Source organism: Tachysurus vachellii, chromosome 11, assembly GCF_030014155.1.
Source record: "Tachysurus vachellii isolate PV-2020 chromosome 11, HZAU_Pvac_v1, whole genome shotgun sequence".
Taxonomy (NCBI): Eukaryota; Metazoa; Chordata; class Actinopteri; order Siluriformes; family Bagridae; genus Tachysurus; species Tachysurus vachellii.
In genome coordinates this window covers 4,058,196-4,202,374 of record NC_083470.1, presented here as the reverse complement: position 1 = coordinate 4,202,374, position 144,179 = coordinate 4,058,196, and the positions used below count along the sequence as shown (strand labels likewise).

Genomic DNA, 144,179 nt, shown 5'->3' with positions numbered 1-144,179 from the left:
GGTAGGTTGATTGGCATCTCTGGAAAATTGTCCGTAGTGTGTGATTGCGTGAGTGAATGAGAGTGTGTTTGTGTGCCCTGTGATGGGTTGGCACTCCGTCCAGGGTGTATCCTGCCTTGATGCCCGATGACGCCTGAGATAGGCACAGGCTCCCCGTGACCCGAGGTAGTTCGGATAAGCGGTAGAAAATGAATGAATGAATAAATAAACATTTAATTATTTTTTTTATATTTTTTCCATGATAAAATTAAATAACCAATAAATAAAAATAATGCCTAGGTCTGATCTTGCAGTGGATTTTGTGATAAAGCTGGGGTTCTTGTTAGACTCCTAGCAGGAGAAGCAAGTCGAGTGTCTGAGAGCCGACGGCGTGCGTCATGAAGCCGATAAGAGCGTTTTTTGAGGCTGCGAATTAACCTTATTTCCATTCATCCTTCTCTCCGTCTAATTACGCAAGTGGTACTGAACACCTTAGAAACCATCGCCATGGTAAAAGCTTTTTCAGCAGCAGTAACTATGGAATAAAGAGTGTGTGTAAAATCTCCTGAGCTCCTCACATCAGCGGCGGCTGAAATGACTGCAAACACAATCACGGCGACTTCTGCAGCACTGAGGAAGACTAATTTAACACTCGTTACTATTAATCCTACAGGCTGTTAGGACCCTACAGCAAAGAGCGGAGACGCTGCACCGCTGCTTTTAACAGTTTTATTTCAGTCTTCCTTTAGCTGATATTCTCTGGATAACTGAGAATGACAGATAGTGTTTTTTTTTTGTTCTAGTATTATTGTTCTTAGATATTTTCCCATAAACTAACAGAAAATAACATCAAATAAATTTGACTTCAAAATAAAGTCAGGGTTCTTTCATTTGTGAAGTGATTTTATCTTTCTCTGTTTTATGATGTTCAGTTGTTTGCTTTCCTTCTTGAAACCAAAGCAAGAAGAAACATCACCAATCAGAGTGAAGCCTTCAAGATCCTGAAGCTTTTTGGCAGAAAAGTGTGACAGAAATACTGGTGGACATTACTGTCCTTACTCTCCCCCCCCCCCCTCCAACCCCCCTCTCCCTCCCTAACCCCCCGCCCCCCATTTCTCCATCCCTAACCCCTTCCCCGCCTCCCCCACCTCCCCCTTCTCTAACCCCTTCCCCGCCCCTTCCACGCCTTCCCCTCCCTAACCCTTTCCCTGCCTCCCCACGTCCCCACTCCCCCTCCCTAACCCCTTCCCCGTCTCCCCCTCCCTAACCCCTTCCCCGTCTCCCCCTCCTCTAACCCCTTCCCCATCTCCCCTTCTCTAACCCCTTCCCCGCCCCTTCCCCACCCCCTTCCCCATCTCCCCCTCCCTAACCCGTTTCCCCCTCCCTAACCCGTTTCCCCCTCCCTAACCCGTTTCCCCCTCCCTAACCCTTCCCCCTGCCTCCCCCTCTCCCCCTCCCTAACCCTTCCCCCTGCCTCCCCCTCTCCCCCTCCCTAACCCCTTCCCCACCTCCCTCACCCCTTCCCCGCCTCCCGCTCTCTCCCTCCCTCACCCCTTCCCCGCTTCCCTAACCCCTTCCCTGCCTCCCGCTCTCTCCCTCACCCCTTCCCTAACCCATTCCTCGCCTCCCCCTCTCTAACCCCTTCCCTGCCTCCCCCTCTCTCCCTCCCTACCCTTTCATCGTCCCCAACCCCTTCCCTCCTTCTCCCTAACCCCTTCCCTATACCCCCTCTCTTCCTCCACCCCCTCTCTACCTCTAATAAGACACTTTACTATTGAACATGAACACATGACAGTCTGACTCTGATCACTGAATGAAAACAAGCAGGTCATGTTCAGGACACTGCACTACTTTTACCCCGAATCTTCCAAAGTAAACTAAAGACGCTGAGGGTTTATTGCAGAATTAAAATATTTCTGTGGCTTGTAAAAGACACTGGATGACAGCCAGTTTGGCATAGTGGAAGTTCAAACGTTATACCTGTTCAATGCAAACTGCCAGTTCACTGACTTCATGACGTTAGTGGTTACACCATCGGGTCTACCTGGACTGGTTGAGGCTGGCCTGCTGAGGTCGAGAGTCATATACGCTTATGCCTCGTCTCAACCCGAGTCATTTCTATAAAGACGTGTAAATCAACGAACAGTTCGCAGTGAATTTAGGGCAACTTCAAGAAATGCCTGAAAAGATATGATATAAAACAGACCTGAGCTGCCCTTAGGACAAAATGTCACACAATTACAGAAACTAGACATTTGCTAAGGGAGAAATTTCCCATGTCTACGTCTGTCGCTTTGAATGGAAGACACACATCAGACTGTGACCTTCAGGGTCAGAAAAGTCTACAAAACCTTACAGATTGTCTCAAACCATCTCCACATGACAAAAACTTTAGCAGCTTTTGGACCTCATGAGATGATTGTTGAGCGTTTGGAAGTAAAAGACACAAACACTGGCTTCCTGATAAACACATTGCAGATTCTTCACTGCAATATTACGTTTTCAAGATAAGTAAATACACTTAATTGCTTATTTGGTTTGTGCAATATTGCAATTTCAGCTTCACTACAATATATATATATATATATATATATATATATATATATATATATATATATATATATATATATATATATATATATATATATAAATAAAAAAAACACTGCCATGACATCCGATAATGTTTACTCTATTACACTACAGGACCTGAGTGTGTGTGTGAGTGTGGGCACGAGGGAGTGAGTGTGCAAGTGAGTGACTTGAGGAGTGACAGAGTGACCATACGTGTGTGAGTGAGTGAGTGAGTGAGTGAGTGAGTGATTGTGCAAGCGAGTGAGCAAGTGAGCGAGCGAGTGAGTGGCTGAGTGTGTGACCGAGTGTTAGTGACCGAGTAAGTGTGTGACCGAGTGTTAATAACAGTGAATGAGAGTGCAAGTAAGTGAGTGAGTGAGTGACAGAATGACCCTGCGATTGTGAGTGAGTGTGTTAGTGAGAACACTACTGACAAGGGATGTAAGAAGATAGTGTTAGTGATCAAGTGTTAGTGACTGGCGTGTGAGTGTGTGTGAGTAAGTAAAAGTTATGAAGCAAAGAAAAAGAAAGCTTTATTTTTGTAAGGATAAATGAATGTTATGATCATTATCACAAGGCTATTACAGTCTAATAAATACAAGCATGCATGCACACACACACACACACACACACACACCTGTTAGTGCAGAAGGGAAGAGGGATGAATAAAAGAGCAGATAGAGAGAGGGGCGGTGGAGGAAGGCCGGTATAAATCTGTTTTCACTTGTCAGGCATGATGGCCTCAGGAGGATGGAGAGAGGCCTTTTCTTTTCTGATCTTTAATAGCCAATTATCTTCAGTTCTCCAGCGGCGAGGCCTGGCACGATTTATAACACCTGAGAGCGAGCAAGCTGAGCGGCCAGACGCATGCAGAATTAACGTTAGCATAAAATCAGGGCCTGCCAAATAAAAAAAAAAAAAAAGAAAAGAAAGCCCAACCCTAAAAGCCAGCATCAGACCGAGCTCACGGCTTACTGACAAAGAGAACGCCAACATGTTTATTCTCTACGCTGTAACAGCACCAGATGTGTAGGATTGAAAGCTTTGGGGTAATAAAACGGAGCTCACCAGTTGCAGCATCGAGCCGCATAAGAGTCGACTCTGGGATGTAAGAAGATAGATAAATAAAAGACACTTAAAAAATGAACAAGTGCAAGAATGTCATTTTATAACGGATAAGTTTAGATCATCATCATTTGAGAATACTATTAAAAAAGAAAAAGAACACAACACTGAGATTTCCAAGACTTTCGACACGAGACTGAAGTGGCTCAAGTAGTTAAGGCTCTGGGTTGTTGAGCGCCAAGCTGCCACTGCTGGGCCCTCGAGCAAGGCCCTTATCCCTCACATGCCATCTTGAGTTATTCCTTCTACTCCCTTAGCATGAAGACACGAGCGTGCTCTTACTCTATGCAGCTTCATCACCTTTAAGTTCTCCTTACTCCAATGTACACAAATGTACGCAAGAGGAAGTTCTTCATCAAGAGCAAGTTCTTGATGTTGATGTCTTGAGAGCAAGAATAATGGGCAAGCGTCAGGATCTGAGCGACTACGAAGAGGGACAGACGGTGATTTCAGTACAACTGGGAAGAAGCTGTTCCTAAACAGACAACAGGTCTTGGGAGGTGTTCCAAATACTGTATATAGGGGTTAATACCTAATAAAAGTGATTGGAGGAAGGACACCCTGTGATGCACTATGGGAAAAAGGCGAGCTGGCAAAGGCAGTGTGATGTTCTGGGCGAGGAATGACATAGAAATGATGTACTGAAATGATCACTATAAGAGAAGGAAAACGATAGAAAGAGCAGCTCCAGATTCTGTGGTTCGACCCCTGAGCTCGAGCTACTGACTTGCTTGGTCTCTCTGGGACGTTCCAGGTTCGTACGAATTCCTCCCTGCTCACGGTAACAAGAAGTGAAACCATGCTGAACCGTGGAGTTGTGGCTGATGCGGTAAGGCTCTGGGTTGTTGATTAGAGGATCAGGGTTTGAGCCCAAGCACTGCCACGGTTGGGTTATGAGCAAGGCTCTTAACCCTCACTGCTCCAGGGTGCTGTATCATGGGACACCAACCTCCAAAGTATGTGAAGAAAAAAATTTCACTGTCCTGTAATGTATATGTGACAAAATAAAAGCTTCTATTCTGTTCTATCTAAGAGTAAGCAAATGAAGTGACAGGCGAGCGAACTGACGTTCCCTGTTTGTATTCCCTGCTTATGGTATTCCCATGATAGACCCCGGATCTACCGTAACCCTCACCAGGATAAAACGCTAATCCATCTCATTGACCGCTGCATCCGATCTGAATAGCAGTAAAGCGGTAGACGTCATGAGCCTACAGACAGAGCCTCTCTATCAGAAGTGCTCTCCCTCGCATTCCCGTCCTGTCTGATCTTGCTTAACTAAGCAGACTGTCTTTGTAAACACATCCAGCACTTAAATCCCTGCAGCGCTGCTGTGTTTTTCAATAGTAATTTCATATGATTTGGGGAAGACTATCAGTCTGTCGAAGTGGAGAGACCTGATGTTCCGGTTTGCAGAAAGACGTGAGGTAGTGAACACGCTGAAGCATGTTACACAACAGAGAACACAACACTAACTACATTAAACCGTGTCCAATTCGCAAAATATCCCTGCTAGAAAAACTCAACTGCTATGGATTCGTTATTAGCTACATCGCACTCGGGTGTGAAGAGAGAGAAAAAAAAAAAAGCAAGGTGGTCCCGCTTTAGTCTCGCTCTGGTCTCAGAGGAACTCCAGTCTGAATCCACACGACTGCAGGAAGCCAAGTGAACACCATGTGTTTCGAGAATGAAACGATCTGGAAATTGAACCAGACTAACAAAAAAAAAAAAGAGTGAATAAGTGACAATTTGCATAATAAAGATGATCAATGACCAACAAATTCTGTTTTTACCTTCTGGATCATTTAGAAAACAACCAACAAACCAAATGATTCTGACCTTTAGCATACTTAAGCAGTGTCCACTCTATTATTCCTCACTTTTTTTTTTTAATGTTCCTTAAATCTGGGCTCCTTAGTGCACGTATTTTTATTGAAACTGTGAGCTGAAGCCCATTAGTCCGTGACGTCCGTGACGCTTACAACTCTGACTTACAGAACAGATATTATCATTTAAAAAAATGTAAAAACCTTTTTACACGATAGACTCATTTCCCTCTCAACTACATTTGTTCCCAGCAAGAATGCAGGAGGTTCATGGATACTTGTTTAACATGAAAGTGTTTCAAGATTGTGGCCCAACTAACCGCCAAAAACGAGAGCACAAAAAAAAAGATAAGAGTCTGGTTTGACAGCAGACATGCGTTCTTCAAATACAGCCTTTTTTTTTGCAGATGAAATCTTTTTCCGGCTGAAAAAAAATCCAGCTAGTAAATACCGGCGTATGGAATGCAATTAATGAAGTTGTTTCTCAATGAACCTGTGTGGGTTTCCTCCGAGTTCTCCGGTTTCCTTTGTCATGCTGGAATACAAACCAGCGACTCTAAAGTGTGTGTGTGTGTGTTAGTGAGTGAGTGAGTGAGTGAGTGTGTGTGTGTGTGTGTGTGTGTGTGTGTGTGTGTGTGTGTGTGTGTGTGAGTGAGTGAGTGAGTGAGTGAGTGTGAGAGAGAGTGAGTGAGTGTGTATGTGTGTGAGTGAGTGAGTGAGTGAGTGAGTGAGTGAGTGAGTGTGTGTGTGTGAGAGAGAGAGTGAGTGAGTGTGTATGTATGTGACTGAGTGAGTGAGAGTGTGTGTGTGTGTGAGTGAGTGAGTGAGTGTGAGAGAGTGTGTGCGTGTGTCTGAGTGAGTGAGTGAGTGAGTGTGTGTGAGAGTGAGTGAGTGAGAGTGTGTGTGTGTGAGTGTGTGAGTGAGTGGGTGAGTGAGTGAGAGAGTGTGTGTGTGTGTGTGTGTGTGAGTGAGAGTGTGTGTGTGTGAGTGAGTGAGGGAGTGAGAGTGTGTGTGTGAGTGAGAGTGTTTGTGTGTGTTGCTCTGAGAAGATAAGGTGTCCCATCCTATGGAATTGTGGTAGCCTAGTGGTTAAGCTGTTGGGCTACCAATCAGAAGCTTGTGAGTTCGAATCCCACGTCTGCGAAGCTGCCGCATGGTCTCATGACTTTGACTGCATGTCCAACAGGTAGCTAACGGGGCTTTTTGTCCGAAAAGCAACCAGTGTGTGTATGCAAACGAATCAGGAAGCTTTTCCAACAAAACCCCTCAAACCACTAATGCGCAAAACGCACATCAAACACGACCCAGACACCAAGGTGTGAACTTGGGCGCTTGTTTTCTGTGTCAGCTCAAAATCTCAGCCCTCCCTCATGACACAAGTCCGCGTGTATTCATCATCGTAGTCATCTATTAAAGTCGACTTGACTACAGGACGCACAAAAAAAAAACCCCACATCCGATTAAACACATAACGAGCAGGAAAGCGGAATTAACTCACCACTTATGAGAGGGTTGGAATCCATGTTCGCGTTGATCCTGTTTGATTTCAGCACACAAACTCACATATCTGCGTCTAAACCGAGCCGAAAGTCGCTTTCCTGGACGAAAGCGAGCGCGATTTGGTTGTAGGATTATATAAGAGTGCTGCCATGATGCTAACACATACATGCACCTCTTCGTCCATGTTAGCCGCCGCAATGTTGTTAGCTACAAGCTAGCTGCTTATCAACACTATCTATCCACCGCTAAGGCACTCGGAGGCTGGTTTAATGTCCCCCTGCTGTTTGAATCCGCTGTAGGGGGGGAAACGAGGAGGGTTTTAATATCTATATTAAAACACCTGGATTAGAAATACGACAAGTGAAGAAGCGAATAAATGTATTAGTTTAAGCTAAACTGATTAGCTTAACGGTTAGCAACCGTCTTCTTCTTCTTCTGCTACTAAACCGTTGGTGCTGAAATAATGTTTACTTTCATCCCGAGTACAACAAACATCTCTCGTTTCCCACCATGACTAAAAGCAGTAATAACATAAAACCTCACCACTAAAGAGACCTAAAGTTTAACCCCGACGTCCCTGATCTTTATTAGGAAAACATGTATGAATAGAAATATATATATATATTTATTATCTTTTTCTTTCCTTTGCTTCCTGTTCTGTATTAAAACGCGCTCAACTTTTTTTTCTCTCTCTCTCTCTCTTTCTCTCTGTTCATTGGAGTCCCTACGGGGCGCCTGCGTCACGTGACGTCAGTGAAAGAAGAAGGGTAAAAAAAAAAAACAGTGAAGAGATGAAAAGCAGAAGGATGACAATAATGTATTATGCATGTGTCAATCGTGAGAGGACGACAACAAAAAAAGCAAACCTTGCAAGGACAGGACTGGATTCCTGTTTCCCACACTGTACCTGTGCCCAGGTAGCAACAGCAGGGGTGTCAGTACTTTTGCACTCTTGATAAATTAATTGTTTGTAGCTCATATTTACTCCCGACTATTTACCAGCCAGCATGATTAGATTCACTATATGGCTAAAAGTTTGTGGACACCTGATTATCAGCCCTTAATAATAAGTGGACACCTTATTATCATCCCTTAATAGTAAGTCAACAGGACTTTGTCTAATGAGAGGCTTCTGTCCATCAACAGGACTTTGTCCAATGAGAAGACTCTGTCCACCAACAGGACTTTGTCCAATGAAAGGCTTCTGTCCATCAACAGGACTTTGTCCAATGAGAGGCTTCTGTCCATTAACAGGACTTTGTCCAATGAGAGGCTTCTCTCCATCAACAGGAATTTTTCTAATGACAGGCTTCTGTCCATCAACAGGACTTTGTCCAATGAGAGGCTTCTGTCCATCAACAGGACTTTGTCCAGTGAGAGGCTTCTATCCACCAACAGGACTTTGTCCAATGAGAGGCTTCTGTCCATCAACAGGACTTTGTCCAATGAGAGGCTTCTGTCCATCAACAGGACTTTGTCTAATGAGAGGCTTCTGTCCATCAACAGGACTTTGTCCAATGAGAGGCTTTTGTCCATCATGGGGTTTTGCCCAAATAGGGTCTTTTAGCAACATAATCAATGGCAAGTTACATTAGTTACACTAACCAATTGCAATTTAAATGTATTAACAAATGACACATTAAACTTTCTCCATTTAAAGTTCTATTTAAAGTCTGCTCTTCAGAAAGCACTAAGTAGAAACCACGAGTAGTGGATCTGGATTCTGTCTTGAGGACACTGTGTACACATTTGGCAGTCTTAAGTCTGTCACACTGCATTTATGAAAAGTTGAAATTCTTGACTAACATTTTCACTAAGGTGTAAATCCAGCTTATCAGTCTGCATGTGCATGCTCGGTGCATGCATGTTATACACTCAGATGGTCATACTAAACGTGCAATGCACGCTTGTTGTGCAACGAGACCATTTGGACCAGTGCGTCTCTTGTAAGAAAGAAATATTAATCTATTTCAGGAAGCAGGACTTACACTGCTGCCACTATTCAACATCTAGTTTCCATAGCAACCGGATACTAGTGTGACAGCGTATCCGTCACAGTGATGCTGAAGGAGTCGAGCTAAAGCGCGTCGTTCTCTTCCTCATGGCGCAGAAGCAAAAGTTCAGCAAAGGATCGTTTATAAAGATGATACAGTTAATCAGCAACAAGTTATCAACAGCAAGAAATGACCTGATCGGTTTATGATCAAAGGAATTTTCACATTTTCAAGGACGATGAAGATTGGAAGAACGTCTTCAGATTACAAGGGTCCCACTGAAGGAACTGTAATGTCTCCTCTAACATGTAGCGGCACATCTCTCTGTTATACTGTACATAACAAGCTGAATTTTTGCAAGAAAGTTCTATAGGTGTGTCTGTAGTATTTTCTGGTATAGTATAGTATAGTAGAGTACAGTATAGTATAGAGCAGTATAGTATAGTATAGTATAGAGCAGTACAGTATAGTATAGAGCAGTATAGTATAGTATAGAGCAGTATAGTATAGAGTAGTATAGTATAGAGTAGTATAGTATAGAGCAGTATAGTATAGTATAGAGTAGTACAGTATAGTATAGAGCAGTATAGTATAGAGCAGTATAGTATAGTATAGAGCAGTATAGTAATAGTATAGAGCAGTATAGTATAGTATAGAGTAGAGTAGTACAGTATAGTATAGAGCAGTATAGTATAGTATAGAGCAGTATAGTATAGAGCAGTATAGTATAGTGTAGTATAGTATAGAGTAGTATAGTATAGAGCAGTACAGTATAGTATAGAGCAGTATAGTATAGAGTAGTATAGTATAGAGTAGTATAGTATAGAGCAGTATAGTATAGAGCAGTATAGTATAGTATAGAGCAGTACAGTATAGTATAGAGTAGTATAATATAGAGCAGTATAGTATAGAGCAGTATAGTATTAGTATAGAGCAGTATAGTATAGTATAGTATAGAGCAGTACAGTATAATATTGTATAGAATACAGTAAATGTGAAACGTTTAAATTCAAATATATTAACAGTATAAATGACTTAAAAATAATAATAAAAAAAATCATAAAAATAAACTTTTTTTATTTTTTTTTTGGAAAAAGAACATAAATAAAAACAATTTATTTCTATAATATTTTGTAATATATATACATTTTTTAATACCGGGGTGATTCGAAACAAAATTTGCTTGAGGTTTCACACTGCTCATGTACGAGGTGTACAGTAATCGCGGCTCTTCATAATCTGACGTTTCTCTCTGTACATTTCTAAACCCTGTGTTCAGATTAATACAATGCTCGCACAAAGCCTCCTGAAACACAAAGGCAAAAAACCAAGTCAAAGAGAAACAAGAGCAACTTATATGAATATTTTATGGATTTCTCACTGATGGAGAGATGTGTGTTTACTTGCTCCATAGCGTTATTGATTACTGCTCCTATTTTTAATTGTTTCCTTAAACACTACAACTGTTGTTTACACAACACACAGGGTTTCTGTGACTGTACAATACAAAGCATGTGACATGAAGCACGTGCGGTTCAGTTTCTGATTGGGTTTCTGTTGCTAAGCATCTAGTCCTTGGGTGCCACAATGTAAATGCTGTGCTGACTCTGCTTCAGAGCAGGGTTTCTAAACCCTGTACTTCATAACCACACGTCTAAAGTACGAGTGTGAAACAAACCCCAGGCTGCCACTGTTGGGCCCTTGAGCAAGGCCCTTAACCGTCTCTGCTCAAGTCGTGCTGTATCATGGCTGACCCTTCACTCTGACCCCAACCTCCAAAATTGGCATATGCAAAGAAAGCATTTCTCTGTGCTGTTATGTAGATGTGACAAAATAAAATCTTCTTCTTCTACTATCCAGAATTAAATCCAGGGATTTTGAATGATGTCCCAGGGTTATGTCACAGTGAGAAAAGCCCTATTATGTGTGTAAATTTGTATAACAGAAAGTCTTTTTTAATAGACAGTGAGGCAAAGAGGTTCTATATTTTTAATATACAAATTCAGGATATAAATCACAAAATGCTATTTTTGTGAGAATCTGGGTGACACCGCAGAGTGCGATTATAAATCATTTCCTTTTGATTACTGTGTACTGTATGCTCAAGTCTAAATGTGTAGTGGATGTACACGCTGGAAGGATATTAAACAAAAAGTCTGAACGCTTAATTTCAGATCACAGTAAACCTATTCATTGGACTGACACTTTTATTCAAGGTGACTCATGATACAAGCAGAAAACACTCCATGCTTGATATTGTGCTGGGGTTTAAATGAAAAGTAAGAAGGTGTCCAATACTATGCATGGGCGAAATACACAGCACTTAATAATCTGGTGACTAAACCAAGACTCCACATCACCACCAAAGAATATGAGTCATCTATTTTTTTTTTTCTTTCTCATACATCAATTAGTCACCATCTCAGGCAGGGACCTTCACAGTCGCTAAAAGATCACTGCTGTAGTCAAGGGTTTTCAAATTACTTTATTCACACACTGTATTCAATCCTTTGTGTAATGTAACAGTAAAACCTGTTAAGGGAAAAAAGGTGCCGCTGACATACGTATCGCTTTACAGTACAAGCGCCGTGTGTCATGTCTTAAAAAGACCATCACATTGCTGCTAGGGATTTAAAACACCTCTCGTCTCGGCGTCTCGTCAACATCTTTCAGACCCTGTAGTTCCCTTAAACCCTGAGGGAAGAAAAAGATGCCGCACTCATCGTTACAGGTTCATCAGACATAACAAAACAAGCTTCATGCAAACCCAGGTGAAAAGCTCTACCTCCAAAACCAGGCGAATGTGTGCTTTGATCTTCGCTGCATCTTTGGTAAGAATCTCGCTGTATCTGTGGTGAAGAGATAAAAAACAAACAGATGAGTCAGGTGCATGAGAATAAATGTCAGTGATGAAGAACAGAAGAGGATCTCACTCTGTAAGATGTCTGTTTTTTTTCTCTATGAAGGCCAGTGCTTCCGAAAGAGTCAACTCCAGGAAAAACCCGTAGCCAACAGCAACAAGGATTTTGGAGGTATCGGGCCTGAAATTGAGACATTATTAATACAATATTTAGTACTGCAAAAAAACAAAAAATATTATATATATGACATATGAATACAAAGGTGCAGGGGAACATTCTGTCCTTTCCTAAGACATGACAATATAATATAGTTGTGATAAAGTACTGCTATGAGATATGATGAGTATTGTGATGACTTTTTATCACGTTGTTTTATTTATTTATTTATTTATTTTACATTTTATAACAATAAAGCAGTACATTTTCTAACAATTCTATAGAGTTTAAAAGGTAATAAAATGCAGATGATGTTTTAAAGGAATTCAAATAACTTTTTAGTCCTTGCTTTGTGTTTATAGTCCACCTGAAACCTTTGAATGAATTACTTTTACTCATTTGCACTAAAGATATGAGGTTTTATTATTTTTTTTCCTCGATAAGAAGACGCGGGCTCTTGGAGACCTGATCCAACACCACAAACCCGATTCCATCCTAATTATATTGCAGATGTGGACGAATATAAATAGCACTTACACGTGAGCTTGGACGTAGAAATTACACCCGAGATCAACATCAGTCTTCAGCTCTTTGCTTCCAGTTTCCTAAGAGAGGAAAAGAAACCTCTTAGTGACTTGTAAACAGTCTGAAGAGAAAGTCCTAAGAGTAAACGTGTCAGCACTAAAAATGTACCTGTATGCTTTTAATTGTGTTCTTCAGTTGAAGGTACTGTGCTATTTTCTCATACACGCCATCCCTTTGCTCTAAAACCTTTCTAAAAGAAAAAAAATAATAATGATAGAAGGAAGAAAACTCACATACACATTCAAGGAAGCAGTAAAAGTCCATGTTCCTGTAAACTTACTGCAGATCTTGCTTCAAAACATCATTGATAAAAGATTCATACTGCAGCACTTTTTCATTAATGTTAGGATTTCCGGAAGTCATCGTTTGAAGGAAATAATAGCAGAGCAGAGAAGAAGATGAGGATGATGAAGATGAGCTTCGTTATAACAACAGTAGACGTATGTACTAATGTGAAACTGCCATTAATGATGATTATTAGCAAACTTGCAACGGACCATTGAATTTAGAGGAACGTTTAGCATTGATATTGTGACGTTTTTCCCCTTTTTAACCCAAACGCGACATAAATATTGATGCAGTAAATAAAGCGCGTGCCCTATATAGGAATTCAGGTTTGTTGACAAGACACAGGAAATACCCTGACAATCACCCGGAAGTACATACCACCATATAATAAAATTCACAAATAAATGTAAATATATTAATAATACACTCCGTCTTGTGTTTTCTTTTTTCTTCTTCTTCTTCTTTTTCCTTTAAAAGCAAACGAAGAAATACGGCTATTAAGGTGTTTAAATGTGCGTTGCATTAAAAATATAGTCAAGTTACCGACAGCTCTCTGGCAGGATTCGTTTAGCGGAGAGAGTCGACTCCACAAAGGCGATTCCTCGATTCCAAGCATTGAAAATCGAATTGGAGTTGACAATAAACATATTGGCTAATTTAAAGGCTGTTAAAACGACCAACCACATAGTATTATCTAACGGTAGCTTTGTGAATTATAGTGCTAAGTTGGAAGTCCTCATAATTTTAAATGATTCATAATGCTTTATGAAGTTACCTAATTATCACACTGTTTACGTCCTATCCTATTAACTTATCTTTTTGAACGTTTTGGAATTACTCATCTTCTGTAAGCTTTGTGTCTTAACTTTTTTTTTTGTTAATTTTTATTTATTTATTTATTTATTTTGAAGTTCTGGATTTATTTATTTTTTGTAAACGACAAAGAACCGAATCAGAGTCGATTCCAAACTTTTTTTGGAATCGGCGAACACTTTGTTTTGACGCATGCGCATAGCGCTCACGGTACAGCGCAGCACGTGCGACGGCCAAGTCACAAATGGACTCCTGCTGTAAACATTGGCGCGCTACATAGGGGACAACATAAGGGTGTTCAACCGCCTGTCTAGTGCTCTAGGTTTGCATAAAGAACCCATTTGGGATGCAGCCATACAAAAAAAAAAAGTTACAGAAGTTAGCAGTGGTTAAATGGCAAGTTCTTTTAAAAGGCCAATGAGTTTATTGGTTTTTATTTAACTAGTTACCGCAGTCCCACAGGGTTTATTCTTTATCCTAGATAGTTAAACTACGACAGGAAAAAAGTGTTAAACTGCCTCAGCGTAACATGGCAGGACCTGAGCTGCTGTTGGACTCCAGTATCCGTGTGTGGGTCGTGTTGCCGATTGTCTTTATCACGTTTTTAGTTGGAGTTTTGCGGCATTATGTCACCAAACTCCTCCAGAGTGACAAGAAAGTGGAGCTGGAACAGGTGTCTGACAGGTGAGACTCCTGAGTCCTGACTCCTGACTCCTGAGTCATGACTCCTGACTCAACACTGCTAACTCTCTTCAGTAGCTAATGCACGTGCAAAAGAAGCAGTCAATAACTGTACTTGTTTCTTACAGAAGAAGCTCTCTCTCTTCAGTCATAAACATATTTACACGTATTTAAACCAAGAGCGCAGACAAAATGAAGCAGGTTATTGAGTAGGTGGGACACACGCGTGTAAGAGACACGTGTGGATGAAATGACACGTTTATTAACTGTAAAGTTCACCAAGTGTAAAAGGAGGAAGAAAGAATTACGATGGTGGGACAGTGATTGGTTGTTCAGAAGAGTGGTGTTCAGTGATTGGATTTTGGGAACAATGTGGATCAGTGATTGGATGTTGGGATTATTGGGGATCAGTGATTTGGATGTTGGGAACAACAATCGGGATCAGTGATTGGATGTTGGGAACAACAATCGGGATCAGTGATTGGATGTTGGGAACAACAATCGGGATCAATGATTATTTGTTGATAACAACAAATGGGATAGGGGGCACAGTGGCTTAGTGGTTATCACGTTCGCCTCACACCTCCAGGGTTGGGGGTTCGATTCCCACCTCCGCCTTGTGTGTGTGGAGTTTGCATGTTCTCCCCATGCCTCGGGGGTTTCCTCCGGGTACTCCGGTTTCCTCCCCCGGTCCAAAAACATGCATGGTAGGTTGATTGGCATCTCTGGAAAATTGTCCGTAGTGTGTGATTGTGTGAGTGAATGAGAGTGTGTGTGTGTGTGTGCCCTGTGATGGGTTGGCACTCCGTCCAGGGTGTATCCTGCCTTGATGCCCGATGACGCCTGAGATAGGCACAGGCTCCCCGTGACCCGAGGTAGTTCGGATAAGCGGTAGAAGATGAATGAATGAATGAATGAATGAATGAATGAATGAACAAATGGGATCAGTGATTAGTTCTTGGGAACAATGGGGATTAGTGGTTGGTTCTTTTGAACAATGGGGATCAGTGATTGAATGTTGGGAACAACAATCGGGATCAATGATTATTTGTTGCTAACAACAAATGGGATCAGTGATTAGTTCTTGGGAACAATGGGAATTAGTGATTGGATGTTGGGAACAATGGGGATCAGTGATTGGATGTTGGGAACAATGGGATCAGTGATGGGGTTCCTGGAAACAGTACAACTCATACGTGATCATGGATTCCTCAGTTGATCTTCACAATAACAGTCCTGTATTAGCGTTACGTTTTTACGTTGAATCCCTTGTTTCTTTGTTTGCAGCCAAGTATTAATGCGTAGCCGCATACTGAGAGAGAACGGCAAGTACCTTCCCAAACAGGTATCAATCTTCAGATTTCTGTTTAAAACTGAATAAATTGTCAGCAGCTGAATTTTATAGTAGAACGTTTAAGTGCATGATCATTCACAGTGCACAGTTGCAAGTTATTTAGCATTTCTACCACAGTTGGAAATAGCGGATAGGTTTGAATTTTGGTGTCGATTTCTGTCTCCTTACAGTCCTTTGCCATGCGTAAGCACTATTTCAACAATGCAGAAACAGGATTCTTCAAGAAGGTCAAGAGAAAAGTGGTTCCTAAAAATCCCATGACTGGTACTGAACATCTGATGAACCAGAAAGTAGCTTTGCATTAAAATCAGCTCAAAACTATTAATAATGTAAATTACTATCATTATTTATATATAGTACGTGATTGATTTTTCCTTTTAGATACCAGCATGATGACTGACATGATGAAAGGAAATCTCACCAACGTCTTGCCGATGATTTTAATTGGTGGCTGGATCAACTGGGCTTTCTCAGGATTTGTCATTAGTGAGTACTAGAACAGACCTCATGATTCTGTTTTATATTTATTTTCGAAAAAGTGTTTAAAATTTCTGCAGTGTAGCTTTCTCCTCAACGCTCCAACCTAGGCTTGAATTTATCCACTGGTGCATTTCAGCCTGAGAAACGCCCCCTGGTGGGCTCTAGTGCTACTACAGCCAATATTATAAACTGCAGAATAATTACTAAAATGTTCTTACACTACTGTGATTGATGAGAAAACGGGGAAAAAACTCGTTTTCATAAGCAATAATTGGTGATTATATTTCCATAGACATCGTCATGTTGTGTTTTATTACGTACTTAACAAGAATTACATATGAGTTTGTAAATTTCCACTATGCACTTTTGAGTGTCTAAACTGTACGTATTTTTTGAGTGATGTTCACATGAAACATTCTGAAAAAGAAAAAAAAAAATCAGATTTTCAATTGACTGCGGAATAAGATTCAACGTATTATTATTATTATTTTTTTTGGTCTACAGCTAAGGTTCCCTTTCCACTGACTCTAAGGTTTAAGCCCATGCTGCAGAGGGGGATTGAACTGGTGTCACTGGATGCATCATGGTATGTTTTTCAAACTCATTCGATTTGGTTTAATTTCTTCACCTTCTTCAATTGACTGAGGAATAGTAAAGGAAATTGATATTCCATCATGGGGGGAGTCGTGTCCTAATGGTTACAGAGTTTGACTCCTAACCCTAAGGTTGTGGGTTCGAGTCTCGGGCCGGCCACGACTGAGGTGCCCTTGAGCAAGGCACCGAACCCCCCCAACTGCTCCCCGGGCTCCGCAGCATAAACGGCTACCCACTGCTCTGGGTGTGTGTTCACGGTGTGTGTGTGTGTTCACTGCTGTGTGTGTGTACTTTGGATGGGTTAAATGCATAGAACGAATTCTGAGTATGGGTCACCGCACTTAGCCGTATGTCACGTCACTTTTCACTTTCATAACGATGTTAAAGTGAAGCTGACATTATTATTAGCTTTACACATAGTCTGAATCTGTATGTGACTGTCTTGCAGGGTCAGTTCAGCCTCGTGGTACTTCCTCAATGTGTTTGGCCTACGGAGCATGTACTCCCTCATACTCGGACAGGACAACGGTGAGCTCAATCAAGTCCTAACGATCATCATACATCTAAAATAACAGTCACAACAATGTTTGGAAGAGAATCAGAGCTTGTCAGTGTGTATAACAGCTCAACTCAGAAAGCAGTATGACAGGGATGTTCATAAAGCATGCTTGCGAGGGCTGTTGGCATTGCCACAGCTCCTGCATGCACACACACAGAGTTATGTGTCAGGTATAACCCCATCATTCAGGTATTCATCATCAGTCATGCGTGATGGTTATTATAGTCTGAGCAGCTGCCATCGAACTAAATCACTCTTTGTATGCAGCTGCTGATCAGTCGAGAATTATGCAGGAACAGATGACTGGAGCAGCCATGGCCATGCCACCGGACCCCAACAAGGCCTTCAAGGTAACACGTGAATCATATGTGTACCAGCTTGGGAACACCTGTCTGTTGATGCTCACTGTGGACGGATTTCCACCGACACTCAAGACAGATGATAAATCTTCAGGAGTCGGTTTAATAAACAAAAGCGTTGAATTGTTATGACTCGACAACTACAGAAAGGAGTTTGTGCTTCATGGTTTCTTTGTAAGGTGACAAACTGTGTTTTGGTTAAAGGTAACAGAATCTTGCTTTATAGACATTCCGCATCGTTAAAGTTTACTGAAGCAGGTTATTGAGTAGGTGGGACACAGATATGAAAGAGACACTTCTGGATGAAATGTAGTATAAAAAGTATAAAAGGAGGAAGAAAGAATTACGATGATGGGACAAAATGGTTTAGTGATTGGTTGTTCAGAAGAGTGGCGTTCAGTGATTGGGTGTTGGGATTAATGGGGATCAGTGAATGGTTCTAGGGAACAATGGGGATCAGTGATCAGTTATTGGGAACGATGGGGATCAGTGATTGGTTCTTGGGAATGATGGGGATCAGTGATTGGTTCTTGGGAACGATAGGGATCAGTGATTGGTTCTTGGGAACGACAGAGATCAGTGATTGGTTCTTCGGAACGGTAGGGATCAGTGATTGGTTCTTGGGAACGATAGGGATCAGTGATTGGTTCTTGGGAACGATGGGGATCAGTGATTGGTTCTTGGGAACGATGGGGATCAGTGATTGGTTCTTGGGAACGATGGGGATCAGTGATTGGTTCTTGGGAACGATGGGGATCAGTGATTGGTTATTGGGAATGATAGGGATCAGTGATTGGTTCTTGGGAACGATAGGGATCAGTGATTGGTTCTTCGGAACGGTAGGGATCAGTGATTGGTTCTTGGGAACGATGGGGATCAGTGATTGGTTCTTGGGAACGATAGGGATCAGTGATTGGTTCTTGGGAACGATGGGGATCAGTGATTGGTTCTTGGGAACGATGGGGATCAGTGATTGGTTCTTGGGAACGATGGGGACCAGACGTGTTGCTGACAAATCGCTGAGACGTAAAACACCACTGGATGTGCTGTAACTGGAAAATAAGCAACTAATGGGTGTTAATAGTAATTCCGCTTTGTTTAATTCGCGATGCAGCACACCACCTAGTCACTGATTTAGTTTCCTACAACAACACACCCTCAAGGGTTTTGTTTCTTACATTACATTTGGTGAAAGATACAATTAGGATATGGTTATGTTCCTATTTGCACGTTTATAGGCCCATTCATAATGTGAAGGTAAAAGTGCGAAAATATTTCTGGGTTATGATCCTGTTAAATGATTTAACATTTAAAATGACACGTTAAGCTGTGATGATTATAATTAATGTGATGAGATGATTGATATTTAACAATCTCTTGCTTTTTGCTGAAATTCATATTTTCCCTGTTAACTTTACATTTTCCCCTCGTTATGTACTGAGCCCTTCGCTTTAATTGTTGTGTTTCAGAGCGAATGGGAGGCTCTGGAGATCGTGGAACACAAGTGGGCTCTGGAGAACGTCGAAGAGGAACTCATGTCTCGAGATTTGAATTTTCGAGGCTTTTTCAACAAGAATCAAGAAGGAAAAATCTTCTGATTGGAGTTTCAGCACTGAGTTATAAATGCCCACTGATTGATGGTAGTTAATGCACTGTCATGAACACAAACCTCACTAGATTTAGTATCTTAACCACGTTACTAATTATTCTTTCTATGCTGGATAATAATTTTGGTTGATTTGACTCCTTCTGATAAATCTTTAAACGTCAAAACTGGAAGAAAAGTGGAAGAAAACTGGCTCATACTTCAAAGGAGACTTTTTTTTATTGTCTGCCTTTAAATCCGAAGCCAAAAATGAAGTAAATATGAGATCTTTAGTGTAATCTCATGTATGTTTGTTTAAAATCAGTGCGTCTTAATTATTTTTTTGTGTACCGGTGGTGTATTAAACCTCAGCTTCTACGTCGCCTTAATTCATTTCAACGTTATAGCGTTATATTTGAGGTGTTTTTTTCTTTATTTCAGTTACTATTTTTGTTTCATTCTTTCCTCAGAAAAAATATATATAGATATAGAGATTGTTCTCTAATGAGAAATTGAACGTAGCAGATAGGCAGAGTGTCACGTAAAATAAACTTAATAAACACTGCACAGCACTCTTCGGTGATCTGGAAATGAATTTGTGTGTATTTGTGTTTGATGAGTAAGTGAGGAGACACAGCAGGCGCATGCGGACCACAGCAGGCGCATGCGGACCGCTGCATGCATATTTCCTGTGCTGATGAAAATGATTGTGAATCACAGCTTTGTCACAGAGGAAAAAACATTAATGTCTCACAGGTTTATGAATCGACATCCATACAAGCAACGTTTAAACAGTATTTTTGAAGTTTCAATATAGAAACGTTTCTGATAGCGAAACATGTTTTACAGATGAATATTTGCAGGTGATAAAACGTGAGCCGAGTGAATGTGAAACTCCACAGCATGAAGTTTACAAACCCAGTGCATCAGCCTGAGGTTTGAGAGATTTAAAGAACAGCAGCAGGGTTTCAGGATTCTGCATTTTCCCTTTAAGTAGCAAAAATGTTCAAGTTTTTCCTATAATCCAAAAAGTACTCTAGATGAAATAGGTTTCTAAGCCAAATGTAAATTGAGTTTGGAATCAAAATGGAAACGAAGAGCTTCCAATAAATAAATGTTGAGAAGATGCCAAGAAAATGTGTAAAGCTTCATCAGAAACAGGTTTTAAAATTTAAAACCTAATATAATTTGAAAATAAAAGTGGCTTAACTGGCAAGTTCTTTTAAAAGGCCATGAGTTTATTGGTTGTTAACTAGTTACTACAGTCCCACAGGGGGTTATTTTTTGATTAAACTGCCCCAGAGTAACATGGCAGGACCCGGAGTGGATTTACTTGGTTATTACATAATTCCATGCGTTATTTCCTATTATTGCACAATGCTAATGAATAAAAGTTATTAAATTCTATTCATTTTAATGTATATATATATATATATATATATTTTTTTTTTTTCCAAAGTAACAGTTCAATCCAATAGTCACCCAAGTAGGAAAATGTGCTATTCTATTTAGCAAATAAAAATGTTTAATTGACAAGAAGTTTTCACTTAGGAGACATTTGCTTGGAAGGAGTCTCCAGTCCCGGCGCTTTGTAACACTGATGTAAAGCTGTAACTTTGTAATGCTGCATTTTTTTAGTTTTTCTGAAATGAGCTTTTAATTTTTTATCCTTTTTGTTCTCTTAATGTGAAACTAGATTCATAGACGATCCTTAACGTTAAAGGTAACTATAAACAGATAAAACCATTCAATATCCAGGACCACTTTATTTATTTATAAATTGATAAAAGGTAAAAATATCTCCAACATCTAAAGAGATTTAATTTATGATTTTATTAAACTGATGTATAAATATTATATAGATATATAGATATATATTTAGAATTGAATAAAAAATAAACGCAAGCCGTTGAGAAATCCTAACATTACGGTGTATATCTCTAATATTCTGAAGATTTTGCTGTTAATGCTTTAATGTAAGCTGCTTTATTAAAAAAAACTTGTCACGTGAGGTGATGAAGTCAAGTTCATAGAGTGTAAAAATAAAAAAATCTCATTAATATACAGAACTCATTTATTCATATCAAAATTTCAGTATACAATTAGATATTTCAACTTTCAAAGTAAAATATATCCCGAATTCTACCCGTGCATTCAATCAGTATATTCAAAGATATTTATTACAATACAAAAATACTGTACAGATCCATGTTTAAAAATCATTTTTACCTTTTTACCAAATTGCACACAAACGACAAATATTTATAATCCTGCTTTGCTGTTAAACGTTTGTGCTAAAAATAGAAATTCTTCTGAAAAATAGCCCTCTTCTCTGTGCGCGTTCTCCAAAAGAGCGTTATGGAAGATCTCGAAGTTTCGACGGCGTCAGTCAGTTTCTTGGCAATAAAGAAAAATAAATAAGGCGCCTAAAAAAAAAAATAAAAAAAATACACTCGACTTTTAATTTTCACAGAAATTATATTGCATCAGTTTGAGACATATCCCTGATATCGGCGAGAGAAAAAAAAAAGGAAATAAAGGCTAACGGTGAATAAAACGAGAGCATACAGTCAAGGATGTCACGTGCGCAACACTTAGCTGTGCTATACGTTTTATTTGTTATTAGCAAAGTTAGCCATTTTGGTTAAGGGGGGAAAAGCATTTAAAGCAAATTTCCCAGAAAAAAAAAACTGACCCAAGAACAGCAGTCCTAATCGTTTACGTCTCTCTGGTCTTTATTTTTAATCTCTAACGGCGCTCTATTTAAATTCTAATGCATACCAAACGCTGCGTTAATATTTCGTATACCCTGTGTAGTGCACATACGCAAAGACAAAGAAGGATCCTTATTTAAAAACACACTGAACCGTGAATTACAACCCTATAAATCAGGGAAGGGAAGATTTAAAAGAAAACCGAGTTAACAGCAGTTGAACTTCAGCAGCGAATAACATGCTACGCAGTTCAGCAGAACATCACTGCCATGTTTGTGTGAATGTAGCGAGGGCACATTTGTTCACCTGTATTTGCAAAAGCAAGCCATTGGGAATGAAGGGGGGAAAAAAAAAAAAAAAAAAAAAAGAACAGAGGATACACAGAAAAGAATGTGAAGCTAAAATCTTTTTAAACTGTCTCCAAGTTGAGAACAAAGTCATTTTATGTGTAATTATATATATATATATATATATATATAATTATATATATATATATATATATATATATTTAGCATGGACAGAGTTCTGGCTTTTTCCCCCCACAGACACACATCAAGCATTTGGTGCTTTCTAATGAGTTTTAACCTCAGCTACAGCTTATAAATATAAATAAATATGACTGTTATCAGCTGTATTTGTGTGACTTGTGTACTTCATCTCCATCTACGAAAAGAAAACCATACCAAAGAGAAAACTCTGGGGCTTCACAGATACAGTGTGAACTGGATAACGCTTTTAGAAAGATGCCTCGGGGTCGTTTTGTACAGCATTTAAATAAAGTCATGACATAAAAACACCATTTTACATGTTGGAATTGCTTGATGTGTGTGTGTGTGTGTGTGTGAGAAGCCGTTAGAAAAACCCTTAAGTCCTTAGATGTGTTTAGATGAATGATTCGTAAAAAAGTATACAACTGGAAAGACTATTGTATTCTGTGTGTGAAGCAAAGGTTAGAAGAATCCAAAGTGATGCTGGTTTCTTTAAAAACATTAAACGTTTCTCTGTAAACCCGCTAAATGCTGAATCCTAAGATCAAAAGAGATACTCCAGAGTAATATGTACTAATATAAAAAGCTTCATTTGTACTCACTGCATCTATAACACATGTGATTGCACCATGCGCACTCAATCTCGCTGATCAGTAAAGTCTAAGGGCATTTTGTGATCCATCATAAACGTATTAAACGTTTATGGGGGAAAAAAAAAACCCCATCTGTTTATAAATTTGTGTATCATTCGTATGAATTTGTATGTAGCTCAAAGTAAAAAGGTTGGAGCGTCTCGGTGTACGGCGTAATAAATCCGAGCTCCTTTTATACGTCGAGCCGGTTTTTACTGCATTGCTTCACTGTTTTAAAGGTGGATAAATAACCATACAAACAGCATCAATAAAACTTGTCAGTCGTGTGTTATTCTTCGAGTCTGAGAGCTTCTAAGTCTTTTATAAAGCGATTATAAAGCAACAACTGCCCTTAGACTTTCAAACAAATTCAGGCTGAGAAATACAGGTTTGCAGTGAGTACAGTGAGGCTGTAAATGTTTATACGATTCAAATGTCTTTAGTTTGAAAAGTCTGGAGTCATTCTTTAATTTAATGTAAAAAAAATTGAAGTTTTAGTACAATCAGATAAAAAAGAGGAAGTTTGTGTGTCTAAATATTGCTTGCTAAAAGGTAATAAAGTGAGAGGTGCAGCTTTCATACCAGTGACAGGCGTTGAAGTAACTCTACATATTTATGAACAAAAGATTTTGGTCATGCAAGAAGAAGAAAAACAGCTTATTGTGCTATTTAACTCAGAAGAAGCAGCAAGTGGCGGAAAGTTCGTAAACTCGCGTGTGCATACGAAAGCGACGCACTTGTTCCCGCAGCTGCTCCTGAAGGGATAAATACAGCCTTTACAGTCTCCTACTCATGATGCCTTTGCATCAGCCTGAGAGAGTAGCCCCTGCCTCTCACATCCTGCTTTGGGCAATGAAAAGGCAGAAGGTTCAAGTTTTGTTTTCTTTGTGCAAAAAAAAAAAAAAAAAAAAAAAGAATTAAAATCATTCCCTCAATTAACCTGAGAGCAGAAGAGAACAGAAATATAGAGGGAGATGGATGGAAGGATGGAATGCAAGAAAGAAAAAAAAAAAAAAAAAAAAGGGAAGAAAACATACAAACAGAGTAGTTTCAGTCTATACTCATTGCCCCACCCAGGCTATCGTGATCATCAGGAGGTGTGAGAGTTGGGTGCCGGATCTTGTCTTGGCGCTGGTAGAACAGAATGTAGGCAGCGTTGGTCTGAAAGCAGAAACATGGACAGATTGATTAGGTGGTTATTATTATTATTATTATTACTTTTTCCTTATGTTTTCCTTAATGAATGTTACAAAGCACTGACTGACACTGGAGACTCCTTTAAAAAAAAATTCGATATAAACGATTTGTCCCAGAAAACCATCTCAATGATTACAACCATTTTTGTTCATTTATTAGGAGCATCTACCTCCCTGGTCCCTGTGTAAGCTACGACAACAAAAGTATTAACTTAGAATTAGGATGAGAAAGGGAACATTCGATCAAGCAGGATTTGTCTTGCAGGTAATCAAAATCAAGAATTCAAAAACATTGCATCTCTTGCATTATGCACGTAAAATTGAACGGGAATTCAGATATTAACAAAAAGATAAATAGAGACGCAAACAGGACCGACAGGAAGTCATTCTTACCACTATTTGTTCTTCTGTTGCGGAGGTCACAGTATGGTCGTCAAAATAATACCACTGGCCGTTGTCCTTGTTCCGGGCGTAGCTGGTATCTGCGTGGAAGGAGTGAATGATCAGTCATCGGCGCATCGGTAAAGAACTCAGTAAAGATTTTCCATTAAGCACCAGTTCAATAAAATATTCGTGTATAAGTAATGTATGGGTAATGTATGGGTTGGGGAGGATGGGGGGGGGGGGGGGGGGGATGGAGCGAGATTGAGAGAGAGGGGGAGAGAGAGAGCAAGAGGGGCAGAGGGAGAGAGAGAGAGAGAGAGAGAGAGGGGAAGAGAGAGAGAGGGGGAGAGAGAGAGAGCGAGATTGAGAGAGAGACAGAGAGAGAGGGGAAAGAGAGAGACGGGGAGAGAGAGCGAGAGAGAAAGGGGGAAAGAGAGAGGGGAAAGAGAGAGAGAGAGCAAGATTGAGAGAGAGGGGGAGAGAGAGAGAGACAGCAAGATTGAGAGAGAGGGGGAGAGAGAGGGAGCGAATGAGAGAGGGGGGGAGAGAGACAGCAAGATTGAGAGTTGGGAGAGAGAGAGAGCGAGATTAAGAGAGAGGGAGAGAGAGAGAGAGATTGAGAGAAAGTGACACATACAGTGTCCGTCTCTGAGCCCGCCAAAGTGGTTAGACACAGCGATGAGGTCGTATATGCTGTGAGGCTCCGAATCGCTCCCCGTCTCCCTCAAGAGGCAGTCAGAGAAGTCCAGGCTTCTGAAAAAAATAACCAGATCCGAGGCAAAGGCGGATTTAATTTTCAATAATTCAACGCACGTGTCATTTTCATGCTTGGGGGATACCCCTGACTAAAGCTAGTCAGCTTTGCATGTCGTAATTTGACTAGCAAATGTGTAAACATAGGAAATGTCCGGAACTGAGTTTATGTTTATTAGAGAAGAGTCAGGAACATAACACATTTAATTGAATTGTGAACTAAAAGCACACATTCAGAACCGACCGGAGAGGGAAGTCCACGATGGTGTCCAGCTTCTCACGGGAGTACTTTGTGTAAGAGAAGCGTTTCAGGTGGATGATGAGGACCTCAGGAAGAGACCACAGATCCAGCTTCTTGGTGGCGGGCTGTTGCTTCTTACAAGTCAGGCAGTACCTAAAGAGCGACGGCGCACCAAGACGACACTTATCACTCTGACAACATCGGCGCACCAGTTTCAGTACATATAATAATATTTATTTAAATTTTGCTAAACCTTTTAGTGACAGTCTGTGGTTCGGCTACGCGGTCAACAAACGAGCTGCTCTATTCAGCCAACTTATAGAAGAAATACAGCCAGCTACGGCTACTTCTCAACCAAACAGCTCACCACAGGCATCTGAAGCCATTCCTCGAGGCTTAATCACACAAATGATGAGTAATGCGGACAGTGTGCAAAAACTACAGCAGGCGATCAGCCAGAGATGTTTATCGGTAACAGACAGGCAACAAACAGCGGTGTCAGATCCTACGATACCTTCCTAGTATGTAATTAACATAGTTGGTGTGCTTCACCTTCTTTGGCAGGTCAGTGTGTAACTATATACCATAATGCACCTGAAATAGTTAGACAGTAAAAGTTACGCTACACGGGCACACAGAACATGATCTAAAAGCAAAAAAGACCTTCAGATGGATGGAGTCCCTTGAAATATGATACAAGACGTTTAAAACGGCTTCTTATATATAAGGTGCTTTCCAGCATTTCCAATGTTTCTTTATTGTTGCAGTCAAAATTTACGATTGAAGCCTAATAATAAAAGAATAACAACAACAACAACAAAAAACCAACAAACGTTTAAATCACTGATGAGAGTTTTCTATCATGTTATGTAACGTGTATGAAAGAGTCCGTAGGAATGTTGAACCTTGGTAACATTCTTCAAGATTTTCCCAAGTCGGAAAACCGAGTTTGGACTTTCCGGTTTTTGTGTAACATGACAAATCTCAAAGGTGAAGAGAAAAAAAAAACAAGAGAGAATTGGCAGAGAGAAATGTCCATTTCTATAAAGGATAACAGCTTTATATTTCTCATAATCTTAAAACTACAGTTCCAACAGCTCATAATTGTAATCTCTGCCTGTGGTGTAAGTGGGAATAAAAACAGGATGTTGAGGCATCCTGAGCCAGGATGTTGTAAGAAATTACTCCACTTCTCATCGCAAAATAACCTGCCGTGGATTACTTTCCTATAACAGTTCATCTCATCGTGTCTGCTCAGGCACTGAAGTAGTATAAAAACCTATGAGCTTGAGTTTAGTGACATTTCTCTTGCTTATATTTTAAGTGTTAAGTTTGTTACCAGGGATTTTCCTCCTCGAGTTTCTCCACATTGGTGAAGAGTTCGATACATGACCGCAGATGCACTGTGGTCTGCTGCTGTGGGACAGCCATGCTATTGTCCTTTACATATTTCTGCACAGAAACAAACAGAAACAGCAGTAGAAACAGTTCTCCTGAAAACGGCTGCACAGGCAGACAGAGTCAAAGTACCCAGCATTCATACTAACAACCCAAAGCAAAAGACAGAGCGACTGGAGCCAAAATTTGGTGAGATGTGATGCATTATCACACCAAAAAACCCCAGATTTGTTCATGCCACCTGGATCACAGCTCTGTTTCAGTGACAGGATTTCACTCTGACCTTTAAGTGATGAAGGTTTGGTACTGGAATGTTGTAAAGTTATTGTACTGGACACAAAGTTACCTCGGCTTCTAAGTCGTCGTAATATTTCTTTTTCATGTCAGGGTCCCAGTCAATGGCCACATACAGCTGATCTGTGAAGTGATGAAGAATGAAAGATTATAACAGTACAGTCTTAAAATATTGAGACTCGATCTCTCTCTCTCTCTCTCTCTCTCTCGTTCTAGTGAAATTGATTACTAACGTTTCTTAATGAGCAAAAAATACAAATAGCTCCCTCAAGGTGAAAAATCCTGACTCACTGCTGCAGGAAAGTGCGCTGTTTCCGTCCGTGACGCTTCGATCTGTGCCGTTGGAGTTCACAGCCTGTATGGTGAAGAGTGGCTTCTTTCTGTTCTCAGCATAACGTCGGCTACCCGTCACCCTCTTTTTCGCCTGAGTAACCGTTTGACTACACTCTTCGTCATTTTCTTCTTCATCCTCATCATTCACAGACGTATCTGCTGCAGTCGCCTGCTCCCCGTCTCTGGGGTCTTGGAAGTTGTTGTCCGTGCTGCCGGATGCTGACTGGACCTCCTCTGTGCTGCTGCCCCGGTCAACTTCGCTGCTCATCTCCTCCTCCTCCTCCTCCTCCTCCACTTTCTCCTCCCCTTCGCTGCTGGGACTCGCTTCTGATTGGGCGCTGCTCTGCTGGGAAGGCTCCTCTGTCTTCGATCTGTCTTGCCCTGCCTCCTCAGACTCTTCCTCAGCCTCATCTGTGTGGAAATGAAGAAAAAATGTAAAATGTAAATAAGGATTATTAACACCAGTAGTGCCATTACTCTCCAAATCTCTAGAAAATATAAAAACATTTCATTTACCGCCGCTCAATCCATTGGTCTGATTTTTGTATCTCTCATCTTCTTCGTCATTCTCTTCGCTACTGTTTTCTTCTTCCTCTTCCTCCTCCACTTCCTCTGTCGGGTCTGGCTGATACACATATCGCCTAAAGGGACATCAGACTATTTTAGCGTTTGAGAGCTTTACAACTGTACTGTCAGCATTATTAAGAAGTTGCTTAACAGGAAGGAGCGATACACTAAAATGGGTTGTTTTTACGACGGTCGTGTTGCTGTTTTTGCTGTGGCTTTATCTGAAGAAACATTAAGCTGAAAGCAAGACATGTACTTCAGTGTAATATGAGGTTCTTGGAAAAAGAAAAAGATTCAGGTTCTATGGTTTCTCATGTCATCTGAGAGAGTTTCTCCTCCTCACCTCTGGCTTCTTTATCAGAAATCCAGCTTCTATAATGTCATTATTATTATTATTATTATTATTATTATTATTATTATTATTATTAATAATGCTCTTGTACTGATGGCTGAACATAGACAGTGAGGCGATGTAGCGATCATCTCTGCTAGGGAGCTGGATTTAAAGTAGCCGAAGGAAATGCAAATAGATAAACGATCGCTACTTTACATTCCAAAGCTGTCTGTCAAAAAGAAATTTCAGAGTAAATTCTACATTAATTGGATGCATCTGGTTAATGTACATATGATAAGTCTGATATCTAAAGTAAAATAACCACAGAACTGGACTCTCAGATCATGCTGGAGCAGAGATACTCACTGTAGGCGCTGGAGAAACAGGTGGTAAAGGGTGTCTCTGGTGCACTGTGCACGAGGCAGAGCCATCATCAGCGGGTGGCCGAACAGTGATGTGCTGTAGCTGTTTCCCCCTGAGCCGTAGTCTCTGTAGTTGGAGCGTTCGCGCATGTACACGGCCAGCAGCACCTCCTCCTCATCCGGATCAACAGTGCTGCTGCTGTCTAGCTCGTACCTACAAGAACACGCCGCACACAGCAGATCGAATACACGTACACTGGGAACTTACTGAAACAACCACACAGAATTTCTGCCTGACTTTTAGTCCTTAACAAATCTACTCAATAAATTCATCACTGCCATACACACAGTCATTACTAGGTTTACCCACAATCCAAACTTATGTAGAATTTATCGAGGCGTACGTATATAACGTTGTGCCACTTGGACGCTCTCTCTCCTGTTCTGTCTGCGCTGTCTCGTCTGTGCTGTCTATGCTGCAGAGATTTGGTTATTTTATAATATAAGAATGTGATGGCTGAAGAGGAAAAAGGGATATTCTCAAACGAGCTCAAATAAGCAATTGACATGGAGCCCTGACAGAGCTCAAACTTGATCTGACTAGTTATAAATTGTGCAGATTTTAAGTGTTAGTGCAAAACAGCTAAAACCCATGCTTACAAAAAGATGTCATCTCTTTCCTGTATAAGGCTGAGAGACTCGTTGGTTTGATAGATCCTGTAGAAGCGATGGTTAAATACATCTGCCACAACCATCTGGTAAAGTAGTGAGGAAAAAAATGGCATTGACATATGAACACACAAAAAACGTATCTTCTGAGTGAAAATAGGTTTCAGAAGAACAACGCTGAACAAGAAAGGCTGAAGCTCAGCCTCTTCTGAGGGAACGTGGGACACAAACGCATTGACATGCAGTGACATTTACGATGTTAGAATCCTTTATGTTCTGGACGGCCCTGTGATTTCATTCCTTGTTATTGCTTATATACCGAAAACATGATTCTAAGATGTTACAAGAAAACAGTTGTACTCCTATCTAGAGCCTCAGTCCCTCACCTTCTCCGCTGGGACATCGGTGGCTTCAGACAGAGCAACACATAAATCCATTACTCGGCCAGTTTTGGGAACGACCACTCTGTACTGCAAACAGACAGACAGATAGATAGAGAGAGAAACAGACAGACAGACAGATAGATAGATATAGAGAGAGAAACAGACAGACAGAAAATGGGGGGAGAGAGTAAGAGAGAGATAGCAGGAGAAGAGAGACAGAAAGAGAAATAGAAAGATGGAGAAGAGAAGGAGGGTAGACAGTAAACGAGAGATAGAGGAATAGAGAAGAAATAGATGCAGATAGTGGAACAGAATACAGCAGATAGTGAGATAGTAAGACAGAGATTAAGAGACAGGGGTGTGTGTGTGTGTGAGAGAGAGAGAGAGTGCGAAAGAGTGTGAATGAATGGGTGGGTGAATGAATGAGTGAGTGAGTGAGTGAGTGAGTGTGAGAGAGAGTGTGAATGAATGGGTGAATGAAAGAGAGAGAGAGAGAGAGAATGAATGGGTGAATGAAAGAGAGAGAGAATGAATGGGTGAATGAATGAATGAGAGAGAGAGAGAGAGAGAGAGAATGAATGAAAGAGAGAGAGAGAGAAAGACAGACACTTTGATTGTGATTATAATTTTATAAAAACAAGAGTCTTTGGCCAGGACTAAAGTAGCAAATGCAGCCTATAAATGCACTCTACACTGCCCTCTGGTGGACTACAACTTTTATTTGTAATTTTCACAACACTTCATGCAACTAGTATATCCATCGATGCTAATTTTTGATGACCTAACTCAGCTTACTAATAACATAAAACTGCTTGAAATATGAACATAAAATAGCTAAGAACATTCACCACAGGGTGTTTACCTGCACAGGTTTGGCCAGAGGGTCGAGGGAAACAAAGAACACCTCCATGACCCTCTCCTTGCTGACGGGCAGGGGAACAGTCAAGTAACAGAAAGGGTCAAAGGTCTCAGACACCTTTCCACACTCAGGGCAGACCAGTGTGGATTTTAAGAGCCCGTGAAACGTGTCCACGATCACGGAGTCATTCCGTCGCTTGTGGACACACCACGCCCTGTCTGCCATTTCCTGTACAGAAGAGAGAGAGACAAATGCACTGAGGTTGATCAGCTTTACAAATGACAAATGACACCTTAATCAGCAACACAGGTACTGTATGTGGGGTGTGTGTGTTTGTGTAAAACTTCATGTGAACTGTTGTATGTGTGTATGTGCATGTGTTAAGTCAGGACCTGGTCTGATCTGCCGTCTGCGTCCTTGACCTCAACATACTCTTTTTTCTTGATGCGGTTCAGATCCTCGTGCAGACCATCCAGCAGGAAGGACAGAAGCTCATGGGCATCATGCTGCTGGTAACCCAGGAACTGGGGTGCAAAATGGCCCAACTTAGCCTCCACACACGCATACGCACACACACACACGCACAGACACACACACACGCACAGACACACACACACACGCACAGACACACACACACACGCACAGACACACACACACACACACGCACAGACACACACACACGCACAGACACACACACACGCACAGACACACACACACACGCACAGACACACACACACACGCACAGACACACACACACACGCACAGACACACACACACACGCACAGACACACACACACACGCACAGACACACACACACACGCACAGACACACACACGCACAGACACACACACACACACAGACACACACACACAGAGCGGTGTTATGTTAGGGCCATATATACCGATAAACTCCTATGGAAAATATTTTCTATTGTTACAGGTTACTGTAATAAAGTCAATCTCATAAAGTCATCGTATTCCAAGCATATCGCGTTCTTAGAATCTTTTAACTGTACGCCTATAAAGTTGCCAGTTTACTAGGTATAGCTAAAAAATAAATATACACACACTGCTTTCATCGATGCATTTGCTCTCATAGACTCGGAAACAAAGTTTAAAAAACATTTCTAGTCGGATATGTTTGTTTATGTATGATCTTTCCTTACTTTAAAACCACGTGGCATAATAAAGGAGTGCTTCCCCGACCAAATCTGCTTGAGGACGTCGACGTAGGCCTCCGCGATCTCTCCCTTCATGCCCAGAGGGTTAGTGAAGTTCAGCTCCTCCAGGTACAGATTCCTCAGGAAGTACTCGGTCAGCGGAGGTGTGTTGCTCAAACACTGACATCATGGAACAAAACAGCAGAAAAACATGTTGTTATTATGTGTGACAACAGAACCAATCAAAATTGTTGTGCGGGTCCATTAATTGTATAAATCACAGTTCATTCCTATGCTTAGTATAAGATTCAACACAAACATTCAAAAATACAGTGATTACTGTGAAAAGGAACTGAGAAGACATTATGAATCAAAATCTGTTCATATGTACTGTATATATATCTCAATAATAACTCTGTTTATCAAACAAGACTGTGATGTAGAAGACGATCACAAACCTGCAGAGCAGAGTTCATGAAGCAGGTGTTGCCCAGATTACTGAGACCGCACATTCCAGGTTGCCCTTGAAACGTGTCCTGCTCATCCTTGGATTTCCTCCTTAAATCACACCAACAAATATTAAAGGAATAGTTTACAGAGAATAACAGGAAGTGAGAATAATATCACAAATGACCTTTTTTTTAATAATACAGATTGGAAGAAGCTACAGAACTAACTGAAGGATTTCATCTGACTCTATCGGTGTCACAGGTAACTAAGGATACAGTGCATGAGGTATTGAGAACCGACTATTGGTGGTGATGTTTTTATGGAAGGTAGCATAGTGAAAATAATTTGCAGTCTGATTTCACACTTGCAAATGAAGCGTATTCCACGGTTTGGGGCTGAGTGCTGGTTAACTCACGTGGTCTTTGGGCTAGAGCTGGGCCATGTGCCGTCTGCATACCTCAGCTCCATGATCACTGTCTGCAGAATGAGCAGAGCATGTTATAACACAGACACACTCACACACACACACACACACACATCTGCGTTTCCTAGATGTCCACATCGCTAGATGGACAAAACCCACACCATTCATTTTATATTTTATTTGAAAAGACTACTTATTTCTTCAGGTAAGGTAAAGGTTTGACATCTCCAGCCTTTCTACACATTATATTATATAGTGCACTGTATGGCCAATTAAAAAAAAAAACATCCATCAGTTGCTGTTGAGTTTCTAGATTCTTCTAGCTGAAGCTAAGGAGATATTACCATGCCCGTGCACAGACAGGCATCCAGCACAGTCATGTGAAGGTTTCGAAGCCTCTCACAGTTATCAGAGCTTTTCATCCACAGCCGTGGTTCAGCATCCTCCGCTACAGCAAACTCCTTCTGTATCACCTTCTGAATGCTGACTGTCCACACACACACACACACACACACACACACACACGCACACGAATCACCCTTAATTGTTCCCAGAAGATAACAAACATACATTATATACCTACATACTTCTGAAAGATTCTTCTAGCTGTTCATCCACATGCTGCTCTGACTCCATTGAATTAAAACACTAATACAACAATAATTTTTAACTGATTAACCTGATGACCGTGTCCGAGATCTAAGTGGCTGCAATCGGACCCAACTCGGTACCTCCTTTGTATAAAAACCCATTACTCACGTATGGTGTCTGCTCGGCTGAATCGGGCTGATACCAGGTTGTCCCTGTCGCTGTGCAGACACAGGAAGATTTCCACAGGATAGATCTCAACTTTCAGCACACTGGGAAGATCGATGACCTGTGTAGAAAAACAAAATGAGGTTCAGCGTTCAAAAATTAACCCGATGAAAGAAATCAGGATAAAAAAAATGTGGGAAGATTGGAAACTGGGAGCAGTTAGGCATCAAGAGCAAAAATCAATGCGGCTTTTAATAATATTCCACTTCTCGTGGTAGTAATGTGTGACTGGATTAATGTAGTCAGTGAGGAATAAAACAGTTGTGCATGTTCTGTATGAAGAGCTTATTTTCCGATATCCGCATGCCCCCCAAGTGTTTAATTGCTTCCACGGGAAGTTACGTTTAACGCTATCAGCAAAATAGAAGAAGAAGACGTCACTTTGCATTACGATATATTCAAAGCAAACTACCAGCACTGTAAACAAATTTTTGTTTCATTTTTACTTTGCATCTTACCTTCCTTTCAAGAGCAGGCTGGTCATCCACCATACCGTACCAGGACAGCAGCTTACGCCAGGCTTCGGCAGGCACCAGGATGAAGTCCTCACTCTCTACCAGCCCCAATTTCAGCCGGTACGAATCCAAATCTGCACAACACACACACGGAACATAAAAAAATAAGAGGTCAGGTCTAAAAATATAAACGCTCTTTGTTTTCAAAGCTCCAAAAGCCGCAAAAAGGTTCGTAATTGCTCGTGAATATATTGACATGAGTCCTGAGTTATGTATTTAACAGTATCCTGAAAACTTTATGGCTGTTTGAGAGAGAGAGAGAGAGAGAGAGAGAGAGAAGACAGAAGAGATCAGTGTGGCAAACAAGCTGCGGTACAAACTTCAACATTTCGACTTTCATCCAGTGTTTGCAGAACAATGTAATTCTTTATATAAGTATAACTGGAAAGTTAAGGTGGAAATGTTCGCACTACACTGCATGTACTCGTTCACATGTATGTACTGTAGATGTGCTGAAATACATCTGTCTCAGGTCAGTATTAAGTATTAAGTACGTGTGTCGGCACTCCTGATTAAACAGCCTTTTGTCAGTCCCTCACACCCCCTGATTTAAGACTTACCATCAAACAGCTCTGTGTTATCGATCTTCCCGGGAAACAACAGGGAGTTCTGATCGCCACTCTTCACGTACTCGCTCCACAACCCGAACCATCTTCTGCTCACCAGATACCTGCACAACAGAGTGACGGTCACAAGAATACTCGACGGGATTCACGTCCAGGACAAAATACACAAAGGTTACAAGTCAATCCTGTCAGTGTAATGGATTTGTTTTGAAAATACTTTAATTTTACTCCAAACGGATTCATCACGGAATTCCTGATTCTTCCTGATTTTAAGACTTTTGTTATACATCGATCATGTTTTATACTATTCGATTTTTTTCCCCTTGTTTGTTGTTTATCTTTTGTACCGTCGACCAATAAATCTTCGGTGAACAAAGGAAAGATTTTAGAAATTAAGCTGTGAACTGGTTTAAATCAACCTTAAGGAATGGGTGGTTAATAATTTAATAAAGTACCAAGTTTCCACCTGATAGGAAAAGAAAAGCCTCGGTAACTTGAACTGCTTTTGGATGATGAAACAACTTAAACCGCGGTGCTGCTGAACTCTCGAATCTGATTGGTTAGAAGATATTAAATCGTTTTCTATAACAGCAGCCGTGTCATGCGACAGCAGTTTAAATGTCTGGTGTATAATAATAACACAACATTCTAAAACTAAATAATATTATTGTTAATAATAATGATAATATCTATATAAAAAAAGGTCCAGCAATAAATGAATAAAACAAGCAGTGATCATGTGTTAAACACTTTGAGGAATGATTTTCCTGTTCTTTGAAAAGTCTTATACTTTCTGTTTTGGTAACACGATGAGCTACATTTTTATCTTATTAACTTCACAAAGAAAAGGAGAGGCTTGAGAGGAAACCATACAAGTTTACCGTCACTAGAATGGAACTGATAACTGAAAGGAACTTCAGCCGTTCCACAGCAATTTTATGTAACTATAAACTTTATTAATGTTAATCCACTTAACTAACACCTTCGTTTAGTGAGTTGTGAAAAAAAAAAGGAGGTTCCTGGTTCTGGAAAATTGTAGTGAAAATAAATACACACAAGCTACTGAGATGCAAGAAAGAAATTACTGGGTTGAAAAATCTGTGCAACATTCTTCCAAAAAAAAAAACAAAAACCTAAACATAAAACAGTTCTTATTGCACAGCTTGGCTCTGGGGTTGCCAGATTGAGTATCCACAAATATCTTTACTGTCATTCCATCTGGAAGAAAATGTCTTTAAATGGATGTACTGAATACAGTTCAGGATTTGGGTGTTTTTAGAGGTGCATTTTAGAGGTAGATTCGTTTCACCGTGAAACTACAAAAGATCTTCACTCCCACACGATTAATCGGTCAATCAATGCTGACAACGTGTTTCTTCCTGTAGTGCTGTAGAAACGGGTGTTTCTTTCTAGGGGATGACTAATTTTGTTCTTATTGAAACTTTTAAATCAATCTGGCAACAATCTTGGTGCTTGGGACGGACGGAAAAATGAAACTAATACGAGAACCACGTCAGACAGACGGCACACCTTAGTCTGAAACTCAAAAGTGAAACTTTGTGGGAAAACCTGTTAGCAGTCTTGAGAAGTCCATTACAACCTGGTCAGCTGTAGTGCAATTCTCCTTCCACACTTGACGACACCAAGTGAGAACTTAATCTAAAAAAGCTCGTTTAAAACCATTCACTGCTGAGAAAACCCATACATCAGGACGTTTACTACAGAAGGTATTAAGGATAATAGAAGGTCTAGCAGAATGCATTTGAGCTTGGGAATGAATATATATATATATATCAACCTTAGATGGACCTCCTCAGTATGAATTTACGTCATGAACAAGTTTTAATTCATATTTTGTTTGGAGCAATAACCTACCACAGGCATTACACATAAGGTCAGAAGTGACTTTGGTGCTTGGACAACTAAATATAAGAAGTTTGGAAATGTAGGATTCAGAACTGTAACGAAAATTAAACGTATTAATAAGTAAGTAAATAAAGCACGGTTACTATGAGGGTCCATGAAGCCCACTTTGGTCTACTAAAGCACTCTGAAGTGCACTTCTATAGGGATTAGCAAAACATTTGGGACTAAACCCAAGACAGGAAAAAAATTCAAACAGAAATTTAAAAAAAAAAAAAAACGTTAAACGGCAGGAAATTTAAACCTAAATACGTTACAGATTTAAAATCATAACTGAATTAACGTCGTGTTCATTCAAAACTTAGGCGTTTTTGACCACTTTATTTATTTATTTATTTATTTATTTTCACGAAAATGACACTGACGTGAATATTAAAGCTTTCTCAAGCGAGCAGGAAGTTCGGTTTATATCGTTACTAAAAACCTCTGACAGAACCAAAGCACGGTTGTTGTTAGCATGCAAGCTAACCTAACCTACTCGTCGGTAACATTCGCGCTTATTTTTAAACAGTATACTTCACAGGAAAATAAAACTTCTATATTAAAATCAATAAAACAATGGATAGGTGTTAAGCTGCGAGCATGTTAGGTCTATTAAAGCGTACTAAAGTACCGTACTATAAGTATATCGAACTACACACACACACAGTACTCCTGAGACGATAAGTGTTAGCCTTACCAACAGTCCCCCAGCCGGAGCTCCTGGTTCTGAACTAAACTCTCAATCTCTCGCTGTTGTGTTTCTAACCCAGGAGGCTCTGCGACCACCAGGGTGCTACTGGCAGCCATAACCATAAGTCATAAATATCTGAACAAGAGATAACTGAATAGAGCCAACAGCCGCATAGACACAGCAGAGTAGTATATGCCGGAAGTAGGAAGTGCATTTGAATGACGACTTCCTCATTGTTGGAGCGGGGGGGGGTGTCAAAGTGGGCGTGTGGTCAAAGTGGGCGTGTCTATCGTTGTATTGTTTGTTAGGGGATCAAGCTTAATGCTGTTTCTTATAATAATAATAATAATAATAATAATAATAACAACAACAATAATAATAATAAAAATGGTAAAAATAGTTTAAAAATTTTGAACTGATACGTAAGATTCTGTATTTATATTACAGAATGTCAAGTCAAGTCAAGTCAAGAAGCTTTTATTGTCATTTCAACCATATATAGCTGTTGCAGTACATAGTGAAATGAGACAACGTTTCTCCAGGATCAAGGTGCTACATAGAAACAAAGACAGGGCTAAAGACTTGTAAGTAGTCTTAGCCACATAAAGTGCAACTGTGCAACCTGGTGCAAACAGTGCAGGACAAGACAAACAAGACAGACAAGACAGTGCAGGACAAAAGACAGTGCAGGACTAAAGACAGTGCAGGACCAGACAGTGCAGGACAAGACAGTGCAGGACAATGACAGTGCAGACACAAGTTACAAGACAATACAAAAAGTACAAAAAATGCAGTACACAAAAGACAATAAATAGTAAACAGTCACAGAAACAGCGCCGACCGACCAGTGTTAATACTGTATGTGTTAATATAGTATGTGCGAAATGGCTGAGATATTGTACAGTATGTGCAAAAACGGCTGAAATGTTGGGACAGTTTGTGCAAAAAACAGCAGACAAGGTGTGCAAAACAGCATGTAAACAGTTTGCTGGATTGTAAGCAGCATGTAAACAGTATGTTGTGTCAGTGTGTGTGTTTTGTGAGGGTCTATGCAGTCCATACAGATGATGTGTGTGTATGTTGTGCTCAGTACAGTACATTTCAGTTGTTGAGAAGTCTGATGGCTTGTGGGAAGAAACTGTTACACAGTCTGGTCGTGAGGGCCCGAATGCTTCGGTACCTTTTTCCAGATGGCAGGAGGGTGAAGAGTGTGTGTGAGGGGTGTGTGGGGTCATCCACAATGCTGTTGGCTTTGCGGATGCAGCGTGTGGTGTAAGTGTCTGTGATAGAGGGAAGAGAGACCCCAATGATCTTCTCCGCTGTCCTCACAATCCGCTGCAGGGTCTTGCGTTCTGAGATGGTGCAGTTCCCGAACCAGACAGTGATGCAGCTGCTCAGGATGCTCTCAATGGTCCCTCTGTAGAACATGGTCAGGATGGGGGGAGGGAGATGTGCCTTCCTCAGCCTTCGTAGGAAGTAGAGACGCTGCTGGGCTTTCCTGGTGATGGCGCTGGTGTGGAGTGACCAGGTGAGGTTCTCCGCTAGATGAACACCAAGAAATTTGGTGCTCTTGACGATCTCCACAGATGATCACTACCATGATGTACAATGTACAATCTCATATGTAAAAAAATATCATTATCATCAGACTTTCATATCATTATCATCATATCATCAGATGTTTACAATCTGAATGTAAAAAAATATCATTTTTAAATTTTTGTAGAAATTGATTTGTTGGATAAATTAGGTCTATCATTTAAAAATATACTTTACTAATTTATCCAAAAAAACAATTTCTACAAAAATTTTAAAATGATATGTCAGATTCTGTATTTATATTACAGAATATGTAAAAAAAAAAAAATATCATTATCATCAGACTTTCATAAACATGACCGTTTACATTTTGTAATATAAATACAGAATCTGCTGTGCACCTTTTTTTTTATTGTATGTACAGTAGGTTTTTTGGATTCATGTCCAATGTGTTTTTTGAATCATTATGTGGGACAAAAATTAATATACAGAAAAAAGATGTTATTTTTTTTTATGAGGAAAGTAAAATGGCAAAATGTCATATCTTTATTTTAAATCTTTTTATTTTATTTGGAAAGTTTTATATCCATAAATGTAAGTGGTCTGCAAAGAAACCGAACATTTTCCATTTTAAGCTGGAAATGAAAACCTATTTTAAAACTTTAAAAGGACAAGCCGAAAAGCTGTCAAAACTATGGACGTTTACAAGGCTGTTAATTCCTCTTTTCTAAATTAATTGTATTGCTCGAAACCCCTTATTTGTATTTTTTCTTTCCTTTATGTTGTTACTATTTTAAGATTTGAATATTAGGGCATTGCATTTTGTTATCTGTTATCATTTGTTATTGAAACAAAAAAAAAACCCCAACATACAAAAAAAAAAAACTTAATGCTGTTTCTTCTTCTTCTTCCTCTTCTTCTTGGCTAAAACATCAATCATCAGAAAAAAATCAATAAATCAATAATACATGCATCATCAGAAGTGACTGAGAAGCTTCATGTAAAATCCTTCATGTTACAGACAGAGGCAGCTATCAGTGACAGTCATCTCAGGAGATCTCACAGTGAATGAAGCCCTGATTTTTATGTGCACTGGAGCTGATAATATCATCAGCAGGTGTGTTTCCAGCTCAGATGTAATGAACATGAACAATGTGAATTATTTACAGTATCTAAACCACTTTTATTTACTATTTCCCCCCCACCATACATTTCGATGTACTAGTCAAAGTTGACATACTTAAGTAAACATTGTACAAAGTACAAACGACACAAAAGGGCAAATGGCAAAACTGTAAGTTTAGTATTTTGGGGGTTTAAAGCAAAGGGTTACAGCTTTTCTGTTTGCAGTCAGGGGACACATGGAAAAGACTAAACATGGACTTACACATGCAAAAACACTACCTAGGTCATTAGGTAGTGTTTTTGCATGTAGTCCATGTCTTTTCCATGTGTCCCCTGATTGTTTGCACCTTGTGCAGTGGACCAAACCACTGTGAGGCACAAGGGGAGAATTCATCCCACAAAATATTACAAGTCAAACATTAAACGTGAATGTTACATATAAACGGTAAAACTACAAGTAATTGTTAAACGTAAAAATGTGGCACGTAAATTTACATCTTTAAATGAAAACCTAAAGGGAGAAATTAAATGTTGTATTCCAATTGGCTCCGCCCTCTCTGAATGTGCGTCATAGGGAAAACAGAGCGTCAGTGGGGTTGCCAGATTCACGCCAAACACACAAACACACACAGACACAAACACACACACACACAGAGACACAAACATACAAACTCACACACACACACTCTCACACACACACTCACAGACACAAACACACACACACACAGACACACAAACATACAAACTCACACACACACACAGACACACTCACGCACACACACAGACACACTCACACACACACACACTCTCACACACACACACAGACACACAAACATACAAACTCACACACACACACACACGCGCGCGCGCGCAGAGCAGGAAAAACAAAAGGTGACTAGTATTACTACTATTTCACTATCTACTATTTATTTATTTATTTATTCATTTATTGTATCAGACAGCAGGTGGCGCAGTTGTAAAACTTTATAGACTTCTCATTCGTTTTTAAGCGTTAGATCCTAACATCTTTTCCAGGTATTTTTGGATTTACAGTCAAATCCACAGCCACGGACACAGGAGCTGAAAAGTCCATTAATAATAAGATAAAATAGTCACATTAGCTCTCCAGAGGCAACTATTCCCCCTATTTACCCACACTGCCTAGTAAACTCCGTTGTGTATTGTGTGTCTGAAATATACAGGCCTCATGCAGAACAGCACTGTGTGTGTGTGTGTGTGTGTGTGTGTGTGTGTGTGTGTGTGTGTGTGTATTCTGATTGGCCAGAAGGTGTTTAATTTTTTTTAACAGCAACACTGACAATAATTCTGAATGCAAGGCAAATTCACATCAAAGCACTTGTTGTAATACATTAGTGTTTTTGTGATAATCTACGCAGGGAATTGTAGTGTAGATTCTCCACAGTAACAAAAATCTAACAAAAAGCCAAAAGGTATTTAAATGGTGAGATGTTTATTACATTTATTATTGAGTCTCCAGTATCACTGATTTGTCACAGTAATATTTCAAACATGAAGTGTAGGACGGGGCGACCTCCAACACTCAAGGGCACCCTACAGAGACAGACGGGGCAAACCTCATTCCAGGCTCCATTCCAAGCCCTGTAACATGCTCCGGTTGACGAAGTGGCCTCCCAAGCCAGGTTCCAAGTGCTGTTCCCTGCCAAGGCTGTCATGGTGACCTCATAAGCCAGATTCCAAACCTAAATCCAGGCTCCGTTTCACATCGAGCCAGATGTGACAACCTCCCAAGCCAGCTTACAAGCTGTGTTTTAGGCCCTGTTCCGGGCCAAGCTCTCTGCTGAGGCTGAAGTGGTGGCTTCCCAGAGCCGGTTGTAAGCCATACTTCCTGCAGAGGCTGAAGTGGTGACCCTGTCTTAAGCCAAGCAGCACATTGAGGTCCAAATGGCAGCCTCCCAGATCCTTTTGCAAGCCATGTCCATTTCACATGCTCATGTTCCAAACCCTGATCCAGTCCCAGGCCATTCCCAGCCTCAACCTGCAATGTAAATCCATGCCAGTTCTCTGTTTATTGCCACGTAGTGTTTTGATCACTGTCTTGTTTTTGGTTGTTGTGCGCAACCGACTGTGTTGCGATTATTCTCAAATGATTAATTATGGTATTCAAATACTCATGTATCATGTTTTCTATGCAAAGTCTCAGCGTCGTTTAGCCATCGCCTTAGCTAAAGACATAGCCTTCAATTTGTTTTATGCCTTGGACTGCTTGCGTTGTATTTAATGGCATCTGATTCTCCTGCGCTTCCACCTGCCTCTGTGCCAGATCCCTGCCTCGTGACAATTACAGATTTTAATATAAAACCTTAGGTATTTTAAAGATTACCTTTTACTCTCAGTGCAAATTAACCTTTAGTTTTATGCATACAAAAACATAAAAATATTCAAAAGTCTATTTTCCAATCATACAATTTTTTTTCCTGGAGGTTTGATAGGACACCTGTACATCTTATTATGTGTTGCTTGTTGTATAAATCTTTTGCAATATCCTGATATTGTTTTGACATTTCACCCACCTTTAATGCTACATGTAGGTATAAAATAATAAAAAAATATGCTGTTATTTTAGTAATTTTATTAAGAAGTACTGGTGCTGCCAAATTACTAGTATAAGAGGAACAAATGCCTTGGATCAAGATGCCTGTGATCAAGAAACGTCTGTGGTTGTTTAGTAGATATTCACACGTCTGTGGTTGTTCAGTAGATATTCACACGTCTGTGGTTGTTCAGTAGATATTCTCATGTCTGTGGTTGTTCAGTAGATATTAACACGTCTATGGTTGTTCAGCAGATATTAACACGTCTGTGGTTGTTCAGTAGATATTAACACGTCTGTGGTTGTTCAGTAGATATTAAAACGTCTGTGGTTGTTCAGTAGATATTCACACGTCTGTGGTTGTTCAGTAGATATTAACACGTCTGTGGTTGTTTAGTAGATATTCAAATGTTTGTGGTTGTTCAGTAGATATTCACATGTTTGTGGTTGTTTAGTAAATATTCACATGTCTGTGGTTGTTCAGTAGATATTAAAACGTCTGTGTTTGTTCAGTAGATATTAACACGTCTGTGGTTGTTCAGTAGATATTAACACATCTGTGGTGGTTCAGTAGACATTAAAACATTTGTGGTTGTTCAGTAGATATTAAAACATCTGTGGTTGTTTAGGAGATATTAACACGTCTGTGGTTGTTCAGTAGATATTAACACGTCTGTGGTTGCTCCTTGACTTAACAAAACCTCATCATACACTCCAGTAATCTCTATAAATCTAGCGAGTGGAACTCAGAAATTTGATCATAACACTGTAAAATAAAATATATTTCAGATATTTAGATGTACAGTGGAAATACATAGAAGCTTTTTAAAGCTTTTACTATTCAAGAGATCCAACACTTTTTCAAGGTCTCTATTTAAATGTAAGAAAATATTTTAAACATATTATAATGTAGGCAACAGCAAAGGTGATACTGATCTGCTTTCTTCATGTCTAATCTTTTCTACTGAAGCAGGCGTTCAGATGACGCGCTGATGGATTTGTTTGGACTTCATGCCAGTTGAAGTGCTTTACAGTGTCATTAAAGCAAAAAGGAGATAAACCAAATACTAAGTTATGAAATTCATGCCAAATTGTCCATAGTGTGTGAGTGCGTGAGTGAATGAGAGTGTGTGTGTGTGCCCTGCGATGGGTTGGCACTCCGTCCAGGGTGTATCCTGCCTTGATGCCCGATGACGCCTGAGATAGGCACAGGCTCCCCGTGACCCGAGGTAGTTCGGATAAGCGGTAGAAAATGAATGAATGAATGAAATTCATGTCATTATTCCAGAGATTTTACTTTTCACTGAAGATGTTGTGAATAATAGAACTGACAATTGAAAATGAAATTTAAATAAAAATGTAATTAAATGGGGGGGCACGGTGGCTTAGTGGTTAGCACGTTCGCCTCACACCTCCAGGGTCGGGGTTCGATTCCCGCCTCCACCTTGTGTGTGTGGAGTTTGCATGTTCTCCCCGTGCCTCGGGGGTTTCCTCCGGGTACTCCGGTTTCCTCCCTCAGTCCAAAGACATGCATGGTAGGTTGATTGGCATCTCTGGAAAATTGTCCTTAGTGTGTGATTGCGTGTGCAAATGAGTGTGTGTGTGTGCCCTGCGATGGGTTGGCACTCCGTCCAGGGTGTATCCTGCCTTGATGCCCGATGACGCCTGAGATAGGCACAGGCTCCCCGTGACCCGAGGTAGTTCGGATAAGCGGTAGAAGATGAATGAATGAATGTAATTAAATGAGAAAATAGACATTTTCCCTAGCGCTCTCAGATTTGTGTAAAATTCTATAAAAATTCTGATGAAGAGAAAAAACATCTAAAAACTCATGTGAGTAAATATAAAAAGATAAGTGTGTGTGCCTCTTCTGAATAAGCTGTTCTTATTCACCCTGTTAGTGATCCATCAGATGACAATATTTCTCTCCTCCTTCTCATCATCTGTCATGTATGTTTAATGTGCTCTATAAGTGGAGCTGCTTTGATTTGGGTCTGGTGTGAGGATGAAACAGCGTGACAGCAGTAGGTCACACACTTTCGATACACACACACACACACACACACAGAGAGAGGGGGGGCATGAGGAGAATGTGGACTCATTTGTAGAAGTCGTTCATGATGTTCCTACCTCTTCAAAATTTAAGTGAGAAATGAATCACACGGGAACATGCTGTTATAGGAAAATGATCCAAAACAGCATGTGACGTGGCACGATGGGAAGTTATTACCACCCAAAAGTTGATTAATTTCAAATAACAGGGCATCCTGAAGCATTGTATCTTGTATCACATCAGTTTGCAAATTTTACTTTGAATTTTACATTTTTTTTTTAAATCAATTTAGAGTTGGATTAAATGTTGAGGAATGTCTTAAACAAGTCACCTTTTGCTATTGTTTATTATAGCAGCTATGAACAGTCACTTGTCCCTCACTAGTTGGACAAACAAATGTAACTCGTCATGCTATAGGCAGGATCTAGAATGCACAAAGTTTTCATTCCTGAGGATTTTCCTTGGTTCACGAAACAAAAAGTTTGCAGCCAGACATCTGTTGGCTCCACTGACCTGCTGACAGTGGAGACTCCTTCCAAAATTGGTAAACACAGGGCATAATTTTTTGTCTTTTCGAAATATTTTGCCTTATTTTTACACAGGTAGTTGTTATAGCATGTTTTTAAAAACGTACCTTAGATTTGCCTTTGTTATATAAGGGCAGCACATTCTGATCTTTGATGATATGATTACAAAAAGTTAAAAATATTAATATATATATAAATATAAAATAGAAATAATATAAAATATAAATATAAAATAAATTAGTTAATCAAAAAAAATTTTTTTTTGATTAACTAATTTATTTTTTAATATTTATTATTATTATTTTATTGTTTTTTAGATTAACTAATTTTTAGTATTTATTGTTATTATTATTATTATTATTTATTGTTTTTTTTTTTTTACATTCCTGTGAGGTCCACATTGTCCATAAAAGTGTAGTACTTTATTATTTCGATATTTCTGCTGGAATATTGTTGCTGCGGAACAGCAGGTTTTCTAACACAAGAAACGGATTGAAAAGCACTGAAACTGGAGGCTCCTTCCAAAATTTATGAAAAGAACGTTTTACCCCCATCCGTGATTGCAGGTTTTTCCTCTTTTAATAAATGATGATGATGTTGAGCATCTGCGAGTCCCTGTATAAATTGTTACTGGAGAAACATATTAAAATGCACATTTATTATAAACGCGCGTGTTGCCCTGCAGCCAGCATTAACGTCCGAGGTGCCGATATAGCAAATTAGTAAACACCTTCTGACCAATCAGATGCGAGAATGCGACACGGCACCGTGGTGTAATTTCCATTAATATTTATGTCGAAACGATTATAGTGAGTACGTCCTTGCGTGCGGCGTTAGGACGTAATGCTGCATTCAAAATGCATGATCTTTTCACACGCTAAGCGTTTTAGGCTTAGCAAGTTGTGACAGGTCAGTTTTTCACGTGATCTGATGTGGCAGAGAGGTTGCATGAAATCTGCGGCTTTGCGCTTACCCTCAGGTTGACTATTAAGTCAGAATAAATTGAAATGAGAAAACAGTCTTTATATTATTAAAGTGATTTCCTGGTGTGCAGGAAATCAGGCTGTTCCCGGCGATGCTGTACAGCTTGTCAGCATCCTGTGATCCTTTAGGGTTTTAGATTTCAAAAGAACATAAACTGAGACAAACACAAAGCTGTCACGATCAAATATCGTCACTGTAGTAACAAGTCTGATCAAATATCATCCTTAAAATCAATGTACGTATAGTGTTTGATTCACTCTAGTAGGGTACGCCAGATGATCAAATAATCTCTCATTCAGCATCGTTTACATTTATTCATTTATCAGATGTTTTTTTTTTGGTGTGTGGAAAAAATATTGGCACCCCAAGGATGATTTATGGAATAAAGAATAAATCGGAAGGAGTACTGTACATGCTAAGGATCATCCCAAACAAACAAACAAACAAACAAATATTTAAAGCAACTAGGTAGTGAGGTTGAGACAAACATAACTTGTCATGATACCGTCGTAAAAAATCCATCTACCAAAGAAGCTCTTGCAGTGTCAGGGTTTTGATGCCAAAAGGAAACTTTACTAAGAACCAACAAAGCCGAGCTTCTCCATGAGGCACCTCTTGTACTCGGTCTTAACAGACAATGGTTTTTATACAGTTTCAAGCCATTTATCTTCCTTTTTTTTTTTTTTTTTACAAAACATCAACTCCAATATTTCTTGCTTTCTTTAGTTTTTCTTCTGATTCCGTGCTCTGCAAAAAAAACAACCAAAAAACAAAAAAAAACTTTTTACACGTACATTTTTGACACTCTTAACCTAAGCACATAGACAACAGCGAAGTAACTAAAACATATAATTCACTGCAATTTTTTTGATAATTATGATGAACATACACCTTTTTTTCTCAAATAGATTGTTCTATCTATATATATATATATATATATATATATATATATATATATATATATATATATATATATATATATGTATACAAATCTGTCCTGAAGATCTTACTTTGTTTTTGTAAAAAATCTAAAAAAAAAAAAAGTGTTGATGTTGGAGACCATTTCTAAAAACGCCATTGGTTATCTGCGTATAACTCTCATATCTTTGAATTATTTTGCTTTATTTCTATAAAGCTCATTTGTCTTTTACAATTTTTACTTTTACATTTTAAGCACTTGAAGACTTGCCTTAATTTTTCTAATATTTCTCCTCAGAAAAAAGTTCATTGTGTCAATGATTTTTTTTTTTATGTTAACTAACAGCACATTCAGATCCCTATTTCTTTATCTTTCATTATGTGAAATGGTATCATGAGCTCGTGATGTTGCCCTGTTTGACATGTAACGTTACTGAAAAGCACTGAAATTGTGTTAAAATTCATAAAGCATCAGCACAAACAAATGTTTGTAGGATTTGAATTTCATTTACCAGATTGATTCAGAACTGATTTGATTTTACTATTGATCTAAACAGGCCCAAGGTTACAGCAAGGTCAAATGTCTCTGTGTGTCAAGTTCTATTCATTTTAAAATATATCTCTCTAGAAATACTTTCATTCATTCATTCATTCATTCATTCATTCATTTTCTACAGCTTATCCGAACTACCTCGGGTCACGGGGAGCCTGTGCCTATCTCAGGCGTCATCGGGCATCAAGGCAGGATACACCCTGGACGGAGTGCCAACCCATCGCAGGGCACACACACACTCTCATTCACTCACGCAGTCACACACTACGGGCAATTTTCCAGAGATGCCAATCAACCTACCATGCATGTCTTTGGACAGGTCTTTGGACCGGGGGAGGAAACCGGAGTACCCGGAGGAAACCCCCGAGGCACAGGGAGAACATGCAAACTCCACACACACAAGGCGGAGGTGGGAATCGAACCCCGACCCTGGAGGTGTGAGGCGAACGTTCTAACCACTAAGCCACCGTGCCCCCCTCCAGAAATACTTACTTTACATTATTACTTTGTCACATTCTATAGGATGTAAATACAGCATGACGTTGATGCATGTACAGAATCTCTGGACTCAGAGACTCGGAGAAACTCTGTGACGATAAAATCTTAGCTTTCTATTTGACACGTAAACATTGTAAAAATATATCATCATTATTGTAATAAGACTTTATTGCGTTATTGTTTTGATACAGTCGAATTCATTTGCCAGACAAATGAACAAACTACTTTTGCATTTCCTCTAACTAAAAAAAAAATCCTAAAAACTAGGAGTTGGTGTGCACCAATATTAAAGAAATACAGCCCTAAGGAATATTTCTAATAAATGCACTATAATACGTTTTGTTCTCGGCCTCCAGCGTCGTGCTTCGATAATGTCTTCATCTCTATTAGAAAGGAAGAAAAATGCAATGCGTTACATTCCGACTTAAAGGTCAAGAGGTGCCAATAGTTTTACAAGCGGTACATATTAACACAAGGACAGTTAAGGCATAACCTATAACGTTAGATTTGCATTGTGCTCCATTTTAAATCTAGAAGTATTTCAATTCGGATTTATTTTTAATTTGGATTTTTTTGTTGTAAAAATGAAAATGTGCAGTCGCACCACAACACAAAGAAACAAAGCAGATTTTTTTTCTATTTATATATTCTGTTCTATATAGAACTTTTTTCTTTCTTTATTTATTGGTATGTTTTGTGACCCGAATGTAGTAATTACGTATTTGCCTAATATCTCTGGGATTGTGTGTTTGATTCCTGCTTTACCCCTGTGTTTGTGTGTAGTTTGTGTGTAGTTTGTGTATACAGTAGTTTGTGTGTCCTTCATAGTTTGTGTGTCCTCTGGGTACTCCGGATGCGTTGTAGATTGATCGGCATCTTTGATTTGTCAGTAGTGTGTTTGTGCGTGATTACTCCCTGTGATGGGTTGGAGTCTCTCACCTTTTGCCCCAAGTCTCTTGGGAAAGACTCCAGGCTCCATGTTTCCCTGTACAGGATAAGCGCTACAGAAAATGGATGGATGGATATATATTCAGAATTTCTGTCCATCCATCATGTTAGGAACTAAGAAATACAAATATTTTTATTTAGAAACCTCCTTTGCTCCTTTTTTTTAGTGGGGTATGGGTGGGGGTGGGGTGGATGAGGTTGGTGAGGGTGTTGTGGGGGGATCTGAGCATTAAAGGGTAAATTAAACAATATCAATTAATTGGCACAATATCGATTCAATAGCCGATTCTGTTTGCTCAAAAACGAGGGAACAACGAGATTTTTCTTCTTCACCGGATCTTTTATGCTGTTTATTCATTCAGCTAACAAAGTACAAATGTATTTCATGACAGCTAATGAGGTACAAAGTGTAGATGTTGAATCGTCATTTTTTAATTTTAATCCGGGTTAAAAAAGAACCACAGCTCGGGCTGCTTTTTCCAGACAAAATGAGTTCCGATTGGAGCAGAAGAATGCAATTCAGCGACCGGGGTACAATGAAACGATACGTCAGTGTGGAATATTACTGCTGCTTTTGCGAGTCGGCTGAACAGAGCTGTCACGTTACTGAGTAATGCTCGAGCTGAGTCAAAGTCTGGAACAGTGCAATCAGATTTATAGTCGCTATCTTGAGCTTTTCTCAGTGTAGAAAAGTGGTCGCACGGATCCCGGACATATAATTCAGCATTCTCTTACAACCCCCATGCAAACACTTTGTCAATTAAGACATCATTACTTCTTTTTTTTTTTTTTGTTGTTTTGTTTTAGTTTGTTTCATTCTCTACATTTCCTGTATTTACAGAGCAAAAACATGGCAGCTGTACAGTACACACTTATCTTTCATAGATTTTTGATGAATAATAATAATACTGTTGAAATAAAATATGAAAAATAATAATAGGAAAAAGACAAATTCATCGTGTAACTCTATAAACCAATATCTGGGTTTTCTTCACGTTTTCAGTTTCACACAGTTCCAAACAAAACCAGACATTAAACACTATATAACGGTGCAAGTATTAAAAGTTTTTGGTTAGCGGGAAACGTCTTAGAACATATTAGTGTAAAATGCTCTTGTTTTTAGTGTATTATTCATTTGGTTTGTATTTGTTAGACTGTATATTTATAAATCACACCCTCCAGTGTCACCCATATGATGATACGTTCCCCTTTGAGTCTGGTTCCTCTCAAGGTTCTTTCCTTTACCATCTAATATGGGAGTTTTTCCTCCCTACAGTCACCTGAGTCACCTCAGACTTGCTCATAGGGGATAAATACATACACATTGTGAACTAAATATATCTAATATTAATCCTGGATTTTGTATTCTATTAATCTTTATATTATTCTTTATAATAACCTTTTGTTCTATGTTTATGTTCTGTAAAGCTGCTTTGAGACAATGTCAATTGTAAAAAGCGCTATAGAAATAGACTTGAATTGAATTGAATCGCTCTTAGCTGGTTGAATAAAACGATGTCAGAATGCAATGTTGAGATTTTTTTTTCTTTACCTCCGCGTGTTCTTTTTTTCTTTAAAAAAGTGCATCTGTTTTGAAAGATCTCGTAGCATTTTTTTTGTTGATTTTTTTTTCATTTGGTGACATCATGATCGAGAGCATAGCCTTACGTTAGACGTTTATACAGTAGCGTAACATGAACGACACCGTATACCATCACGCCTCTATATCAAACAAATCGAAAGAAAAATAAATACAATAACGGATTTAGTATTAACACCATAATAAATGTTGACTTTCAGATAAAAAAGCTGCCTTCTGGGGGGTATTACATGACAATGCAGGTGCATCAAACACACAAACACACAAACGCACTTCAGTCACTTCAGTACACACACACGTCCCACATGCTGCTACACTGCTACAGCGACCGTATCGCCTTCTTTACAGACGTTTTCCTCATCAGTTAGTAAACACCAAGACATCCGATAGATCGTCAGCGGATGGATAAAGCTTCGGGTTGAAAATGTGCGTTTTTTGATCCGTGTTTGCATCGTTTTGACGTTCATGCCCCCGAGTCCTCCTTATAGCCGTCCTCCAATGGAAATCAACTAAACAGAGTCCTGATTTTTTTTCTTTCTTTCTTTCTTCCCGAGTGTGTCGCTCCAGGCCACCTGCCAGTACACACACAAAAAAAAAGCATAGGATGCGTCAGTGTAACTTATTCAGCGGTGCATAAAACACGGTGAATAGTAAGGCTATTGTAATTGGTCAGTGTGTGGGAAAGTTCTAGCATCACTTTAACTCTAATGCAATGATTGCATTCTGTCCTACTTTGATTGTATGACTGTAACAAAAAGGTCTAAAACGTTATATAACGTGTCGACAGTGCAAACAAAAAATAAATCAAAAAATAAATCATAGCATGAAAAAAAAAGAACTTTTTTACTGTTAAAATACTAGGAAAGGACATCAGTGGACAAGACAAGATGAATAATAAGCAGCGCATTCTTCTTCAAGGTTATACCATGTTTTCTGTTGGTTCAGTGGAAAGGTAAATGCTACTGAAACAAAAGGATCTTTCACATCCTGTGTCCTTTCCCCTTCAGTCAACTGGCTGTTCAGTCAGCTGGATGAATTTTAATTGTGTTTACTTGGCACTTTAAATGTCCGAAAAATGTAATAAATAAATAATAAAGCATGGTTTTTTTAATTAAATTGTATTTAATTTCATTCATTATTCTTTACTTGTTTCTTGTAAGGGGGGCACGGTGGCTTAGTGATTAGCACGTTCGCCTCACACCTCCAGGGTTGGGGGTTCGATTCCCACCTCCGCCTTGTGTGTGGAGTTTGCATGTTCTCCCCGTGCCTCGGGGGTTTCCTCCGGGTACTCTGGTTTCCTCCCCCGGTCCAAAGACATGCATGGTAGGTTGATTGGCATCTCTGGAAAAATTGTCCGTAGTGTGTGATTGCGTGAGTGAATGAGGGTGTGTGTGTGTGTGCCCTGCGATGGGTTGGCACTCCGTCCAGGGTGTATCCTGCCTTGATGCCCGATGACGCCTGAGATAGGCACAGGCTCCCCGTGACCCGAGGTAGTTCAGATAAGCGGTAGAAAATGAATGAATGAATGAATGAATGAATGTTTCTTGTAGCTGGTCAAAATTGTAAATGCTACAGTAAAACCATAAGTGTCGGCACCTTCATGGTTGTCGAAAACGCTGTTTCAATTCACAATAAAAAAAAATATATATATTTTTTTTAATAATTGTTTTTAGCAACGACAAGCATGTGGCAATAACCAAAGATGTGTAAAATATGTATATGTAAAATTTTGGGAAAATCAATAAGAAAAAAAAAAGAACTACCCAATAGAATTTAAATTCATTAGATTTATTAATTATTAAAGATTTATTCTTGAAAATAGTGTTATGTAATTAGTTGCCATAATGTAAAGGTTAAAAAACAAAACAAAATAGCTACGAATAATTTAACTTTTCCAGAATTAATAAACTGTTTGGAAGCGTAAGGAAAGTTAAGAGTAAGTAATGCTTTTGGAAAAAAAAATGCAAAAATGGCAATGCCTGAGCTTCATGCCTCACTGGAACTACAAGTGGAAATGTGTACTGGTCATGAGATTTAAAAGCTTCTCAGCCCTGAGTGCCATTGGCATGTTTGGAGAAAATCTGGGCCACTGCATACAAACCCACTGGGTACGTTTGCTTAGGTTTTGGGGTTGTTTTGTGAGAGCTCTTTGCTAAATTCATGATACCAGCAATCTTAAAATGCACCAGAAAATTTCAGCACAACCTCTGGCTGAATGTTTGGGTAAAGATACAAGGTTTAATTTGGTATTGGCCACAAATATAGCAACAAATCATCACCAAAGATCAAAAACCTCTGCCAGGAGATTACAATTTGCTGTAAATAAAGATTATAATGTGATAACGGCCATTCATTCATTTTCTACCGCTTATCCGAACTACCTCGGGTCACGGGGAGCCTGTGCCTATCTCAGGCGTCATCGGGCATCAAGGCAGGATACACCCTGGACGGAGTGCCAACCCATCGCAGGGCACACACACACACTCTCATTCACTCACGCAATCACACACTACGGACAATTTTCCAGAGATGCCAATCAACCTATCATGCATGTCTTTGGACCGGGGGAGGAAAGCGGAGTACCCAGAGGAAACCCCCGAGGCACGGGGAGAACATGCAAACTCCACACACACAAGGCGGAGGCGGGAATCGAACCCCCAACCCTGGAGGTGTGAGGCAAACGTGCTAACCACTAAGCCACCGTGCCCCCATATTTATTTATTTATTTATTTATTTATTTATTTATTTATATCAAACATCAAATTAATCAGATTATTCTTAAAGAAAGATCTACACTATCAGCAACCATCAGTCTTCTGTTTCACTCTCATGTTTTATAAGGCTAACTGATTATTAAAAACCCCTTTTGCAATCATGCTAGCATGGCTAAAAACTGTTGTATTGATTAAGGGAGCAATGAAAAAGTGACCTTCTTTAGGTTAGTTTAGTATCTGGAGCATGAGCAGTTGTGGATTTTTAGTTGTGGTGCAATATTACCTATGTGCAATATGTTTTCAGTGTAACCACTACTCTTTTATACATTGTTGTTTTTTTTGTATATTATGTATATTATTATGTCTTTATTCTTTATTATTTTTATATATATTTTTTGCTGCTGTAACAGAGAAATTTCCCCATTGTGGGACGAATAAAGATATATATGATCTTATTTTATCTTATTTGTTTACAGGCTTAAAATGGCAAGAAAGAAAGAACTTTTTGTCTTTTCATGGTAAGAACTTAGCAAACTTTTGAAATATAGAAATATAGAAAGAGTAATAAAACCTCTGCCAGGAGGTTAAAAATTGAAGACGGTGGATAAGGATCCTTGAGACTACGTTTAATAAATTACGAGGATCTTAATATAAGTTAGTAGAGAAGCAAGTGTCCTGCACATCAAGGCAAACTAGATAAAAGGAAAGATATTCAGCAAGAGATCACAGCGTTTGCTCTAAGAGATTCAGCAACACATCACAGTGACTAAACCTCCATGAACTGCTTTTATAGCAATGAACCTGGAAGCTTTCTTTTTCATAGGCTAGAGATCTGCCTTGATGTTTCACTCTCACTGAAACGCCAGTTTAGCCACAACGCCTACTTTTCCATCTCTACATTCGGAACAAAAGAGTTGAGTCACAGTCTCTGTAAGATAAAAGGAAAAAAAAATGAAATGACGAAACATACAGAGGAAATGGGCAAAGAAATAGGGAAGAAATGATAGAAAGAAAGAAAGAAAGAAAGAAAGAAAGATGACATAAAATAAAAATTCATGAGTAAAATGAAAATTAGACAGGGGGCACGGTGGCTTAGTGGTTAGCACGTTTGCCTCACACCTCCAAGGTCGGGGTTCGATTCCCGCCTCCACCTTGTGTGTGTGGAGTTTGCATGTTCTCCCCGTGCCTCGGGGGTTTCCTCCGGGTACTCTGGTTTCCTCCCCCGGTACAAAGACATGCATGGTAGGTTGATTGGCATCTCTGGAAAATTGTCCGTCGTGTGTGATTGCGTGAGTGAATGAGAGTGTGTGTGTGCCCTGCGATGGGTTGGCACTCCGTCCAGGGTGTATCCTGCCTTGATGCCCGATGACGCCTGAGATAGGCACAGGCTCCCCGTGACCCGAGGTAGTTCAGATAAGCGGTAGAAGATGAGTGAGAGACAGAGTGAGAAAATTAGACAGAGATAAAAAAAAAAAACATGACTAAATATGAAGCAAGAAAGAAAGAAAGATAGATTACACAAAATAAAAATTTAATTGAGTAAAATGAAAATTAGAAAGTAAGGGAGAAAAATTAAATGACAAAATAAATTAATTGTAAAATGAAAATTAGACAGAGATAAAAAAATAATGACTTAAATATGAAGAAAGAAAGAAAGAGAGAAAGAAAGAAAGAAAGAAAGATAGATTACACAAAATAAAAATTTAATTGAGTTAAATGAAAATTAGAAAGTAAAAGTCACAGTCTCTGTAAGAGAAAAGGGAGAAAAATTAAATGACGAGGGAAATTAAGGGTAAAATGAAAATTAGACAGAGATAAAAAACTCGATGACTTAAATATTAAGAAAGAAAGAAAGAAAGAAAGAAAGAAAGAAAGAAAAAAGAAAGAAAGATAAAAAGAAAGAAAAAAAGGGAAATTGATTGAAGAGAAAATTTAAATGAAACAAGAAATTAGCATCATGAAGAGGAAACGACAGAAATGGAAGCAAAACCCAGAAAAAAAAGATAAACATTGTATAGATTTTATTCCTTTTTTTTATTCTTTTTATTCTTCTTTCAGAACAGGAGAGTTGAGTCACAGTCTCTGTAAGAGCTGCAGAGTTTCACGGCATGGGACTGTGGGACTGTGAAACTGTGACTCAGCTCAGGAGAGCAAAACAAAACCCTGTCCTTGAACCCGTCATGGTGGTGGGAGATATTCCTCAAAGCAATAGGAAAGTCATCCGCTCTTATATATAAAGCTCCAGCTTCATGCTGTTCGTCCGTTTGGCTTTTTTATTATTATTATTTTTTATTACTAGATTTCTTTACTTGACTCGTCAATAAATAAAAGCAACGTTGTGTAAGGGATGAATCACTGTGAATAAATATGACAGAAATCAAAGTTGAGGGAAAAATAAGCGGAAAAAAAAGCTGGTGATCAACTAGCTGCCGAAATTCTGAAATGATAAATCGAGCCTTTTACATTCCATCAGTCAGATGCGATGGAATTATCAAAACAGATAAATAAAATTCCCCGGTGTGTGTGTGTGTGTGTGTGTGTGTGTGTGTGTGAGAGAGAGAGAGAGAAAACACCCATTTATTTAGAGCTGTCCCAGCAGGCAGCTCTTTCTTCACTGTTCTCACTTAGCTCTAAGCTTTTTTTCTTTTCTTTTCTTTACTTTTCCATTTTTTTCTTTACTTTCTTTTTTTTTAAACAAAAGAAAGATATTTGCTGTTATTAAGAACTCAGTAGTGACTTATACGTCTCTCGAGGCCATGTGTGGGTCACATTATTGCACAGTGTATTTATTCTTGATGTCTTGACTCTTCGTGATGTCTCGAGTTTTAGTCAGATTTGTGTTTTAATCTCACATCATGATCTTATACCATTTGTTTCTGATGTTTTGTTCGAAGATGTCTTCGTCTCTTCAGCCCAGGTTTGTACGTGTGTTTGTCTTCTGTGTTAAGGACATCATCTTATTGAGGATGTTATCGGAGCTTTGAGAGTGAAACATAGTTTTTGTTCCATTTCTGTCGTTTTCTTTTCAGTCGGTTTCCCTGTGTTGTGTTTTCTCTGTAATTTCTGTCTAATTGATTTCTTTCTTCATTTCTTTTTTCTTCAATCAATTTCTTTCTTTCTTTCTTTCTTTCTTTCTTTCTTTCTTTCTTTCTTTCTTTCTTTCTTTCATTTGTTCTTTCTTGTTTGTTCTTCTTTCTTTCTTCCTTCCTTTCTTTCTTTCTTTCTTTCTTTCTTTCTTTCTTTCTTTCTTTCTTTCTTTCTTTCATTTGTTCTTTCTTTCTTTCTTTCTTTCTTTCTTTCTTTCTTTCTTTCTTTCTTTCTTTCTTTCTTTCTTTCTTGATTCCTTTCTCATTCCTTTTCTTTCTTTCTTTCTTTCTTTCTTTCTTTCTTTCTTTCTTTCTTTCTTTCTTTCTTTCTTTCTTTCTCTCCGTCTGTCTTACATCCTTTCTTCTTTCACCCTTAATTCACATGCTCACTACAAAATCTTAAGACCAGGGAAAAGTATTCACACTTTGCACTGATGGATCGCAACCAGGTTGTAAGTACAAAATTTTAAGACCATAGCCTTTGAAAGTTAAAATCTGTGCAAAAATATGGCTTTAATGTCGTTGTCCTTCAGACAGTCACACTGTCATGATCTTCTGATTGGAAAAGCAAAAAGGTTTCTGTTTTTGATCATGGCATGTGGTAGACCCAAAAAACTTTTACCTGAGCCAGAGGATCCGACGGGTTGTCCCTGAAGACACAGGCCCAATTAATTAGGGTCCCTCGACCCAAATTAAGGCCCTTACTGATGCTGACTGCAGCCCAATAACCATAATATGCCATCTGTGAGAGAAGGGCATCCCTCTTGACTGAGGCCCCTCGTCTGTGTTTTAATGACTGGGTCTTTCAACAGGACGACGCTGCAGTTCACAACGCCGGCCTGACAAAAGACTTCTTCCAGGACAATAAGGTTGCACTTCTGGACCATCCTGGGCTTTGGACATAAACATTTAAGAAACTGATGAACAGCCTGGGGGGCACGGTGGCTTAGTGGTTAGCACGTTCGCCTCACACCTCCAGGGTCGAGGTTCGATTCCCGTCTCCGCCTTGTGTGTGTGGAGTTTGCATGTTCTCCCCGTGCCTCGGGGGTTTCCTCCGGGTACTCCGGTTTCCTCCCCCGGTCCAAAGACATGCATGGTAGGTTGATTGGCATCTCTGGAAAATTGTCCATAGTGTGTGATTGTGTGAGTGAATGAGAGTGTGTGTGTGTGTGCCCTGCGATGGGTTGGCACTCCGTCCAGGGTGTATCCTGCCTTGATAAGCGGTAGAAAATGAATGAATGAATGAATGAATGAATGAATGAACAGCCTGTTTCAGTTTAAATGCCGTTTTTAATAAATTACCAATCCCTGTTTTTTGTCTCTTGCTCCTTTTTCTTCTTTTGACATTTTGAAGCATTTCTTACAGCCTGGTTATGATCCACCAGCACGAAATGCAAATACTTTGAAGTCTTAAGATTTTGTTCATATTTATATGTATATTTTCACCCAGACGTCCTCACACTCAGCAGGAATATCCGTGTCAGTTATCACTATTTCAAATAATTTTTATGCATTCTGACGGTTGTTTTTTTTCCATCTGTGGACGTCAGTAGTAAGCTGCCGCTAACGCATCCCGAAGAGAGCGCGAGTGTGTGCTGGAGAGATAGAGAGCAAGTGGAAAATTACTCAAAAGGGTTATTTTTTTTTTTTAGAAGAAGAGAAACCTGAGAAAAATTGTGAGAGGGAAGACGGCGAGTCACGAACCCGCAGCCTGGGGGAGTTTACCTGACAGAGCAGATATGAACTTAGAGCAAATTCTGATTCACAAATTAAAACTACACATAAATGTAGTGAATAAAGGGAAATCGTTGACACTGACAAACACTAATGTGTGTTAAAAGCACAATATAAAACATGTCAGTTCCATGTAAATGAAAATTAATAAGAAATGGGCTTTCTTTTGGGAAATCGTGCTTTTTTTTTGGCTGTAAATGCCTTTTCACATCCTGTTCCTTTAATTCAGGACCTCTGCATGGCACTAATTGAGAGGGCTGACACAGAACAGCCACCTTTAAACCTCCACTAATTAGCCCTAAAGATAGAGCGACTAAATGTGTGGAGAAATCATAGTGATGTGTGTGTGTGCGCGCGTGTGTGTGTCTCAGGAGCCGACGATGACCGCTGTTGCGATTTTGCTTTGACTGAAACTCTTTATATAACACATAAGTGCAGAATCTTTTCACTGTCTGTTTATCTTCAGTTAAACCCAGAAACATCACGTCAGAGTGAACCTCAGGTTCTGGGGTCATTGGCAGAAATGAACATTTATAAAAACATTTTTTCTTTCAAAAGAAGCTCAGATTATCAAAATCATTCACTGGAGCAATTTAGACAAATCTGGAAAATCCAATTAGTTCGAAAAAACCTTCTTCAGAGAGTTTTTCTTTATGTACAGTATAAGGAGATATGCGCATAGCCGGTGATGAGTCACTGAACTGAATTTAATGAACAAAAGAAACGAAGGAAAGCAGACAAAAAGAAGTTCATGACTTTAGACGAATAAATCTAGGGCAAAAAGTAATGGCACTCTACTGTATAAAAGGAGAACAAGTTTGTGTGTGTGTGTGTGTGTGTGTGTGTGCCTGTGTGTGTGTGTGTGTGTTTAGCTGAGCATATGTAGTTACTGGGATTTATTTTTCTTCTATTTCTTCCACAACTTGTTCTTGGCCAATTCCCACCCTGTCTCTTTTGATAGCAAAATCTACCTGGCAGAGCGAGAGTCAAGGCTAACATGTCAGTTCTCCCAGACACATTTACGGCATTTGGTGGACACCCTTTTCTAGAAGGACTTACATTTTATCTCACTTTTATACAAGTGTGCAATTGTGAGTTAAGAACCTTAGTCGGGGGTCCAGCATTAGCAGCTTGGTGGACCCGGGATTCGAACTCACAACCTTCCGATTGGTAGTCCAGCACCTTAACCACTAGGCTAATACATCTCCAAATGAGGCACATGAAGCCAAACCCGGGCTCTATGTACATTAGCCAGTGTCGCTGTGATTAACAGGGCGAGAGAGAACAGTCTTCACCCATTCAGAAGGCGAGCGCTTTTCTGTTGAGTCAGATACCGAAGATTCATTAAGGTGCTGCTTCCCTGTTTAGTCTCAGTCCTGTAATGTTTTGCTCTCTTTGATCTTTACCTTTTTATGAAGTATTGTTGGCATCACTACATTTCCATTCCAACTTTTTTTTTGGCCTAGAAAGCTATTCACACACAATATTAGTGTAGGATTAATAACCGCTGGAGCAATACATGTCTACAATAAAACTTCTAACACACAGGAATATTAGGATCTCTCTCTCTCTCTCTCTCTCTCTCTCGCTTTCTCTCTCCCTCTCTCTCTAGTCACTACATTCTAGACATAATAAATAAACTAGACAAAATACAAGACAACGTGAAACATAATAAAATAAATATAATAAAACATCTCGAAGCAAGTGCACTTTGATCTGTGTGGGCGTGGCCAAGCTGAGACAAGACAACATGAATCTTTCAGGACATTTCAAACAGTTTATTGACTTGGACCTGCGTTTTGCTTTACCTGCTACTGCGTCCTATCAGGCTCCATCTTAGACTCGCCGTTGTGCTTTTCGCTGTTGGTGTGTGACAGACGAGTGGACATGGTGGCCGCCTGAACCACCGCCTTGAAGCTGCGCTTGCGTTTCTGCACGTTCTGCTCTGGGTGAAAGATGATGATGTAGACTTTGGGGATGTAGAGCATTCCCAGGGACACGGAGGCACTCAGGCTCATGGAGACGGTCAGCGTGGTCGTCTGGATGTACATCTGTATAAGACACAATCACAATCCACAGGTGAACACTGAACACCAGGAGCCTGCAGAAGGGTTCATGGGAAAGGTAATCATTCCCATTGGCTACAGAATGGGGAACGTACCAAATATTTCATTCTGAATAAACAACTTGTTAGAAACAGATACAAATACAGAAATGAATAAGAAGATGTGTACTATTAGATATTTTTTTACAGATTTTTTTTTTTAGAAAGCACTATGTCAGGAGTGGGATCTCACAGGACAAGGGGAGAAGTCACACTAGTAGGAGGTTTTTATTTTTATCCGGTAAAGTAAGAACAGATATGGAAATTGCTGAGACCACAAAAAAAAAAGACCACATTCAACAAAATGAACATGCAGTATTAATTTGTTTGTTCATTCATTCTTTTGTCCATTCATTCATTCATTCATTCATTCATTCATTCATTCATTGTCGTATTTTAATTTCAGTCATTAATTTCTATTTTGTGTCATTGTCTTTCTTTCTTTCTTTCTTTCTTTGTTTCTTTCTTTCTTTCTAAAAATTCTGATTATATAAATTTTTAGCTTCATTTTCTTTATTTGTTTGTTCGTTTCCTCGTTATTTTTTTTTTCAGTTTGCCCTACCTTCACTTTCTTTCTTTCTTTCTTTCTTTCTTTCTTTCTTTCTAAAAATTCTGATTATATAAATTTTTAGCTTCATTTTCTTTATTTGTTTTCCTCGTTATTTATTTTTTCAATTTGCCCCACCTTCACTTTCTTTCTTTCTTTCTTTCTTTCTTTCTTTCTTTCTTTCTTTCTTTCTTTCTTTCTAAAAATTCTGATTATATAAATTTTTAGCTTCATTTTCTTTATTTGTTTGTTCGTTTCCTCGTTATTTATTTTTTCAATTTGCCCCACCTTCACTTTCTTTCCTTCTTTCTTTATTCGATTGTTGGAAACAACACATTCAACTAAATGAACATTCATTCATTCATTCATTCATTCATTCATTCATTCGTCCTTAGCATCTTCCTGGTCATGTTACGGTACAAGTTTGTTCATTTTGGGGGAAATAGAGCAAAAAACGATTTAAAACAAGGTGAAGAATTTTTGTCTTTTAGTTTTCAAAACATTGCAGTAATGTTGTAACCGTTCCATCAAACCCTAGCAGCTTCCACATGCAGAAGAGACTCTCATGTTCTCTGCTAGACACTAGATGCATTTTAAATGTCTTTTCCTTCCTTCCCTGCATGTATTTTTAAAACATACTGCTTTCAATTATTGAAATCATATTGTTTTAAAACAGTGATGCTACAGGAAAGACCATAAGTAACATCTTTAATGAATAAATAAAAGGAGAGGAGGAGCAATCATGGGTATTTCATTGTGATGTACAGTAAAGATGAGCAGGCCTCAGCGGTGGCTCACATGCCGGAGAGGACATGGTGCGAACAAAAGTCATTAGGATGGGCGAAGGCATTGTCTCTTGGGCCCCCCCACGCTCGTCTTATCTGCCTCCCACCACAATTAAACCCCTGGCTGCTATGAAGCAGGGCCTTTTGTCTCCGTGTCATGGTGTGTCTTCAGGAGATAAAGACAGGAGGGGGTGGTGGGGGGTGAGGGGGAGAAGACGTCTTCTTTTCCGCACGTCTCATCTCTTCCTGTGTTTGCACGATGCCATATGAAAGCTCGCTTCAAAAGAGAAAGTGCTCGAGACGCAACTTCGGCGTGTTATCACAGGCCAGGCAGGTTGCTGGCACATTCTTACTGAAAGAACTTCATCCTGCATAATTTTACTACATAAGGACTTAACTAGGCGCTAAACTGGTGGCCCTTTTTGTCGCCGAACCGGGGAAAGATAGCGCCGTGGTAAATCTGTGGCTGTTCCTCGGAACTAATAATTTCCTGCTGTGTGGTTAAATGCACTGTACAGTTCCTCGTGGTTTGAACACATGCAGGATGACAGAATGAAACAGAGGAAGAAGAATAAATAAGGGTTTATAGGAGCATAGTGTTTATAGTACTAATCACAGAGGAGATGAAGTGTGTAATGAGTGTAATGAGATTTCTCTCTGCACACACTCTCACAATGAACCTGAGCTCATGACCAATTTGTGAAAATTTGGGTAAACGAGGGGCTGAATTTATAATATAAATGTGGCTGAATTTCCTCTGAAGGAAGCTGTAAGGAAAGATCTATCTGTTCTCTCTCTCTCTCTCTCTCTCTCTCTCTCTCTCTCTCTATCTATCTATCTATAGGGTAATTAACAGAATAGGACTAGGCTCTTTATTTATTTATCATTAATTCATTCAATCAAAAATTTTTACTTTCTTTTTTTGCATACTGCCGATTTGATTTGATCGTGTATTATTTAGCTATAAATTATTTACAAAAAACATATCCTAATATAATTAATTATTTATTGGTTAATGTCCTCCTAAAAGTTTATAAACATCAAACCCGCTGGATCTCACCTTCTCTGTGGACTGCGCCGTGCCAAAGAAGATGGGCACGAAGGCCAGCCACACGATGCAGGTGGTGTACATGGTAAAGCCAATGGGCTTGGCTTCGTTAAAGGTCTCGGGAACGCCTCGGCTTTTGACGGCGTAAACGGTGCACGTCACCATGAGCAAGATGCTGTAGCTTAGGCAGCAGATCAGCGACAGGTCCGACATGTCACACTTCAGGATACCACGTGCCAACTCGGGATTGGGCGGGCGCAGCTCTTCGTAGTCCACAATGGTGTGGGGCGGCATCACGCCTAACCAGATGAATACTCCGATTACCTGCACAGGAGGGAGAAAGGTCATCTATTGAGGAGAGTCAGCTAACTGGGGAGGAGTTACCTATTGGGGGAAAGTACCTAATTGGGGAGAGTCACCTATTCCGAGAGATTCATCTAATTGTTGGAAAGTCACCTAATTGGAGGAGCGTCACCTAATTGGTGGAGAGTCATCTAATTGGTGGAAAGTCAAATATTGGGAGAGAGTCACCTATTGGGGAGAGTCACCTAATTAGAGGAGAGTCATCTAAATGGTGGAGAGTCAACTATTAGGGAGAGTCACGTAATTGGTATAGAGTCACTTAATTGTGGGAGATTCACCAATTGGGAGAGAATCACCTATTGGGGAGAGCCACATAATTGAGTGAGAGTTACATTTGACTTAATCCAAATACACACTGCTAATTTACACAGCCTTAACGTTTGCCTGGTAGATACCTCGGCTACAATGTCGTATTCTGAACGATTGTCTGACTGAATAACAAGATGTCCACAGGGAAGAGGAGCACAACAAGGGGGGCAGGGCTTATGATTAAAGATAATAAGCAGGATATTTTTGCTTCAGCTAATAACATTCACTAAAAAGAAAACACTATTACTATTTTACTATTACTATTTAAAAGCGCACATTTCTCAGTGCTCAGTGCTCGCACAACTGTAGTGCTCTCACATGTACTCATTTGAATGCTCACTTCACTGCGTACATTTCTCTCATGTGTGCATACATCACACACCCCTTGTGCTTGTTTTAATGACCCTGTTCATTCCTTTGGTTTCTTTTCAAAACACTGTTTAAACCCCATCGCTTTAAAAAAAAAAAAAGGCACTGTAGCTCCGAATCTTTATATTTTCCCAGAGCACAGTTGGCAGTCTGCCTCACTTTGATTGCTGTCATTAATCATGAAAACCATCCAGATCTCTGTCATTTTGAATCTATGCTGCATTAGTGTACTTGGCTTACGTCCGATAAGATCCGACGTTGATATCGGAACGTTTTTCCGACTAGACGTTAAAGTACACGAGCAGGTTATCAGAGGGAGACACAGTGCCACTGATATTGTTGCATAGAAGGAAGAAGAGCTTGTAGCAGATAACACACATTATGTACTTGGCAAACTCAAATCATGTCTCAAATCTGTATCTGTAGCTGTGGATTAAAAGCTATGGATGTTAGATAGACTGATGAATTGGTAATGTGATCCAGGAAGGCAAATTACTTACGATAAAAGTGTCACATAAGTGAATGTAAATGTAAAGCGAGTCTCAAGAGGGAACGGAGATGAAGATGGGTGCCAATACATACAGTTAGGCTGAATTAAAATGTATTTAAACACACACAGAACTGTGATAACTTTAAGATCCTTGGAATTGGACTGAAACAGATCATGATCTTTTTTCTCTATATAGATTTGTGTGTCCTTGTGTTCTTTTGTGGAATGGAAAACGCCGGAAAGCATCCTGTTAAATAAACGTACAAGATAATTGTCGTAAGTAGCCCCAATCACGATTAATAAGACTTAATTTGTGGTTCTAAAATGACCCTCGTACCAAAAAGTAGACGGAACAAACTGCACACGAAACGGTACTCTGGTGTATTTATCCTGAAGTGTATTCATTTGAATACAGCAGCTGGACCGGTGGAAGAACACTGAGCTGAGCCCGTCCTCCCCACCTGTTCATCGCAGGAACTCGCTGGAGCTTAATCTCGTCTGCTAATGCAAAAAAAAAACTTCCAGAAGTAAGTTTCAGGTCATGGAAGTTGAATGCAGACGCAGACATGAAGACAGATGCTGCTGTCATGAAGCTCAGCAGAATGGCAGCACAATCATTTAGACTCGGTGACACCTCCGCCATCATGAGGCAGGGAGGCAGGGCTAAAAAATATCGCGCTGTCAATCAATCCAGCACCAGGAGGACGGATAAGCTCCTCTCCCCCGCATCTCTCTTCCACTGAGTCATGCACATCCCGTTCACACTAAGCTCACAGCCACAATAGCTTTATTCATATTTCTAGCTGCAAACATGTGCATCAGCACCCTGTAACTTTTTGAGGTGGCACAGAAAGAAGGAAGACGCGTGGGTTTGTCCTCTGTCTCAGCGTATTAGTCACAAGCCAGCAGCTTGAACTGAATAGGAATTTGCTGTGGATGCGTATCAGTGAGCTGGTCTGTGTAAGATTGAGCACTCAAACTGATGAGATGGGCAGACAGGAGCATGCCAGCATGCCAGTCTGTGTCTCTCAGAATCCTATTCAGAAATAATGCAGCGTCTATGAAGACGATGAAGATCTGCGTCAGGTGATTTTAGTTTTCTACAGAGCCTCAGATTACTGTTTTTAACTGTATGAAGCGAATTTACTCACGACTACTTATTCATTTTTTCCCTTAGAGCGCTGTACTGAGGAAAAAATCAAGGGCTTGGATACTAATGCAGGTTTTAATCATAGAAATAATCGCAAAATTTGGGATAGGTAAATGTATCAGGACAGTCAGAAAATTAGGAGGAGCAAAAGTATTGGGACAAGTATTGAAACAGGTGCGAAACACGTTCACATCAAGTCCGGTGACTGAGAACAAGGGATTGCTGGTGGTTGCTGGTAGATGGTGTCTGTGCCGGCCAGGTTTGTCATTCGCGGTGAAACGGAGCCCGTGACGATACTTGACAAAAACGATATCTTGTAGGTAGCAATATCTTAAAAAATAAGACGTGCTAAACAGACCAGAGAGAGCAAATAAAAATGAGAAATCTATGACAAATTTCTGTGAAAATGAAAACTCTCCCTTTAACTATTCTCTGGACAGATGAGCTGCCTTGAGCTAAATTTTTTTTACCCGCATCCTAGGATCTGCCGTAGATCCTTCTGAGCTCGGTCAGATTTAGAAAGCTAAAAGGATGAAACTACGGTTGTTCTCAGGTCGGTCCTCTGAAATATTTTCGTCGGCTCCGCATCTGGATCGTGGTGTGCTAGGTGATGACCCTTGCCCTTGTTATACAGAACCTACAGTCAAGCCAGTATCAATCCCGTGTGGTTACATGGACATGAGGAATGAAGATCTCCTACAGAAAGTAGGTCTGGACTCATTGGCACAGCCTGGTTTAAGGAGGACATGTTTAAGCCAGCATATATCTTAATAATATCATTAAAATTTGATGGTGATGGTCTTGATCTACTGTAATGTTTTCTCTGTGAAGTCACTGGCGCTTGATCATTTATCATCAGTCGCACAAAATCTTTTAGCCGCCAGATCTGTTTGTATGCATCACATCAGCTGTGTCTGTTACCCAGAATCCTACTGCCAAATAACACATTTTTATCACAGAACACACCTGAGCTGTTATTTTGCTGCCACTACTGAGCCCTTTCATCACACATACCTTGATTCTGTTCCCAGTTACAGTTTCACTACAAACACACACAGTCCTTAGTTGTTTGTAAAGTATTGCTCCTCGTTGATCACTGTAACTACTCTGAGTTTGACCGTTGCCTATTCGAGCCCATTTCCTGGTCATCTGACCTATCATCTGACAACTATCTGTCTATCTGTCTGTCTATCTATCTATCTATCTATCTATCTATCTATCTATCTATCTATCTATCTGTCTGTCTGTCTGTCTGTCTGTCTGTCTGTCTCTCCCTTTCCCCATTTATCTATCTACTGTATCTATCTATCTATCTATCTATCTATCTATCTATCTATCTATCTATCTATCTATCTATCTATCTATATGTCTGTCTGTCTCTGTCTGTCTGTCTGTCTGTCTGTCTACCTTGTCTCTCCCTTTCCCCATTTCTCTATCTATCTATCTATCTATCTATCTATCTATCTATCTATCTATCTATCTATCTATCTATCTATCTGTCTGTCTGTCTGTCTGTCTGTCTGTCTATCTATCTACCCTGTCTCTCTGTCCCCATTTGTCTGTCTGTCTGTCTGTCTGTCTGTCTGTTTTTCTGTCTGTCTATTTACCCTGTCTCTCCCTTTCCCCATTTCTCTCTGTCTGTCTGTCTGTCTGTCTGTCTGTCTGTCTGTCTGTCTGTCTATCTATCTACCCTGTCTCTCTTTCCCCATTTGTCTGTCTGTCTGTCTGTCTGTTTGTCTGTCTGTCTGTCTATTTACCCTGTCTCTCCCTTTCCCCATTTCTCTCTGTCTGTCTGTCTGTCTGTCTGTCTGTCTGTCTATCTATCTACCCTGTCTCTCTTTCCCCATTTGTCTGTCTGTCTGTCTGTCTGTCTGTTTGTCTGTCTGTCTATCTACCCTGTCTCTCCCTTTCCCCATTTGTCTGTCTGTCTGTCTGTCTGTCTGTCTGTCTGTCTGTCTGTCTGTCTCTCTGTCTATCTACCCTGTCTTTCCCTTTCCCCATTTGTCTCTCTGTCTGTCTGTCTGTCTATTCACTTGATTCCATTGGCCCTCTGTGCATTTGTGTTCATCTTATATCCTCACAAGCGCTCCTGGAGAAGAGAGCATATGGAGACTCACCATATGTTTTATTATTTTTACGGAGCTTTTACCGAGTACACAGTAAGGCGTCTCACTCCTCCTGTGTCCCACAGCGTTCCCCTGACACTCATGTTACACGTGTGGTGTGGAAACTAACGATGCCGTCAGCAGTTAAAACACACAAAGGTTACTTTACTTCCTGAATAAGTGCGGGGTCTCAGGGTTCAGTACCGCACTGCACTTCCTGGTTTGCATGACAGCTTTCACATTACCAATTTATCATGAAGCCCATGCTCTGGTTCTGACTAAACTTAGTGTACAGCATTCATACATGATCATGTTCTAGGTTTCTGTCTCACATCCATTTCAAGAAACAGATACACTTCCATTTCAGTCCACGAGTCAATCTGAATAACGTAAACGAATGATGGACTTTTAACAGCGGTGATGATGCGGATCGCGTCGCTTCAATTAGAGCACATTAAAAAAAACACATGTAATCCAAAGAACGCAATCTCTCTGCCTGATTAAATAGCCTATTATCATGAAAGCCTCGATTTATGTTCTATGTCACAATGTCATAATTCATTGCATCATCTCCAGTGAAGCTATTTTACTGTGCAGTCTTCAGTCCCAGGAGCTCAGGATCGAAACAAAGACCCTGGAGCTGTAAAGTGCAACCGCTGTGCCACACCATTCATTAGTGTGCTGTTAAATAAATTTACGATGCAGGGATTTGGTCACAGCCACAAATGACACACATGACACAAATATCAGCATTGTGTTTTATTCACTGTTAACTGAACACCAGGGTTTTATTACACCTGGTAGGACTGGAGTGAGATTTACTGTATGTCATACACTCACTCACTCATTTTCTACCACTTATCCGAACTACCTCGGGTCACGGGGCGTCATCGGGCATGAAGGCAGGATACACCCTGGACGGAGTACCAACCCATCGCAGGGCACACACACACTCATTCACTCACGCAATCACACACTACGGACAATTTTCCAGAGATGCCAATCAACCTACCATGCATGTCTTTGGACCGGGGGAGGAAACCGGAGTATCCGGAGGAAACCCCCGAGACACGGGGAGAACATGCAAACACACACAAGACGGAGGCGGGAATCGAACCCCCAACCCTGGAGGTGTGAGGTGAACGTGCTAACCACTAAGCCACCGTGCCCCCCTGATATCAACATTCCCTGAGAAAAATTTGTGTGGAAAATAAAGATTTTTTAAAAATTTTCTTTGACTATATCGTACTAGTAGGTAGGTAAAAATGGAAACCCTACAAATTCTTAAAGTCCTGAGTGTTTACTTTCGTACAAGCTTCATATTAACCACCACAGAGAAGTGAGACATAACAAAGACATCAAATACTGAACAGAGACACAACAAATGATGTGTAATATGATTTGCAATAAAAACCAGATGCCAAACATAAGCATTTTCACTGATATCTGATTAATGATCAGATTTGTCTCATCATTAATCATGAAATTAAAGCTTTACGTCTGATATATGTGGCAAATAAACTTCTGAGAAGAAATCAACGTGTTTAAAACTCTCCTCTGTAGGACAGGAGACCTGAAAAGCACTTCTGGAAGTACCAACTATAAGATGCCAACCCTACACCTTCAGGATTTATTCTTGGTGTTTTCTTTCCTGAGATCAGCGGTCGGATTTGTCTCACCTGGAATGAGACGAGGATGAAGGTAATGACAAGCTGCGATGTCGGGCTGATGAACTTCGGCGGCGTCACTGACTTCTTGCCCTGTTCAAAGATGCGGTAGATGCGATTGGTTTTGGTCAGCATGGCCGAGTAGGTGATGCACATCCCAAGGCCGAGCAGGAGCCTACGTAAAGCGCACACCGCTGTGTTCGGCTCGGCGATCATCAGAAAGGTGATGAGGTAGATCAGGAAAATGCCTGTGAGCAGCACGTAGCTCAGCTCGCGTCCTGAAGCCCGCACGATGGGTGTGTCATTAAAGCGAACGAAGATGATCACAACGGACAGAGTGGCAGCGATGCCCAGGATGGCCAGGAACATGGGTACGACCGCCCAGGGCGAGTGCCAGTCCAGCTTAATGATGGGTGTGGGTACGCAGAAGGTGTGGTTCACCGTGGGCCTCATATCGAACGGACACATTTCGCACGCTAACTCGCCCACCTGGTACTGGTAGCCGTCGCAGAGCTCACAGTGCCAGCAGCATGGTACACCTTTCACCATCTTCTTCCTCTCGCCTGGCTGACACGGAAAGCTGCACACGGACGGAGGGATATAATGCTCTCCTCCCGACCACTGCATCTCCTCCACCTGAGAATTAACATATAATCATTTTTAATTAATATTTAATTCAAATTCAAATTCACTCACTCACTCATTCACTCATTTTGTACCGCTTATCTGAACTACCTCGGGTCACGGGGAGCCTGTGCCTATCTCAGGCGTCATCGGGCATCAAGGCAGGATACACCCTGGACGGAGTGCCAACCCATCGCGGGGCACACACACACTCTCATTCAGTCACACACTCACACACTACGGACAATTTTCCAGAGATGCCAATCAACCTACCATGCATGTCTTTGGACCGGGGGAGGAAACCGGAGTACCCGGAGGAAACCCCCGAGGCACGGGGAGAACATGCAAACTCCACACACACAAGGCGGAGGCGGGAATCAAACCCCCAACCCTGGAGGTGTGAGGCGAACGTGCTAACCACTAAGCCACCGTGCCCCCTGTTGTAAATATTAGTCATTCTAAATTGTTAAATCTCTCCTTTTCAAGGACAGGGCAACTCCACCGAGCTCCGTTTACCAAAACACAAACATGTGGACTACAAACATGGCTGCCCTGGACTTCACTTCCCATAACACAAGAACTCAAGGACTAAAACATTACATAGCTGAGCCCAGCAGTGGCAGCTGGATAGTCCTGGGATTTAAACTCACAACCTTCTAATCAGAATTTTAGCCAGAGAGCTGCCACTTGCCCCGGTCAATGAATTTTATTTTGTTTGGTGGTATTTATCACATCCTTCCTTTTTCTGACTATCATGTTTAATCTTGCGCTCGCATCAATCTCAGTCGTGTAATCCTGTACCAACATGATTAACACTCTGTTTGCCTTTTCTGATTTGAATACTGTTAACTTAATGAATTATAGCATGATTCGAACGGTCTTAATGTCATAAATTATCACACACACTACGTATGAATTATAAAGTATAATTCTAGACTCCTCTCAACATTTCCCCTTGTCACGACTGCCTGTGGCTCATTAATTATAGGTCTGGCTGTGGATTTATTTCTTTTTTTCATGCTGCGGTACCTCATACAGTGTGTATGTGTGATGCATTGTAATGCTCTGACCTCCTGATCAGACCCGCATACATAAAGACACAGAAATAGGATGCGTAAGATGATCCTTTCTAGATAATTCAGGATAGATAGGGTTATGTTTTTGGAGTTGAAGGTGGAGCAGAGTCATTTCAAAACTATTATTGTTATTACTATAAAACAGGAAGTTGACCCACGTTAATTCGGAGGTGGTTCGTCCACTGGCCGATGACTTTGTATCCTGGGCTGCTTGTGTTGCTGAACTGATACTGAAAGATGTCGTAGCGGCCCGGAGCGTCGCCGTTCTCGTTGAAAAGGACGCTGGTCCCGGCGCTGCCTGCAACACAACAGCAAAAGAAAAAAAAAAACAATTCAAAAGATCATTCATATTTCATGTCCTTTCTACAGATAAACTGCTAAGTGTCATATCCTCAGAAACAAGAGTCCCTGAGAAAAACATGTTGCAGCGACATCTGCGACAAAAGCAATTTTAGATAAAAACAAAGAATACGAAATAGAAAAAACATCCATCTCAGCGTTATCTAATAAAGCGCGTGTTTTATACTTTATAGTTTGACATTTCAAAACAGTGAGCTTGTGCTTATGAAGTCCTGTTATTTTCACTCTGTTGTCTGACATTTCGTAATAAACAATCAACAAATAACTCGTGTTTATCAAGTCAACATTTTCATTAAAAAGGAAGCAAGATAATAATTTAGGAAAGCAAAACAGATGAATCTAATAGATTTGCAAGCGGACATCCCCCCTCCCACTCCCCCCTTAATAAAGCCTCGGCCGCCTGAGCTCCGTCTGAATACATTGGATTATGTAAGGAATAAAATGCATTTGACTTCTCCTGCGTTTGCTAAACATCACGCTGAACAACAACGTTCTGGCTCAAGCACGTGGTCCAAATGTTGCATCGTATCAAACTTCCACTCGACTGCTCTGTACGAGATATGTTCCACCAATGTTTTTTAACCATGCTAACTTAAAGCGATATGCTATTTAAACAAGATTGATGGCACCTCTCTCAGGCTCTATCCTACACTGTGTCACGGTCTATCTCAGTCTATGCCGATCAGTCTATCACACAAGGCTTGGAGGAGGAAACCAGAGTAACCAAAGCACAGGGATAACAAGCAAACCTGCAGCCTCAGAGGTGTGAGGCAAACATGCTAACCACTACTCCAACCACCTCGTCTGAACCGCTGTAAGAAAATAATCCGCAAGACGATGTGATGTGATGTGGTGCTGTTATCAGAATGAAGATTCTAATCACACCGGGTTTGATGTGTTCTAGACTTTTTATGCTTTTACATTCTACAAATGATTCAAATTTGTATTCATTAACCCAAAACGTGTCAGAAATAAATCAACACTTTCTGCCCAATCAGATTCGAGAGTTTGATATAATTAGGTTTTAACTCTCTGAGTTCTCCATTTATTCCAAACAACGCTTCAAACTTTTATAGCTAGGTTTAACGTTCTTCGTTCTCTCACTGTTCTGAATTTAAAATGTCCAAAACAATGTCAAAATCCTAGCTTGTCCTGTTACCAGGGAAACAGCAAACCTCTCCATCTTGAGTCAGAAATGAATCAACAGCTTCTGACCAATCGGATTGAGTCTTTTGAGTCTCTGTCTGGATGCAGAGATTTGTATGAATCATTATTTTTTCATATGTATGAATTTTTATGAATAAATATTTTATTTCATCCTTTTACTGTTACATTTAATGTACTAAAGAAGTAAAGAAGATAGAAGTAAAGAAGATGCTATAGTAGCTAGAAAAATTCGTCTGCAAACCTCTCTTTTATTTCTGTCAAAATTGAATCATCACCTTCTAACCAATCGGATTGGAGAGTTTGATATAATTCAGGTTTTAGTCCCGCCTCAGTTCAGGTGCTGCACTTTCTATAACAACACAAACACAATTTTTTATTCTCCAGTACTTGACCTTTAAAATAGACCTCCAGAACCACACAATTAACTGCCTCCTCTGCAAACACGATTCCCCACAAATCCACAAGTTCACACTCCTCCATCGCAGTCGCATTAAGACGCGTTAAATGTGAGGGAGTCCCTTCTATTTCCTTTCTCTCCAACTCCACTGAGCTTTCCGTCTTCTCTCACTTCTTTCTCGCACACCAGCTGCTTTATGTGGAGGATCCATTCATGCATACTTTAACCTGATAAATGTTGCATACACAGTACACAGTCTATTCTGGGCTGACTACATGTAAAAATAAATAAATAAATAAATAAATAAATAAATAAACAGGGGGGCACAGTGGCTTAGTGGTTAGCACGTTCGCCTCACACCTCCAGGGTCGGGATTCGATTCCCGCCTCCACCTTGTGTGTGTGGAGTTTGCATGTTCTCCCCGTGCCTCGGGGGTTTCCTCCGGGTACTCCGGTTTCCTCCCCCGGTCCAAAGACATGCATGGTAGGTTGATTGGCATCTCTGGGAAATTGTCCGTAGTGTGTGATTGTGTGAGTGAATGAGTGTGTGTGTGTGTGCCCTGTGATGGGTTGGCACTCCGTCCAGGGTGTATCCTGCCTTGATGCCCGATGACGTCTGAGATAGGCACAGGCTCCCCGTGACCCGAGGTAGTTCGGATAAGCGGTAGAAGATGAATGAATGAATAAACAAACAAACAAATAAATAAATAAATAAAAAACACAACTTTGCAGGAAAGCAGGATTAGCATGAAGATTTTTGCTTTTTTCACTATGTTGATTGACCCGAACTGACGATCGACTCATTCACATCAGTCATTCTGTGATAATTTGACAGGGAAGATTTGTCGTGCCCGATCGTCTTGCTAAGCAGCTTCAGTCACCGCTGAAAGAACAGCAGTTTCCTTTAAGCCTCATTTGAAGTCTTAGGATAAAAATAGGGACTCCTTATGGGGTTTTTTCCCTTCTTCTGAAATAATGCATGCTGCTCGTTTGGATGCTCAAGGCTTTCAGTCGCAAGAGATCGAGGAGAGCGAGTTTCCTTTTTCCTACGGTCAAAAAACCTTAATGGACAATTCCTTTAGAAATCCAGGGCCGAGTGTGGCTGGAGAAATAACATTTTATAAATGCTAGGGGGGTCTGAGACGAGTCTGACAAAATTAGGGAGGGAAAAAGAAGAAGAAAAGAAAAGAGAGAAAGAAAGAAAAAGATGCTGTGGTAATGGAGTGCAGAGCTTCAACAGCCGAAATAAGCAGTGTAAGTCACTCAGGTAAAACTGTACTGCAGGGCAGAGCAGCGCTTATGAAAGTCTACACTATACACAACACAACACAGCACAACACAACCCGGTTGACCTACAGCCGAGCCAACACTGTGATCTTCTGAGAAATAGTGTTAATTTCGTCAGACGAGACGAGACGAAATATGTTCGTCAACAACCTTTTTTTTTCATGACTAAGACGAGACGATGACGAGACTGCACCGCTGTCCAAAAACGCTGACTAAGACTAAATTAACATGCATTATTGTTGACGAAAAAAGACGAGACGAAAATGTTTTGTATAAAATAAAAACTAAGATAAAATCTCTCTTCATTTTCGTCTACAATTGTCTCTGCTTTTTTATCAGCTGTTACGCCTTTAAAATATTCAGAACGAGTTCGCGGCTTCGCGCTGTTTAGTGTGTGCGTAGAAAGAATTCGTCCACACACCGCTGGTCTAGGCGGCTTTTTGTGTTAAATTATATTTCCTGTCGCTGCACAGGCTCTTTTATTGTACATGACAGCTTATGTCCCGATGACCGGTCTTTGCATTGCGATTAAAAGCAGCATCAATAAAGTAAAAAATGTGATGTGCGGTCAAGTTCGAGTGAAACATATGTGAAACACTTTTTTTACTGAAATGTTTATCAGTAATAATCTCAGTAATAATGTGTTATTTTAAAAAAAGACTAAAATTTTTGACTAAAACTAGACTAAAATTAAAAGACTTTTAGTCGACTAAAACTTGACTAAGATACCTTGAGTTTTCTTTTGACTAAAACTAGACTGAAATGACGAGACGTTTAGTCGACTAAAACTAAGACTAACAAGAAAATATATGTGAATGACTAAATATGACTAAAACTAACAAGGACATTTGGCACAAGACTAAGACTATGACTAAATTAATACTACTGAGAAGGTAGTGCTGCTGTCTACAGACACGAGATTTAATAAGAGACCATTTTTACCAGTACGCCGGCGTTCCTTTCTGCCGACAGAATGGAAATTGAATTATCAAACATTTTTGATAAGTATAAACAAATGAGTGATTTTCTAGCTGTAAGTCTGATCTAAAACGATCCAGGACTCTGGTGGCTTTCAGTGTGAGACGTGTGTTTTTCCCTCTGTTGATAACCTTACACTGAATTTTAGTAGTTGAAGATAAACACTTGGGCAACTCAGAGAGCAGAAATGGGTTTGATCACTATCTTTACTTTGAAGATAGAAACATTTGTGTGAGAAAAAAAGATTCTTTGGAAGGTTTCTTTGAATATATTTTGTCCTAGTAGGTAGGTAAAAACAGTTTCTACAACTTCTTATAGTCCTGAGCTTCATATTAACCACCACTGTTGGGTTAGGCATGACAAAGACGTTCAATACTGAACACAACACAAACAGGAGGAATTTCCATTTTTTTGGCAAAGAAAACTGAATTTTAGTGGTTGAAGATACATCTTTGTATCTTCGTTGCTTTTTAGACAAATAAGCACTTGGAGCATCTCCAGAAAGAAGAAAAGGGTTCGATATCAACATTTACTTTGAAGATAGAAACATTTGTCCGTTTTTGGCTTATTTGGAACTTTTTTTATGATTTATTGCAACAAGCAGTCTACGAAAAGACAGAAACACTAAAAAAACACTAAAAAATTTTAGAGTGTCTACTTTCATATGAGCTTCTTATTAACGATCACTGTGGACTGAGACATGACAAAGACGTTCGATACCGAACATGGACACGACAAAAACAGGAGGAAACTTCATTTTTGGCTTCTGGTATAACAGTTTGTGGTTAGTGAGATTGAGCAGATAATCTCTGCACAATTTAAACACCATTCGTTCATTTCTCCTCAGTATCCTGGTCAGGGTTACTGTGGATTTTCTTCCAGGAAAACCGGGACTCACAGACGCGTAGACAGTAACCCGAGCTCGTGATCGAACCAGGAAGCTGCTCATTGCACCACAGTGCCACTTTCCATATAGACCAGGGCGTCTCAAACACACTTACAAACTTTATAACCACTTTCTTCAACTAAGGACGTATCTATATGTGAAAATGATACATTAAAGTCTATTAAAATGAACTGTTCATGGACTTGTTTATAACTGAAACACATTAGGACCAAGATTTTCCACATTATTTATAGTTCTGCTTGATTACAGTCCATTCTATTTTCCTGTTCAGTCAAATCAGCAGATGAGGACTAAATAATAAATATAATAACTTTAAAAAATAGATAAATCACAGGCGCCCTGGTTATGCTTCTGACAATCTTTGATATACAACAAAAACATATCAATTTTTTTCTTCTGCTTTATTTAGTTTCTAGCTCATGATGTCTAGCAGATCATCAGTAGACTCATCTCCGGTTCGATAACAATTTTTGACACATTTATTTTTGACTATTTCTGACACATTCGGTGACACGATGTTACAAGAAGTTCGGCTCGTCGATGGTTTGTAGTGCGTTCGAAGTGTGGAAGAAATTCACTGTTTATGGATGAAACTTCATTTTCAAATCTGTCTTGCCTTGCTGATTTGATCTCTCTTTTTCTTTTGTTTGTTTGGCTCAAGAAACACACCGTTGTGCTGATTTTCTGAGCTTGAGCGCAAAAGAGTGCAGGGATTTTTAAGAAAACTGTTTTCAGTGAGTGCATTTTGTGTCATAACATTTAAAAATAATGACAGGTTGTGCAGTTTCACAGTTCATTATCCTTACTAACTGTGTGAAGAGCTTTTGAAAGTAAAAACTAAAAAAAAAAGATGATCAGGGAAAAGAAAAAATAACCGTAAATGCTAGAATGAGTTATTTCTTTAAAAAAATCTATTACTCAAAAAAAATAAAAAATACAGGTTCTTTTATCTCAAATGTGATTCTGCCTCATTAGCATTTCAATAATGTAAGTGAAGCTGTGTGTGCGTGTAATTGTGTGCGTGTGTGCTTGTGCATGTAGGTATGCTTGTGGGTATGAATAAATGTGTGTGTATATGTGCATGTGCATGTAAGTGTGCTTGGGTGTGTGTGTGCGCATGCGTGGGGATGCAATTATTTCCATGGATTTCAGAACAGCGTAACAGATATTGTGTCATTGGGTAGGCGTGGCCTATTTGATAATCTAACCCTAACCCTAACCTTAACCCTAAACGTAGTTTTTGGTTGTTTATTTAAAATAAATCTACCTGTATGACTGTTTTGTCCTTCGTAGTATGCTCTTTTTTTTGAAAGAGGGCGTTTTTCCAAGACCTCCGGAAACACGCCCACTTTAGGTGGTGATAACGAAACCCCTGGAATTTAGTGAATGCCTGCATTGTGTGTGTGTGTGTGTGTTGGCCTGAAATCCTGAGCTGGACTCACCATTAAAGTTGACAGAGCGGATGTAACTGAGCAGTAAACGTCCCTCTACAGGGTCCATCTTAGCACAGAGTCCAGTTGCCCCCGGACACAGGTCCTGGTGCATGTTGTGTAAAGCGTGTGCCATGGCGTAAACAGCATCGATCACAAACTGCACCTTCCCCTCCTGCTCGTACAGCGAGTCGCGACTGATCCGTTCCTTACCTGAGGGAAGCAGAGAGAGCCAAAAACGGGATGGAGGTATAAATTAAGAGCGACAATCAAAAAGGTGAGACGCAAACGAATAATCATCCGAGAGAATTACAGGCCGTCGAAGTCACTGTCACGCTGTCACAGTCTACACTCGGAGACAAAACTATTCCTTCCATCCTGTCTCATGCTCTGAACCATCACAGAGGCTCAGCAATGAAGCTGTTTTATGTAAGGATTTGTTTTGGATAATTAAAAATAAATCAGCCCCAATATGCCAAAAAAATGTCACATTTATTCGTGGAAAGTTGACAGAACAAACAAAAGTTTGAAAAAAAAAAAAAGAAAGAAAAAATCCAAAGTAAGTCTTTTGTTGTCTGTGGATTCTCTATCTTTTAGCAACTCATAAATGAGACAACTGCAGGAAGGAAAATGACTGTGAGAGACAGTAAAGCAGTACCTCCAGGATTTTACTGAGTTTTGTGTGATTTTGACTTTGAGTTCATTTCTGTGATCACGAAAACATGAAATCCTTCTCGGCTGCTGAGGTTTGATAAGCTTTCTTCCGATGGTTGATAGCTCTAGCGCTTTAATGAGTTTATACTTACAGTAGTACTAAAATGTAAAAGCTTATTAGAGATCGATTTAAATTTGATACAACAATTTCCCCCGAACCAACAGGATTTTAATGAACACCACATTTCTTGTGTAAATGCACCAGAGTATGATTTTATGAATAAATCTGTTCATTTGGTTTAATAAACAAGCCTCAGCCTCTAGAATAGGAGCACCTCTAAAGACATCACATTCTGACATGAAAATTGAGATAAATACAACACAGCCACCTGGAGTCCAATCTCCAGTCTAATCCACAAAATGTGACAGGAGATAAACACGATACTGTACAACACATCAGTCATCAGAGGAGCGACCCCAGCTGATTAAACAGGTGGTGTCAGGTAGAGGTTTATTTTCCTCTCTGCTGGATTACAGTCCCGCAGCCACAGAGGTGCTTTATGATCAAGACTATAAAATCTTCAGCGGATTCAATGCAACTGAACAGAAACATTTCCTAAAGTTATTTAGTTATTTAGGACCAAATCGGCCGTATTGATGATGCTCCTGGGGTAATTATTTCCACTGATGCACTATATACAGTATAAGACCGTGCTCTAGGGTGAGACCCATAAAAAGAGATGATGATGTTTCATGCATAAATGGCATGCAAGGTGTTTGGTAAACTTGGAGCCAAGTATACTATATCTGCAAATGACTCAGCAAAAGATCCTGATAACTATACACTATATCTGCAAATGACTCAGCAAACGATCCTGATAACTATACACTATACATGTATCTGCACGTGACTCAGCAAAAGATCCTGATAACTATACACTATATCTGTAAATGACTCAGCAAAAGATCCTGATAACTATACACTATATCTGCACATTGCTAAGCAAAATATCCTGACAACTATACACTATATCTGCAAATGATTAAGCAAAAGATCCTGATAACAATACACTATACATGTATTTGCACATGACTCAGCAAAAGATCCTGATAACTATACACTATATCTGCACATGACTCAGCAAAAGATCCTGATAACTATACACTATATCTGCACATGACTCAGCAAAAGATCCTGATAACTATACACTATATCTGCACATGACTAAGCAAAATATCCTGATAACTATACACTATATCTGCAAATGACACAGCAAAAGATCCTGATAACTATACACTACAGTATATCTGCACATGACTCAGCAAAAGATCCTGATAACTATACACTACAGTATATCTGCACATGACTAAGCAAAAGATCCTGATAACTATACACTATATCTGCACATGACTCAGCAAAATATCCTGATAAGTCAGTGTTTTTCTGGAGAAAGTCTGAACCGACGAAGCGGGACATGCGTAATTCAGGCTTTTGTGATTCAGGAAAGGAGTTTATGTGATTTAAACATAAGACATTACAAAACTCATGGGAGGGTCTTACGTAATTTGGGGGAGGGGCTACCATAATTCTGGTTGGGATTTATGTGATTTAGGGGTGGGGCCTGTGTCATTTGGGGAGGGACTTATGTAATTCAGGGGTGTGCTTAAAGAATTAAGGGGCAGAACTTGACTAATTCAGGGGCTGATCTTATGTTACTCAGAGGAGGGCATTATGTAATTCAGGGCAGGGCTTACATAATTCAGGGGAGGGGCTTACATAATTTAGGGCGGGTCTTCGGACATTATTTTGAGTCCTATTTTCATATTTCCAGCAGCAGTAGCTGTATTTGTCTACTCAAATATATGAAATCACATCACGTATCAAAGTATTGTGAACTGTTTCACTTTCACAATTTACATACATTTCACAATTTACATACACTTTCACAACATTTACATTGTTTTTGAAGGATCTTTACGTAATACACAGTTTCACACCTGTAGCGTTCTCTTAGCCTCCACAAAATAAAGATTTAATTAAAATGCTTTAAACAAAGAAAGAAACAGTTGGTTTTACCTGTGCATTTCTTCTTCCCTGGGTCGAGCTTGATGCCCGGCCGTGTGAGCTTGCACTTGAAGTCATCCTCCCAGAACTCAGCAAACCAGATATTTCTGCGATTGTTCTCCAGAGAGCGGGACATGAAGTACTGATCGAACCCTGACAATAAAACATACCCAGAGAAACAGCGCTGCCTGAAACCGAGGCTGAAACTGAGCGGTTTAACAGGTTAGCAAACAAGATCCAGAAGGCAGAAATGGCTCGGATTAGACATGATACTCATCCTCATTTTATCGTGAGTTTTCTTTATGATTTATGTGCAGTTCAGCATGATGCTGTAGTTAGGCTAGTTAGCATGTTTTATGACATGTTTTCTGCTAGATGTTAACACATCTTTAATGAGAATATTTACTCTATCTGAATGGTAAGAATTGTTGTTGTTTACTTTTCTCCAACTATGACTGTGCTAGTATTGTTTCTATGGAAACACCATCTATGTGGAGCCATAGTGGAACATCTATGTCTTTACCTTCCACAGAGGCTCTTTTGGGCAGGATGGTGACGGCTCCCTCGGCCACGTCCTCGTTGTCCAGGATGGGTGCGCTCTTTGCTCCCCAGCTGTCTGAGCCCACAAACTTAAAGTGGCCTGTCAGGTTTGCCCGTTTAGCTGCTTCTAGTATCTGCCTACACCAAAGAGAGCAAGAAATCAATAAACAGAACTAGAGGATAAAGGCATTTATCAGCATCTTCATTATAAAGTTGAATTTTTGAACGGTCTCTTGCTTTTAATTTCCATTGCATTAAAGGCAAAAAAAAATAGAGAAACAACGTTGCATTAACTGCAAATGAATTTATTGTTGTTGTTGCTAATTTATGCATATTTTTTAGTCAGGTTTGAAAAATCAGTTGAGGCAGATAGAATTCATTTAAACAAACGATAACTAAACGTATACATTTACTTTAATGGTGAAGTTCATGGTGTGTTAATTTCTATCATTGCAGTAAAGGATGCAGTGAATAAACAGTGTTTTACCTTCACTCAATATGAAGAAACCTAGTAAAGGTTTGGTCTTCTTTGATATAAATATCTGGGTAAATTATATGAATTTCTTATAATTCATTCATTCATTCATTCATTCATTCATTCAATTTAGCACATCCTGCACACTTAATGCTGGGTTTTTAATAGGTAGGAGAAAACCAGAGAAATGGAAATTATTTAATCCCAAAATGGATTATTTACAGAATTTACAGGATTGAACTTGAAGCCATGAAGTTTTTATATTAAAAATACAGAAAAATCCATACCCCTTAGAAACTGATACAAGGACAGCCATTACAGAGCCAGTCCAGTGGGCCACATCACTAGGTCCTGCCTCATTAATGAGTGCCATATCGACTCCAGCAGAACAACTAGCTGAACTGTGATGCAGCCACAAGCGCTTGTTAACAAATCAGCTACTGGCCTTCTGACTCCCTCTGAATCGGCCGCTAATTATATCTGATTTGAATTCTGTTCCAGTAGCAGAGTGAGTGCCGGTTCTCACCATGTCAACACGCAGCGCTTGTTTAGTGGTGCAAGCTTTAATGAGTGTGAGACTTCAGCACACACGTCTGTCCATGCCGACGTCGTGGAAAGGCTGTCAGCAGCATGTCACACTGGCTAAAGTCTTCATCAGCAAACACTGGCATGCACAGGGCTGCATATGAAGAGCTTTCACTGATTCAAATTAATGCACCTTGCTCAATATTTACAACAAAGTGACACTGATTCAATACATTACAGTGGAATGTGCTCCCTGTTTATTTATATTATTTTTTATTTCAAAAATGATTTCAAACTGTTTCTGTCAGTCTTAGTAAAGAAGGAGGTGTGGCCTCGGTTTCTATCTGTGCCCATAAAGAAGGAGGTGTGGCCTCTGTTTCTATCTGTGCCCATAAAGAAGGAAGTGTGGCCTCTGTTTTTGATAATGCCCATAAAAAAGAAAGCACTGCCTCTGTTTTTATCAGTGCCTGTAATGAAGGAGGCGTGGTCTCTGTTTTTGTCAGTGCTTATAAAGAAGGAGGCGTGGTCTCTGTTTTTGTCAGTGCTTATAAAGAAGGAGGCGTGGTCTCAGTTTTTGTCAGTGCTTATAAAGAAGGAGGCGTGGTCTCTGTTTTTGTCAGTGCTTATAAAGAAGGAGGCGTGGTCTCTGTTTTTGTCAGTGCTAGTAAAGAAGGGGGTGTGGCCTCTATTACTGCCTGTAAAGAAGGAGGTGTGGCCTCTGTTTTTGTCAGTGCTTATAAAGAAGGAGGCGTGGTCTCTGTTTTTGTCAGTGCTAGTAAAGAAGGGGGTGTGGCCTCTATTACTGCCTGTAAAGAAGGAGGTGTGGCCTCTGTTTTTGTCAGTGCTTATAAAGAAGGAGGCGTGGTCTCTGTTTTTGTCAGTGCTTATAAAGAAGGAGGCGTGGTCTCTGTTTTTGTCAGTGCTTATAAAGAAGGAGGTGTGGCCTCTATTACTGCCTGTAAAGAAGGAGGTGTGGCCTCTGTTTTTGTCAGCGCTTATAAAGAAGGAGGCGTGGTCTCTGTTTTTGTCAGTGCTTATAAAGAAGGAGGCATGGCGTCTGTTTCTGTCAGTCCTAGTAAAGAAGGAGGTGTGGCCTCTGTCAGTGTCCGTAAAAAGGAGGCGTGGCCTCTATTTCTATCAGTAAGAGTAAAGAAGGGACGTGGGTTATGTTTCCGTCAGTCCTTCTTAAAACTAACATTTTGTAACATATGATGATATGATTGTGCATAGAAGCATCTTTATATCTTATAATATTGACTTTCATCCCATCTCATCTCAGAAGGTGAAATATGTACCCTCCAGACACTTTCAAAGACGGCAGCAGTTAAATCTTAAACTTTTTTCCCTTGAACTAGACTTTACATTCAGATAACGTTCTTACACTCTGCTCACTGGCTCAGCTGGGCAGCATGAAGTGATGACCTTCTTCAATTCAAGACTAAAGCTCTGAATCCATTGACAGACAGACTGGCAATCTGTCACTTCTCAACACTATGGCTGAAGGTAAATGTTTTACTCCGTATCTCCACTTACGGCTTTTCATCCTTTGCTACTTTGGCAGTTGAGTTGTCAAGGTTTCAACGAAGCGCGGTCGAGACGACGGCGTCTCAGTACCTGCGTTCAATGTAAAAAGTCACTGAATGGCAGAGATAACATCAGAAAGGCTTTAATCTCTGACAGCTTTTCTACCTCTGGCCTCTTAAAGTGACATTTTAAAAGCAGATACAGCACAGGCCGTAGGCTGGGTCAAGCTATTGTGTTACGGCATTACACAAGTCAAGCTTGCAAAATCTGAAATATCTATTCTAATATCTAATAAATAGGTTTTATTTTGTTTTTTTTGTTTTGTGTATCATATCTACTGTTTTATTACCAATGTAATACGTATCGATATTTATCAACCCAAATCTACACGGACCCATCTGTTTCTCTGTTTAACGCATGGTCTGGAGATTTTACCCATCATGCTCTTCACACTGCTTCACAGTTCAATGGCTAATTTAATTTTCCTGCCCCCTTTATTAGCCTATCAATGCATCAAAGAGACTCCATTCTAATTACGCTTGTAATGATTTCAAACCGAATCTTCCGTCTTTTGTCTATGTTTACACACCCACAATACACCCAGCTATAACTGGTGCAAAAACAAGCCAAGTAATGCACTTCGTCTTATAACTACCTCACCATTAGCGTTATATAAATAGTAATGTACAGTATGTACAAGAGAAACACTTCCATGATGATAGGGATGTTAAGGATCCTAAGGAAAGGAGATCACAGGCTTATGAAAATTTGTCATGTACAGTAGGTTTAGATTACTGTGCAATGGATCCCGGTTTACAGAATAGAAGCCTATATTTTGTCACATATACATTAAAGCACAGTGAAATGAATTCTTTGCATATTCCAATTTTGAAGGTTGGAGTCAGTGCACAAGTGAGGGTTGCTCAAGGGCCCAACAAAGGCATGGGCTGGTGCTCGAACCCCAATCTTCCAATCAACAGAGCCTTAACCACTTGAGCTACCACTGCCCCATCATCATCATCATCATCACCATCATCCATTTATTCATTTATTCATTTATCTGCTTCAAAGTTTGAGACGTGTTTCTGCTAACCACAGTTGTAAAGAATGGTTATTTGAGTGTCTGTGGACTTCCTGTCAGCTCAACTTCCTTTTTCCAAAAGCGCAATTATTTTTAAAAATTAGCCTGTCTGGTACAAGCAACCATGATCACGGAAAGTTATAGAAATGGTATTTTTCCCCATTCTGATAATTGATGTAAATAATGGTTTGTAGTATGCACTGAGCTGCTGCCACATGATTGGTTGATGGGGTTGGTAGAGATTGGATTGGATGTTTTCTGTATACATGGTTATAAGGTCATGGGTCATGAGACGTGCACATGGACGGTAGAATGATATGAAAATATAAGAAGGGTGAAAAACGTATTCGTTTTCAGTTATACAGATGTTTAGTGTAAGTATTCCCAATAATCCATAAAATACAGTTGGAAAAATTCACTCTTTCACAGTTCAAATAGCAGTGCTGACAGTACATGAGCACTGATGGACTTACTTGATGTCGTCTTCATTGGCGAAGATGATGATCCCTCGAGCGTTCGGGGTCTCCATTAATCTCTTAATGATCTTGTCAAACTCTCCGGGTTTGGGGTCTCGGGGGATCTTTATAGACTGAGCAATGCACAAGCCTCCTGTCTCACAAGAAGATAGACACTCATATTGAAATTTGTCTCATTGAATGTTGACTAGCTCTAATCTATATTAATGACCACAGAGATGTTACCAAGAAGACGGGTATAAATGCATACTGACGTCACGGCCATGTTTTTCAGACTCTTTGGGACGTACAGTGCTGGGTGTGATATTAATAGCCTGACTAATTTGGTTCAGTTCAGATGGAAAAAGAAGACACTGAAGGTTAAGGAGGGTCAAATCTGATTTGGACAGCAGCGTCAATCCACTGACATATAATTAGCTGATGAGTGTTCGAGATAAAATAAGGTAAAGGTGATATGTGATAAGAAAAAAAAGCAATACAGTGGCCTTACATTACAAGTTGCTTTAAATATAGTGCATCGTGTTCTAAAATCTGATTTGCTTAGTTTTAAAATTAAAATCCTAATTTTTTAAAATCCTACACATAAGACGTTGTTCTCTTTATATAATGTCCTAGTCTTTGTCTATTATGCTGGCAATTTTTTGTTTTTTTTGCTGTTATGTTGTTCACCGGGGACACTGTGGCTTAGTGGTTAGCACGTTCGCCTCACACCTCCAGGGTCGGGGTTCGATTCCCGCCTCCACCTTGTGTGTGTGGAGTTTGCATGTTCTCCCCGTGCCTCGGGGGTTTCCTCCGGGTACTCCGGTTTCCTCCCCCGGTCCAAAGACACGCATGGTAGGTTGATTGGCATCTCTGGAAAATTGTCCGTAGTGTGTGATTGCGTGAGTGAATGAGAGTGTGTGTGTGTGCCCTGCGATGGGTTGGCACGCCGTCCAGGGTGTATCCTGCCTTGATGCCCGATGACGCCTGAGATAGGCACAGGCTCCCCGTGACCCGAGAGTAGTCTGGATAAGCGGTAGAAGATGAATGAATGAATGTTGTTCACCACTTCTGGTTATAGTGACAATGTTTTATTTCTTTTACCCAGTCCTTTTTGTCATACTTTTGTCTCTCTCAGTTTACTTTTTTGTTCTTTTTGTGTACTTTTTTTTTCATAAAAGTCCTGTGAGGCAGAAAAAAGATATAAAATTTATATTGTATATAATTATATTATTATATTATATTATATATAAAAAAGATATATAATTTATATATGCCTGAAGCACTCAAAATAAGAATTTTTGTGTAGATAGATTATCTATCTATCTATCTATCTATCTATCTATCTATCTATCTATCTATCTATCTATCTATCTATATATCTATCTGTCTGTCTGTCTGTCTGTCTGTCTGCCTGTCTGTCTGTCTGTCTATCTATCTATCTATCTATCTTATACATATACAATTTCTGACATTGATATCAAACCTATCTTTTTTCCACAATCCATTTCCCATTACTTTACTTTCCCATTACATTAAGTCACATCTGACTCTGTAGACAATGTCCAGCAAGACAGTGAAGCATAAATACAGAATGAGGTTATAAATATTACATATAGCACTTATATAGTAGTAAATATGACTTATTTACAACATTAATTCCCAAGGAAAGTAAAACCACTAGAGTTGAAAAGCCAATAATGGAGTGAAATGAAGACGAGTCAAAGCAGCACTCAGCTGCATTCTGTGAGATAAGAGCAGGATGGGAATCTATCTAGTTTATTTCTCTAGTCCAAAATGCCTCCAGACAAATAATCCATTCAGAGATCTGATTGAATTTTAGAGCAATTGATGTTGAATAAGTGGCTCTCAGTTCCTCTTCTAGATAGATAGATAGATAGATAGATAGATAGATAGATATACGTGTGTTTGCTTTTTCCTACTTTAAAGTACTTTAAATTAGCAAAAGCGCTCGTGTCTTTCTACACTGCCAAAATGCTATCAGTGCTAAGCTAACAGCTTTACCATGAGATCTGTTAGCACCTCCACCCTAAGATCTAAAAAAAAAAACTAATATCCTTCTGCCTTTCCAATGTTAATCGAGTAAACTGCTGGCAGCTTTACCTTAGGGTCTATATTGATATTTGGAAAAAGCCCTTATGTCTTTGTGCACTACCAATGCTAAACTAGTAAACTGCACACACTTTTAAGCCAGTATCTCTTGCCTTCCTGCTTTCCTAAATAGTTACCTGGCTAGTTAACTGCTAGCACATGTACCTTTATCTCTATCTGTACAGTTGGATTTCAGGAAAAGCCCTCATGCCTTCATGTATTCTAAAAATAGCTACCTATCTAGTTCACTGCTAGAAACTCAGACTTCTCAAGAGCCCATGTGTCAAACTCAAGCCCTCGGGTCAAACCCGGCTTCGTCTCATTAGGTGCGCCTGAGCTTGCAAAATTATTGGAACAACCCCTAGTAAATACTACTCAAAAACAACCTAGAATTCACAGCAACCTACCTGCTTCGTGCACATACTATTGCACATTATGTTAAATTCAGTATCTATCTGTTATGTATGAGGTTTTGGAATCAAAGACGAAGAACATAAGAATAATCTTAGCACTGTGAGCTCTTCTTAATCTTTTCCAATTTCAAGCCAAACAGATATAAGATCTATATTGTCTACTTAAGGAATCAGATGATTGTTTATTTCTATTTGTTAAACCAGTAACTAATCTTTTCCATACATTATAGTTCCGGCAAAAAAAAAACAAAAAACAAAAAAAAAACAGTTTAGTGCACTTCTCTTCATACAGTGTTAACATTTCATTTACAGCATTTGGCAGACACCATTATCCAGTGCGACTTCCATTATCTCTTTTTTAATACAGCTGAGGAACTGAGGGCCTTGCTCAGGGGCCCAACAGTAGCAGCTTGGTGGACCTGGGATCAAACTCACAACCTTCCGACAGCTTAACCACTAGGCTACCACATGCCCTAGTTTCATGCCCATTCAGTTTTACTGAAGATTTTTTGCCTAACAGAGACTTACACAATGTGGAGTTGACTGAAAAATTTGTTTAATCCCGTCTGAATATTACAGTTAGACGACGTTTCTTTTTTTTTACAATCTGCCTGCATTTTTTTTTTACCGTTCATTCCAACGCTTAATAGCTCTAATTTATGGCCTTGCAAAGGCTCATGAAAATATTGATGTGATCTGGGCAGAATTTGAGTTCGAAACCCCCAGTGTAGAGGAACGAAATGAAAACCCATTTAGGATTTAGATGTGCTGTTAAACTTTTCATTAGATTAGATATACAAGAGCAGTGTTAGGACCGTTAATGGAGACTTTTCTGCAGTGGGCATTACTGTACCTGCCTCTCGAGAGATCTGAACAAACGCATCGACGCCGCTCTCTCCGTAGTTGCCCTCGGAGGCCAGCGTAGAGACATAATTCCAGCCAAGAGCCTTGACGATGTCCACCATGGCCTGAGCCTGGTACGAGTCCGGAGGAACCACTCGAGAGAAGAAGTCGTAGCGGTTGTTATCGCTGAGCTCCGGGGCTGTGGAGGCGTAGCTGATCTGAGGTATCTAGAAACAGAGGACACAAACAGGATATAAATCTGAATCTAAATGAAGGCTTAAATTGATGATCACAATTATTTTGTTTTAAAAATGCATCACTTTAATTTAATTTACCGCTTATCCGAACTACCTCAGGTCACAGGGAGCCTGTGCCTATCTCAGGCGTCATCGGGCATCAAGGCAGGATACACCCTGGACGGAGTGCCAACCCATCGCAGGGCACACACACACACTCTCATTCACTCACGCAATCACACACTATGGACAATTTTCCAAAGATGCCAATCAACCTACCATGCATGTCTTTGGACCGGGGGAGGAAACCGGAGTACCCGGAGGAAACCCCCGAGGCACGGGGAGAACATGCAAACTCCACACACACAAGGCGGAGGCGGGAATCGAACCCCCAACCCTGGAGGTGTGAGGCGAACGTGCCAACCACTAAGCCACCGCGCCCCCCACACTACACTTTTATACTTTCACTATGAAAAAAGAAACAAACTACTGATGGAAATACATTATTCTAACACATATATTTATCCCAATTCTGCTTCTTGTATTTTTCAGTTTTTCACATTCAACAGATGCTTTTTAAGCTTTTTTTTCCGAAAACAAACTGTTCTGCATTCCGTGTACAATCGTTTCCTTCGCTGAGGTAATATTTCATTCTGAAAGATCATCTGTTTCCTGGGATTCTGCTGATTCCTGACATAATGTTTTTCAGCCATTTCACTCTTCCAGGTCCTAAAGACAGATCTGAATGTTTTTCTCTCCAACTTCATAAATAAAAAAAATACACTGCATACATAAGCAGATGTAGTATTTTACTCAATTCTGCACAAATAGGAAATAGAGTGAATGCAAAAAGTATTGGCACCCTTCAGGAAAAGGAACACAATGCTTTTCTTTTTTATTATTATAAATTAGATGTCAACAATTTTGCAGCAAACTTATATATCTTGAACTCTAAAGTAATATCCTGTATTTATTTAAATATTTGGTGTATTAATCTGTATAAGAGAATATAGTATTTCATTTAGGCCTAGGCAAACAGAACACAAAGTCAACTCCAAAATTATTGGCACCCTTCAAGAAAATGAACACTCAGCTTTGATACATTCATTCATTCATCTTCTACCACTTATCCGAACTACCTCGGGTCACGGGGAGCCTGTGCCTATCTCAGGCGTCATTGGGCATCAAGGCAGGATACACCCTGGACGGTGTGCCAACCCATCACAGGGCACACACACACACTCTCATTCACTCACACAATCACACACTAGGGACAATTTTCCAGAGATGCCAATCAACCTACCATGCATGTCTTTGGACTGGGGGAGGAAACCGGAGTACCCGGAGGAAACCCCCGAGGCACAGGGAGAACATGCAAACTCCACACATACACAAGGCGGAGGTGGGAATCGAACCCCCAACCCTGGAGGCATGAGGCCAACGTGCTAACCACTAAGCCACTGTGCTCCCCTCAGCTTTGATACAATTCTTTCAAAAGAATTAAATAATGCATTAAAATAAAAAATATAAACATATTTACTAAAAAATAAATTCCATATAGTATATGTAGACTTGTAGACTCTTGTTTTATTCACTCATCTACATTAAAGGCTTTATCCTGGTCAGGGTTACAGCTGATCCAGAGCCAGTCCAGAAAATCCGGGGCAGGAATCGGGGCAACACAAGATATGGGATGCCGAACCATCGTAAGTATTTTACTACTTAGAGTTGTTCGTGTCACAAAAAAAATAAAAATAATATAAAATCTGTACTTCCACAAGCTCTTAAATATCTCTTCTGAGCACATTGTGCCTCAGCACTCAGTTAAAAACCTGGTATCGTAGCACTACTTATATTGTCCTCTGCTTTTATTTTCACATTTGTAAGTCACTTCAGATCGTCTGCTAAATGAATGAATGTAAAATTGTCATTATAAAAAGTCCAGTAAGGTACAGACCGGGTCTCATTCTAAAATCAACAAGAAAAAAATGACCATTTAAATGTGTAAATATTTCGATCAAAATAAAATTGTTCCTTAGTCACATTTCCAGGAAGAATAAGCCGCTCTGTGATTAGTTACACACTTCACACCATCTAACGATAACCATTTACTTACTAAACGCTACACTATCACTCTTAAATGATTCAATTTAATTAACAAGAAGAGCCAAAAGTTTCATCATAATGAAAATGCCATTCGGATGAAAGTTTGTTTAATTCAAAGTCTGCATTTTTTTTGTCCTCCTCTCACACCAAAATGATTTTTTTGGATTTAAATGGAAAAAGAAATCTGTGAGTTTAATCTGTAGGCGCATTAACACCTTAGATATTAAAGGTGTATTTTCAGACACAGGTTCAGCCTGGTCATGGCTTTAATTACAATGCTAAGTAATTCTCCATTAAAGGAATACTTTTAAAATAAATAAATAAAATGAAAAATCTTAATGTGTTTGCCGATACAGCAGTAGAGCAGGTTCAGACTGGTGGATGTGAATCATTTACATACATAACTACGTGGTTTGCTTATTTAACTATTTTTTCTAGGCTGTTTATTTTCCCAGACTAAATAGAAGGTTTTTCTAAAAACCCTAGAAATTGCCAGGCGTTTGGATTAGCAGATTTCTGTTAATCACCCTGACCGTAATTCAGTATAATAATTTATCTTGGACAGGTTTTAATCCAGACGGGTTCGGATTCTCCGTACTAACGTGTGAAGATAAATCTCTGTAAGGACGTTTCAGAGGCAACTGTTTGGAGAAAATACTTTACACTGATTCTCTGAAAACGTTCATACAGCAAGCAACATATTTATCGTCAATCGTAAAAAGGAAGATTAGGGCTTTAAGGCCACCTCCTGTATGGAGGTCTGTAGAACCGAACGTTCGGACGTACGTTTGTGATTTGTGTTGTTTTATTTAAATGTGGGTCAGTGAGAAGAGGAACGCAGGCAGAGTGTGTGGAGAGAAAGATACGAGAGGAAGCCATTTGACAGATTATCCATCGCGGATTAGAACGGTTTTAGTCAAATGAGAAGCAGAAAGCCATTTCACAGCCTTTCAAAAAAGAAAAAACTAGACATACAACAACAGACTTAACTCTTCATTCACTACCATGAATCATCAAAAAGCAGATTAGATCAGTGTATATATACACTGTATACACACACACACATATACAAACAGCCTCGCATTATAGACTCGTCGTGGGTGGCTTTAGCGAGCATCAATAAAACCTGTATAATGTACGTGGGCTGTGTTTGGGATCAGTGAGTGAAACCGTTCAACACACTCGCGCTTCTAAAAGAAAGCTTTTTCATTTGAAAAGAATGTCTAATATATATACAGTATATTAGAAAATACTGTCTCAGGAAACCTCAAATTCTTAAAGTCATGGAATGTTTGGAATTCTTAAAGGAATTCCTACTGAAATCCTACTGTATTACTGTATCAGTCAGGAATTTATAGGGGATGTGTGTTGCGCTCAATAAAGTTCAGTGGGTATATAAGGGACAACGAGAACATTTATAGTACACAGCATTAGCCTGCAAATTAAAACCTCAGAACATCATGAAGCGAAGAGAAAATTCCTGCTAAACCAAAAACAGCATACGATGATGAAATTCCCACCAAAATGTCCTCTGAATATACAAATCTGTGTGAAGAATGAAACATAATGTGGCTTGCTGGTACAGGAAAATAATCAACAAAATATTCAAAAGTCTTCGACCAATCAAATCCGAGACTTCTTATTGAATATTAGCAATAAGGTAGTTTGTCTTCTCAAAATTAAAATTCCATGATTTCTACAGCTAGTGTGTGTTTTAGTCGTGACATGGATATTATCAGCCTGTTAAATAATGAACTGGAGGTTATGTATTAAGTATGACAATATACAACATACAGGATTTATTCATGGAGGTTCGTACGACACAATTCGTAGCCAGAACATAATAAATCATAACTTTCATGTTTATTGATTGTATGCAAGTTTACTGATTTTATTCTTATGAGATCAACTTGAATCACTTCCCAGCTAATTTAGCTTCATAGCTCTAAGCTGATTACCTAAAGACCATTCGTATGTAAGACGTGTAGTGAAAAAACCCCTCAATATTTTATACGTGAATGCGTTCGTGTAGACATGATGCACAATCCCCCATGTGCTGAATTCCCTCTGCTTAGTTTATTCAGCTGGACTTCTATGAGCGTTGGTATTAATTCAGTGCCAGGGATTTTGTGTAATTCGCGATGTATGTGGGAATGTTTATAGGAGACTTGCTGTAAAATCCCTAGAGCTGGATTTGCTCTGTGTGTGTGTGTGTGTATGCCTTTATAAGAAGATATAGTATTTTAGTCAATTTTGCACATATAGTACATCATGTTAACTAAAAACATATTGGCACCCTTCAGTAAAAATGAATATTGACTGTTTTTTTTTTTCTTTTTAAATAAATAGGTGCCAATACTTTTGCAGAAAATTTGTATATCTTGTACCCTAAAGCTGCATTTTGTATTCTTTCATGTTTTTGATGTGTGTGTTAATCTGTATAAGAGAATATAGTATTTTATCTAGCCCTAGGCACACAGAACATGTAGTCCATAATTATTGGCACCCTTCAAGAACACAAATATTCAGCAATGATGCACTGTTCTATTGAATGTTGCCAATAATTTTGGACTCAACTTGTTTATCTTGTACCCTAAAGTAGTATTCTGTATTCTTTGATGTGTGTGTGTTTGCCTGTATGTGTGGACTGCACTGATTTCTTTTTGTCAATGCAATGTGACAAATTTTCCCCCCTAAACATTAATAAAGCAATCAGTCATCTTCACATGTCTGTCCCTCTCCATTTAGCTAACATTTCCTCCAGCTGAAGCGTCCACACGGTGAGCTTCATCAACATACCCAGGCAAACTGTGGTTCACGGGAAGTTGAGCACGCTTACAGCGAGTCACTAGCTTCACCCCAGAGCTGTAGTTGTAATAATTAATTAGACAGCTCTTCTAATCAGAGGCTTTACATGCAGCTACAAACCTGCTTTCTGGCTCAATGGATTCATAAAAGTGAACAAAACACTTTTAGAGTTTTAATTATTCTGCTTGTGGCCATGTTGAGGGATTTAACAGCCCATAACAGAGCAGGATCTTAGTGAAAAGATTACAATCAGGTGGAATATCTCTGTTTCTTTCTCTTCCTACATATGATATGTTATAAATAAAAGTGTTACTAACATAAAATTGTTTGTTGGGGTGATTTGGGGTTTTGGGGATGTGGTAGCTTAGGGTTTAAGGTGTTGGACCGTTGATTGGAAGGTTGTGAGCTTAAATCCCAGGTCTACCAAGCTGTCACTGCTGGGCCCTTGAGCAAGGCCCTTAACACTGAGTTGTATGAAATGAGATTTAAAAAAATGTCTGCCAAATGCTGTGAATAAGCCTAAATGTGACACAAAAAAAAGATCTGGAAGAATAAAAAGCTTTGCATTAATCTACCTTACTGTTGTTTTTGTACCAATTGCAAAAAATGGTTTTTTTAAGAAAATATAAGTGCTGAATCTGTCTGTGTATAAAAGCTGACACCATACCGTCATCTGAACACTGCCACGGTTATGCCGATACCAGCAACTGACTACACTACCCATCAGCCCCTGCGTGTCACATGACCCACTCCACCCAGATGATGAACACCCCAATTGAAATTCCAAAAAAATGGTACTGTATGTTTTTGCATACCATAATCAAGACTTTGTTTACGCCGAGTTTTGTTCATCGCTTCACCTCATACAGTCTGTTTGTTTTGTTACTGTGGTTTGCGTGTCACTGTTTGTTTGTTCCTTTTTTACTGTGTAAATAAAAGTTTGCACTTATATCCGCTGCCTCGATGACTTTCTGACAAACATCGTTAGCAAGGAAATCTTTGTCTAAGCTAATCTGTAGTTTAGTTGTCAAGATTTTAGCTATCAGGTTTTTATTGTAGTGTGTTTAAACAAAAAATATCAAATTTTTTATTCTAATATATCTGTATTGTTTGTGTGGATGTGTTTGTTTGTGTTTTTGTTTGTGTGTTGTTTGTTTTTGTGCATGTTTGTTTGTTTGTATGTATGTGTGTGTTTGTGTGTGATTGTGTGCATGTTTGTTTGTTTGTGTGCATGTTTGTTTGTTTGTTTGTATTTGTTTGTGTGTTCTGGGGTCAGGTATAGTAGAGAACACTACACAGTATGAATCAAGTCATGAACCTAAATCACAGATTGTAAGATTTTACACTTTCTCATACTTTCTTAACCTTTTCCTTCCAATGCGAAAGCGGAAAAGCTGCATTTAAAGATTTCTACGCTGTTGAAGCTGCCCAGATGTTTTTAGAGCTTGTATCTGCTTACAAACCGAATCGATTAGATTTGTGTCCTCTGCACTACGGCCCATAACTATTCAAGGCTGAAGAGTTTCTTATCATATGCACAATAAAGCAGGCAGTTACACTGTACAGTGAGATTCGTACTCAGCATTCAGTATTATCTAAATAATTATTAGGTGGAAAATAGTTTTGACTGTATGTAACATCACGTTTGTTAAACTGGCTCCTTATACAACATTATAGGTGAATCCACATCATTTAGGTGAAAAAATGGATGGAAAAAAATGAATGAAAACAAAAAGGTGATGTACAGTATGTTATTGGCAGAAAAGTCAAAAAATGAATAAGTAAATAAATAAATAAATAAATAAATAAATAACATCAAGATTAAAGTATGGTTACGATAGAACAAATACTTTATATTCAAAAACATTTTCCTGTTTTTCCCCATGTTTATTTATTTATTTGTTTGTTTGTTTGTTTATTTATTTAGATTATGTAGTGAGACTTCCAGACAACTTCTAAGCTCAGCTAGCCACGTCAGATAAAATATGTATAATAAATAAATAAATTAATTAATTAATTAATTGTCAATTGTCCATTTATTCTATGTTATTATTAGGATATTACCATATGCTGGAGAACTCAGACTCAGACTTCGCCTATTTTGTAACCATGACACATAGCTTGTTATGAGAAGTACATTTACCAACTGCGAACAGACGTTTATCTGTAATCTAAAAATAAATAAATAATAATACGCAAAAGTCTTTAAGTCAGGTACAATTAAAAAAAAAGATCCTCAATCTGAAGTTTCCATGGAGACGTTTTTTTTAACGTGCTGTGAATGTGTTCTGCAGAGAAGAGCAGCGCAGCATGATAATGAAACATCTGTACATTATTTAAACCAGCATATGCTCCATACTGTGGCTGTTAATGCAGAGATCCAGAAGCTTCCAAAACAACAAAACATACGAATTATAACACTGCAGAGCCTCTTCATCCCCCATACACAACATACACACACACACACACACAGACGTACACCATATACATACACACAGATACATACAAAATATACACACAAACGGACATACACATACACGCGTACACACACATACAAACACATACACACACATACACACAGAAATACATATACACACATACACATACACCTACACACAGAGACATATACATACTGTACACACACAGATACACACACACACACACACATACAATACACACACATACACACACATACACACAGTACACACACACAATCACAATATACAGACACAGACATACACATACACCTACACACACATACACAATACAGTATACACATATACACAATACACACACACAATCACAATATACACAGACACAGACATACACATACACACATACACAATATACACACATACAAAAACATACACACACATACACACACAGAAATACATATACACACACATACACACACACATACACAATATACACACATACACACATATACACAGACACAGACATACACATACACATACACATACACACATACACAATATACACACATACAAAAACATACACACACATACACACACAGAAATACATATACACACATACACATACACCTACACACACAGAGACATATACATACACACACACATACACACGCACACATACACACACATAAACTGTCTGTCTGTCTGTCTGTCTGTCTGTCTTTCTTTCTTTCTTTCTTTCTTTCTTTCTTTTTAAAGAAAAACGCTCTGTCTACCTGTCTGTCTTTTTCTTTCTATATTACTTTCTTTTATAATTTATCTACAAAAAGAGCCAAGAGGTTAAAAATAAAATATGGCTCTATCCTCTTGCAACAAGACAGCAATCCAAACAATTCCTGAAAAATAATTTAAAACGATCCAATAAAAGATGTCCCAGGTTTGTCCCAACACTCTCGGTCTCCGGGACCTTATTTGAAGTCAGAGGAGTTATAATAGAAAAGTCAAGAAGCAGGAGCAAAGGTCAGCCAAGCAATCTGAGGCAGTTAGAATGGAGATGGCAGGCAAAAAATTGGGAAGAAATTTACAACGATCCTGAAGCTGCTGATGGGAAATGCAGTGATGTTAGAGGAGGTGAGAAAGGTGAAGTGTGAACCTCGACACTGAGACACAATATTCATGACTCATTTAGACATTTAGACAGAATATTTAGCAACATTTACAAACTTTTTCATCTGTTGTGACCATGAAAAATACATTATTAAAGCTCATCCTTCCTTTCTTTCTTTCTTTCTTTCTTTCTTTCTTTCTTTCTTTCATCTTTTCTTGTCTGTCTGTCTTTCTTTCTTTCTTTCCTTCTTTCCTTCTTTCTCTCTTTCTTTCTTTCTTTCTTTCTTTCATTCTTTCATCTTTTCTTGTCAGTCTGTCTTTCTTTCTTTCTTTCTTTCTTTCTTTCTTTCTTTCTTTCATCTTTTCTTGTCTGTCTGTCTTTCTTTCTTTCTTTCTTTCTTTCTTTCTTTCTTTCTTCCTTTCGTTCTTTCTTTTTTCTTTCTTTCTTTCTTTCTTTCTTTCTTTCTTTCTTTCTTTCTTTCTTTCTTTCTGCCTTTGTCTGTCTTTCTTTCTTTCTTTCTTTCTTTCTTTCATCTTTTCTTGTCTTTCTTTCTTTCTTTCTTTCTTTTTTTGTCTGTCTGTGGTCTGTGGTTTTGTGTAAGTCATATTTTGAGTCTTTTGTTTCTTTTAAAGCTCTTGAGTTAAAAACGATGTTATCTGTAGCTTGTGTACATTTTGTAAATACAATTTTAATTGAACACAAATGTCACAACAGACTCTAAATGAGATAACAAGCACACCTTTCTGTTCCTTAATAAGATTTTAGTTTAAATGTATTGACCTAGAGTTTTTAGTATAGTTAATTGAACACACTCGAGCTTAAACGCTGCCTTCACCTGCCGCCATGAGAACGATCCCACTTCCCTCTTCTGAAGTGTTAATCGCATGCTTTGTTGTCGGAAAGAACTTTCATACTATTTCCTTTTTCTTTTTCATACATATTTCCTTTTTTCCTCTTTCTTCTTTTACATTTAATGTGACACCATAACACATACTCATTTAGCTCGCTTGCTCCCGATACTACAAGCTATTTCTATGTAGAAGAAATGTACAAGAATTTTTGCTGTTTTATGGAAATGAATGTGAACAAAAAGTATTTGAACACAGAAATTCAGTACTCTGCTCCATCATATTGAATTTTCCCTCCTCCCATCTCAGAAACACGGGTGTCGTAATTAAACTTGAGGGATCGTTTGTGTGGAAAACTCTTACGATGTTTCTGATAGCACATGACGGCCGCGCATCCATGTATCAGCTACTTAACCTATACCACGCTTTGATTTTAATGTGTTTTATGTAAAATTATTCTAATCATTATATATATCTTTGGAGTACAAAATAGCATTTGTGCAACAAATTCCATCTGTTCCTTCATGAAAACTAAATGCCCCTCTGTCGTATATGTTCTACTGATGGAACTCTCTCTCTCTCTCTCTCTCTCTCTCTCTCTCTCTCCCTCTGTATACAGCAGTAAATTTAGCTGTGGGTCTGAGAGGCTTAACATCCCAAGGGTTTTCTCTAATTCTCCAGCTATCAGCTGCCTGATGGTTTATCTCGCTCCTCAGCCTCTATTCAACAGCTCCTGGTATAGATGAATAGTCACCGACGTTTGACGTATCAGTGTGTGTCTGTGAGAGAGACGTGAGCTGAGGCGTAGGGTTTTGTCTGGAAAACACTCATGCCACGTGAAGCCTGTTGTCTCCTCTGGCAAAGCCCCTTAAATACACAGTATCAAACTGTTCCACGGGGAGTCGTCAGGAACGTGGCAGATTTTATGACGTTTCCCTCCGGTTTAAAACCTTCTTTTGATGTTTGTTCAGGGAAAAGGTGGCAGGACAAACGTGGACTAGATTCTGAAATTTATTTAGATTTATCAGAATCTTTAGCACCACAGTAAGACATCTTACTTACTGTGATGTACTTATATTTATTATATAAATGTACATTTACCATAAAGTTTTACGAATTATTTACATTCTGCTGTCATAATGATGTCGCGCCATTTAGCATCTAAGCACAACACCAAAATTATGAATGGGAAAACAGCAAAAGCTGGTTCCAGGTAGCTAGCTAACTTAGTACTTAGATTATTATGGCATATTTTAGCAGGTTTTTGACTCTTAAATAATATTTTCATTTAAGGCATTTATCCAGAGCAACATACATTTGTTAGCTCATTTTGTACAACTGAGCAATTAAGGGGTTAAGGGCCTTGCTTAAGGGGCCAGCACTGGCATCCTGGTAGATCTGGGGATCGAACTCATGACCTTTCAGGCATTGTTGACCAACACCTTAACTACTGAGCTACCAAATCCCACAATGTAATAAATAGATTACTGAAAGACAACGATATGAAAGCAGGGCTCTGACATTTAAATCCATAGCCACATGTGTTTAAATCCAGTTGGTTTACTAGCAGATATAAAAGACTTCTGTGAAATCTCATTAGTTCCCCTGTCAAATCTGATTGGTTCCCCAAAGACTCCTGTAAAATCTGATTGGTTCCCCAAAGACTCCTGTAAAATCTGATTGGTTCCCCATTTACATTTACAGCATTTAGCAGACACTCTTATGCAGAGTGAATTACATTGTCTTATTTCAGTTTATACACCAGAGCAATTGAGGGTTAAGGGCCTTGCTCAGGGGCCCTGCAGTGCCAACTTGGTGGTCCTGGGATTCGAACCATGACCTTCCGATCAGTAGTCGAACACCTTAACCACTGTGCTACCACATCCCATAAAGGTTGGTTGGTTCCCCAAAGACTCCTGTAAAATCTGATTGGTTCCCCAAAGACTCCTGTGCAATCTGATTGGTCCCCTTTTTATTCTGTATACACAATATGTCCTACTAAATGATGGTTAGCAATGAACAATGTCAAAATGCACTACTTCAATCTGCACTTCTTCCTCCGGCCACAAGAGGTCACTTATCTGACTACACACATGTTCGCAATCCAGTTCAGTTATAATATCGATTTAAACTGGATGTTATACAGCACATGTCTTACTGTATATGCAAAATCTTGCTACTGTTTACTAGCTGTTTTTATTTTATTTCTGCGCTTTGAATCTCTACCATGCTTTTTTTTTATGTGTCTGGAGTATTGAACGCCAAAAAACTTCTTTATGACAGTTTCGATGCCTCTTTATGGCTGATTAATGTGTTGAATAACATTGTTTTGCACAGTAATGATGTTCATTAAAGGTCAGAACAGTCATCCTCCATATTTAATCACCGCACATGTTAAATAAATGGCTCTGTTATATTTGTTTCATTATATTTTGACAGAGTACCGGCTGTTCTGCCGGGAAACAGGATTAACCAATGTGTATGTATAACCAATTTGTATAAGAAATGTGTATTTTTTTACCCATTTCTGTTTAAAAATCTACTAGCTTGCATGCAATGTATTTATTATTTCTTTTCCTAGGTATACTAAAATAATTAAATTAGCACAACCAAAGTTTTCGATTGTTTGTGCCCGATTTTTGCTGCTATTTCCTTTATTTATTTATTTTTTATATGAAGAGCTGTCTGGTTTTTTTTAGAAACAGATGTCTTGTTGTTGGTTATCTGTAAAATCAGTCAAACATTCTCCTCTCTATTAGTGAGTAAACCTGTGTGAATTAGCCGTTAACTAGCTGGCTAGCAATTAGCAATGACAGGAGGACATGGGGGGTGTTTCCATTCATGCATATTCATGGACTTGGGTCCTGTTTTTATGAGGGTAATGATATAGAGATATTCCTAAGCCACTTTTAGGAGTTTCTTGGGCATTAAAAGATAAAAAACATATTATTATTCTGCATAGATTATTTTAATGGTTTCAGCTTCTAGGTTCAGAGGTATTTAAAGCGTCAGATTCAAATGGCTCTCAAGAGTTACGCAGCAGCTACCTCCATCTGGCCCCTAAAAGATGAAAGATAGAGATGGATATTAGTGATGCGTTGGGACACGACGAAGCTTGTTGAAAAATTTAGGACCCTGAAGCCCTAAAGTGAAGTGCAAATGTCTTCTTATTCAAAAAAAATCTGCCCCAGAGTGAAAGACTTCCTGGCTCTCACAATGGTTTCTCAGACTCTGGGGTATACAGTGCAGCTAAAGCAGGAGAAGGAGAAGCAGGAAAAGTGTCATGTGTGTTTGTATATATGGTTTTTGCGCCTGGTGGTGAATGTGCAATTGTGTGAGAAAGAAGGATTTAGAGTGAATTTAGGTCCACTGAGTGCATTACTCATCATTGTGTCAAGGTGGTGTGTGTTGTGAGGACAACACGCTGATGAGCACAGGAAGTGATAACCTCAGCATGATCTCGGCCTCAGAATCCCTGACAGAGCTCAGCTGACATCCACTCTGAATCAACCTCAATGCCAAAAAAAAAAAAAAACACACTTAGTTAAACAATTAAATAACCATTATATAAGAATAAAGTGATAGGCATTGAATTAAAGGTGGAATTTTCTGGTTTCTTTATTTTAGGTCGTTTCTTTTAGGTCATTCATGTATTATAATTCCATACACTTGTGTAGTATTGTTTTGATATCAGTGTACAAGCTTTGGTTTTGGTTCTGATCCTGACTCCATGACTTGTTATCCTAATGTTTTGGCCTCTACAGTACTGATTAGCTGAGATTAACACTAAGATTAGCTTGGTTATTTCTACCCTGATGTTTCTGTTCCTCTTAGTGAATCATGCTTTGGTCTCTCTGATACTGCCTTCATTTCCTGATGGAAATGTTATGATTACAAATCTGGAGGATAATTCATTGTGTTGAGTTGAGTGCATGTCGATAATAAGGAATCCTTCCTGCTGCCAAACATGAACGTGATGCCCGGAGCAGTCATTTTTAATTTTCCAGTGTAATAAAGTTAACTATTCAGTATGGGTGTAGTTCATTTAAGATTTGTCATGTACACAGTTATATACACTATAAAATACACATATTATATGTCTGGGCATATAAATTATCTACATTTAAGGAATTTAATAAAAGTTAGAAACAGCCTCATCTTCTTATAAGGCAAAATAAACTTATACCTTAGTGACATGATCATATGATATCTCTTAATTCTGTACTTCTTGAAGAATCTTCGTGTCTTCTTGTTCTTAGTACTTCATGATTTAGTCGCTTGTTTGTTTGTTTTTTAATCATGGTGTTAAGCTTTGGCTCAAGTGCTTAAGTGGCTCAAGTGGTTAAGGCTCTGGGTTGTTGAATGGAAAATTGATGATCAAGCTGCCACTGTTGGGCCCTTGAGCAAGGCCCTTAACCCTCACTGCTCCAGGGGATTTGTATCATGTATGAACCTAAGCTCTAACCCCAACCTCCAATTTTGGGATATGTGAAAAAAGAATTTCACTGTGCTGTAATGTATATGTGACAAAATAAAGAATTCTATTCTATTTGCCTGTTTTTTTGAGCCCAGCTACGTACAATGACTTTTAAATTACGCTTTTACACGCTTTTTATACTTTTAATACTTGTAGCATTTATGTCTGTGGTAGAGTCATACTGCCTGGAGCAGTTTCTCCGAGTCCTGCCGTACGAAATCAGGATATGGGTGAAGGAACGGGAGCCGAGAACTGGGCTAGCTGCTGCAAAACTCGCCCAGCAGTATCGGAACGCTCACCAAGAGGGTCGTCATTTCCAACCAACGAAAGGTGACCAGAGGAGTTCTACCAGTGGATGGAGCGCTGGAGAATCTCGTCGCGACGTTCAAGACAGAAAGGGGGATAAAGACACCAGAGAGCAGAAAATCACGTGTTACTATTGTCAACAGCCAGGACACAAAGCAACCGTGTGCCCAGCGAGAAAAGCCAAATTGACGGGGTTTTGTTATGTCCCAAGGAAGGAGGACAGTACAGTGAATTGTATGGGGAACCCCCAACTCATCCCAGTGACCGTTAATGGGAAGGAGTTGACTGCTTTGTTGGACACTGGGAGTTCAATGTCGCTGGTGAAGAGATGTCACGTGACCAGCGTGTCTTTCACAAATCACACAAAACTACAATGTGTGCATGGAGATGTGAAACAGTACCCCCAGACAGAGGTGAATGTGAACATTAATGGACAGACATACCTACTTACTGTGGCGATTGTGGAAACTCTACCGGCGGATGTGATTTTGGGACGCGACGTACCAGTATTACCAGAACTGGTACAAGTGAACTGGGAGGAAGAACGATCAAGAACCAACGTCCAGCTAGCATGTCCAGTTGTCACTCGGGCCCAAGCTAAGATGGGACTGCAGCCGTTGCCGGACTTGGACAGTAGTTTGCTTCAAGGTGGGACCAAGGGGCCCAGGAAATCACGTCGGCAACGCCGGCTAGAGAAAGGACTTGGTACACCAGTGAACATTGTAAAGCTGCAGCACGCTGACGAGTCACTGAAGCCTTTGTTCGAGAAAGCGTTGCAAGGCAAACAAGCAGATGTGTGTGGGGAGAGGTATATCATCACCAACGATATACTCTACATGCAAGCCTCGGATGTAACCCGGTTGGTGGTGCCGAAATGTTGACACCCCGTGGTGTTGCACCTGGCACATACAGTTCCCTGGGCAGGACATCTTGCGCTGCAGAAAACCTTGACAGTTCACTCTGTCACAATGTCCTCAATCATCTAACTTATGGACTTTACACCTGAAATTAGCACTTACTTTAACCAGACTGTAGCATATGCAGTTTCAATCTGGATGTGAAAGTATTTGGATTGTCGCTGCAATTCCCTTGGTGTGCAGCAGTGGCCGCTAAAAATGACAAAACTTCAACAACGTTTTGCAAATGCATTAAATAAACATTAACTGAGAAAAATGGCACAATAGAACGACACAAAGGCTGTGCGACACCCAAACACCTGTCTGTAAAACATCAAAGGCTGTGAAACTCACGAATATTGTCACTTCTGAGTGCGCACAATTTGTTTTATGATATTGTACTATTCCCGAGCCGAGCGGCGCAGCTGAACACTCTAGAGCACATCAGCACCGAGCCTTTTGTCATGCTAAACAGGCAGCGAATAAATGCTTTGCACATTAAAGCAACAAACAGGAAAAACACACACCTGATAAACAGAACGAGGTGATTGTCGAGGTTTTGTCCACGCTTGAACGAGCAGGCCTCGAACCGGAATAATGACAGGCAGCAGTTCACTGCTTCTCTGTACTCACATGTAAAAAAGGTCTGGTTTAATGAAGCTGATGGTCCTCAGCTCTGCTGGACTCCTTGCTTTTGTCTCTCTACTGCTTCTGGCTGTATATTTTGGACGTCTAATTAGAGGCTTTGCTAAAGACAGATGTTCTCATATGGACAACTGCCACTGTCTCCCTTATTTGCATTTCCTCTGAACCACTAAGACATCATTCTTTTTTTAGACCAGCCCACCGAGAAAAACTTGAATGTTCGTCATTCCATAGCACAGTGTTCCACAAACCTGATAAGAGAAAAACCCTGATGTGTTTGTGTAATCTTCATAAATAAAGTTTTCTCCAGCCATTATGTGTGGTAAAATTGTCCTTCAGTCAAAACTTCCTAAAGATTTGAGTTAATGAAAAGATTTTGCAAGCAGCTTCGCACATACAATATGCTAAATTCCTGAAAAGGTTCCTCTATAGCAAACACACCTAAAGACCTCCAATTACTGAAAAGATTTATCTATTGGTAAACAGATAAAAGCTTTGTAGTTCCTGATAAGGTTCCTCCAGCAGGAGCATACAGAGTTCTTGAAAACATTCTCCTAGTTATAAAGGCTGAAGTTCTCTGGTTCCTGAAAAGTTTTATCCACTGGAGAAGACATACATTTCCTAATTCATGAAAAGATTCCTCCAGTGCAAACACAACTGAAATTCTCAGGTTCCTGAAAAGGTTTCTGCAAATGGTTCCTCTTCCTGCTTCTGGCCTACTAATATGGTGTTACATTCACATAGCTGGGCATAATTAGAAGCCAAGAAGCCAAGAAGAAGTCAAGAAAATCTATTGTCATTTCAAACATATATAGCTAACACAGTACATAGTGGAATGAGACAATGTTACTCCAGGACCGTGGAGCTATGTAGACCAAAACATACCGTATATTCTATAGTACATGTACAAAAATACTGGAATAAACACTTGATATAATTGCAGCAGTAATTGTAATGAATTGTGCAAAACAGCAACTGAGTGAATGTGTAAGACAGCATATAAACAGTCTGATGTGGCTGGTGCTGTAGACATGGATGTATAGTTTCTATGATTATTGTAGTACTGTTTGAGACACTGAAATCTGCTATAAATGAGACACTTCTAGAAGCAATAAAGCGATGTTGGGCTTAAGTGGAGGTGTGTGAAAAAGAGTAACCTTGACACTAACATCCAGCACTGAAGCTGCCTTCATGTTCCATTAGAGCAGATTAGTCTCTCGTCCAATCAATTTCTCTTCTTTCTTTTCAACAAGCTGAAGTGAAACGTAGCAGAGCTGTGCATGTGCTCGGTTCTCCTCCCTCCTGAAACCTCTTCCTTTCTAATACACCATCTTATATAAAGCTCATGTAGGATGGATTAGAGAGGAGAAGGAGTCCAGGCAGGAGCGGCTGAGATATGAGCTTTTACTGGCGTGCAAATCGACAAATTTGTCACAGAGATTCTGTACATTCTCTGCTAGACGGCAGAAGAAGACAGAAGAGGGAGAGAGAGATAAAGAGAGAGAGAGAGAGAGAGAGAGAGAGAGAGGAAGAGAAGCCTTGGAACATGGCTGCCAACAATAGAACAGTTTTCCAAGAGTCCTATTGAACTGGTCTGAATGAATTGTTTACCCTGAAGATACTTTTATTTTTCCAGCAAATACTCCATACCTCCTGTTCCTTTTTCTAGGAGCGGCCTGGTGAGAGAGTTGGTCATGGATCAGTGAGCAATTCTTTTGGCAGCGATGCCCAAACATAAAGGCAATCCTTGGCAATTTTGTCTGTTTGCCGTAGGCTAAATAAACTCCTCTTCAAATGTGTTATTTTTCTCGGTCTAAAATAGAGCTCGAACCAGCTGCTACAGTATAAACCAACACACTGCCGTGTATTAGATTATACTGTATAAAATACATAATGTATGAAATAAACTCTGGTAGTGTGCTGCTGAAGGAAAACATTCAAAGATGGCATAGAGTCATGCACTATTAAATTCATTATTTTCCAGCACGTGGTGAAGTGTCCGTATTTTTTTAACAGAGCTCGGCAACTGAAGCATTTTATCGCTATATATAAGTCGATTCTCCTACAGTATGGTCATGTTGGCATGCCATCATTTTTTATTTATTTACAGATACATTTATGTGTAAAACAAGATAGTTACTGACTGTAACGAAGTGCTAACACTGGAGACCATAAATGTTAGACTGGAGATAACAGCTAAAGTTCTCCAGTATCTGAAAACTACTGGAAAACAGTTTCTTAGTTCCTGATAAGGTTCTTCCAGTGGGTACACACTTTCAACTTCACTAGTGGAAACACATCTAATATTTCTGAAAAGGTTCCACTGGTGAGAACACGTCTACGCAGTTCCTGAGTTCCTGAAAAGGTTCCACTTGTGATAACACATCTAAACAGTTCCTGAATTCCTGACAAGGTTCCACTTGTGATGACAGGTCTAAGTTCCTGAAATGGTTCCACTGGTGATAACATGTTTAAACAGTTCCTGAGTTCTTGAAATGTTTCCACTAGTGATGGCATGTTTAAACTTTTTCTAAGGTCCTCAAATAGTTCCAATGGTGATAACACGTCTAAATGCTTTCTAAGTTCCTAAAAAGGTTCCACTTTGATAGCACGTGTAATAATGCCCCTTTTCCACCGAGGCAGTTTGAGTGCTGGTTCGGAGCCTAATTTAGAACCAGTTCTTTCTTTTTCGACAGCCAAAGCACAGCCTCTGAACCAGGAAAAGTGATTCTTAAGTAGCACCAAAACGTTGCTGGTCTAGACTTAAGAACCGCTTGTGTCAGGGGATGTGGGCGGGGCTGTGGGCGGGGCTACTGTTAGCGCTTTTGATAATATACCTTAAGTATACTAATGTTTAATACACTTTTACTTTACCGCGATATGGTACATTATCAGCACACATGATAGTAAGTAGCTACATGCTAAGGCTAACTTTTTTCTGTGTTAATGATAAAATAACGTTATGTACTTTCTCGATTACAACCTCCGTTTATACAGATTACATGGAGCTGCACGTACACGTTGGATTCACCGTGTTTGGATGCTAATGTAGGTTCACAAAGCCCTGAGCATTAACAGTAAAGCAACATCCGCCATTGTTGATGTGTTTGTATTTGCCGCTGCTGCGCTAAAGTTGCTGGGACACGTGACACGTATACAGTGACGTCAGACTCGGCTCTGTGACGGCTCTCTAGCCGGTGGAAAGGCAAACCGGTTCTTAGAAGGTTCGCCAGTGGAACCAACTTTGAACCAGCACCAGTGCTAGCTCTGAACCAGCACCTGGTTCTTTTTGGTGTAAAAGGGGCATAAAGTAAGTTCCTAAAAAGAATTAGCTAATTTTCTTAAAAGGTTCCTCGAGTGCAAAAGAGTTGTTACTATATAAACAGAAACTTATTAAAAGAAGAACGCTTAAATAAACCCGTGATTGGATCCGCAGATGGAACTTACTGTAGTTGCTGATCAGTCAGAATTGTGAATTCAGCAGCACTGTGATGTGAACATATGTAATGAATTATTCTCCATTTGAAATGTTAAATCATCGTTCACTGTGTTCGCACACATGATTACAGCGATGAAGACAGGCTCTGTTTCTGAAACAGTGGTCACCTTTTGGGTAAAATATTCAGCTGGGCTTTTGTAGTTTTACATTGCTGTCAGCTTTGGCCTCGAACACGTTTCAGCCAGCTGGGGCTCTCCAGAGAAAGCTGGCTATTTTTTGATATGTAGATCAAACACTAGTCAATATGCACTGGGGTGCTTTGTGATGCCAGACACTGGTTCGGCATTCTGTCTTGCCAGATTGGACATTTCAAATCCAAAAGCTGCTCATCATGAAGGAAACGATTTTTTTTAAGCCCGCTTTATTGCACCGACATTTCATTGCTGTTTACAGGAAAAACTTGTGAAATAAAAAAAAAATCTTGTGTCACCACTAAGAGTAAAACCAAACCAATAGCAGAAGCCTCAGGGATCAGAGAACAGCAGAATGCCTGATTAGTCTCCGTGATTAGTTACCCTGACTGATTACATATTCGTCAATTAACAGCCACCCTGGGCTACTGGAGCCAAGCCTCGCCACCATGGAGGAATCAGCTAAGCATTCATGCCAAAGCTGATTTACAGGATTTACATAAGGTTCAAGGGGTCGGACAGTTCAAACGACAGTTTCTATGATCTCGATCTCGTGTATAACGCATGCATATGCAAATATGTATCGCTCGTAGACCGACGGTTACCTTTTTCTGCTGTAATCTTTTACCTTTTATTTAGTTTCATCACTATTCTAACCACCGCCTACAAAATTACGACAAACAGCAATTAATAGAGGAAGGAGGGGAAATCTTGGTGGGACTGATTAAATACTCGTTCTTAGATCGAGTTCTAATGATGCTCGTTGGGAAATGAGAGCCTCATTAAAAGTAGCTGCGTTCAGATTGTAAAGCTGGGAGAAACTTATAGATAAAAGATTTACAGACAGCACTAGAATTAACAGAGTAATTCTCAGTTGAGAAAAAAATTCTTTATTCGTTTGATTTGGATATTTCTGAGTAACAGACCACTGTTTAGATTAAATAGTACAGGTTCTTCATTATGCTTGGAGGAACATACCAATATTCTTACTGTACAAAACCATCCGTGTACCTCAGACCTCCGACACACCAAATATCAACCATATATTTTTTTCTTTTTCTTTTTTTTTTTTTTCTTGACAGTCAATTTTTATATGTAGAAAGGTTTCACTTTTTTTTGAAAGCCTCTTTGCTTTACAGACTTTCATTACATGTAACTTAGCTGTAAATAATGTACATGCTCTAAACCGGGTTACGAGAAATGGGACGAGACTTTTAGGCCAGGAAAATGGCAGTTCTGGCTCTGCATTAGCACTCAAACTGGGTCTTGGGAGGCATTTTGGCCTAAAGTAGGTTTGAAACTTCCAGTGCAATGGCAGATTTCCAAAGTCACACCTGTGTTGTGCCACCCGACCCAAAGCAGTTCATGTGTGCTCGTTTCCTAAAACAAAATCTGGGCTAAAATAGAAAAAAACACCTCACCCCAAACACAATCTAGCAAAATCAGCATATTACGCTTGCACAAAAATAGGGCCCAGGGAAATATAGCCATGAGATTTATACTCTGTGGCAAAAGTTCAGCAGTCTGTTGCGACCCATTAAAATCTTGTATGATGATTGAGTTATTCATTATGAAGCACATTATCCAGTAACTACTATGAATTATCCAGTAACTACAGTAAAAAGGTATATAGTTTCCAGAATAAAGGATGTACGTCTGAAGCCATAGACGCATCACGGGAGTTTGAAAAGAGATTAAAAATATCTGTGGGAATTCTAATACTCACAGACTGATACAGCTGATCCATCTTCTTTTGTTAAGGATAGCTGAGACGGAGAGATGAACTATTTGTGGATTGTTAATCAGCACCTCCATGATTTCAGGGAGGGTTTATTTTGTGACTGTTGCAGATAAAAATGTTTGATTTTACTGCACTTTTTTAAAATGAGATGCAACATTTTTTTATTTTTTTTTTCAGAAAATCTACTTGAATTTGTGAAATTGTAAGATTTCTTTAATACTTCAAGGCACGTGAATTCAAGAGGGCTTCGGCTGATTATGAGTTGTGATGAAATCACATGACACTTCTCGGCCCGAATCTGCGGGAAATCTACAGTCATTTAGAAAAACTGTAAGCTCCTTTACGGAGTTGCTTGATTTCTGGGATTTATTATTTGCTGTAGGGGGGAACGGTGGCTTAGTGGTTAGCAGTCACCTCACACCTCCAGGGTTGGGGGTTCGATTCCCGCCTCCGCCTTGTGTGTGTGGAGTTTGCATGTTCTCCCCGTGCCTCGGGGGTTTCCTCCGGGTACTCCGGTTTCCTCCCCCGGTCCAAAGACATGCATGGTAGGTTGATTGGCATCTCTGGAAAAATTGTCCGTAGTGTGTGTGCGTGCGTGAGTGAATGAGAGTGTGTGTGTGTGCCCTGCGATGGGTGTATCCTGCCTTGATGCCCGATGACGCCTGAGATAGGCACAGGCTCCCTGTGGCCCAAGGTAGTTCGGATAAGCGGTAGAAAATGAATGAATTATTTGCTGTTTTATTTGCTGGAATTCTGCAAATCAATCACTGATTTATGGTGTGTTGAGATTTATTTTTTTGGGATGGTCCATTTGTGGTGGTTTGGATGTATTATCACATTCACATAATCCAACAAATATAAGCCATATTGGTCAGAATATTAGTGAACATTTACTAACTGCAGGCCTGTGTTTCCATGCTTAAATCATCAGCGTGATCTTGGCTCAAGCAGAAATTGGGCTTGCATAAACACAATCCTGCTCCAAAGTGAGATTGAGGTTAAGAGGATAATTTTCCTGTCCATTAGCATGTTTCATCTATGTCTCACCCCTGCCATTACCATATTTGTAAGCATCCATCATGTTTTGCATCATACTATGCTGTTCTTCTATTAGTGGCTTTGAGGTGAACATCATAGCAGAGCTACTGTAATATGCTGAGAGTTTCATCAAAATTTCAGACATCTCAAGAACATTTTCACCAGCAATCGTTGATAGAACTTGTACTAAAGTGACACATTATACACCAAAGGAGACCAAGAATTATTTAAAAAAATGCATTTTTTTGCCAGACATTGTATGGTGTAAGTCTGCTTAAGACAGAATAGTCTTTAACTGTATCAGTTTTCTCCAAACTACTGATACTAATTGTTTCAAACTAATTGTTTCAAAAGTGGGGGCACAGTGGCTTAGTGGTTAACACGTTCGCCTCACACCTCCAGGGTTGGGGGTTCGATTCCCGCCTCCGCCTTGTGTGTGTGGAGTTTGCATGTTCTCTCCGTGCCTCGGGGGTTTCCTCCGGGTACTCCGGTTTCCTCCCCCGGTCCAAAGACATGCATGGTAGGTTGATTGGCATCTCTGGAAAATTGTCCGTAGTGTGTGATTGCATGAGTGAATGAGAGTGTGTGTGTGTGTGCCCTGTGATGGGTTGGCACTCCGTCCAGGGTGTATCCTGCCTTGATGCCCGATGACGCCTGAGATAGGCACAGCCTCCCCGTGACCCGAGGTAGTTCGGATAAGCGGTAGAAAATGAGTGAGTGAGTGAGCGTTTCAAAAGTGTCACATGACATTATTAAGCACACAATACAGTACATGCTTAACTCACCTCAAAGAGCCGAAGTACGTTGGCCACCATGATGGAGACAGAGCTGGCTGATGCCCCGATCACACCCACCACGCGCTCCGGCTTGCGTATGATTGGTTGCTCGCCATTGGAGCACCGGATATCAGACGTATCTTTCTGAATAAGCGCCTGGACAAATGTGAGTGACTGCTCCAGTGCGTACGTGTCTCGTGAGCACGTGTCCAGAATCCGTGTGCCCAGCGTGATGTTAGGCAGCAGCTCAGGATCGCTGTTGATTTGGTCCAGTGCGTACAACATGGCTTCCATCCGATGGATTCCTTTCTCCTTTTTAATCTCACCACATGCTTGACCCAAGGGCCCTTTGGAATGCACGGGGAAGAGCCCACCGAGTGTGATGTCACCAGGGATTTTGATCGAATGCGGATGCGAGTGCTGGTGCGCCATCAAAGCTGGGCTGACCCACACAGAGAAGATCCACAGGAGGCATGACAAAGTGGGTGAGCGGAGGCTGCTCCAGCTTGGATGCAGTCTGAGCTCTAATAACAGTAATGGTGGGGAGTGGGAGGCCATGACACGTTTGGGTTTTACAGCAAGCGTTCATCCACGACGTAAAGAACCTGTCAATGATAGAAGAAACATGATGAGCTGTGGCTTCATTTTTTATTATAAGAGCAAAACAGTTGTGTTGTGTTCTCTAGTCTTATGCCATGCCATTCCTATCAAGCATTAAGGCCAGGGATCTGATAAAAATGCTAGGTTATCTGTTATAAAAAGATATCTCTTTGATTGGAATGTCCTCATGGCAGCTTTATAACACACTCTCGTACATTCACAGTAAGCAGTGCATGAAATTGGGAAGCTATTGAGGTGACCCTGTATAAGGGAATGATTCTACAGGCTACAGATTGCAGGTGTGTCCTCCAGCAACCAGACTGTTATCAGCAGGTTAGTCTGAATGAATGAAGAGCATTATGGGATGGCAGATGGCAGAGCGTCAGGGAGCAGAGGTAAACACACTCGTCTGATTTAGAGCGATGGCAAGGCCAGGTGCGGAGCGACTGCTTTTCAGGAGGTCTGGAGAGAGCCACAGTATCGACTGAAAGACGGGGGCAGAAATCACGGAGGAGGAAAGAGCACGCAGGCCAAGAAATTGACAGATAGTAAAGAAAAGAGACTGATAGAGAGAAGGAGATAAAGGTTGTGGAGGTTTTTAAGAATTTGATGGACACACACCAGATGGAACATTATAAAGCTAAAAGCCCAAAAGCTCTAAAAGTGTAACGGTGCAATAAACACATCAAAATATCTTTATTAGGTGTGTAAAAGGGAATGACAGCAGTAAATACTGTGATGTATAGATGCAGCCAGGAACCTCAATAAATGGATGGAGAGATAGAATGATGAATGTTCATGAAGGGACAAATGGGGAGACTTGGATGGATGGATGGATGGATGGATGGATGGATGGATGGATGGATGGATGGATGGATGCACTAACAGCAATGTCTCAACAAATATACAGAGAGATGGAGGTAGTCAGAGGCATGAATGGATAAATGGATGGATGGATGGATGGATGGATGGATAAATAGATGGAAAATGGGATAGACAGATGCATTGCAATTCGAAAAATATATTTGCCTTTTCTTGAGTTTCTTTGTGTGTTTCCGTGTGTCACTGAAAGTGTATTATAGTGTGTTACTGAGAGTGTGTTACAGTGTGACACAGAATGTATTAGAGTGTCTAACAATAAGTGTGTTACAGTGTGTCACTGAGAGTGTGTTACAGTGTGTCACTGAATGTGTTACTGTGAGTGTGTTACAGTGTGTCACTGAGAGTGTATTATAGTGTGTTACTGAGAGTGTATTATAGTGTGTTACTGAGAGTGTGTTACAGTGTGACACAGAATGTATTAGAGTGTCTAACAATAAGTGTGTTACAGTGTGCCACTGAGTGTGTTAGTGTGCTACTGTGAGAGTGTGTTACAGTGTGTCTGTGAGAATGTGTTACAGTGTGTCACTGAGAGTGTGTTACAGTGTGTCACTGAATGTGTTACTGTGAGTGTGTTACAGTGTGTCACTGAGAGTGTATTATAGTGTGTTACTGAGAGTGTATTATAGTGTGTTACTGAGAGTGTGTTACAGTGTGACACAGAATGTATTAGAGTGTCTAACAATAAGTGTGTTACAGTGTGCCACTGAGTGTGTTAGTGTGTTACTGTGAGAGTGTGTTACAGTGTGTCTGTGAGAATGTGTTACAGTGTGTCACTGAGAGTGTGTTACAGTGTGTCACTGAATGTGTTACTGTGAGTGTGTTACAGTGTGTCACTGAGTGTGTTACAGTGTGTCTGTGAGAATGTGTTACAGTGTGTCACTGAGAGTGTGTTACAGTGTGTCACTGAGTGTGTTAGAGTGTGTTACTGTGAGAGTGTGTTACAGAGTGTCACTGAGAGTGTGTCACTGAGAGTGTGTCACTGAGAGTGTGTCACTGAGAGTGTGTTACAGTGTGTCACAGAGAGTGTGTTAGAGTGTGTTACTGTGAGAGTGTGTTACAGTGTGTCACTGAGAGTGTGTTAGAGTGTGTTACTGTGAGAGTGTGTCACTGAGAGTGTGTTACAGTGTGTCACTGAGAGTGTGTCACTGAGAGTGTGTCACAGAGAGTGTGTCACAGAGTGTGTCACTGAGAGTGTGTTACAGTGTGTCACTGAGAGTGTGTCACTGAGAGTGTGTCACTGAGAGTGTGTTACAGTGTGTCACTGAGAGTGTGTCACTGAGAGTGTGTCACAGAGAGTGTGTCACAGAGTGTGTCACTGAGAGTGTGTTACAGTGTGTCACTGAGAGTGTGTCACTGAGAGTGTGTCACTGAGAGTGTGTTACAGTGTGACACAGAATGTATTAGAGTGTTTAACAATAAGTGTGTTACAGTGTGTCACTGAGAGTGTGTTACAGTGTGTCACTGAATGTGTTACTGTGAGTGTGTTACAGTGTGTCACTGAGAGTGTATTATAGTGTGTTACTGAGAGTGTATTATAGTGTGTTACTGAGAGTGTGTTACAGTGTGACACAGAATGTATTAGAGTGTCTAACAATAAGTGTGTTACAGTGTGCCACTGAGTGTGTTAGTGTGCTACTGTGAGAGTGTGTTACAGTGTGTCTGTGAGAATGTGTTACAGTGTGTCACTGAGAGTGTGTTACAGTGTGTCACTGAATGTGTTACTGTGAGTGTGTTACAGTGTGTCACTGAGAGTGTATTATAGTGTGTTACTGAGAGTGTATTATAGTGTGTTACTGAGAGTGTGTTACAGTGTGACACAGAATGTATTAGAGTGTCTAACAATAAGTGTGTTACAGTGTGCCACTGAGTGTGTTAGTGTGTTACTGTGAGAGTGTGTTACAGTGTGTCTGTGAGAATGTGTTACAGTGTGTCACTGAGAGTGTGTTACAGTGTGTCACTGAATGTGTTACTGTGAGTGTGTTACAGTGTGTCACTGAGTGTGTTACAGTGTGTCTGTGAGAATGTGTTACAGTGTGTCACTGAGAGTGTGTTACAGTGTGTCACTGAGTGTGTTAGAGTGTGTTACTGTGAGAGTGTGTTACAGAGTGTCACTGAGAGTGTGTCACTGAGAGTGTGTCACTGAGAGTGTGTCACTGAGAGTGTGTTACAGTGTGTCACAGAGAGTGTGTTAGAGTGTGTTACTGTGAGAGTGTGTTACAGTGTGTCACTGAGAGTGTGTTAGAGTGTGTTACTGTGAGAGTGTGTCACTGAGAGTGTGTTACAGTGTGTCACTGAGAGTGTGTCACTGAGAGTGTGTCACAGAGAGTGTGTCACAGAGTGTGTCACTGAGAGTGTGTTACAGTGTGTCACTGAGAGTGTGTCACTGAGAGTGTGTCACTGAGAGTGTGTTACAGTGTGTCACTGAGAGTGTGTCACTGAGAGTGTGTCACTGAGAGTGTGTCACAGAGTGTGTCACTGAGAGTGTGTTAGAGTGTGTTACTGTGAGAGTGTGTTACAGTGTGTCACTGAGAGTGTGTCACTGAGAGTGTGTCACAGAGAGTGTGTCACAGAGTGTGTCACTGAGAGTGTGTTACAGTGTGTCACTGAGAGTGTGTCACTGAGAGTGTGTCACTGAGAGTGTGTTACAGTGTGTCACTGAGAGTGTGTTACGGTGTGTCACTGAGAGTGTGTCACTGAGAGTGTGTTACTGTGAGAGTGTGTTACAGTGTGTCACTGAGAGTGTGTTACAGTGTGTCACTGAGAGTGTGTTACAGTGTGTCACTGAGAGTGTGTTACTGTGAGAGTGTGTTACAGTGTGTCACTGAGAGTGTGTTACTGTGAGAGTGTGTTACAGTGTGTCACTGAGAGTGTGTCATTTACAAGCTAGCAGATTGGTCTCTGGTTGCTGGATGATCACGACTGCGTATTGGAGTTTTTTGACTGTGTGTTCCGGGCAGTAAACCAGCGCTCTCCTGTACTTCTGCACATGCAGGGCTTTTATAGCATTTGCAGTAAGCAGTGGATATTACATTTGTCAGCAAAACCAAATCTCACCACTATTATCACATTTTGCCCTGCTCGAGTTCGCAGCCTTGCCGGCCAGAAGCTGCTTTCTCATCACACAACTGACGCACGTCAAATTGAAAAATTGAATATGAAATTTGTCCTGACGTGACATCTGCAATGGAAATCTGAGCAATAACGTATACATGTGCCCTGTATGAGCGTGTGTTTGTGTTTCCGGGCCAGAGTAAGCTGTCATCATTTGCATGAGTTTAAATGTCATATGTTATAATGCAAACTAATTGTTTTGAAAGAGGTTTCATCACTGGAGGAGGCGTAATTTAATTGCTCAAACTGGCAGAGGCTCACAAGCAGACAGTAATGTGAGGAGACACGAGTCGAGAGCGCACTCTAGCAAATATGATTTTCCTGCTGATGGAACATCACTCGGAGCTGCTAAACGTAATGGGAGGCTTCTAAGATGCAAAGAGAGGTTTATAACAGTCTGCATATTGACTGGGTTACGATCCATTCATTAGACAGGAGAAGTAAGCACTGCAGTATTTTTCCACAGACGCCTCTGACAGGCGCTTATCCAGGCTCGTAGTAATAAAATACACAGTTGTTCATTCTTACTTTGAATTCCAAAACCTTCGACAAGCTAGTTAACGATAGGACGTCATCATTATTATCATCATATTATAAGTATAGAGTTTGACAGGCTTTCGTTCCACATAAACACTACATGATGAAGACCAGTGTTTACATTCATGCCATCCAGAAAGGCAGAAGTCAATAAGAGTAGTAACAATCAATAACAAGGCCATGACAGAATGGCAGGCTTTAAACAATATTTTAGGTTCATCAATCAAAACTTGTCTTCTCCTTCCATTAATAAATGCAATTACCTAAAGCTTTTCAGGACTGTAGAAAGAACGATCAATGTGGAAACCTAGTTATCAGCTCAGGCTTTTCTGTGGCTCAGTTCGAGTCAGCTTCCTATTCTTCGCTTGTCTTTGTTTTATCTTTGTGCAATACATAAAACCTTTATGTGTATGAACATGCGCAAGACAACAGACACTGGAAGAGGAAAAAAAAAGGGGGTCTACAGGGAATTATGGGTGAAATAGGACGGTGCTTGTTTTTGCTTGTTGGCCTTAATGAATATGTAAATGAGCCCGATTCTACCTGCAAGCACGAAAGGGCGCAGTGTGATTTACTACACCTGAAAGTCATTAAGGGAACAGTAACTGTGTATAAATTAAAACAACAAAATGGTATTTGCAGAAGCCTGTTTCCACCGTTTTACTCCGTTTCCGCCAATTTGTTCTGTTGATATTTCCCACCCACCTGCCAGCTCTCACCATCAGGGAAGGGTGAAGACTAACATGCTTCCTTCTAGACACTGCATCTTTTCAATCTGTTGCACATTCTGAGTCGTTTCTACCCCAGTACTTTGTTCATAATGCAGTTTCTGCAAGTGCTTTTTATAAATCAGCAGCACATGTCAAATATTTGCGTGTCCATGCTTAAAAACTGTGCAGTATATTGTGAAATTGGACCGACAGAAAATCAGATCATACGAATACAGGAAATATCTAAATTATGTAAATTATCTTAATTAATCGGGGCACGGTGGCTTAGTGGTTAGCACGTTCGCCTCACACTTCCAGGGTTGGGGGTTCGATTCCCGCCTCCGCCTTGCGTGTGTGGAGTTTGCATGTTCTCCCCGTGCCTCGGGGGTTTCTTCCGGGTACTCCGGTTTCCTCCCCCGGTCCAAAGACATGCATGGTAGGTTGATTGGCATCTCTGGAAAATTGTCCGTAGTGTGTGATTGCGTGAGTGAATGAGAGTGTGTGTGTGTGCCCTGCGATGGGTTGGCACTCCGTCCAGGGTGTATCCTGCCTTGATGTCCGATGACGCCTGAGATAGGCACAGGCTCCCCGTGACCCGAGGTAGTTCGGATAAGCGGTAGAAGATGAATGAATGAATGAATCTTAATTAATTAAATAATTATCTAATTATGTAAAATATCTTAATTATTAAAAAAAAATATACAGTCAATGAATTGTGGTCATATTTGCAAAAAAAAAAAAAAAAAACGAGATATGGTGCAATTTATGGTGCAAATTAGTTGTATAGTACACTCAATGTATCGAACGTGTCATTACATCATAAAATATACTGTATGAACCAATGATTTGATATGCAAATTAAGGCTTTACTCTATTATTTTCCAAGAGAAGGAGGTGGTGCCTGTGTAGTATTTTCAGTTACAGTATTAAAATATTCTAGATTTATCACTGATGAACAGATTTCTTTTTTTAAATAGAGAGACATTTGCAGCCCTTAAGGCTTAGTGCTTGGTTACTCACTGCTGAAGGTGAACTGGTTTCTTCATCATATCTGAGATGCTTTGGACAAAATGAAAAGAAAAAAATGGTGCATACTGCGTGTGTGTGTGTGTTTCTTTTCCTGGTTTGTTTTGGCTCCCACACGTCACCTTAGAGAGAAGCATCACTGTAAACCGACACAAAGACTTTCCGACTAAACGCCTTTACCCTATGATGCAACATTTCTATCCTGATGGGCGTGTTTTCTTTCCGGATGACGCTGCCCACATTAACAAGACATGGGGGCTAAATTAATGGTTTGATGAGGATGAAAATGATGTAAATCTCAGACTGTGACTTTTACAGTCAGCAGATCTCAACCCAACTAAACACCTATGGCAGCTTTTCCTGTTGACACAGCGCTCATCAAAACACAAACCGGAGATATATCTATTAAAAGAACAACATTCATGTCTCCATTACAGTTACAGACTGGCCCAGGATTTTTGTTTTTCATTTCTCAGCCATCAGTATATAACTTCATACTTTCTGTGATACACACGTCGCCATGTGCTATATAAGAACATATAAAAAAATTAAATAAATAAAATAAAAAATGCCTGTCAAAGATTTGATCTATTGCAGCTCACAATACACCTGATGTAATCAGCAGCTGTGAGAACAAAACAGATCTGGAACGAGGCCTTTGAGAACGGCGCCGAGGACCTCACAGCTAATAGACTCTGAAATTTATAAAACGAACCTGCGCACAGCTCGCACGCATTGAATCGATGGCGTCTTTCCCCAGATGATGCATTAATTTGGGATTATATGACATTCTGCTCAGTATCTGCTTCAGAAATACGGCCAGTGCTTTTGAAGCTCCATCCATCCTCCTCCTTCTACAATCAACAACAAGGTTCACACTGTGTCAAATGCAGCATGCGAGTTCGAAAATAGCTTCACATCATCTACAGCCCAGAAAAGAAAATAATAAAATAAAACACCAAGCCCTGAATAAATATACAATAGCGATGAGGAATAGTTGTGCTGTTTTGTTTTCAGAACAGAGTTAGTAGTTTCCAGAAAGGTGGTTTTGTCGATTTGAAAAAAAAAATAATAATAATAGAAGCTTTTCATTGGATTCTTCAAGCGAATCTTCAAAATGCATCTACTGTATCGTCAGATTTAAGGTAAAGACTTTTATGAAAATAATCGTTTTGTGTTGAAGACTTTTCTCCAGAGAGATGTCAAAAACTTCTAAAAAAAATAAATAAAAATGCTTTCTCAGCAGCATTCGGATTTCTTAAAAGGCTCTGAGGTTTTGTGTGCGTTGCATCTGGTGGTACATTTGCACTGGTTTCGGTTCTGAGCATCTTCCAGCTGGCAGACGTACAATCTGTAAAGAAACCGTTCAGACTGGATGAAATTGTGCAAAGAAGCGCTAAGACGTGCAAATTAAATTCTGGTGGCTTCTCAGTGTTGGCTTTAACAATCTTTTTCTTATTTTATTTTTGATAAATGAGGTCATTTTGTGTATGATGTATATACTGGTGATTTTGTTACCGTGGCACTAGTCAAGGCTTGGGATATACTGTATTAGACAGAAAGTGAATAGTCAGTTCTCGATGTTGATGTGTTGGAAACAGGAAAAAGGATCTGAGAGACTTTGATAAGGGTCAGACTGTGATGGCTGGACGACTGCAGTCAGTGCATCTCCAAAACAACAGGTCTTGTGTCATTAGTACCTAACAAAAGTGGTTCAACGAAGAACAATAGGTGAACAGGTTACAGGCTCATGGACATCTAAGGTGTGGATCCCCATCTGGTTAGATCCAACAGATAAGCTACTGAAGCATGTATTTTTTAAAATGTAAATGCTGGCTGTGACAAAAAACAGCATGGTTCAGGATTAGCATTTTTCAGGAATGGTCTGAAGAACATAACAAAGAGTTTAAGGTCTTGACCAGGCCTTCAAATTCCCCAGATCTCAGACAAGTCTGATCTATTGTGACCCCACCTCACGATCTACAGGACTTAAAGAACCTGCTGCTGAACTCTTAATGCCAGATTCCACAGAACACCTTCAGAGATCTTGTGGAGCCGCTGCTTCATTGGAGCTGTTTTGGTGGCAGAGGGTTTTACTAATAAAGCTAAGCAGATGATTTTAATATTCATGGCTTGTTATACTCATTTTAAATAAGATTTGGGAGTATGGTTTATTCTGTGCTTGATAGTGCTTGATTCTGATTGGTCAGAAGATGTTGATTGATAACCTCATTTTAATACATTTTATTTTGGTAGTAATATCTTACACAGGGACTTTTTTGGCAGCTGTTCTATGTGAACAGATACAAAAAATATGTGTATTCGTGACATTTCGGCACTTTTTAAAAAGTCTGAGCCATAGGTTTATGTTTTCCGGCGCCGTTTCTAGAGAGGAAGACAAGCTGCGTAATAAAATACTATTCCTATACTACAAATCTTACGCCCTTATAAGGAGAACACATCACATGCACATACATTTTAAAACGATTTTTTTTTTTGGATTTTTTCCTGTCTCCTGGTTACTCCTAGAAAGGATTTGTGGTTTGTTGGTGACTTGACAAGAAGGAGAAATAAACAAAAAAACAAGAAGTTGGTGAGGGATGAAAGTTGACTAATAGAAATTAACTTGTTTGGCAACAAATTCATGGATAAGTTGATGAAATAAAGTACTGACAGAAGGACAGTAACTCTACTGCAGCTTGCAGATGATAATTAGATTTTTTTCCAAGTGTTTTATGTCATATATATATATTACTTAATGTGGCTGATTTCTGTGTATTATTTTATTTAAACCTTATCAAGGTTTATCCTGAACTCCAAACCCGGAAGACGAGCAATTTTGTTCAGATGCTAAAGAAAGGCCAAACACACAGAATGTGGACTGCTATGTGATATTAGGTTTCAAGCAGTTTTTGATTCTGAATAATTTAGCACCTTGGATATTTATGGAACGCGAACAGTGTTAAAATCTGTGAACTTTCCTGGGAAAACAGAATTGACACAGAGTTGACACAGAGTTGACTCGGCGAACATGCATGAGAAAGTATGATGGTTACGAATGAAGGAAACGGGTCGAGCTTTATAGAGTTCTTTATAACGTTATTATTATGCAAGGCAACATACTGTAATGTGTGGCGCTCGTTAAAACACCATGAATTTTACATGAAAGCGATGGATGTAATACGCTCCAGTCACAGTTATCTTTGGAACACCTTTCTGGCCACAAGCTTCAGGATTATGAACCGTTGTGTATTTACACACTTAACAGTCCGTAGGGATTAAATATTCGTAGTCGCATTTAGTGACATAAAACATACCAGACTCTCTACAAATGCTAGAAGCGTGGCTGGGGAAATTCCTTTCCTCATGAACTATCCCACTTCTAATCAAAGCAAATTTTGTCTGAAACATGAGTAGCAAGAGCCTGGTTTAATGTCATGAAGTAATCCATGTACAGAACGTAATGAAGCCCATTTGCGGTTCTGTAATTCCTATTAACTGAGAACGAGTCCTCAGGGTACTTACTATCAACTCAGCCTCACTGTTTCTCTATTATGCCGTCGATCAGGCGCCAAAACTTACACGGCCAAACGATTATTATAGTTTTTGCACGATCCTTAACGGTGTCATATGACTGTTTATAAAGCGTAAACAGAAACATAGGAATCCGTCAGTGGATTATTAAATCACTGGCTTTAATAATTAATGACAGAAGAAATGACAAAGATGCACTTTAAAATGCCTGCTATGGTAATAAGATACAATGAGTAAGGAATATATCCATGCCAGAAAAAAACAAAAAGCTGTACACGATTATACAATTTGAAACATAGGCTACATTATTTTTATTAGCACAAATACATTTTACTTTCTGAAACTTTTTGAAATTTCCTTTCCCACAGGTGCACAATGTCCTGTCTTTCAACAAAAGCATAATATAAGAGCCATTTACATATGATCAAGTGTAAATGTTCACTCATCCCTCATGTCGCATGAGCACTACATCTTCACACTGGCTTGATTTGGACAAAAAATATAAAAAGCCCAGTGTTCCATCAGCGCTCCGAGTTTATGCCGCTCTGGAAGTCACTCTCATTAAGTCCTGATCATTTTGTCCCTAAAGCCCGAACAGGTGCAGGAGGACTTTCTGAGCCTGTTCGGAGTGAACATTAGTATTAGATGAAATTGCAAATCTCAGAACATTTTGTGAAGCTTATGATGCTCCAGAGTCAAAAGACGAAACATTGGAAGTCTATTCATATCAGTATGTAATGAATTATTATAGCAGTATCTACAGTATGGTGGATAGAGGACTGGACTGACATTTGGTGTTTTACACAATGAACCTTTAATTATTCCTCATTATGTTCTTATAAAATAAAATATATTTGTGCTTGGCAGTTGAGCTTTTATAGGCAATAAATCCTTTGTTAATCCTCCTACTTATATCACAGAAGCCTGCTTGAGCAATCTTACATGTCATACGATATCCTAAGCACGCTATGCAATAAAACTACCTCGGGTCACGGGGAGCCTGTGCCTATCTCAGGCGTCATCGGGCATCAAGGCAGGATACACCCTGGACGGAGTGCCAACCCATCGCAGGGCACACACACACACTCTCATTCACTCACGCAATCACACACTACGGACAATTTTCCAGAGATGCCAAAATCAACCTACCATGCATGTCTTTGGACCGGGGGAGGAAACCGGAGTACCCGGAGGAAACCCCCGAGGCACAGGGAGAACATGCAAACTCCACACACACAAGGCGGAGGCGGGAATCGAACCCCCAACCCTGGAGGTGTGAGGCGAACGTGCTAACCACTAAGCCACTGTGCCCCCCAACACTGCTGTTATAAGAAAACAATCAACACAGAGGTGGTGTATGAAGCAGGTGATGATTAATTCTGCACAGATTTTATCACAGTCATTTAAAGATGTTGAATGATCATGAAAGAGGTTTGACCCTGTTATTACTTATGCTATAGCCGTGATAAGCAGCCATCCATAACGCTCTTTTATCCTATTTAAACTACTAAGGAAATAATGCTGTTAGAGAAAACATGTTGGAGAAAAAAACACCTCTGACTGCTCATAAGTAAATAATAAAATTCAACATGCTCAACATGCTAACCTGTAACCACTGCAGGCATCATCACGTCAGCTTTGATTTTTTACTGTAATGTGTACATAAATTGGTGTTTTATTAAAAGTATTGAAGTTTAGTCCATATTGTGCAAACCTACTGATTATTTCTGGGGGGAAATTCCAGAATGCAATGCAATAAATATTTAACTTACTGAACATATCATTTGAGAATTGTGTAGCTGGATCAACATCAGTTGTGCACACGTGCTATATCAGCAGACACACACACACAAATCTCAAATAACACTTAGGACATTTACTCAATCAGGTGTTCCTGATTTTGCTGTATATCGCCTAGTTAAACCTGACACGTCAAATATAATTAAAAACATTTAAAACCCGCTTTAACGTGCGTTTTAACGTGCGCCGTAACGTGCGTAAAACACGTGCGTTTCTAACCCAAACGCTGATTAAGATTACAGAGCGCTAATAAACACGTCATGAATTATACATTACACAGTGCAACAAAAATAAAAAGTATTTTATCCTGAACAGGCGCATCAGCATTCACTGTGCGAAAAGGAAGGAAGGAAAGAAGGAAGGAAGGAAGTGATATCATGCAAAGCCTGCATGTACACTCCTGTGGCTTATATGGATTAGGGAAAGCTGTTCATCACCAAATACACATCCTTCAGGAGTTACTGTCTGCTCTGCTTTCTTCTTCTTCTTCTTCTTCTTCTTCTTTAAAAAAAAAAAAAAAGCTCTGCACTTAATACACCACGCGTATATGGTTCAGTAATGAAAATACGCACAATCCAAACCCTGGAGATGAATTAACCCTTGCGTTTGTATGGGATAATTCAGCACTCTATGAATTCATGCAACACTGCAGATGTTAATTCAGCACGTCAGGAGCTTGTTCAAAACCAAACGGATTCAGGCATCTCACTTGGTGTTAATTTCGCTGTATATCATCTTGCTCTGCGTAATTACTCACAGTAAGTAAACGAGATGCACCATATGGGCAAAATATACAGTATATTGCAACACGCTGCAGTTAGTTGTGACACGGCTTGTGATATGGAAACACACGCTGACGGATCACACAGTTCAGGATGGGTGTGAAGGTTAATTAATGAACTAATCAGGACGTGACTGAAGAAGAAAAAATAATTAAAAAAAGTCTGGAAGAAATCATGCAAGACTTTAAGGTTTATAGAATAGTGGAAGTGTTTCTATACATGCTCTAAAAAAATAATAATAATAACAATAATAATAATAATAATAATAATAATAATAATAATAATAATAATAATAACAATAATAATAATAATAATAATAATAATAATAATAATAATAATAATAAAGGAATTACAGGATTATGTTTAGTAGACCTAGAAATGTAAATATAGTGTACCATTAAACAGCTATTTTCAAAACTTTATTATAAAAGGTGATTAAATGTAAGGCACGTGCTCAGAAGGTGTTTCCTTGATCTTCCAGTTCAGTGCCTTTCTCACTGACGGTGTATTTAATCAAAACATCAGATTGCATTTCTGTTGCAACATATTATTTACCGTGATATGGCTTCTACAGACACAAATGAGAAATTGCATTTCTGTGGGTCTACAGCACTACATAATGATGCTATCTCGTGTAGAATACACGTGAATGGATCTGAATGTGAGATCAAGAAGCTTAAACGGTGCAATAACAAACTTTCTGACACTGAGGGTGTCATTATGTCACATTCATTCAAGCAGCCTGTTGTAACTGATATGCTTTGGGGTTCACAACGATTCATTTACACTAACTTATGAGCCGCACGCGCTAACGGTGCCTTGTCAAAGTGTAATCTCGTGCACGCCTGATTTCTTACCTTTGTTTTCCATGAGCGTCTTTAAACCCAATCCAGGATCCATCCAGCAGCTCAAACTACACTCTGAACTCCTGCATCCGTTTGGTTATTCAGAAACTTCCGATCTGTCCTCCCATATCAGCGTTTAGCAGAGTTTATACAGGGCTTCATTCCCTCTACCACACTACTGATGATGATGATGATGATGGTGATGTTGAAGATGATGATGATGGTGATGTGAGGAGTTCTCTGAGTTGGAACCGGATCATTTGGTGATGGAGAGTCCGCCGGGTTTTTCTTTAGATCTAAAAATACAGATGCTGAGCAGAATGAGACTGTGGAAATCACTCTGAGATCAACAGAGGGAGAGGAAATGAAATAATCCCGAACTGCTCGAGCGCGCTCTTTAACTGGGGGGCGCGTTAATGCGCGAGCAGGCGGCCGCGTGCGCTCGTGCATGAGCCAGAGAGCGAGAGAGGGAGAGAGAGAGAGAGAGAGAGAGAGAGAGAGAGAGAGAGAGAGAGAGAGAGAGAGAGAGAGAGTGTGGAGGGAGAGAGAGAGAGAGAGAGAGAGAGAGAGAGAGAGAGAGAGAGAGAGAAAGAGGGAGAGACAGGAGGGAGAGAAAGAGAGAGAGGAGGGAGAGAGAGAAAGAGGGAGAGACAGGAGGGAGAGAGAGAGGGAGAGAGAGAGAGAGAGAGAGAGAGAGGAGGGAGAGAGAGAATGAGAGAGAGAGAGACAGGAGGGAGAGAGAGAGGAGGGAGAGGGAGCAACTATAACAGCAACTATTAAACCACAGCAATTCTCCAATAATTGCATTTTTAATTAATAAAAGAATATTTTTTTTTCAAATCTGTTTACAATTGCAGTTGCAGATATACTTTAGATAAGCCTTTCCCTCGCCAGTGTTAATAAAGACAAAAAAATTAAGCTTGTCAAGACTTTTCCTTTTAAACAAAATTATAGCTTATATCACCAAACTGTTTGTCCAAAGCTGGATTCACACAATTGTACAGACCGTCCATGTATGCTGTAGCATTACAATTACGCTTAAATTGAACTAAAAGGCTCAAACACTCTTCTAGCACGACAAAGCCGCCGTGCACAAAGCAGTCTCCATGAAGACATGATTTAAAGGTGGTTAAAGGTTGGACTGAAAGAACTCGAGTGTCCTGCACAGAGTCCTGACTCTGACTCAACCCCACTGAACACCTTTGGGATGAACCGGAACTGGATCCTCTTCACCATTCCAACATCAGCTCCTGATCGCACGAACGCTCTTGTAGAAGAAAGAACACAAATCCCCACAGCCATGCTCTAACATCGAGCGCAAAACCTTCCTAGAAGAGTGAAGCTTATTATAACAGTAAAGAAAGAAACCAACTGGTAATGCACATGATTTTGGAAGGCGATGTTCACATATAATGTTTTCAGTAAAAGAAAGACTCAGGATTATGTAGAATATCTAATTAACAGTAATTATTTTGTCTGTGAAAAAAATGATATGCAAAAGTTCTTTACAGGGTGAACTGGACCCAAATAACTGAGGAGACACTTAAATATCAACAAATAATCCTTATGCATTCGACCTTTAGAGATCTTAGAAACATAAAGCTTAAAAAGCTGTAAATCTAGGTCTTCTCTAGGTCTGCAAAAATGTCATATGTGCAGGTAGTCCTCTGGCTAAGTGTGGCATTATAATGAGAACATTTGTCCATTGCTCTCAGTTAAGAGCACAAACTCTGTTACTATAGATTGCAGGTACCTCTGAGAAACTCAGGGTCACAGAGGAACGGCTATCGCCCGGAGCCAATGCTAGATCAACATGCCTGATTCACAGTCTCAGATCGAACCCAAACCCCTTTGGACACACTTCGGCTTGCATTCAAATGTGCAATAAACACACATATAGCCAGTGGCTCCAGTTGTGATGTGGTCTCTTCCCAAAGCACATACAAATTTAATACATTCACACCCTATAAAGTTTGTTCACTGCTTTAAAAAAAAAAACAATACTGGAATTATTTATTTGTGATTGTACATAGGCATCCATATCATGCATCAGCTTCTCTGTGTATCTTTTACCAGGAAAAATACAAAAATCACCTTTACTGACCTAATAACCCAAAATAAATCAGTTCAGTAGAAATGAATAAGAAACGACTTTTATACTCTTTTATATAATATCATAAAAGCATCGCTCAGCATCGTACATCGGGCACGCAGCTGCATTTATGATGACAGGAATGACGCTAGAAAAGCGTAAATATGCCCTGGGAGTTATATAAAGGTGTATAATTCTGTGTTCCAGACAATGCCGATGCAGTTTATATTTTTAAAGGAATGAACTTTACAGGGTCTGAAAGCATTAAAGTTGCATGTGCTCAGGGAGAATGTTTTCAGCACTACATCTGAATCCAAACCACCCGCTAAGACAGAGAAGCTCATGTTTGACTGCAAGATGGATGCTCTGGATGTTGGGGTCTATTAGCAATTATTTATATTTTTCTGTCTGTCTGGCTGTCTGAGGATCTGGTTGGTTAGTTGTTTGGTTTTATTTGTTTGTTTACTTGTCCATCTGTCTGTCTGTCTGTCTCTATTATTGTTTGCCTATTTGTTTGCTTGGTTAATTGCTTGCTTTTTTTGAATGGTTTAATTTAATTAATTAATTTTCTATTGTATTTGTTTTTTTGTTTTTTTTTTGGTTCTTTCTTTCTTGTTTATTATTTGTTTGGTTGGTTGGGTGGTTTATTTACTGGTATGATTTATTATTCAATTAAATTATCATTTTTATAGTTATATGGTTATTTGGTTAATTGGTGGGTGCAATTTATTTAGCTCATTTTAGTATTTTTGTATGTATATGATTGGTTGTTTCTTAGCTTTATTTTAAAGATCAGATTTTGTATTATTTTACCTGTTTGGTCGATTGTCTGGGTTTTATTTATTTCTTTGATTTTGTCTTTTTGTGCTTATTCATTTGTTTGGTTGATTGAATGGTTTGTTTATTATATGATTATAAGTGTATTTATTTAGATTTTTCTTATTCTGTTCGTTGATTAATTGATTGATTGATTTCAATTATTTAGTTAATCATTTATTTTTGCCTTTTCTTTGTATTGTAGGTTGGTTATTTGGTTGGTGTTTTTTAATTGAATTTTGTATTGATGTCATTATTTAAATGGTTTGAGTTTATTGAGAAGACTGCTTTTATTTATTTATATTTGTTTTGAATGTATTTAATTTAATGTTTAATGCCATATTTAATTGGGCTTTTGTGGTTGTTTATTATCATTATTAATATTATTATTCATTGTATTTATTTGTTCACTCCATATTTAAGGCACCTCCTATAAGCTGAATGTGTATCTAGGCCAAATGCATATTTTTTGTGTGTTATGGCGATTATTTGTAGGTTTGTCGCATAATAACTCAATGCTTTCTGTGCTTCAGAACAGCTTTTATCACATTCTGGTCGACTTCCCCTTGCTACTTCCCCTTAAGGGAATCCCTGTCGCCATCTTAAAGGCCGTTCCAATACTTTATCAGCCCGAGTGAAGTTTGTTAGATAACCCCTTAGAGGTTCGATTGATCGAGTCAACATGAATGTAGACTTCAGCAGCACTGCTTTTTCAGGAGGCGTTGCAATGTGACAAGATTTAATTTAAAGCAGTGAGAAAATGGTGGCTAGAGGTGTGTAATGTAAACAGGTGAAATAAAACACTGAACATTTCAGAAATAAAATAGTATTTTGCTATGTTGAGAGGAGAGGATATCGATCATCTATTCCATCTACGGTCTATGTGCTGACTTTCCATTGTTACATTATTCTGAAAGGTAGTTGGTAAGCTAGATAATGTTCATTCTAGACATACCAGTTAACAGTCTGTATGTATTAACGTTAAAAAAAAAATGCTTCAGTGGTATTTCCTGGTTCAAAAGCTAGCTCATTAGCATACTAGTATGTCATGGTGATTTAGCACATACTGTACAGGGCACATTTACATTTCTGCCTTGGATGTCACTAGCTTTTATTCAAAGCAACGTACAATGAAATTGAGGTCTGGATGTTTTGCTCAATGACCCGGCAGCTTGGCACTGCAGGGAATTGAACTCAGTAGCCTGAAGCTTTAACCACTAAGCCATCATTGACAACTTCATGCTGACTGGGTTTAGCATGTTCTTCTCCGTATCATTTCCCCTTGGGGGACTCTTTGTTGTCATCCTTAAGCCCAATACTTTATCAGCTCAAGTAAAATTTGGTAGCTAATCCCTAGGAGGCTTGATTGATCATGTCAATATGACTCTTGACTCTAAAAGACAACAAGGCACCGAAATGTGACGCGGAATCCAGGGAAGACAACATCTGGAGTATCTAGGGATAGAAGTCAGAGATGGAGCGTTGAACGATGTGGTGTGGTGATAGTGTTGAAGCATGTGGTGGATAGTAGTGAACAGTATTGAGGTATATGGGGATCGGGAGTGGATGGGTTTGGGGTAACCAGAGATGGGTGGGGTTGGTGTTATGGTAAGGGGAGATGGGATGATGACAGTCCTGGGGTATCTGGAGATAGACAACGGAGTTGAAGCATTGAACGTTGTGGTGTGATGTGGTGATAGTGTTGAGGCATGCAAGGGATGGGGTTGTGGAGAGTATTGGGGTACATGGGGATAGGGAGTGGATGGAGTAATCAGTGTTGGTGTGGGTTTGGTTGTAGTTTATGGGGAGATGTGATAGGGCATTCAGGATGTGAATGGTATCGGGCATGTAAGAATACAGGGATTGATTTGAAGCAATCAGTGAGTTATGGCAAGGGAAGATGGGATGGCAACAGTGTCGGGGTATGTAGGGATAGACGATGGGGTTGGAGCATTGACTTGTCTGTTGTGATGGTGGTGTTCAGGCATGCAGGGCATGGGGTGTGGACGGAATTGAAGTATATGGGGATAGGGAGTGGATAGAGCAATCATTAATGGGGTTGGGTTATGGGGTATCTGGGGAAAGACGACTGTATATTGGGGTATATGAAGATAATGAGTGGGTAGTTTTGGGGTGAGGTTGGTGTTGGGGTGACATGGATGGCAACATCTGGGGTATATGAGGATATACAGTATAACAGGCTTATAGCGTTGAACGGTGATGGTGATGGGGTATGAAGAAAGAAATGCCAACATCTGGATTATCTTTGGGTATGGACATTGGAGCATTATAAGATTCACATCACATGTTCACATGTCCCCAATGATCACTCACACCTGCTCTGTGTTGCCCCTAATTAGCACCTCTATATAAAGTCCTGTGTTTCAGGCTCCTCTTGTTAAGCTTTTGTTGTTGTTGCTGTTGTGTTTGTTGTGTGTGCTACAGCTCTAATCAGTCTTTATCTGTTTTTTCTTTATATAGTTTGTGGTTCTTGATTTTTGTTGCCTGCCTGTTGCGCACTTCATCAAATTAAATCTGCACTTGGCCTCCAGTTTCAGTGACAGATGAAAAAGAGGGTAAAAAAAAAGTCGTTTAAAGTGTTTGTAGTTGTTCAATTGAAGATTTAGCTATCAATGGATAGGGTGTGATCAGGCTGAAAAGCTTAAAGGCAGTAAAGTTGGGTTCTTATTAGAATCGGAGACAGGTACATTTATTTAAAAGCACATGCTGAGCTTCACTACAGCCTGAAGAATCTGTCTCACCAAGGTTGGGTGATTATTACAGAATCTGTTGAAATTCAGACAGCAGTTCGATGGGTTATGTCAAGTTGTAGGCATTTAATTCCTGAGACCATGAGTTCTTCTTCTCTAGACATCTCTGACCAAGAGTGAAGGATATATTAAATACCATTCAATGTACATTTTGGGGAAACAGATCCAACTAGATATGTTAGAATAGATCAACAAATCAAAACAATATCTACGAGAATGGATTAAAACCCAAAATTCTCAACCCTAAAAATTCCAGATAAGGCCACACCCACTTTTGGTTTCCAGATACACATACAGACACTTGGTGAACTAAACAGATATAAAGATTGTGATTGTGTTATATCCCTAGCACTCGTATTGCTTTCATTATCACGTGAAAACATTACGATGACGTGTGAAACATATGTCAGTATGTATTTTCCATATGTATGTCTCTAATTATCCCAAATGCAGACATTCAATTTCTAAAATTAAACCAAATAAATCCAGGGATAATGGAGACCGACAAAGAGCCCTAAAGTAAGAGATAAATTAAATGTGGGTTATTTCTGATCTCATTTGTCTTATCAGAATTAAGCTCAATAATGTGAGCTTACATGAGGCTAAGACAGTCGCGCACAATGAAATGTCAGCCTGTCCGTTCATTACTGTCGAGCGCCGCGTGTCCATTGTAAACAACGTCTGGCAAGATTTAAACGTGACATCATGAAGACGTATCGCCACAAACATCATCTTTTAATAACATCACTGGTTAGTTGTGAGTCATATAGACAAGTTGCACTCCAAAGCAGACCTGAACACGGGCAAAATCTGCGCTTACAAGAGGAAGTCAGTCTCAGTGCACAATCACTTCCAGACATACAGCAGATGTTAATCAGAAGATTTTACTCACTGTGTCTTTTTGAAATAAGCCTCTAATCGATGGAGCGTACCCATGAAAAGATTACCTTCTCTCTTACATCTGAGACTCACCACCACAAAGCCTTTCTACTTGCTCTACAAACAATAGCTGCTTTGACTTTCTCAGACTTTCACACTCCAACGCTTTAAAGTCTGCCATGTAGGTGGCATTTCGTTTTCTATATATTATGTTTTATATATATATATAAGATCATCCAGGACTTAACTGCAGTGTAGTGTTCTTTAGTAAAGATTGTGGATGTAAAGAAAACATTAAACAACGTTTTCGGGGAAACAGGATGTTTCTGACAAACGTCTATCTTTGGCTGTGCGAACAAATTGCTTCTGATGCTGTAGGAGGTGAAAATCTATACAGTTAGATTTTTTTGAAATGCAGAACTTGGCTAGGTCTGTTGGAAATGTTCTTTTCTCCCTACAGGAGTATTGTGGAGCAGAGACAAACCTGCGCTTTCTGGGCTTCCTGGCTGATTACAGGGCCTCGGGACTCTCATCTCAGAGATATCACCAAGTCCACATACACACACACACACATACTCACACAGAGCTACACGTATAAGAGAGCTGAAAGCTTCAATTGGTCTGTTCTTATGAGACTCCAGGCCTGGCAGTGATTAGAACTGGTAATGCCTTTTGGCCTAACAAGATTCAGAATGATAATTTCACACTTTCCTCTCGCTCGTTTGGTGTCTGGACATCTGTCTCCTTTGGAGAAATGGTTCTGATTTCAAGCCAGGCGACTGACAGCATGCACTTAATCTGTGCTTCACTGAGTAATGAACAAATAAGAACAGGGATAAGTGCAGGGAGGCATGGTGATGGGAAGCGGTGCTGCCTCACAACTCTGTGGAGATTCTCTGCATGTCCATTTCATCTCCGCTTTCTTTCCACTGCCTAAAAACACGCAGACTGTGTAAGCTTGTGGAATTTCTTTAATTCAAATGCAGACCGTGTGATTGAACTGAGTAACATTCAGATGCTTCATTTTCAATAAAATCAAACACCGAGCTAACAGACACATTAACACTGCTCTGTTCTTCATTCATTCATTCATCTTCTACCGCTTATCCGAACTACCTCGGGTCACGGGGAGCCTGTGCCTATCTCAGGCGTCATCGGGCATCAAGGCAGGATACACCCTGGATGGAGTGCCAACCCATCGCAGGGCACACACACACACACTCATTCACTCACGCAATCACACACTAGGGACAATTTTCCAGAGATGCCAATCAACCTACCATGCATGACTTTTAACCGGCGGAGGAAACCGGAGTACCCAGAGGAAACCCCCGAGGCACTGGGAGAACATGCAAACACCACACACACAAGGCGGAGGCGGGAATCGAACCCCCAACCCTGGAGGTGTGGGGCGAACGTGCAAACCACTAAGCCACCGTGCCCCCCACTGCTCTGTTCTACTCTGTATATTTATAATCACACCCTCCGGTGTCACCCAAATGAGGATGAGGTTCACTTTTGAGTCTGGTTCCTCTCAAGGTTTCTTCCTCCTCCATTTAAGGGAGTTTTTCCTCACCACAGTCACCACAGTCACCTCAGACTTGTTCATTAGGGATAAATACAAACACATTTAAATATAAGACTAATATTAATCCTGAACTTTTGCATGATATTAATCTTTGTATAATATTAAACTTTCTGTACTATATTACTCATGTTCTGTAAAGCTGCTTTGAGACAGTGTGCATTGTTAAATGCATTATACAAATAAAATTTAATATACACGCTTTAATCACCTGAATGTAGCACTGTAGATCAAATCAGCACCGACATCCTTATGAGATTTCTCACTGAAACCGGTTTACGTTCATACTACGCCGATTGATCCCGCTCGCTCGTTGATCCCGCTCGTCTGACACCTGTTTAGATTAAGTTTCATGTAAGCAATCATAAGAAATCTGTTCTGTTGAGAAACGTAATATTTTGATGTAATATTTTTTCTCAAATCTGTTTCTTCTTTTCAGTGCAAGTACTCCAGAACTGCAGGGAAACCAGAGAGCTCAGAGGAAACACAGGAGGAACATGTGAAATTCTACACAGACAGTAATCTGAGCTAAGGATCGAACCCTGAGCTGAGCTGTGAGGCAGCGAAGCTTGAAAGGTGCGTTAATGTCATTTCTCCTTTCACTGTCTACTCTTTCAGTGATACGGCGTCATTGTGTATTATTTTGCATTGAATCGAGAACGGGTCTTCCCTTTACTTTCTGTGTTAATCTGTGTTTAGAGGTGTTGAGTGTGTATGTGTGTGTGTTTGTGTGTGCGTGTGTGTGTGTGTGCGAGAGCTCGATACGAGGCACATTATATGTTCAGTCGTGAGAGCAATGAGAACCTCCTGCTGCTCATTCCCACTTCTGCTTTTCTCACTCAATCAATATTTCAAATCACCAAATAAATCTTTAATGGTTTTAGCTCCACGGGAACCGAAGCGTTCACTCACTGTGTGTGTGCATGTGTGTGCGTGTGTGTGTGTGTGATTAAATGCTGTCACATAGCAACATTCCATTCGGTACTTAGGAGTGCAGATGTTGTCTTTAAGAAGGAACTTTAAAAGATTTGTAACTTGTAACAAGCTTGAGAGTGTGTGTGTGTGTGTGTGTGTGTGTGTGTGTGTGTGTGTGTGTTCATATACATATATTATCTGGGTGTTTAAACCCCTGTGGATTGTGCAATTGTCTATGTATGTGAAGAGAATTTTGTCTGTTTTTTTTTTTCTTTCTTTCTTTCTGGCTGTGTGTGTGTGTGTGTGTCTGTTTGTGTTCATATACGGTATATATATTATCTGGGTGTTTACACCCTTATGGATTGTGCAATTGTCTTTGTTTGTGAAGGGACACATATGTGTGTGTGTGTGTGTGTGTGTGTGTGTGTGTGTGTGTGTGTGTGTGTGTGTGTGTGTGTGTGTGTGCGTGTGCGTGTGTGTTCATATATATTATCTGGGTGTTTACGCCCTTATGGATTGTGCAATTGTCTTTGTTTGTGAAGGGACATATGTGTGTGTGTGTGTGTGTGTGTGTGTGTGTGTGTGTGTGTGTGTGTGTGTGTGTGTGTGTGTGTGTGTGTTTGTGTTTCAGACAGATGGCTCAGTGTTTCTGGCTCACGTTAGCGATGCTGTTGGAAGTTCACACCGCCGTGGTCAGGGCTCATAGGAAGCGTGCAAAAAAAAAAAACCCATCTTCTCAAGTGAATTATATTTTCTTTTTGATGTTGCGTCTCCACACCTGCTGCCACGAAACATAAACCCTTCCGTGAATATGAAGCATGTGCAGCTCAGTAATGCAAATCATTCAACAGGGTTTGTTCTTTTTATTTTATTTTTCATGACTCATGCTTTAAATTTCATTGTGACCCATTTACACTGCTGCAGTGCCGTGAAGCAGATAGACGGTAGCACGAGGTTTCTGATTTTATTTACAAAAATTAGTAAACAAATAAATAAATGAATAAAAAGGAAGGGGTAAGAAACCTGAGACACAATATTTGGTACAAAGCTTTCTGTGAAAAAAAAAAAAAAAACAGTATGCTAGACTGCAAGATTTACTCTGCACACTGATTGTACATCCGTCACAACTCCATGGTGTCGCAGGTTCTCTCTGTATCTGTGTAAATTTCTTCCAGGTTCTCCAGGTTCCTCTCACTTACCCTCCAAAAACACATCTTTTCCTCAGTGCTTCTCTGGAATATACATTCACCTTCATTGCAGTTATAAAGTTTCCATATCTGTATCCCTTGTTAAATGCGCTATACAAAAAAATTGAGAGATGATAGTGGGGTATTTGCAGTGTATGTGCTCGGAGAGATGATGGTGGGGTATTAAGATGATGGTGGGGTATTGAGATGAGGGTGGAGTATTGAGATGATGGTGGGGTATTGAGATGACAGTGGAGTATTGAGATGATGGTGGGGTATTGAGATGATGGTGGAGTATTGAGATGATGGTGGGGTATTTAGAGTGTATTGTGCTCTGAGAGATGATGGTGGGGTATTTACAGTGTATTGCGCTCTGAGAGATGAGGGTGGGGTATTGAGATGATGGTGGAGTATTGAGATGATGGTGGGTTATTGAGATGATGGTGGGGTATTGAGATAATGGTGGGGTATTTACAGTGTATTGTGCTCTGAGAGATGATGGTGAGGTATTTACAGTGTATTGTGCTCTGAGAGATGATGGTGGGGTATTTACAGTGTATTGTGCTCTGAGAGATGATGGTGGGGTATTTACAGTGTATTGTGCTCTGAGAGATGATGGTGGGGTATTTACAGTGTATTGTGCTCTGAGAGATGATGGTGGGTTATTTACAGTGTATTGTGCTCTGAGAGATGATGGTGGGGTATTGAGATGATGGTGGGGTATTTACAGTGTATGTGCTCTGAGAGATGATGGTGGGGTATTGAGATGATGGTGGGGTATTGAGATGATGGTGGGGTATTTACAGTGTATGTGCTCTGAGAGATGATGGTGGGGTATTGAGATGATGGTGGGGTATTTACAGTGTATGTGCTCTGAGAGATGATGGTGGGGTATTTACAGTGTATGTGCTCTGAGAGATGATGGTGGGGTATTGAGATGATGGTGGGGTATTTACAGTGTATGTGCTCTGAGAGATGATGGTGGGGTATTTACAGTGTATGTGCTCTGAGAGATGATGGTGGGGTATTGAGATGATGGTGGGGTATTTACAGTGTATGTGCTCTGAGAGATGATGGTGGGGTATTGAGATGATGGTGGGGTATTTACAGTGTATGTGCTCTGAGAGATGATGGTGGGGTATTTACAGTGTATGTGCTCTGAGAGATGATGGTGGGGTATTGAGATGATGGTGGGGTATTTACAGTGTATGTGCTCTGAGAGATGATGGTGGGGTATTTACAGTGTATGTGCTCTGAGAGATGATGGTGGGGTATTGAGATGATGGTGGGGTATTTACAGTGTATGTGCTCTGAGAGATGATGGTGGGGTATTGAGATGATGGTGGGGTATTTACAGTGTATGTGCTCTGAGAGATGATGGTGGGGTATTGAGATGATGGTGGGGTATTTACAGTGTATGTGCTCTGAGAGATGATGGTGGGGTATTGAGATGATGGTGGGGTATTTACAGTGTATGTGCTCTGAGAGATGATGGTGGGGTATTTACAGTGTATGTGCTCTGAGAGATGATGGTGGGGTATTTACAGTGTATGTGCTCTGAGAGATGATGGTGGGGTATTTACAGTGTATGTGCTCTGAGAGATGATGGTGGGGTATTTACAGTGTATGTGCTCTGAGAGATGATGGTGGGGTATTTACAGTGTATGTGCTCTGAGAGATGATGGTGGGGTATTGAGATGATGGTGGGGTATTTACAGTGTATGTGCTCTGAGAGATGATGGTGGGGTATTGAGATGATGGTGGGGTATTTACAGTGTATGTGCTCTGAGAGATGATGGTGGGGTATTTACAGTGTATGTGCTCTGAGAGATGATGGTGGGGTATTTACAGTGTATGTGCTCTGAGAGATGATGGTGGGGTATTGAGATGATGGTGGGGTATTTACAGTGTATGTGCTCTGAGAGATGATGGTGGGGTATTTACAGTGTATGTGCTCTGAGAGATGATGGTGGGGTATTGAGATGATGGTGGGGTATTTACAGTGTATGTGCTCTGAGAGATGATGGTGGGGTATTGAGATGATGGTGGGGTATTTACAGTGTATGTGCTCTGAGAGATGATGGTGGGGTATTTACAGTGTATGTGCTCTGAGAGATGATGGTGGGGTATTTACAGTGTATGTGCTCTGAGAGATGATGGTGGGGTATTGAGATGATGGTGGGGTATTTACAGTGTATGTGCTCTGAGAGATGATGGTGGGGTATTTACAGTGTATGTGCTCTGAGAGATGATGGTGGGGTATTGAGATGATGGTGGGGTATTTACAGTGTATGTGCTCTGAGAGATGATGGTGGGGTATTGAGATGATGGTGGGGTATTTACAGTGTATGTGCTCTGAGAGATGATGGTGGGGTATTTACAGTGTATGTGCTCTGAGAGATGATGGTGGGGTATTGAGATGATGGTGGGGTATTTACAGTGTATGTGCTCTGAGAGATGATGGTGGGGTATTTACAGTGTATGTGCTCTGAGAGATGATGGTGGGGTATTGAGATGATGGTGGGGTATTTACAGTGTATGTGCTCTGAGAGATGATGGTGGGGTATTGAGATGATGGTGGGGTATTTACAGTGTATGTGCTCTGAGAGATGATGGTGGGGTATTGAGATGATGGTGGGGTATTTACAGTGTATGTGCTCTGAGAGATGATGGTGGGGTATTGAGATGATGGTGGGGTATTTACAGTGTATGTGCTCTGAGAGATGATGGTGGGGTATTTACAGTGTATGTGCTCTGAGAGATGATGGTGGGGTATTGAGATGATGGTGGGGTATTTACAGTGTATGTGCTCTGAGAGATGATGGTGGGGTATTGAGATGATGGTGGGGTATTTACAGTGTATGTGCTCTGAGAGATGATGGTGGGGTATTTACAGTGTATGTGCTCTGAGAGATGATGGTGGGGTATTGAGATGATGGTGGGGTATTTACAGTGTATGTGCTCTGAGAGATGATGGTGGGGTATTGAGATGATGGTGGGGTATTTACAGTGTATGTGCTCGTTTTCTCACTTTGTTCATTACTATTCACTGTAATGGTCCCATGTGTAACATTCTTTTTAATCCTCATTAGAAACCATGCAAACTCTCACAGAGACTCCTGAAAGAGCACAACAGGGTTTTCATGCTGATTGGTTTTTGTGACTAGAATAAATATATTAAGATGTGGATGTTGAGGTGAGCTGAACCTCCATCAACCTCCATCAACCTCCATCAACCTCCATCAACCTCCATCAACCTCCATCAACCTCCATCTGAATCTGAACGATTTACAAATAGTTCAGTACTCAGGAGCAAATTAGGACATGCAGAAATAAAAATGCTGTTGTGGCCACCTCTCGCTCTCTCCCTCTCTCTCTCTCCCTCTCTCTCTCTCCCTTCCCCCCCCTCTCTCTCTTGCTCTCTCCCTTCCCCCCTTTCTCTCTCTCTCTCTCTCTCTCTCTCTCTCTCTCTCTCTCTCTCTCTCTCGCGCCCCCCCCCTCTCTCTCTCTCTCTCTCGCTTCCCCCCTGTCTCTCTCTCTCTCTCTCTCTCTCTCTCTCTCTCTCTCTCTCTCTCTCTCTCTCTCTCTCTCCCTCCCCCCCTTTCTCCCGCCCTCCCTCCCTCTCTCTCTCTCTCTCTCTCTCTCTCCCTTCTCCCCCTCTCTCTCTCTCTCTCTCGCTCTCTCCCTCCCCCCCCCTCTTTCTCTCTCTCCCTCTCTCTTTCTCTTTCTCTCTCTCTCTCTCTCTCTCTCTCTCTCTCTCTCTCTCTCTCTCTCTCTCCCCCCTCCCCCCCTTTCTCCTCCCTCCCTCCCTCTCTCTCTCTCCCTCTCTCTCTCTCTCTCTCTCTCTCTCTCTCTCTCTTTCTTTATTATACCGCTTCATTTCTCTCTTTGTTTCTCTCTCAATCTATCTTTCTCCCCTTTCTCTTTCTTACCCTGTCTCTCGATCTAAATCTACCTCTTTCTCTGCCTCATTCTCACCCTCTTTTTCTTCACGGCTTGTCAGAAACGATTCGTACCGGCTGATATGTAAAGTTGTTTGGTGTGTGCACAGTTCTGGTGGACAGTGACCTGTCAAAATCATGTCTTTTGCTGTCACTCACTCTGGGTGTGGAGCAGATCCACTCGCCGAGGCGTTTCACGTCTGTCACGCTGTTTCTGCATCTCAAATCAACCTCAACAATTACATACAAGAAACATTACATGTCTTAATGCCTCAGTGTCAGTTTAGCTGATTTAGACTCTCTGAATTGGTTTGCTCTTTGGCACTGAACACACAATAATCTTGTAGTGCGTAGTTATACTTTATTTTTGTTGAACCCTTGAATGCTACGGCTGTCAAAATTGACGTGGAGTTTAATGGCAGCCAGATGTGAGAGTTAGGACTAGGACTTACTCTCATGCTGGTGGAAGTGGCTTGTTATTGGTCTCCTGCTTTAGAGAGTGGCTTGTGTTTCTATTATGTTGGTGGGAGTGGCTTATTTTGCTCTCAACAGGTGGGCGTGGTTTGTGTGTTTATTGTGCTGATGGGCGTGGTTTATGTTTCTATTATGCTGGTAGGAAAGGCTTATTTTGCTGTCAGCTGGTAGGCATGGCTTGTGTTTCTTTTATGCTAGTGGGAGTGGCTTATTTTGCTGTCAGCTGGTGGGCGTGGCTTGTGTTTATAGTGTGCTGGTGGGTGTGGTTTGTGTTTTTATTGTGCTGGTGGGTGTGGTTTGTGTTTTTATTGTGCTGGTGGGTGTGGTTTGTGTTGCTATTATGCTGGTAGGAAAGGCTTATTTTGCTGTCAGCGGGTGGGCGTGGCTTGTGTTTCTTTTATGCTAGTGGGAGTGGCTTATTCTGCTGTCAGCTGGTGGGCATGGCTTGTGTTTCTTTTATGCTAGTGGGAGTGGCTTATTTTGCTGTCAGCTGGTGGGCGTGGTCTGCGTTTCTATTGTGCTTTTGGGCGTAGTTTGTGTTTCTATTATGCTGGTGGGAAAGGCTTATTTTGCTGTCAGCTGGTGGGCGTGTCTTGTGTTTCTTTTATGCTAGTGGGAGTGGCTTATTTTGCTGTCAGCTGGTGGGCGTGGCTTGTGTTTATAGTGTGCTGGTGGGTGTGGTTTGTGTTTTTATTGTGCTGGTGGGCGTGGTTTGTGTTTCTATTATGCTGGTAGGAAAGGCTTATTTGCTGTCAGCGGGTGGGCAGGGCTTGTGTTTCTTTTATGATAGTGGGAGTGGCTTATTCTGCTGTCAGCTGGTGGGCGTGGCTTGTGTTTCTATTGTGCTGGTGGGAGAGGCTTATTTTGCTGTCAGCTGGTGGGCGTGGCTTGTGTTTCTATTATGCTAGTGGGAGTGGATTATTTTGCTGTCAGCTGGTGGGCGTGGTTTGCGTTTCTATTGTGCTTTTGGGCGTAGTTTGTGTTTCTATTATGCTGGTGGGAAAGGCTTATTTTGCTGTCAGCTGGTGGGCGTGGCTTGTGTTTCTTTTATGATAGTGGGAGTGGCTTATTCTGCTGTCAGCTGGTGGGCGTGGCTTGTGTTTCTATTGTGCTGGTGGGAGAGGCTTATTTTGCTGTCAGCTGGTGGGCGTGGCTTGTGTTTCTTTTATGCTAGTGGGAGTGGCTTATTTTGCTGTCAGCTGCTGGGCGTGGCTTGCGTTTCTATTGTGCTGGTGGGAGAGGCTTATTTTGCTGTCAGCTGGTGGGTGTGGCTTGTGTTTCTTTTATGCTAGTGGGAGTGGCTTATTTTGCTGTCAGCTGCTGGGCGTGGCTTGCGTTTCTATTGTGCTGGTGGGAAAGGCTTATTTTGCGTTCAGCTGGTGGGCGTGGCTTGTGTTTCTTTTATGCTAGTGGGAGTGGCTTATTTTGCTGTCAGCTGGTGGGCGTGGCTTGCGTTTCTATTGTGCTGGTGGGAGAGGCTTATTTTGCTGTCAGCTGGTGGGCGTGGCTTGTGTTTCTTTTATGCTAGTGGGAGTGGCTTATTTTGCTGTCAGCTGGTGGGCGTGGCTTGCGTTTCTATTGTGCTGGTGGGAGAGGCTTATTTTGCTGTCAGCTGGTGGGCGTGGCTTGTGTTTCTATTATGCTAGTGGGAGTGGCTAGTTTTGCTCTCAGCTGATGGGTGTGGCTTGTGCTTTTCTTCTCTTATGCTGGTGGGAGTGGCTTGTGTTTGCGTAATGCATGGTGCCATGCTCACATTCATTCACAGAATAGAATAGAAGACTTTATTTCGTCTTTACAGTGAAATTCTTTCTTCACATTTCTTGGCAGTGCTGGGGTTTAAACCCTGATGCTCCAGTCAACAACCTAGAGTCTCCTACCTAGAGTATTATATCCTGGTCAGGGTACTTATTTATTCACAATTATTTAAATTCTTTTATAATTTATTTCAATTAAAATATTGCTGGCGGTTAAAAGAAATAATAATAACTGCAGGGCTGCATGATAAATAAGGTCTATAAGATCAAAGGACATCAAAATAGAAAAAAGGTACCGAAGCATTCGAGCCCTCACGACCAGACTGTGTAACCCTTTCCATCAGACTCCTCAATAACTGAACTGAACTGTACTGAGCCCAACACACGCACATCAACTGTATGGACCACACAGACCTACACCAATTACACACTCTTCTATTATACATCAATCAAACTGTTTACATGCTGTTTTGCACACAGTTTTTGCTCTTTGCACATTCTGTCTCACATTTCAGTCGATTGCTGCTTTACACAGTACTTTACAATATCTCAAGTAACTGCTGCTATAATACTAATGTGTTCATTCCAGTATTTCTGCACACACAATATTGACTGGACATACAGTATTTACACTGGTGCTGTTTTTGTGTATTGTCTTTTGTGTATTGTCTTGTATTTTTTGTCTTTTGTCCTGCAATGTTTTGTCTGTCTTGTTTATCTTGTCCTGTACTGTTTGCACCAGGTTGCACAGATTTTTTTATGTATCTAGGACTAACTTACTAAGTCCTTAGCTCTGTCTTTGTTTTATGTAGCACCAGGGTCCTGGAGAAACTTCAACAGCTATATTTGCATTTACATTTACAGCATTTAGCAGACACTCTTATCCAGAGTGACTTACATTTTTATTTCAGTTTATACACCTGAGCAATTGAGGGTTAAGGGCCTTGCTCAGGGGCCCAGCAGTGGCAAATTGGTGGACCTAGGATTCGAACCAATGACCTTCCGATCAGTAGTCGAACACCTTAACCACTGAGCTACCACATTTACCACACTATATATGGTTGAAATGTCAATAAAAGCTTCTTGACTTGACTTGACTTGACTTGAAATCCATACAAACCTACCGTATATGGATTAAATTCATACTTTGCAAGCTACAGCACAGAATTAGCTAGCTGTAAGTGAGGCTCATGTATTTAGATGATGACATAGTAAACATTTCCTGACAGAAATTTGTAAACCATCACATCCTATTAAAATTTACTTAGCGACCAAAGAATAAGTTCTAGCCACTGAGATTACTTATACATTGCTCCCCAAGTAGGTTTTATTACTTTGAATATTTTATTACAAAGTTTTACTGCTTTTATTGTTGATGTTTTATTACTAAACTTAGAAATAAAGGTTTATTACTGAATTGTATTACTTTTCTTGCTTCTAAGTACTTCAAAAACTGTGACCTGGCACCATGTCCAATTTGACCTAATACTTATCATCAGCATACGTATCCGAATTTCATGTTTATGAATGCAGAAGCACTTTAAATATATTGAATATAAATATTGGGAATGTCTCGATCTTTAGTAATCTTCATTCATGCAGACACTGATGGGTCTCCCTACAGTTATGGTGCACTTACTTATCCAACAGTGTTTTTTTACATAACAGCAAGAGCACCATCATAATATGAGACATGCTATTATCAGTGCTGGGTGCCAGGAGCGTGGTCTTTGTGTTCAGGATTATATTTAACCTGATAGACCTCAGGCTGGGATGAGCAGAGTGCTCTAAACCAACCCCAGCAACCCTTGTATATAATGCAGGAACTCACACGTGTAATGCAGGAACAGGGCCCATGCATATTGATAGGGATCAGCACAGCATGAAGGAAGAAGAAGTGCTCTTTCTCTCTCTCTCTCTCTCTCTCTCTCTCTCTCTCTCTCTCTCTCTCTCTCTGACTCACACACACATACAGACACACATATGTTCAGCACTATTCTGAACTGGCCTGGACTTCTGTTCAATACATTATGTTATTTTTATGATTCACTTCATTGGATGTTAGAATTCATTCACTCATTCATTCATCTTCTACCGCTTATCCGAACTACCTCGGGTCACGGGGAGCCTGTGCCTATCTCAGGCGACATCGGGCATCAAGGCAGGATACACCCTGGACGGAGTGCCAACCCATCGCAGGGCACACACACACACACTCATTCACTCACGCAAGGTGTGAGGCGAACGTGCTAACCACTAAGCCACCGTGCCCCCGTGGATGTTAGAATTTGTTTATGGAATACATCACCAGTTAATTCACCAGTTAAAGTAACATTTATAAGAAAGAAGAAAGACACAGGGGGCACGGTGGCTTAGTGGTTAGCACGTTCGCCTCACACCTCCAGGGTTGGGGGTTCGATTCCCGCCTCCGCCTTGTGTGTGTGGAGTTTGCATGTTCTCCCCGTGCCTCGGGGGTTTCCTCCGGGTACTCCGGTTTCCTCCCCCGGTCCAAAGACATGCATGGTAGGTTGATTGGCATCTCTGGAAAATTGCCCCTAGTGTGTGATTGCGTGAGTGAATGAGTGTGTGTGTGTGTGCCCTGCGATGGGTTGGCACTCCGTCCAGGGTGTATCCTGCCTTGATGCCCGATGACGCCTGAGATAGGCACAGGCTCCCCGTGACCCGAGGTAGTTCGGATAAGCGGTAGAAGATGAATGAATGAATGAAAGAAAGACACATTACCATTTT

At 40.1% G+C, this 144,179-nt stretch overlaps 5 protein-coding genes across 7 annotated transcripts in view; 1 reads left to right on the top strand and 4 right to left on the bottom strand.

The window, feature by feature from the left end:
- The window catches only part of elk1 (ETS transcription factor ELK1), a 27,954-nt gene extending 20,275 nt beyond the window's left edge, over positions 1–7,679 (bottom strand). The window contains exon 1 of the mRNA XM_060881043.1: positions 7,000–7,679. Within this exon, the coding sequence (XP_060737026.1) occupies positions 7,000–7,024 (25 nt within the window). The 5' untranslated portion in view covers positions 7,025–7,679. The remainder of the gene's footprint in view (positions 1–6,999) is intronic.
- Positions 7,680–11,184: 3,505 nt separating this feature from the next.
- uxt (ubiquitously-expressed, prefoldin-like chaperone) lies at positions 11,185–13,541 on the bottom strand. 3 transcript variants are annotated; one of them, XM_060881279.1, is made up of 7 exons: positions 13,429–13,536; positions 12,878–12,926; positions 12,706–12,787; positions 12,550–12,617; positions 11,929–12,036; positions 11,781–11,844; positions 11,185–11,689 (listed from the first exon to the last, which is right to left on the bottom strand). In XM_060881279.1, the coding sequence occupies exons 1-7, from the start codon at positions 13,499–13,501 to the stop codon at positions 11,627–11,629; spliced, it is 507 nt and encodes a 168-aa protein (XP_060737262.1). In that variant the 5' UTR covers positions 13,502–13,536; the 3' UTR covers positions 11,185–11,626. The 3 variants fall into 3 exon arrangements, with proteins under 3 accessions (XP_060737262.1, XP_060737263.1, XP_060737264.1); XM_060881280.1 differs by lacking the exon at positions 12,878–12,926 and having other exon boundaries at positions 13,429–13,541; XM_060881281.1 differs by lacking the exon at positions 13,429–13,536 and having other exon boundaries at positions 12,878–13,276.
- Positions 13,542–14,045: 504 nt separating this feature from the next.
- zgc:86609 (ER membrane protein complex subunit 3-like) lies at positions 14,046–19,905 on the top strand. Its single transcript, XM_060881166.1, has 8 exons — positions 14,046–14,382; positions 15,667–15,724; positions 15,904–15,997; positions 16,115–16,219; positions 16,718–16,799; positions 17,256–17,335; positions 17,634–17,716; positions 19,195–19,905. Exons 1-8 carry the CDS (start codon positions 14,228–14,230, stop codon positions 19,321–19,323), a joined length of 786 nt encoding a protein of 261 aa, XP_060737149.1. The 5' UTR covers positions 14,046–14,227; the 3' UTR covers positions 19,324–19,905.
- A 1,461-nt stretch (positions 19,906–21,366) lies between these two features.
- On the bottom strand, positions 21,367–37,646 carry usp11 (ubiquitin specific peptidase 11). The gene is made up of 21 exons (XM_060881331.1): positions 37,450–37,646; positions 34,842–34,951; positions 34,225–34,355; positions 33,710–33,827; positions 33,295–33,437; positions 32,942–33,003; positions 32,535–32,634; positions 32,083–32,256; positions 31,310–31,468; positions 30,921–31,145; positions 30,062–30,145; positions 29,667–29,761; positions 29,011–29,220; positions 28,260–28,384; positions 27,702–28,154; positions 27,463–27,533; positions 27,058–27,170; positions 25,722–25,871; positions 25,362–25,477; positions 24,734–24,822; positions 21,367–24,305 (listed from the first exon to the last, which is right to left on the bottom strand). The coding sequence occupies exons 1-21, from the start codon at positions 37,563–37,565 to the stop codon at positions 24,195–24,197; spliced, it is 2,955 nt and encodes a 984-aa protein (XP_060737314.1). The 5' UTR covers positions 37,566–37,646; the 3' UTR covers positions 21,367–24,194.
- A 12,597-nt stretch (positions 37,647–50,243) lies between these two features.
- grm6a (glutamate receptor, metabotropic 6a) lies at positions 50,244–125,181 on the bottom strand. The gene is made up of 12 exons (XM_060881256.1): positions 125,030–125,181; positions 111,200–111,795; positions 88,154–88,370; positions 84,794–84,929; positions 80,699–80,853; positions 80,188–80,328; positions 77,469–77,669; positions 71,090–71,229; positions 69,244–69,867; positions 62,791–63,102; positions 60,103–60,345; positions 50,244–51,332 (listed from the first exon to the last, which is right to left on the bottom strand). Exons 2-11 carry the CDS (start codon positions 111,746–111,748, stop codon positions 60,106–60,108), a joined length of 2,715 nt encoding a protein of 904 aa, XP_060737239.1. The 5' UTR covers positions 111,749–111,795; positions 125,030–125,181; the 3' UTR covers positions 50,244–51,332; positions 60,103–60,105.
- Positions 125,182–144,179: the final 18,998 nt, after the last annotated feature.

Excerpts from the sequence above, each read along its gene's own strand:
- uxt (XM_060881279.1), bottom strand. The coding sequence starts at position 13,501 with ATGCTTGGAATCGAGGAATCGCCTTTGTGGAGTCGACTCTCTCCGCTA. Across the intron at positions 12,927-13,428 it reads ATCCTGCCAGAGAGCTGTCG|TGCTGCAGTATGAATCTTTT; the intron begins GTAACTTGACTA and ends TTAATGAAAAAG. Across the intron at positions 12,618-12,705 it reads ACACAATTAAAAGCATACAG|GAAACTGGAAGCAAAGAGCT; the intron begins GTACATTTTTAG and ends TTCCTCTCTTAG.
- zgc:86609 (XM_060881166.1), top strand. The coding sequence starts at position 14,228 with ATGGCAGGACCTGAGCTGCTGTTGGACTCCAGTATCCGTGTGTGGGTC. Across the intron at positions 14,383-15,666 it reads CTGGAACAGGTGTCTGACAG|CCAAGTATTAATGCGTAGCC; the intron begins GTGAGACTCCTG and ends CTTTGTTTGCAG. Across the intron at positions 15,725-15,903 it reads GCAAGTACCTTCCCAAACAG|TCCTTTGCCATGCGTAAGCA; the intron begins GTATCAATCTTC and ends GTCTCCTTACAG.
- usp11 (XM_060881331.1), bottom strand. The coding sequence starts at position 37,565 with ATGGTTATGGCTGCCAGTAGCACCCTGGTGGTCGCAGAGCCTCCTGGG. Across the intron at positions 33,004-33,294 it reads CCTGTCTGTGCACGGGCATG|ACAGTGATCATGGAGCTGAG; the intron begins GTAATATCTCCT and ends CTCATTCTGCAG. Across the intron at positions 32,257-32,534 it reads TCATGAACTCTGCTCTGCAG|TGTTTGAGCAACACACCTCC; the intron begins GTTTGTGATCGT and ends CCATGATGTCAG.
- grm6a (XM_060881256.1), bottom strand. The coding sequence starts at position 111,748 with ATGGCCTCCCACTCCCCACCATTACTGTTATTAGAGCTCAGACTGCAT. Across the intron at positions 88,371-111,199 it reads ACGTACTTCGGCTCTTTGAG|ATACCTCAGATCAGCTACGC; the intron begins GTGAGTTAAGCA and ends CTCTGTTTCTAG. Across the intron at positions 60,346-62,790 it reads CGGCGCAGTCCACAGAGAAG|ATGTACATCCAGACGACCAC; the intron begins GTGAGATCCAGC and ends TGTCTTATACAG.